This window comes from Triticum aestivum, chromosome 1B (genome assembly GCF_018294505.1).
Source record: "Triticum aestivum cultivar Chinese Spring chromosome 1B, IWGSC CS RefSeq v2.1, whole genome shotgun sequence".
Classification (NCBI taxonomy): Eukaryota; Viridiplantae; Streptophyta; class Magnoliopsida; order Poales; family Poaceae; genus Triticum; species Triticum aestivum.
The window spans coordinates 462,232,449-462,376,627 of NC_057795.1; the positions used below are offsets into that span (position 1 = coordinate 462,232,449).

General features: G+C 45.6%; 1 protein-coding gene across 1 annotated transcript; it reads right to left on the bottom strand.

The window, feature by feature from the left end:
• Window positions 1–97,927: 97,927 nt before the first annotated feature.
• On the bottom strand, window positions 97,928–99,555 carry LOC123092680 (uncharacterized). The gene has a single exon (XM_044514503.1). The coding sequence runs from the start codon at window positions 99,525–99,527 to the stop codon at window positions 97,959–97,961; it is 1,569 nt and encodes a 522-aa protein (XP_044370438.1). The 5' UTR covers window positions 99,528–99,555; the 3' UTR covers window positions 97,928–97,958.
• Between the last annotated feature and the right edge of the window lie 44,624 nt (window positions 99,556–144,179).

Genomic DNA, 144,179 nt, shown 5'->3' on the forward strand with positions numbered 1-144,179 from the left:
TGTAGACTCTTTCGATAAGTAAGAGTGTCAAACCCAACGTGGAGCTAAAGGTAGAACAAATATTCCCTCAAGTTCTATCGACCACCGATACAACTCTACATACGCTAAACATTCACTTTACCTAAAACAAGTATGAAACTAGAAGTATTTTGCAGGTGTGATAGGATAGGTTTGCAAGATAATAAAAGAACACGTAAATATAAACTAGGGGCTGTTTAGATAATGAAGCAATAAAGTTAGTATAGCGAGTGTGGATAAGTGGTGGTAGGAGTTGCGAAATTTTCCCTAATCAATTGACTACTGTACTAGACCGATAGCAAGTTTTATGTGGGAGAGGCATAAGCTAACATACTTTCCCTTCTTGGATCATATGCACTTATGATTGGAACTCTAGCAAGCATCCGCAACTACTAAAGATCATTAAGGTAAAACCCAACCATAGCATTAAAGTATCAAGTCCGCTTTATTCCCATACGCCATGACCCACTTATTCGTGTTTGTGTTTTAGTCACTCACGCAATGCAGACAATAAGCAAACCATGAACATATTGCAACACCCTACAGCGGGAGTCCCTCACGCTTGCACGACACTGAGAGCACCATAGGACAACAACATAACCACAAGCAAATTAAACCAATCATAGCAATTCACCAATTACCGAAAGGACAACGAAAATCTACTCAGACATCATAGGATGGAAACACATCATTGGATAATAATATGAAGCATAAATCACCATATTCAAGTAGAGGGTACATCGGGTTACGGGAGAGTAGACCGCTAAATATAGATGGGGGGAAGGTGATGGAGATGTTGGTGAAGATGGCGGAGGCATTGGTGTAGATCGCGGTGATGATGATGGCCCCGGCGGTGTTCCGGTGCCACCGGAAGCAAGGGGGAGAGAGCCCCCCTTCTTCTTCTTCTTCCTTGACCTTCTCCCTAGATGGGAGAAGGGTTTCCCCTCTGGTCCATGGTCTCCATGGCGTGGGAGGGGTGAGAGCCCCTCCGAGATTGGATCTGTCTCTTTGTCTCTCTCTATTTCTACGTTCTCATATTCCGCCCTTTCACTGTTTCTTATATATCCGGAGATCCGGAACTCCGATTGGATTGAAACCTTCGCCATATTTTTTTAATGAAAATTAGCTTTCTTGTGGCAAAAGAAGAGCAGCAACCGCCTTACAGGTGCCCACGAGGGTCAGGGGCACCCCCCTGCCTCGTGCCCCCCTCGGGCACCATCTCACGTTGATTCTTCTTCCCAAATATCACAAATATTCCAAAAATATTCTCGGTCCGTTTTTATCCTGCTTGGACTTTGTTTGATATGGGTTTTCTATGAAACATAAAACATGCAACAAACAGGAACTGGCACTGGGCACTGGATCAATATGTTAGTCCCAAAAATAACATAAAAAGTTGCCAAAAGTATATGAAAGTTATAGAATATTGGCATGGAACAATCAAAAAGTATATATACGACAGAGACGTATCAGCATCCCCAAGCTTAATTCCTGCTCGTCCTCGAGTAGGTAAATGATAAAAAGATAATTTTTGATGTGGAATGCTACCTAGCATAATCTTGATCATAAATCTAATCATGGCATGAATATTAAGACACGAGTGATTCAAAGCAATAGTCTATCATTTGACATAAAAACAATAATACTTCAAGCATGCTAACCAAGCAATTGTGTCTTATCAAAATAACATAGCCAAAGAAAGCTTATCCCTACAAAATCATATAGTTTGGCCATGCTTCATTTTCGTCACACAAAATGCTCCCATCATGCACAACGCCGATGACAAGCCGAGCAATTGGTTCATACTTTTTAACGCGCTTCAACTTTTTCAACCTTCACGCAATACATGAGCACAAGCCATGGATATAGCACTATAGGTGGAATAGAATATGGTGGTGGAGGTTTATGTGGAGAAGACAAAAAGGGATAAAGTCTCACATCGACCCGGCTAATCAACGGGCTATGGAGATGCCCATCAATTGATGTCAATGCGAGGAGTAGGGATTGCCATGCAATAGATGCACTAAGAGCTATAAGTGTATGAAAGCTCAAACTGGAACTAAGTGGGTGTGCATCCAACTTGCTTGCTCATGAAGACCTCGGGCATTTGAGGAAGCCCATCATCGGAATATACAAGCCAAGTTCTATAATGAAAATTCCCACTAGTATATGAAAGTGATAACTCAAGAGACTCTCTAAATGAAGAGCATGGTGCTACTCTGAAGCACAAGTGTGGTTAAAGGATAGTAACATTGCCCCTTCTCTATTTTTCTCTCATTTTTTTATTTTTATTTTTTTGGTGGGCTTCTTTGGCCTTTTTTTTATTTGGGCTTCTTTGGCCTCTTTTATTTTTCATAAAGTCTGGAGTCTCATCCCGACTTGTGGGGGAATCATAGTCTCCATCATCCTTTCCTCACTGGGGCAATGCTCTAATAATGATGATCATCAAACTTTATTTACTTAAAACTCAATATTACAACTCGATATCTAGAACAAAGATATGACTCTTATATGAATGCCTCCGGTGGTGTACCGGGATGTGCAATGATCTAGCATAGCAATGACATAAAAAAATGGACAAGCCATGAAAACATCATGCTCGATCATGCAAAGCAATATGACAATAAATGCTCAAGTCATGTATATGATGATGATGGAAGTTGCATGGTAATATATCTCGGAATGGCTACGGAAATGCCATGATAGGTAGGTATGGTGGCTGTTTTGAGGAAGATATAAGGAGGCTTATGTGTGACAGAGCGTATCATATCACGGGGTTTGGATGCACCAGTGAAGTTTGCACCAACTCTCGAGGTGAGAAAGGGCAATGCAAGGTACCGAAGAGGCTAGAAATGATGGAAGGGTGAGAGTGCGTATAATCCATGGACTCACATTAGTCATAAAGAATTCATATACTTATTGCAAAAGTTTATTAGCCCTCGAAGCAAAGTACTACTATGCACGCCCCTAGGGGGATAGATTGGTAGGAAAAGACCATCACTCGTCCCCGACCGCCACTCATAAGGAAGACAACCAAAGAAACACCCCATGCTTCAAATTTGTCACACAACGGTTACCATACGTATATGCTACGAGACTTGCAAACCTCAACACAAGTATTTTCTCAATTTCACAATTACTCAACTAGCACGACTCTAATATCACCACCTTTATATCACAAATATTGCATGGAATCAAACATATCCTATTCAGTGATCTACAAGTTTTATGTAGGATTTTATGACTAACCATGTGAATGACCAATTCATGTCATCTCTCTAAATAGATATAAGTGAAGCAAGAGAGTTTAATTCTTTCTACAAAAGATATGCCCACGCTCTAACAAATATAAGTGAAGCAAAAGAGCATTGTACAAATGGCGGTTTTCTATGTGAAGAGAAACGGGCAATCCAAACTTCAAATGATATAAGCGAAGCACATGAAGCATTCTATAAAGCCATACTCAAAAGATTTAAGTGAAGTGCAATGAGCATTCTATAAATCAACCATGGACTATCTCATACCAGCATGGTGCATAAAAGAAAAGTGAAAACTAAATGCAAAAGACGCTCCAAGATTTGCACATATCGCATAAACGAAACGAATCCGAAAACATACCGATACTTGTTGAAGAAAGAGGGGATGCCTTCCAGGGCATCCTGATACGTCTCCGTCGTATCTACATTTCCAAACACTTTTCCCCTTGTTTTGGACGCTAACTTGCATGATTTGAATGGAACTAACCCGGACTGACGCTGTTTTCAGCAGAACTGCCATGGTGTTATTTTTGTGCAGAAATAAAAGTTCTCGGAATGACATGAAAATCCACGGAGAAACTTTTTGGAATTAATAAAAAATACTGGCAAAAGAATCAGCACCAGGGGGCCCACACCCTATCCACGAGGGTGGGGGGCGCGCCCCCTGCCTCGTGGGGGCGCGCCCATACTACTTTGCTACTAAATACTTTGTTACCGTTACTTCCATACTACTTTGGTTGATGATGACGATAGCGACGGATTCCCCTCTTCGGAGCCCCGAATAGACTCCAGATCAGCCCTCCCAAGAGAGATTAGGGCTTGGCGGCGGCTCCGTATCGTAAAACGCGATGAATCTTTCTCTCTGATTTTTTCTCCCCGAACATGAATATATGGAGTTGGAGTTGAGGTCGGTGGACGTCCAGGGGGCCCACGAGGCAGGGGGCGCGCCCTAGGGGAGGGGGCGCGCCCCCACCCTCGTGGACAGGGTGTGGGCCCCCTGACGTTGATTCTTTCGCCATTATTTTTTATTAATTCTGAAAAGTTGCTCCGTGGATTTTCAGGTCATTCTGAGAACTTTTATTTCTGCACAAAAATAACACCATGGCAGTTCTGCTGAAAACAGCGTCTGCCTGGGTTAGTTCCATTCAAATCATGCAAGTTAGAGTCCAAAACAAGGGCAAAAGTGTTTGGAAATGTAGATACGACGGAGACGTATCAGTAAGGAACTGCCATCTAGCTTTGGACTTGATTCTCCTTTTGTTATGAGTAAGCTTGCGACACCTAAACCTGCTTCTGCTATTAATTCTGATATGTCGCATGTTATTGATGATGCCACTTCTACTATGCATGATACTTATGATGAAACTACTTCTATGCTTGATACTACTATGCCATTAGGTGAATTTCTTGATGAACAACTTGCTAGGGCTAGAGAGAATGAAATTATTGAAACTGATATTATTGATGAAAGTGATGATGAAGGTTCTCCCCCCTAAATATGAATTGCCTATTGTTCCTGAGGGTTATGTTATGGATGAAGAAACCGCTAGAGATTTTCTTGCTTGCAATGATAGATATGATCTTAAGAAGTTACTAGTTAAACTGAAACAAAAGTCTCTGAATGCTAGAATGAAATATGACCCTGCTTTTGCTACTTCACCTATCTGTGTTACTAATAAGGATTATGATTTCTCTGTTGATCCTGAGATAATTACTTTGGTTGAATCTGATCCTTTTTATGGCTATGAATCTGAAACTGTTGTGGCACATCTTACTAAGTTAAATGATATAGCCACCCTATTCACTAATGATGAGAAAACTTGCTACTATTATATCCTTAAGATATTTCCGTTCTCATTAAAGGGGGTCAAAACTGGCGGATCTCGGGTAGGGGGTCCCGAACTGTGCGTCTAGGCGGATGGTAACAGGAGACAAGGGGCACGATGTTTTTACCCAGGTTTGGGCCCTCTCGATGGAGGTAAAACCCTACTCCTGCTTGATTAATATTGATGATATGGGTAGTACAAGAGTAGATCTACCACGAGATCGGAGATGCTAAACCCTAGAAGCTAGCCTATGGTATGATTGTTGTTCGTCCTACGGACTAAAACCCTCCGGTTTATATAGGAACCAAAGAGGGTTAGGGTTACACAGAGTCGGTTACAATGGTAGGAGATCTATATATCCGTATCGCCAAGCTTGCCTTCCACGCCAAGGAAAGTCCCATCCGGACACGGGACGAAGTCTTCAATCTTGTATCTTCATAGTCCAGGAGTCTGGCCAAAGGTGACAGTTCGGCTATCCGGACACCCCCTAATCTAGGACTCCCTCAGTAGCCCCTGAACCAGGCTTCAATGACGACGAGTCCGACACGCATATTGTCTTCGGCATTGCAAGGCGGGTTCCTCCTCCGGATACTTCATAGAAGATTTTGAACACAAGGATAGTGTCCGGCTCTGCAAAATAAGTTCCACATACCACCGTAGAGAGAATGTCATTTGGACGAATCTAATCTGCTGATGTATTCCACAGCGCGACATCATGCCACGGCCAAGCCTTCGTTTTATTGTCCCACCTCAGCGTGTTTAGCAAGGCGGTTTCCTTGGCACGTCTTGTCAAAGCAAAGATCGTGTCCCCTTATTCTAGGATTCTCATCAATACGGGCGTGGGTAACCTAATCGTGCCTGTCGGCACGCCCCCTCTATCGAGGGTGAGTCCCAAATGGTCACGGGGAAGTCTCTTGGTATTCAAGCTCTTTATAAAGAGACCAAGGCCCCGCTCCTTTCTTTCAATCTCAATCGAATCCGCCCCTCGCCTCGAGTTCCAACACCCAAGGCTCCAGATTCAGGCGCTTCGGACCTTTGATGATGTCCGGCTCCGACCTACAAGGCCGGTGGATGCCGTCCTCCATTACGGAGGAAGACGTGCTAAAGTTAAGAGATTCTGGGTATCTAACTGGCGAAATTTTGCATAGGCTACCTGCCCAAGGGCAGGTTATTCCCACTCCCAAGCCCGGCGAAAGCGTAGTGTTCGCGTATCACTTTCTTCGGGGGCTAGGCTTCCCAACGGACCCCTTCGTGAGGGGGCTCATGTTTTATTATGGGTTGGAATTTCATGACTTGGATCCGGAGTCCATCCTCCACATCTCATTGTTCATTGTCGTATGCGAAGCCTTCCTCCGTGTTACCCCTCACTTCGGATTGTGGCTCAAGACCTTCAAAGTGGAGCCGAAGATGATCAAGGGGCAGTAGGCAGAGTGCGGAGGGGCTGTTATAAGCAAGAATGGTGATGCTCCGTGGCCCGAGGGCTTTTTCCAAGACGAGCTCGGCCTATGGCAACAAGAGTGGTTTTATATCACAGTTCCTAGGGGCACCAAATGGGTGGCGCCACCTGCCTTTCGCTCGGGTCCTCCACCGCGGCTGGCGTCATGGGCTAATAAAGGACTTGACTGGGGGCCGTCCAAGGACGTGCCCTTGTTACAGGGCCGCATTCGAGACCTCCTAGAGAGGGAGATCACTCTGGTCGTAGTAGCGCAGGTCATGCTGATTCGTCGCATCCTGCCCTGCAAATATCGCCCCCTCCGCCTGTGGGAATTTAACCCGGAGGGACCACGAGCTCTCCAACATTTTATGGGCGTGACGCCTGTGGAGATGTACAAGCTTCTCTTTGGATCACAAGCGATGTGTCCGGACTTGACCGAGGACGCAGGTCTGAGCTGCAATCGCACGGATACTCAAGTAGGTAGCCCTGCATCCGAACACACTATCCCATATTTATTACGAACTTTGCCCTTTAAAAGAGTTGTTCCTTAAACAGGAGTGGATAGCGAAGGCAAAGTTAATCAGGTGTCCGGCCCCCCTCCCTGAGACCATGCCGGATCCCGTGTTAACCAGGATGCTGGAGGTTGCGCCTTTGGAAGAGGGCGAAGGGGGGAACAAGGAAGCTACCGCCTCCGTGAAGGAGGCTGTCAGGAGAGGGGGATCGAGAATCCCTCCCTCCAAGGGAAGAAGAGGACCGGCTCTGAAGACCCGGAGACCATGGTCTCAAAGCGGGGGAAGAAATCTTTGCCAGAGGGTCCTATGCCGAGAGATGCCTCGGTCGCATTATGCCCCCAAGGGGACCAACCCTCTACCGAGCCGTAAGTAAAAAATGGGGAGTTTATTTTAAAATAAAGGATATCCCTGCCCAATTTCTGATGAAGATGACCGAAATTTACCTTGTAGTTCGGATCTCAACCCTTCTCAGCAGAGCTCATCTTTGGGGGATCTTCGTCCGGAGATGATAGAGAGCAAAACGCCTTCCCCTGCCGTACCGTCTAGTGAGGTGGGCGACCCTGAGGTGTCGTCGTGGAGGGCTTCTCCGAGTCCGGCGCCACCTGGTGTATGGTCGGAGGAGCTGAAGGATCTGCTCGGGCGAGCGTCTATCTCAGAAGATCAGCGTGCGTTAATGGGTGCGGTGATCGAAAGGATCTCATCCGCTGAGAGCGGATTACACGAAGCTGTCAGAAGTTTACTGACCGGCTTTGAGGTACGCAAAATGATGTACCCTGTGACAGTTCCGCATATAACATGCGCCCTGTGTACATAGTAGCCCCTGAGGCTCGGTGTGTTGTAAAAAAGGACAGCGCGCCGAGGATCATAATCCCAGGTATAATTTGTCACCCTTCCTATGTAGGTGGCGAATGGTCCGGTGGCTAGCCAGACTGAGGAATTTGCCGAACTAAAGCGGTAACTTGACATGGCGGATGCCGACATCGCGCTTGTCAATAAGCCACTTGACGAGTCGCAAGGTATGCAATTTCTCCGCGGACACCTAGTAGGGGAGCTTGATGCCCATGCCTTACAACATGTATGCTTGATGCAGATGGTGCCGCTGCCATGGAGAACCTATGGGTGGAGCTCACTCGGGCCAAGGAACAGACCAGAAAGAGTGATGCGGCTGCCTTAAAGGCGGCCGAAGAGCTAAAAGCCGAACAGGTTGCTCACTGCCGAAGCAAGAAGGAAGTGGCTGAGATGGCCGTGAAGTTGAAGAATGCTGCCGACCGCTATAAGCTTCTTGAAAAAGAAGATCAAGCGGTGTAAGAGGACCTGAAGAAGGCCACTACCGAGGCCAAGGATGCTTGCTCTACGATGAGAGCTATGAAGGAGGAGTTGCGTCAGGCCGGAGATATCACGGCTGGAAAGCCCTTTCTGCTGTGGAGGAAATTCGTGGATCCTAAATGTGCTCAGTTGGACCGGCTGTGGAGTTTGGAGGATGCTTATCTGGACTTGGCGGCAAGTGCCACGGATGCGGCCGAACACTTCCGAGATCAAAAGGATCACGAAATGGAAAAGGTTTTTTGGTCGCAGTTCCATAATCCAGAGCGCCCACTTCCATTAACCGATCGCTCGGCCAAATGGGCGGAGCTGAATAGGTTATCCGGACTTGCCATGAAGGATGTCGTGAGTCTTTTGTGGCCGGGAAGGCCCGAGCCGAAGAGTTATTTTGGCTTGGTGCAGCAGTTCCTTGATGCGGTGCCGCATATCAACGCAATGAGGAGGTCGGCATGCATAGAGGGTGTGTGGATGGCTCTTGCCTGTGTCAAGACATACTGGGCGGAGATGAAGGCCACCGATATTGCATCCCAAGATTCAGACGGAAGCCGAGTACCTGTTGAGCACTATTTCCAGGAAGTTCTGCAGGGCGCTCATTCAATAGAGACGCAGTGCTCGAAGGATATTATGTTCGAATAACATGTATTATTGTGAAACAATATAAGAGCTTTTTATACTTGTGCCTTTCAAGAATTAAAATACCTCCTGTGCGGCCGCTAGTGTATATGTATATATAACCTAAAAGATGGCAGTCTTCGGCTTCAGCCCCCACGCATATAATGCGGGGGTGTTTGCGAAAAGGCACATTTTCACACTTGATCCAACGTCTTGGTCCTATAAAGGGGGTGGTAGCGCAGCAAACTAGGCAACCGGACTATAATGCTTTATCACTTTCACTTAGCCATAGGAGTTTGACCGTGGGGCTACGACATAGCCCCTAGGGGCACCGCGCTCACCCGAATTTTGGGGCGTGTATGTGCCTGACCGGGAAACGGTCCTTCGTCAATGCGGAGGAATCCTATAGATTCCGGCGGGTCATCGAGTGGTTGACCAGTCTCACGCTATATCATGACAGTCAGTTTTCAGCTTTCTCTACTGAGGTGCTCGCCTGGACGAACCGGGGCACAATCGCAGTAGTTCTCCTGGTGCCGCCTTAGCCGATAGAGGGGAACATAAGGCAGCAAAACACAGGAGCCGGGCAAACCCAACATTTGACCAAAGACATGATTCGGAGCTGATGCATATAAGGCCTAACTCGAGACGTCGAACACTCCCTAAGGTATTCGGTCTTTATGAAAACGGGCCGAACAATGCCCGTGGTAATAAGCCCCTGGTGTCCAGGTACGCGCAAAATTTTGACGTGGCCCATGCCAAAACGTCAGCCTCCTCCTTGGTTATAGCAAGAAACCAGGGGCTGTGTATCAACAAGAGACAGTAAGAAAGATTTACGCAGGGTCTTAATCTAAAAAGAATCCTTGTCACGAGTCCCTACTGCACGTCTGCGCCTGTGTCTCCATTGTGCTGTATCCTGGATGGGTGTAGCACGGTGTTCATCTGGAAAAAAGAGGAACTTAGTTGAAAAAGATCGTGCAAAAATGTACGTTATAAAAAAACAAAGTACAATTCAAAGAATGAATAAAATTGAGCTTTATTGTCTCTTGTTGTACATGCACGGAGCCCCTTGTATGTTTACACCGGACTCGTCTAACCGTGTCCGGGGTTCGAACGACCTACTTAGGTGCTTTGCTTAGTGAAGCTGTTTTAGTGTGTGGCTGTAAAGGCAGTCACACAATCTTTCGCGCTCGAGGAACACTCGATATTTCCCTTTAAGGAGATGACGCCTCGTGGACCGGGCATTTTAAGTGTAAGGGATGCATAATGCGGTATTGCGTTAAAGCAGGCGAGAGCTTCGCGTCCCATTAGTGCTTGATAGCTACTTGTAAATGGGGCGAGGTGGAAGGTTAACTTTTCACGGCGGAAGTTGTCGGGTGAGCCGAACACAACTTCTAGCAGTAGAGAGCCCGTACAATGGGCATATGGGCCTGGCATTACCCCTTGAAAGGAAGTGTTGCTATGGCTAATTTTGGTTGGGTCTATCCCCATTTTGCGGATTGTGTCCTGGTATAGCAGGTTTAGATCACTGCCGTCGTCCATGAGGACTTGTGTAAATTGGAGTCCGTCGATTATCGGATCTAATATCAAGGCAGTCCATCCTGCATTCTGGATACTTCTAGAGTAATCCTGATGGTCGAAGGTGATTGGTTTTAACAACCAGTTGCAGGACTCCTCTGGGATAGGCCGTGTGGCGCGTACCTCTATGGGCACCGCTCTATTTTTCCCTTTTGTCACGTGAAGTGAGTTTACTGCTTTGACTTCTTGCGGGAAATTCTTTTCTATTCCGGTGCTCTGCTTGTGGGGTTCGTCATCGTCCTCGCTTGGTGTGTCAAGCCCCTTGTGTTCGGCGTTGAGTTTGCCGGACTACTTGAAGACCCAACAATCTCTGTGGGTATGGTTTGCAGGCTTTCCGGGAGTACTGTGGATTTGACATATCTTGTCCAAGATTTTGTTTAAGTTAGATAGCTCGTCCCTGTTATCCTTAAGGGGCAGTTTTTTATGATTCTGCCGAGAGCTTTTGAATCCAGCGTTGACTGCCATGCTCTTCGGGCTGTTTCCCTTGGTCCGGCACTGGTCCTTGCTGCGTCGCGGTTTCCCGTTTCCATCCCTGACTTCGGATGTACTTGGGTCACTGGTACTGCATCTTGCCAGCCAGCTATCCTCTCCCGCACAAAAGCGGGTCATGAGGCTTGTTAATGCGGCCATTGTTCTTGGCTTTTCTTGGCCGAGGTGTCTGGCGAGCCCTTCGTCTCGGACGTTGTGTTTGAAAGCTGCTAAGGCTTCGGCGTCCGGACAGTCGACTATTTGGTTCTTTTTAGTAAGGAATCTGTTCCAGAATTTTCGGGCTGACTCTCCGGGTTGTTGAGTTATGTGACTTAAATCGTCTGCGTCCGGAGGTCGGACATAGGTCCCTTGAAAATTTGCCCGAAAAGCATCCTCGAGCTCTTCCCAACTTCCAATGGTGTTTTCGGGGAGGCTTTTGAGCCAATGCCGGGCTGGCCCTTTGAGCTTGAGGGGTAAGTATTTTATGGCGTGGAGGTCATCTCCTCTAGCCATGTGTATGTGGAGGATGTAATCCTCAATCCAGACTCCGGGGTCTGTTGTTCCGTCGTATGCCTCTATGTTTACGGGTTTGAATCCCGCTGGGAATTCATAATCCAGAACCTCATTGGTGAAACATAGGGGGTGTGTGGCACCTCTATATTTAGGTGTACCGTAGCATTCGGATACTTGATGTGTTGCATTGCTTACTAGAGCTTTCTTTCTTGGCCCGTAGATAGATCTAACTGGGCCATCTCTTTGATGCGAATCCGTATGCGGGTCGCGTGCCGGCTTGTGTGCGGCGCCGTTTGCCGTTCTATGTTTGCCATGGGGTCATCTATCCAACCGGGTGGTCTCCCTGCATTTTGATTGCGGGGGCTCTATGGCCTCCTCATCAAATTCGGGCAGTAGTTTTTGCTTCGGGTAGCTCTTCGTTTGGTGACTATCGCCGTATTTGTCTGCGGTGCTGAGTACTTTGCTCCATCTGATTCGGAGCGCCTCCTCCACTGTTTTGAGCTTCCGCTTCTATTTTTTCAGGCTATGCATGGTGGCGACGAGCCTTTTGTGAAGGTTCTTCTGCTCCAACAGCTTGTCCGGCGTTAGATCGTCCGGACTGTTATCTTCGCCGGGGACGGATTGTTTATCTAGGTTGTCATGTTCGGACGGTGGCGCGATGGCATGTTCATCGTCCACCGGTTCGCCCTGCTCTATGGCTGGGTATGTATGGCTACTGTCTTTGTCGAGGCGGGATTTTGAGCGGCGCTTACGTCGCCGTTTTGACTGCTTTTCGAGGGAATGATCCCCCATGGCGTCCCGTTGTTCCTCGTCGTCGCTTCCTTTAGGTGTGTCCACCATGTATACATCGTGAGATGAGGTGGTTGTCCAGTGCCTTATAGGTGCTGGTTCATGCTTATCTCCTGCATCGTTGTCCATACCGTCGATGTCTTCAGAGTCGAAGTCGAGCACGTCGTTTAAACTTTCGACACTGGCTACGAAGTGGGTGGTGGGTGGGCTTTGAATTTCTTCATCGTCCGCATCCCAACCTTGCTGACCATAATCCGGCCGGGGCTCTCCTGATAAAGAGAGAGACTTTAGTGAATTCAGGATGTCGCCAAAGGGCGAGTGCTGAAAGATGTCCGCGGTGGTGAACACCAGGATCGGCGCCCAATCGGATTTGATCGGCAGGGGCGCGGAAGGTTCGGAGTCCTGAGAGGAGTCCGGCACCTTGGAGTCACGAGCTTCACAAAGGACAGGGTTGGTGTTCGACGCAATCGCCATAGAGATAGCAGCCCCCGAGGAGGTGTCCAGCCACCCATCCTCGGTTGGCGCAGTCGGCTCCGAGCTAAGGGTCGGAGCGGACACTTGTGCGGCCTCCAGGGCACTGTCCGGTGGCAGAGCTAGATCGTGACCATCGTGACAGTGCGGCGTGCTCGGCTGTGGCTTGAACCCGTCGAAGATCAAGTCTCCGCGGACGTCAGCCGTATAGTTCAAACTTCCAAATCTGACCTGATGGCCAAGGGCGTAGCTTTCAATTGCTCCAGATGGCCAAGCGAATTGGCCCGCAGTGCAAAGCCGCCAAATACGAAGATCTGTCCAGGGAGAAAAGTCTCACCCTGGACCGCATCATTGTTGATGATCGAAGGAGCCATCGGGCCTAAGGATGACGACACAGAGGAACTCTCAATGAAAGCACCAATGTCGGTGTCAAAACCGGCGGATCTCGGGTAGGGGGTCCCGAACTGTGCGTCTAGGCGGATGGTAACAGGAGACAAGGGGCACGATGTTTTTACCCAGGTTCGGGCCCTCTTGATGGAGGTAAAACCCTACTCCTACTTGATTAATATTGATGATATGGGTAGTACAAGAGTAGATCTACCACGAGATCAGAGAGGCTAAACCCTAGAAGCTAGCCTATGGTATGATTGTTGTTCGTCCTACGGACTAAAACCCTCCGGTTTATATAGACACCGAAGAGGGTTAGGGTTACACAGAGTTGGTTACAATGGTAGGAGATCTATATATCCGTATCGCCAAGCTTGCCTTCCATGCGAAGGAAAGTCCCATCTGGACACGGGACGAAGTCTTCAATCTTGTATCTTCATAGTCCAGGAGTCCGGCCAAAGGTGACAGTTCGACTATCCGGACACCCCCTAATCCAGGACTCCTTCAGTGATGCTAAAACATGGTTTAATTCTCTTGATCCTCGTTGTGTGCGTAGTCCCTAGGATATGATTTATTACTTCTGTGCTAAATATTTCCCCGCTCATAAGAAATAAGCTGGTTTAAGGGAAATATATAATTTTGTGCAAATTGAAGAAGAGAGTCTCCCACAAGCTTGGGGGAGGCTTCTCCAATTGCTTAATGCTTTGCCTGATCATCCTCTTAAGAAAAATGAAAGACTTGATATCTTTTATAATGGACTAAGCAATGCTTCCAGAGACCACCTGGATAGTTGTGCTGGTTGTGTTTTCTGGGAAAGAACAGTCGATCAAGCTGAATTGCTATTGAATAATATGTTGACTAATGAAAACAATTGGACACTTCCTGAACCAACTCCTAAGCCAACTCCAAAGAAAAGAGGTGTTCTATTTCTCATTCCTGAAGATATGCAAGAGGCAAAGAAATCTATGAAAGAAAAAGGTATTAAAGCTGAAGATGTTAAGAATTTACCACCTATTGAAGAAATACATGGTCTTGATAACCCAACACAGGTAGTAAAGGTAAATTCTCTCTATAGATATGATAAAGTTGAAATCCCATCTACTAAGTTTGCTAGCCAATGCTTGGATGAATTTGATGACTTTATATCTAAACAAGAAAACTTTAATGATTATGTTGGTAGACAATTGAAAAGTAATGCTCATATGATTGGACACTTGAGTGATTATATGTCTAGAGTTAAAGGTGAACTTAAACTCATTAGTAAACATGCTTCTATGGTTACCACTCAAGTAGAACAAGTGCTTAAAGCTCAAAATGATTTGCTCGATGAATTAAATAATAAACATGACTTTGCTGTTAGAGTAGCAACTAGAACGGGTAAAATGACTCAGGAACCTTTGTATCCCGAGGGCCACCTAAGATAATTGAGCAAGATTCTCAGAGAAATCATGTTGATGCACCTAGTCCTTCTAAGAGGAAGAAAAAGAAAAATGATAGGACTTTGCATGCTTCTAGTGAACCTGTTGTAGACACACCTGAGAATCCCAATGATATTTCTATTTCTGATGCTGAAACACAATCTGGTGATGAACATGAACCTAGTGATAATGTTAATGATGATGTTCATGTTGATGCTCAACCTAGCAATAATAATGATGTAGAGGTTTAACCTGCTGTTGATCTTGATAACCCACAATCAAAGAATCAACGTTATGATAAGAGAGACTTCATTGCTAGGAAGCACAGTAAAGAAAGAGAACCATGGGTTCAGAAACCCATGCCTTTTCCTCCTAAGACATCCAAGAAAAAGGATGATGAGGATTTTGAGCGCTTTGCTGAAATGATTAGACCTATCTTTTTGCGTATGCGTTTGACTGATATGCTTAAAGTAAATCCTTATGGTAAGTACATGAAAGATATTATTACAAATAAAAGAAAGATACCGGAAGCTGGAATTTCCACCATGCTTGCTAATTACACTTTTAAGGGTGGAATACCAAAGAAACTTGGGGATCTAGGAGTACCAACTATACGATGCTCCATTCAAAGAAACTATGTTAAAACTGCTTTGTGTGATCTTGGAGCCGTTGTTAGTGTTATGCCTCTCTCTTTATATCGTAGACTTGAATTGAATAAGTTGACACCTACTAAAATATCTTTGCAAATGGCCAATAAATCAACTGCTATACCTATCGGTATTTGTGAGGATGTGCCTGTTGTGGTTGCAAATGTTACTATTTTAACAGACTTTGTTATTCTTGATATTCCCGAGGACGATAGTATGTCGATTATCCTTGGTAGACCCTTTTTGAACACTGAACGGGCTGTTATTAATTGCAACAAAGGCAATGTCACTTTTCATGTTAATGGTAATGAGCATACGGTACACTTTCCGAGGAAACAACCTCAAGTTCACAGTATCAATTCCATTGGAAAAATGCCAACTATTATTATTGGAGGTTTTGAATTTCCTCTTCCTACTGTCAAGAAGAAATATGATATTCTTATTGCCGGGGACATCATATCCCCGTTGAGGTAACTTAGTGCTATTTGAAGATTCTCCGGTTTCATGCGATTCGGAATGAGTTTGTTAACAAGACTTGATCAACCTTGTTAGTGGATTCCTTTTGATGAGCATGAGATGGATGAAGTTAGAAAGCACAACTCTCTGTACCCTCCTTTTACTTTCTGTTATTTAGATTAAATAAAGCAAAAATAGTATTTTTCTATTTGTTTTCTGACTTATCCTTGCAATAAAAAATACCCCGAAAATAAAAGTTCTCCAAATGCCCTGAAAATTTAATATGATTTTTTCTGGAATATTTGAGAATATCTGGCACTGAGAACACAACAGGGGGAGCAAGCACCTGGCCACGAGGGTCCAGGGCGCTCCCACCCCCATGGGGCGCGCCCCCTGCATCGTGGGCCCATGGTGGGCCCCCTCCACTTATTCCTGCACCCACACTCTTCTTCTTCCTCCCAAAAAAATCACCATCCAGCTCAAGCACGAGTTCTAGCTCATTTTGCTGCCATTTTCGATCTCCGTGCTCAAAGCTCCATTCACAAAACTGCTTTGGGGGATTATTCTTTGGTATGTGACTCGTCCAACGGTCCAATTAGTTTTTGTTCTAGTGCTTTATTCATTGCAAATTTTTGCTGCTAAGGTGACCCTGTTCTTGAGCTTGCATGTCAAATTTATATGGTCCCAAGTAGTTCCAATGCATGATATAGTCTCTAGGCACTTGTGGGAGTAGTTCCTATCAATTTTGTTGAGTTTGGTTCACTTTTATTTTGAGTTACTAAAAATTTCAAAAAAAATTCACAGGAAGAATTATGTCTAGGAAAATGTACCAAGGCGGTTCTTCAAGGAAGCAAGAACCCAGGCTCGTAATGCGTGAGCCGGACAATGAACCACCAAGGGAAGCTCAAGTACGGCCTTGTGAATGGCCGTCAGAGGAGTTTATGGTCAAATCAGGCATTAAGGATGAATTTGACACGTATGTGCATAATGCCGATCTTGAGGACTTCATGGCAGATAAGTGCTCCCAACACTACTACCTTACCGATTCCTTTGTGAGACGGTTTAAATTCACATCTTCGCGCAATTCTCACAATGTCCTATTTGATCTTTATGATAAATCTTATACCATGGACCTAGAAGATTTTACCACTGCTTGTAAACTCCCACAGTGGGGCAATGTTAACGAACCCTGTAAATCTGAATATAAAGACTTTCTTGCTAGTATCACTGTGGGAGAATCCAGAGAAATAGCACAGGCTACCATAGGGAGCATTCATTTTCCTGCTATACATTATTTTGCTCGCTTCATAGGTAGATCCATTAACGGTAAAGATGAAGCTTGTCACATGTGTGTTCCAGATCTTAGTGTTCTCAAGAGTTCTATATTAGGTGATAAACAATATAACTCGAGGGCAATTGTTGCACGTAGGTTGCATAATAATGGTTTAGATGGATACTTGTTTGGAGGGATTTATGCAACACATGTGGCTAATTATCTTGGTGTACCCATACATGGAAGTGATATGGAGTTGCCCCTGCTCCTGGTTTATTTGACTTTCAGGCAAAAAGGAGATATATTATAACCAGGGAGGAGGCGAATGAGTACGAGAGGAGGACGGAGGCAGCCCGCCTCCAACCTGCAGCCCGTGAGGCAGTAGCTGCTGCATCTCAGTACGACCCTTGCTACCACTTTGATCCATGGCCATAGACCAACTTAGGCCAAAAGCCTAAGCTTGGGGGAGTACGTATTTCTCACCAACATTACATTCATGTTCACACAGTCATGCTAGTTGTCGGTGCTCATACTTTTTCATTGTACTATCCATGCTAGTTTATTTTCTTTTTCTTGCTTTCTTCTTGTGTGTTTGAATAACCTTAAGAAAAACCAAAAAAATTTAGTTATTGATTTTAGCTAGTTTACTTTCCATGCCTGTAGTAGTATTAATTAAAAGAAAACCCAAGAAGATTTCTCGTTCTTCTTTTGCTAGTTGGGAGCTTTCCCATGTAAATAGTTTTATTTATTTTCTTTGGGGGTCGAGAGGAGAAGACCATGATGAAAATGTTGAGTGGCTCTTATTTGCATTATTGTTGATTTAACCAAGAGCCCATATTACCTTGTCTTCTCCCTTGAATTGAATGCTTGCAAATTCTAGCTTAGTCCAATGCACGTGCACTATTATTATTATTATTCACACCGTTCGGTCGTGCAAGTGAAAGGCAATAATGACAATATATGGTGGACTGATCAAGATGAGAGAAGCTGGTATGAACTCGACCTCTCTTGTTTTTGTAAATATGATTAGTTCATCGTTGCTGATTCAGCCTATTATGAATTAACATGTTTGCAATGACAATTAGAGATTATAGTTGTTTATGCCATGCTTAATTAGCTAGGAGTTTATAATGGTTTACCTTACATGCCAACATGCTATTAAAATGGTTGTGATGTGGTATGATAGGGTGGTATCCTCCTTTGAATGATTCGAGTGACTTGACTTGGCACATGTTCACGCATGTAGTTGAAACAAAATCAACATAGCCTCCATGATATTTATGTTCATGGTGGATTATATCCTACTCATGCTTGCACTCAATGTTGATTAATTTTAATGCATTTTCATGTCTGTTGTCGCTCTCTAGTTGGTCGCTTCCCAGTCTCTTTCTAGCCTTCGCTTGTACTAAGCGGGAATACTGCTTGTGCATCCAAAATCCATAAACCCCAAAGTTATTCCATATGAGTCCACCATACCTTCCTATATGCGGTATCTACCTGCCGTTCCAAGTAAATTTGTATGTGCCAACCTCCAAACCTTCAAATGAAATTCTGTTTTGTATGCTCGAACAACTCATGTATCAACTAGGGCTGTCTGTATCTTCCATGCTAGGCGGGTTATTCTCAAGAGGAGTGGACTCCGCTCCTCACTCATGAGAAAATGGCTGGTAACCGGGATGCACAGTCCCATGCTCAAATCAAATCAAAATAATTGCAAAAAAACTCCCCTAGGATTGCTGTTAGTTGGAGGCACCCATTGTTTCGGGCAATCCATGGATTGATGCTTGTTGGTGGAGGGGGAGTATAAACTTTACCATTCTGTTCGGGAACCGCCTATAATGTGTGTAGCATGAAATATATCGAGATCTCTTGGTTGTTATGTTGACATTAAAAGTATACCTCTCAAAATGTTATTTATCTCTATTTCAAAATCGAGCTCTGGCACCTCTACAAATCCATGCTTCCCTCTATGAAGGGCCTATCTATTTACTTTTATGTTGAGTCATCATCCTCTTATTAAAAAGCACCGGCTGGAGAGCACCGCTGTCATTTGCATACATTACTATTAATTTATATTGAGTATGATTATGACTGGATTTCTTTTACCATGAATTACAATGTTTAGTCAGTCCTTGATCTTCAGAGGTGCTCTGCATTTATGTTTTGCGGTCTCAGAAAGGGCTAGCGAGATACTATCTTGTTATATCATATTATGATTGTTTTGAGAAAGTGTTGTCATCCGAGATCTATTATTATTGCTCGCTAGTTGATTATGCCATTGATATGAGTAAACATGAGACCTAAGTGTTATTGTGAATATGGTTAGTTCATAATCTTTGCTGAAAACTTGAATGCTGGCTTTACATATTTACAACAACAAGAGCAAACAGAGTTTGTAAAAGTTTTTCTTTATCACTTTCAGTTTGTCAACTGAATTGCTTGAGGACAAGCAAAGGTTTAAGATTGGGGGAGTTGATACGTCTCCGTCGTGTCTACTTTTCCAAACACCTTTGCCCTTGTTTTGGACTCTAACTTGCATGATTTGAATGGAACTAACCCAGACTGACGCAGTTTTCAGCAGAACTGCGATGGTGTTATTTTTGTGCAGAAATAAAAGTTCTCGGAATGACTTGAAAATCCACGAAGAAACTTTTTGGAATTAATAAAAAATACTAGCGAAAGAATCAGCACTAGGGGGGCCACACCCTATCCACGAGGGTGGGGGGCACGCCCCCCGCCTTGTGCCCCCCTGAAGCTCCACCGACCTAAACTCCAACTCCATATATTCATGTTCGGAGAGAAAAAATCAGAGAGAAAGATTCACTGTGTTTTACGATACGGTGCCGCCGCCAAGCCCTAAACTCTCTCGGGAGGGCTGATCTGGAGTCCGTTCGGGGCTCCAGAGAGGGGAATCCATCGCCGTCGTCATCATCAACCATCCTCCATCACCAATTTCATGATCCTCACCGCCGTGCGTGAGTAATTCCATCGTAGGCTTGCTGGACGGTGATGGGTTGGATGAGATTTACCATGTAATTGAGTTAGTTTTGTTAGGGTTTGATCCCTAGTGTCCACTATGTTCTGAGATTGATGTTGCTATGACTTTGCTATGCTTAATGCTTGTCACTAGGGCCTGAGTGCCATGATTTCAGATCTGAACCTATTATGTTTTCATGAATATATGTGAGTTCTTGATCCTATCTTGCAAGTCTATAGTCACCTATTATGTGTTATGATTCGCTAACCCTGAAGTGACAATAATCGGGATACTAACCGGTGATGACCATAGTTTGAGGAGTTCATGTATTCACTAAGTGTTAATGCTTTGGTCCGGTACTCTATTAAAAGGAGGCCTTAATATCCCTTAGTTTCCAATAGGACCCCGCTGCCACAGGAGGGTAGGACAAAAGATGTCATGCAAGTTCTTTTCCATAAGCACGTGTGACTATATTCGGAATACATGCCTACATTACATTGATGAACTGGAGCTAGTTCTATGTCACCCTATGTTATAACTATTACATGAGGAATCGCATCCGACGAATTATCCATCACTGATCCAATGCCTACAAGCTTTTCACATATTGATCTTTGCTTAGTTACTTTACCGTTGCCACTGTTACAACTACTACAAAACTGCTACTGTTACTTTTGCCACTGTTACCGTTACTTCCATACTACTTTGCTACTAAATACTTTGCTGTAGATACTATGTTATCTAGGTGTGGTTGAATTGAAAACTCAACTGCTAATACTTGAGAATATTCTTTGGATCCCCTTGTGTCGAATCAATAAATTTGGGTTGAATACTCTACCCTCGAAAACTGTTGCGATCCCCTATACTTGTGGGTTATCACATCCCCAAGCTTAGACGCTTGAGTCTCCTTGAATATTTACTTGGGGTGCCTTGGGCATCCCCAAGCTTGAGTTCTTGCCTCTCCTCCTTTTCCTCATATCGAGACCTCCTCGATCAAACACTTCATCCACACAAAACTTCAACAGAAACTCGGTAAGATCCGTTAGTATAATAAAGCAAATCACTACTCTAAGTACTGTTGCAAACCAATTCATATTTTGTTTTTGCATTGTAGATACTGTAATCTAACTTTTCCATGGCTTAATACACTGATAGGAATTGATAGTTTCATCAAAACAAGTAAACTATACATCAAAAAACAGAATCTGTCAGAAACAGAATAGTCTGTAGCAATCTGAACATTAACCATACTTATGCTACCCCAAAAATTCTACCAAAATTAGGAAAAATAAAAACATTCTATGGAAAGACAGTGCAAAAAGTTTCAGAACCGTTTGATGTTCCAGTAAAAAATGTAAAATCGCGCACTACCGCCAAAGTTTCTGTCTTGCACTGCACAAACCAACAAGCAATCTAAACATCCTAAAGGCAAACTGAGGGAGTCCTGGATTAGGGGGTGTCCGGATAGCCGAACTATCACCGTTGGCCGGACTCCTAGACTATGAAGATACAAGATTGAAGACTTCGTCCCGTTTTCGGATGGGACTTTCCTTGGCGTGGAAGACAAGCTTGGCGATACGGATATGTAGATCTCCTACCATTGTAACCGACTCTGTGTAACCCTAACCCTCTCCGGTGTCTATATAAACCGGAGGGTTTTAGTCCATAGGACGAACAACAATCATACCATAGGCTAGCTTCTAGGGTTTAGTCTCCTTGATCTCGTAGTAGATCTACTCTTGTACTACCCATATCATCAATATTAATCAAGCAGGAGTAGGGTTTTACCTCCATCGAGAGGGCCCGAACCTCGGTAAAAACATCGTGTCCCTTGTCTCCTGTTACCATCCGCCTAGACGCACAATTCAGGAACCCCTACCCGAGATCCGCCAGTTTTGACACCGACATTGGAGGACAAGGCAAGGAAAATAAGATCAATCTACGGATCGCGTGGTTGCCCCACGATACGTGATGACAACCGTCACGCCGGATACAACAATTCTGGCCGGGCCGAACACAATAGACAAAGCTCATTTGAGCTACGTCGTGATATAGCCCAATATAGAGGCGCCGCACACCCACTATGCTTCACAGACGAAGTAATGGATCATCAAATCCCAGAGGGTTTCAAACCCGTAAACATTGAATCATACGACGGCACAACAGATCCTACAGTTTGGATCAAGGATTATCTCCTTCACATCCACATGGCCCGCGGTGAGGATCTACACGCCATCAAATACCTCCCACTCAAGCTTAAAGGACCCGCTAGGCATTGGCTCAACAGCTTGCCAGCAGAATCAATTGGTTGTTGGGAAGACCTGGAAGCCGCATTCCTTGATAACTTCCAGGGCACATATGTGCGACCACCAGACGCTGATGACCTAAGCCACATAATTCAGCAGCCAGATGAATCGGCCAGACAATTCTGGACACGGTTCTTAACCAAGAAAAATCAAATCGTTGACTGTCCGGATGCAGAGGCCCTTGCAGCCTTCAAACATAACATCCGCGACGAGTGGCTTGCCCGGCACCTAGGACAGAAAAAGCCGAAATCCATGGCAGCCCTCACATCACTCATGACCCGCTTCTGCGCGAGAGAGGACAGCTGGCTAGCTCGCAGTAACAACCTGACAAAAAACCCTGGTAGTTAGGATACCAAGGGCAGCAATGGCAGGCCGCGTCGCAACAAGCACAAGCGCCACATTAACGGCGATAATACTGAAGATACGACAGTCAGTGCCGGATTCAGAGGGTATAAACTCGGTCAACGGAAAAAGCCGTTCAAAAGAAATACTCAGGGCCCGTCCAATTTGGACCGCATACTCGATCGCTTGTGCCAGATACATGGCACCCTCGAAAAACCAGCCAACCACACCTACAGGGATTGTTGGGTATTCAAGCAGGCAGGCAAGTTAAGTGCCGAAAACAACGACAAGGGGCTGCATAGCGATGACGAGGAGGAGCCCCGGCCGCCGAACAATAGAGGACAGAAGGGCTTTCCCCCACAAGTGCAGACAGTGAACATGATATACGCAACCCACATACCCAAAAGGGAGCGGCAACATGCACTTAGGGACGTATATGCGATGGAGCCAGTTGCCCCAAAGTTCAACCCGTGGTCCTCCTGCCCGATCAATTTTGATCAAAGGGACCACCCCACTAGCATTCGCCACGGTGGATTCACCGCATTGGTTCTTGACCCAATCATTGATGGATTTCACCTCACTAGAGTCCTGATGGACGGCTGCAGTAGCCTGAACCTGCTTTACCAGGATACAGTGCGCAAAATGGGCATAGACCCCTCAAGGATTAAACCCACAAAAATGACCTTTAAAGGCATCATACCAGGTGTAGAGGCCAACTGTACAGGCTCAATTACACTTGAAGTGGTCTTCGGATCCCCGGATAACTTCCGAAGCGAGGAGTTAATCTTCGACATAGTCCCGTTCCGCAGCGGCTATCACGCACTGCTCGGACGAACCACATTTGAAAAGTTCAATGCGGTGCCACACTATGCATACCTTAAGCTCAAGATGCCAGGCCCTCGAGGAGTAATCACGGTCAATGGAAACACCGAACGCTCTCTCCGAACGGAGGAGCATACGGCGACCCTCACGGCGGAAGTACAAAGCAGCCTCTTAAGGCAATTCTCGAGTTCGACTACTAAACGTCTGGACACAGTCAAGCGCGCCCGGAGTAACCTACAACAAGACCGCCTGGCATGTTCCGAGCATGCATAGCAATGCGTCCCCAACCCCAGCCCTCATGAAATCGCGAGACCAGTGCCATGCGTACATAACTACGCTCTGGAGATACCATGGGCATAGGGAGAGGGGCACGACCACGGCATGCCCAGAGTGCGGCTCAACCACACAAGGGGCTCCCAATTGTGTCATCTTTTTATTTTTTCTTATCCTCAGGACTCCGTTTTCCAGAAGCCCTGTCCGGTAGTAGAATTGCCGAACTCACGATGCAACAGCCAGGGAAGCAGAAAAGCTATGTCGAGTGTCCAGGTGGTCTCTATTATGAGCAGTATACCTGTTTTACATACTATCCCCTAGCCTACCCCTGGAGGGGGACATGTTAAATAGTCCCATCCCTTGCTTATCACACTATTTGTATCGTTCTGCTTTCATTGCAGTATCCTTTGAATAAACAATACATAGCTTCTGCTTATTATTGCATTTCCTTTTTTTATAGATGTTCATCTATGACATGTTGCACCCGTACAATTTGGTACGGTCAATACACCAGGGGCTTAAGTACCCCAAATCATGGTGTGATAAGTCCGAACACTTTCACAAGTGCGGCACCCCGAACTTATAGCATTATATGCATCGGCTCCGAATCATGTCTTGGGTCAATAGTTGGGTTTGCCCGGCTCCCATGTTTTGGTACCTTACATTCCGTTATATCGGCTAAGGTAGTGCTGGGAGAACCACTGCGATTGTGCCCCGGTTGAGCTGGGTTGAGCACCTCAGTGGAGAAAGCTAAAACTGACCGTCATGATAGGGCGAGAGCCGGTTGCTATTCGAGAGGTTTTTTTGGGTCCCTAAAGACTCATGCCGCTTAGAGCGAGGAGTCGGCATTGTCCGGCCAAGGCGTGGATAGCGCCCCGAACTCGGTCTTCCGAATACAAGGGGCTTCGCCAAAATTTAAAATTATAGAATTCTATAGCTAAGAAAGAGTGTTCAAGCATTATAGTCCGGTTGCCTCGTTCGTTGTGTTGAACGCCTCACTCGAAGGACCCAAGAATGGGAACAAGAGCGCTCAAGTTTATCCCGAACACCCCAACACTCGTGGCATGGGGGCTGAAGCCAACGACTCGCCATCTCTCAAATTTGATAAACGGCCGCACAGAAGGTAATATTTTAAATTAACAAGCGTTGCTTAGCGCATATGAACAAAGTTTTCAGCGTACAGGATAACAAATGCGAGTCTACTAAAAAAATACATCTTTGGAGCACTCACCCGCTATAATGCGGGCACCCTTCAAGACGCCCTTATAATACATCTCGGGCTTGCGATACTCCTTGCCCGGCGGTGGCGCGTCCGTCACAAGCTTCTCGGCGTCCATCTTGCCCTAGTGCACTTTAGCACGGGCAAGGGCCCGACGGGCACCTTCGATGCAGACGGAGTGCTTGATGACTTCAAGCCATGGACAGGCGTCCACCACCCGCCGCACCAGACCGAAGTAGCTCCCAGGCACGGCTTCTTTAGGCCACAGCCGAACTATGAGGCCCTTCATGGCCTATTTGGCCACCTTGTGGAGCTCGACCAGCTACTTCAACTGGTTGCTCAGGGGCACCGGATGTCTGGCCTCAGCATATTGAGACCAAAACACCTTTTCCATTGAGCTCCCCTCCTCGGCTCGGTAGAACGCGGCAGCATCAGACACACTACGGGGCAGATCGGCGAACGCTCTTGGAGAGCTCCAGATTCGGGTAAGTAACAGATAATTCACTTTTACATGCTTGCTTTGCATAAAGAATGCCTTACCCGCCGCTATCTCTTTATCGCCTCGATCTCCTGGAGGGCCTTCTGGGCTTCGGCCTTAGCGGCTTTGGCACTCTCAAGAGCCAAGGCAAGCTCGGACTCTCGAGTCTTCGAGTCACGCTCCAAACTCTCGTGTTTTTCCACGAGAGCCTGGAGCTCTTGCCGCACCTCCGCCACCCGCGCCTCCTGCTTCTCTCGCTCGGTGCTCTCCAAGGCCGCACTGTTTTCGGCCTTGGACACCACTTCCTTCAGGGTCGCCACCTTGTTCATGGCCCCTGCAATACCCATGTTATTTCTGTCATTTTTTGCAACCAAATCCTTTCTATAAGGTATTACTTTAATAAGGTATTACTTACCTTCCTTGTCCTCGAGCTGCTTCTTGGCAAGGCCGAGCTCGTTCTCGGACCGCTCGAGGCTCTCCTTTGATGCATTGACCTCCGCAGTCAGTGCGGCAGAGGTCAGCAGCGCAGCCTGCATTCCCATATTGACATATTTATGTTAGACTCCTGCATATATCTTTTTAGATCCTCAGCTTGGCTTTTCTTTCCGAACACCAAACTGAGCATCAGGGGCTACTGTCTATGCGGTAATATTCTTACATATCTTAAAAACTTACCTCAAAGCCTGTTAGAAGGCTGGTACAGGCTTCAGTCAGCTCGCTCTTGGCGGACTAAACTTTCTGGATCACCGCACTCATAACAGTGTGGTGCTCCTCGTCGATGGAGGCACCGTTAAGCGCCTCCAGCAAATTATCCGGCGCCTCCGGTTGGACGGAGGTCACCGGTGTCGCAGTCTTTCCCATCTTACGAAGGGACCGCCCGTGGAACTCCGGAACCACTAAAGGTTCCAGTACGGAGTCCGACACAGGGCCGGACTTAGAGCCCTCTCGGGTTTTGCCCCCTTTGCGCCCGGAGTCCGGAAGGTCGCCTTGCGGCGCCTCCAGGACCACCTCCTCCCAGTTGGGCCCCTTTTGGGGCTCCACCGCGGTGTCTTCTGCGTCGCGAGGGGAGGAGGCGGTCGGAAGTGAAGTGCTATTCACATCCGACGAACCCAGGGAGCTGCTCGATGAAGCGGGGAGCTCGTCCTTGGGCGGGCTACATGGTTGTATTCGGCGTTAAAAGACACTATGCAACAAATGAAAAATCATGAGTTATTCTGGAATTCGGACACTTACGATCTGGCCAGGGGCTTGGCCCTCGAGGGCCACTCCTCTTCACCGTCGTCGTCATTGGTGGAGTAGTCTGGAGGAAGGGTCCTTCCCTTCTTGGACCCTCCGGCCTCCCCAGTGGGGAAGGCCTTCCTTTTCTTCTCTCCCCCCGTTAGGGGAGAAGCCTCTTTCTTCTCCTCCTCGTCTTCGCAGAAGGAGTCTGCCTCGGAGTCATCGGATGATGAGTCCGATAACACCTGACGCCGGGAACTCTTTCGAGTTCCCGTGGCCTTCTTCTTGCCCTTCTTCTGCGGCACCACATGAGGTGCCGGAACCAGCAGCCCCATCAATCAGGCGCCCGCTGGGTCTTCTGGCAAAGGAGCCGGACAATTAACCTACTCGGACTTCTTCAGCCAGTCCTGCCAAAGGTAAGGGAGTTTAGATCCCACATAGAGTCAGACTATGAAAAACAAGAATCCTGTAAAGGGTAAAATAGCTTACCTCGCCGGCTTGACGCTGTGAGCTGAATCCGCAATCTTCGGTAGCGGATGCGGGAGCCTCGGTGCCCTTGAACAGCACCTTCCAGGCGTCTTCGTACGTAGTGTCGAAGAGCCTGCTCAAGGTTTGGTGATGTGCCAGATCAAACTCCCACAAGTTGAAGGCCCGTTGTTGGCACGGGAGGAACCGGCGGATGAGCATGACCTGGACTATGTTGACGAGCTTGATCTTCTTGTTCACAAGGTTTTGGACGCAGGTTTGGAGTCCGGTCAGCTCTTCCAAATCACCCCACGCCAGGCCCTTCTCTTTCCAGGAAGTGAGCTGTGTGGGGATGCCAGATCAGAATTCAAGGGCCGCTGCCCATTCAGGGTCACGCGGCTCGGTGATGTAGAACCACCCCGATTGCCACCCTTTGATGGTTTCCATGAAGGCGCCCTCGAGCCATATGATGTTGGGCATCTTGCCTACCATGGCACCTCCGCACTCCGCATGCTGGCTGCCCACTACCTTCGGCTTGACATTGAAGGTCTTCAGCCATAAGCCGAAGTGGGGCTTGATGCGGAGGAAGGCCTCGCACACAACGATAAACGCTGAGATGTTGAGGATGAAATTCGGGGCCAGATCGTGGAAATCCAGGCCGTAGTAGAACATGAGCCCCCGGACAAATGGGTGGAGTGGGAAGCCCAGTCTGCGGAGGAAATGGGGAAGGAACACTACCCTCTCATGGGGCCTGGGGGTGGGGACGAGCTGCCCCTTGTCTGGAAGCCGGTGCTCAATGTCATTGTGCAGGTATCCGGCTTTCCTCAACTTTTTGATGTGCCCCTCCGTGACGGAGGAGGCCATCCACTTGCCTCCCGCTCCGGACATGGCTGGGGAAGGTTGAGGCGAGATGTGCGGACTTGGGCGCTGGAGCTCGAGTGCGTGGAAATGGATAAGCAAAGGAGGAAGAAGGCGTAGGTAAAAAGGTGGATCCTTATCCCCTTATATGGACGGACGAAGCTATGCGTCCCCATTGGCCTGATAAAACTCGCTTATCTCCCAAGCGTCGTAATCAATGGCGCGGTTGGGTTACCCACGCCCGTATTGATGAGAATCCCGGAATAAGGGGACACGATCGCTGCTTTGACAAGACGTGCCAAGGGAACCGCCTCGCTAAACACGCTGAGGTGGGACAGTAAAAACGATTCCAATAAAGGCTTGGCCGTGGTGTGACATCACGCTACAGAATACGTCAGCAGATTGAATTTGTGTAGAGATTATTCTCTGTACGGTGGTATGTGCAACTTATTTTGCAGAGCCGGACACTATCCTTGTGTTCAAAATTTTCTACGAAGTATTCGGAGGAGGAACCTGCCTTGCAATGCCGAAGACAATATGCATGCCGGACTCGTCGTCATTGAAGCCTGGTTCAGGGGCTACTAAGGGAGTCCTGGATTAGGGGCTGTCCGGATAGCCGAACTATCACCGTTGGCCGAACTCCTAGACTATGAAGATACAAGATTGAAGACTTTGTCCCGTGTCCGGATGGGACTTTCCTTGGCGTGGAAGAAAAGTTTGGCGATACGGATATGTAGATCTCCTACCATTGTATCCGACTCTGTGTAACCCTAACCCTCTCCGGTGTCTATATAAAGCGGAGGGTTTTAGTCCATAGGACGAACAACAATCATACCATAGGCTAGCTTCTAGGGTTTAGCCTCCTTGATCTCGTGGTAGATCTACTCTTGTACTACCCATATCATCAATATTAATCAAGCAGGAGTAGGGTTTTACCTCCATCGAGAGGGCCCGAACCTGGGTAAAAACATCGTGTCCCTTGTTTCCTGTTACCATCCGCCTAGACGCACAGTTCAGGAACCCCTACCCGAGATCCGCTGGTTTTGACACCGACACAAACCTTGGCACATTATTTTTATAATACAATGGAATTGTACAAGGGGATAATTATTTTTGATGAAAAGTTTCTGTAATTAAGATTCACAAAGTTTCCGTGAGCATGAACAAGTTCAAGGAGCTTCCCCACTTCAACAATGCTTGTCTTTCTCACTTTCACTTTCCTTTTTGAAAAAGTTTTGGGTTCCCCTCTTTTTTTAAACTATATAAAAGCACTCAACAGAAATAAATGACTCTCTAAAACTCCCGGGTTGTCTTCCTGGCAGCGCTTTCTTTAAAGCCATTAAGCTAGACATATAGTGCTCAAGTAATGGATCCATCCGGATCCCAAGGTATATCAAAGCCAATTTTAATTAACAATGATTTGTAATTTAGTAGTGAGCACAAAGTAACATATATCATGCAACAACGAAGTCTAACTCTCTTCCTAAGCATCGACATGTCATAAAAGAACAACTCATGCACACATAGTAAAGGCCAATGCATAGTATAAGCAGTTTCTTGCAATTCTATCATGTTGGAAACATAGAGAGGTGGAGATATAGTTCCTCTCTCGTAATAATTGCAAGTAGGAGGAGCAAGAACATGCATATTATATCTATCAAAAGCATCATGTGTAGTAGTAAAACGCAACCCGTCAATATAATCCTTAATAAGCACAAACTTCTCTGATATAGTATAGTTTGGAGAATTCAAAAAGATAATAGGACTATCATGCGTGGGTGCAATAGCAACAATTTCATGTTTAACATAAGGAACTATAGCAAGTTCATCTCCATAAGCATCATTCATATTGGCATCATGGCCACAAGCATAACAAGCATCATCAAAAAGGGATATTTCAAGAGAATCAACAGGATCATAACAATCATCATAGCAAACATCCTTGGGTAAGCACGAAGGGAAATTAAACAATGTATGAGTTGAATAGTTACTATCATTATAAGGTGGGCACGGGTAGCTAATCCGCTCTTCCTCCTTTTGTTCTTCGCTCTCCTCCTCATCTTTTTCATCCAATGAGCTCACAGTTTCATCAATTTCTTCTTCCATAGACTCCCGCAAAATATTAATCTCTTCTTGGACAGCGGAGGAGTCCTCAATATATAGTTTAATATAAGGATTAGAAGCATAATTATCATAACAATATTTAAGTATGACAAAAAATTCAGATTTGTAGAGAGTAGCATCATACTTTTCAATCAAAGAAGCAATTTCATAAGCACCCTTAAAAGCAACAAATTCTTCAATTTGTTGAACATCATAGTAATTATAAACACCCTTAGCATATGAAGATGCGATTCCATTATCACTAAACTCACATTGGTAGGAAGGTGTTTTCAGAACAACAAGTAACATCATATATTTCACATAAACTCCAAGCATAGCATTGCAAACGATGAATTTGATCCAGTATAAGTTTCCTTTTTTCAGATATGCGGTGTCGCAAATAACAAGCATGCTCATCTAAAGATTTGCCCTCAACTAAGCTAGTTGGGGTTTCAGCACGAGCACATAGGTATCGAAGATGATCCAAGTAAAAAGCTTCAGGAGTGTGATAGATTTTGAGTGGTTCTTCAACCATTGGTGTAGTAGGTACAACTATTTTTTTTTGGTATTTTGCGTTTCCTACCCATAACTAAAGATAGAAAACAACTAAGAACAACAAATAAAAATTACTTAGTGATAAATCAAACAAGCACACACGAGAATATTCACCCCGTGCTATGACTCCCCGGCAACGACGCCAGAAAAAGGTCTTGATAACCCACAAGTATAGGGGATCAATTGTAGCCTCTTTCGATAAGTAAGAGTGTCGAACCCAACGAGGAGCTAAAGGTAGAACAAATATTCCCTCAAGTTCTGTCCACCACCGATACAACTCTATGTACGCTTAACATTCGCTTTACCTAAAACAAGTATGAAACTAGAAGTACTTTGCAGGTGTGATAGGATAGGTTTGCAAGATAATAAAAACACGTAAATATAAACTAGGGGCTGTTTAGATAAAGAAGCAATGAAGTTAGTATAGCGAGTGTGGAAAAGTGGTGGTAGGAGTTGCGAAATTGTCCCTAAGCAATTGACTACTTTACTAGACCGATAGCAAGTTTTATGTGGGAGAGGCATAAGCTAACATACTTTATCTTCTTGGATCATATGCACTTATGATTGGAACTCTAGAAAGCATCCGCAACTACTAAATATCATTAAGGTAAAACCCAACCATAGCATTAAAGTATCAAGTCCGCTTTATTCCCATACGCCATGACCCACTTATCCGTGTTTATGTTTCAGTCACTCACGCAATGCAGACAATAAGCAAACCATGAACATATTGCAACACCCTACAGCAGGAGTCCCTCACGCTTGTGCGACACTGAGAGCACCATAGGACAAAAACATAACCACAAGCAAATTAAACCAATCATAGCAATTCACCAATTACCGAAAGGATAACGAAAATCTACTCAAACACCATAGGATGGCAACACATCATTGGATAATAATATGAAGCATAAAGCACCATGTTCAAGTAGAGGGTACAACGGGTTGCGGGAGAGTAGACCGCTGAATATAGATGTGGGGAAGGTGATGGAGATGTTGGTGAAGATGGCGGAGGCGTTGGTGTAGATCGCGGTGATGATGATGGCCCCAACGGCGTTTCGGCACCACCAGAAGCAAGGGGGAGAGAGGCCCCCTTCTTCTTCTTCTTCCTTAACCTTCTCCCTAGATGGGAGAAGGGTTTCCCCTCTGGTCCATGGTCTCCATGGCGTGGGAGGGGCGAGAGCCCCTCCGAGATTGGATATGTCTCTTGTCTCTCTCTGTTTCTGCGTTTTGGTATTTTGCCCTTTCACTGTTTCTTATATATCCGGAGATCCGTAACTCCGATTGGATTGAAACCTTCGCCACGAGTTCCCCCCCCCCCCGAAAATTAGCTTTCTTGCGGCAAAAGAAGAGTAGCAACCGCCTTACGGGATGAGGGTCAGGGGCGCGCCTCCTGCCTCGTGGCCCCCTCGGGCACCATCTCGTGTTGATTCTTCTTCCCAAATATCACAAATATTCTCCATCCGCTTTTATCCCGTTTGGACTCTGTTTGATATGAGTTTTCTGCAAAACATAAAACATGCAACAAACAGGAACTAGCACTGGGCACTAGATCAATATGTTAGTCCCAAAAGTAATATAAAAAGTTGCCAAAAGTATATGAAAGTTGTAGAATATTGACATGGAACAATCAAAAATTATAGATATGACAGAGACGTATCAGTAAGTGGCTGTGAAATTCTCCCACCATGATGCTGCGGGTCCATCAAGCTGATATGCGGCAAAATGCACTCTCTCCGCATCTGTGCATCCTGTAGTGGTTAACTCTCTTCCAATCTTGCGGATCCAATCATCTGCAACAATTGGCTCAGTGCTACTAGAGAATACCGGCGGATTCAACCTTAGAAAGCGGGCTAGGTGATCAACAGGGGTGGTGGTGGTGGTGGGTTGTTGTTGTTGTTGTTGCCTTGGTTCTAGTTCTGAACTAATATCTGCATCAAGGCATTCTGCTGCTGGATCAACTGAGTGAGCTCCGGTGGGAAGGCAAATCCATTGTCACGTCTCAGAGGCATTTGATGGGTTTAGAAGGGGTGAGAAAACAGAATAGAATTGGGGTCTAAGAGAGATTCACTACCCATAATGCTCATGAGACAAACACAACCAATTTCACTTCAATCAATAGCACACAAGATCACACAAAGCGGTCTAACCTATGATTACAAACTCGATCGTTGATAACTACTTGGAGGGAAATACTACTAATTAAAATGGTGGTCATCTAGAAATTTTCATCAGAGGAAGACTCCATGATATCTGCTCCAGCTTCATCAACGGAGTCGGTGTCGTCGATGATGATGTAGTCTCCTGGGTGGTTGTTCTGCCTTCGCGGAGGGTCTCCCATGAATACTCCTAGCTTCTTCTTTAGGTCTTCATTCTTCTCAAGTAGTACAACAATCTCTTCCTCGTATCCATCACGTGTAGACTTGATTTCCTCCTCTAGCTCGTTGTTTCTCCTCACCAGTTTCTTGATCTTCTTCATGTGGATAATTTGTTGATTCTCCTGTTGATGAATATGATCTCCCATCTCTTGAATGTAAGCTACAATTGATCCATCCCTCCTGGTATGAATCATCTCCCATTTGTCGTCTCGACGGCCACATATCTGGTAAATGGTATTCTGCAGCACCTTGTGATACACCTCACATATGCGTCCAAAGGTGATATGTGCGGCCATGCTCTTTCCTATACTCCAGCTTGGTGCATCCAGGTAGAAATCAATAGGCTCCATTGTTGGCGCAAAAGTCCTCCCAGGTACCCAAACTTTCATCTTCCAGCGCTCCTCTTCCGGTAGCAATGTAGAGAAAGTTCCTGTGAAGCTTGGTAATCCGATGTTCAGATACTTAGTGACTTCCTTCAAGTGCTTTCCGAAAGGGGTGTTGTCATCCGGCTGAGTGAACTTGTTCTTGGGATCCGCCATCTATAGCGGAAAGAGAGGAGAATTAGAAATGAGTAGAGAAGAGAAATCCTGTGGCTCATTCTAGTGGCCGTGTCCTACAATCAATGTGTGCTCTGATACCATCTTGTAGCGACCAGACCTCAAACGGTAAGTCTCTGTGCATCAGTGTCATCCCTGGATCGGTAATGCTGACACGCACAGTACTCGAGGAATTATAACAGAGTTTCAATCACACACTTATTACATCGAGTCCTCATAAAGAGTATGATTACAAAAACATCATGGCTGAAGGCCATCTAAACTAGATAACTGCGGAAGCTTCGAAAGTAAATGAGTTCATCAACTCCAACGGCATAGTTGAGTGCAAAACAACAATCTATAGCACCTTACTCATCGTCTGAGTAGTCTGCAACATAAGACGTTGCAGCCCGAAACGGGTCAGCACATGGAATATGCTGGCTGAGTTACACTGTAAAGCAATGAAATGCAAGAACTATATCTACATGCAATATTTGGCTGGTGGAGGCTGTAAGTTTCATGATTTTGCATAAAGCTACTTTTTCCCTACAACAAAGGAATGAATTTATTTAACTACTCCCATGTTGCCCATTATTTGAGAAGGTAACCCCAACTCAAATTCCAATTAAAAGTATCATCATTAACCCAACTCAATTTATTTAAACTATCGTGTTGAGATCACATCAATAGATTCAAGTACTAGATACTCAAGAAGTCCATAACTGGGGACACGGCTAACCATGATTAGTTTATACACTCTATAGAGGTTTGCACACTTTTCCCCACAAGACTCAACCGCATCCATGATCGTATGATCAAGACATAGCCTTTCTGAAGCATTAACTCTCTCCTCCAGGTAGACAATACCATCCTACTTTCCCCTACATCTGTTAGTCTCTTCAAGAGCTCACGCACTTACTCAACTATGCCAGAGCCCATAATGGCTTGTGGCTGCACACGGAAGTTTCTAGCATGAATAATCTTATGATCCCTTTGAGCCTGGGTGGAATTACATAGGATAATCACACGGGTACTTGATACGTCCATTTTGCATCATGCTTTTATATCATTATTTATTGCATTATGGGCTGTTATTACACATTATATCTCAATACTTATGGCTATTCTCTCTTATTTTACAAGGTTTACTATGAAGAGGGGGAATGCCGGCAACTGGAATTCTGGCGGGAAAAGGAGCAAACATTGGAAACCTATTCTGCACTGCTCCAAAAATCCTGAAACTCCACGAAACATGTTTTTGGAATTAATAAGAATTATTGGGCGAAAGAAATACACCAGGGGGCCCACACTTTGTCCAGGAGAGTGGAGGGCGCCCCCCCTACTGGGCGCGCCCCCTGTTTCCTGGGCCCCCTGGTGGGTCTCTGGTGTCCATCTTCTGCTATATGAGGGCTTTTACCCTGGAAAAAATCGTGGGCAAGCTTTAGAGACGAAACTCCGCCGCCATGAGGCGGTACCTTGGCGGAACCAATCTAGGGCTCTAGCGGAGCTATTCTGCCGGGGACACTTCCCTCCGGGAGGGGAAAATCATCACCAACATCATCACCAACGATCCTCTCATCGGGAGGGGGTCAATCTCCATCAACATCTTCACCAGCACCATCTCCTCTCAAAACCCTAGTTCATCTCTTGTATCCAATCTTGTATCAAAACCACAAATTGGTACCTGTGGGTTGCTAGTAGTGTTGATTACTCCTTGTAGTTGATGCTAATTGGTTTACTTGGTGGAAGATCATATGTTCAGATCCTTTATGCATATTATTACCCCTTTGATTATGAACATGAATATGCTTTGTGATTAGTTACGTTTGTTCCCGAGGACATGGGTGAAGTCTTTCTATTAGTAGTCATGTGAATTTGGTATTCATTCGATATTTTGAGGAAATGTATGTTGTCTTTTCCTCTAGTGGTGTTATGTGAATGTCGACTACATGACACTTCACCATTATTTTGGCCTAGAGGAAGGCATAGGGAAGTAATAAGTAGATGATAGGTTGCTAGAGTGACATAAGCTTAAACCCTAGTTTATGCGTTGCTTCGTTAGGGGTTGATTTGGATCCATATGTTTAATGCTATGGTTAGGTTTACCTTAATACTTCTTTTGTAGTTGCAGACGCTTGCAATAGGGGTTAATCATAAGTGGGATGCTTGTCCAAGTAAGGGCAGTACCCAAGCACCGGTCCACCCAAATCATCAAAGTACCAAACGTGAATCATATGAACGTGATGAAAACTAGCTTGACGATAATTCCCATGTGTCCTCGGGAGCTCCCTTCTCAGTATTAGAAATTGTCCAGGCTTATCCTTTGCTACATAAAGGATTGGGCCACCTTGCTGCACTTTATTTACTTTATTTACTTGTTGCTCGTTACTATTTATCTTATCATAAAACTATCTATCACCTACAATTTCAGTGCTTGCAGAGAAAACCTTACTGAAAACCGCTTACCATTTCCTTCTGCTCCTCGTTGGGTTTGACACTCTTACTTATCGAAAGGACTATGATTGATCCCCTACACTTGTGGGTCATCAAGAATCTTTTCTGGCACCGTTGCCGGGGAGTGTAGCACTTTTGGTGAGTGGAACTTGGTAAGGAAACATTTATATAGTGTGCTGAAATTTTCTGTTACTTGTCACTATGGAAACTAATCCTTTGAGGGGCTTGTTCGGGGTATCTTCACCCCGACCAGAAGAGCAAAGAGTTGCTCCTCAACCTACTGAACTATATGAAAATATTTACTTTGAGATTCCTTCGGGTATGATAGAGAAACTACTAGCTAATCCATTGATACGTCTCCAATGTATCTATAATTTTTGATTGTTCCATGCTATTATATTACCCCTTTTGGATGTTTATGGGCTTTATTTTACACATTTATATCATTTTTGGGACTAGCCGACTAACCAGAGGCCCAGCCCGTATTGCTATTTTTTTTGCCTATTTCAGTATTTCGAAGAAAAGGAATATCAAACGGAGTCCAAATGGAATGAAACCTTCGGGAGCGTGATTTTTGGTTCGAACGTGATCCAGAGGACTTGGAGTGCAAGTCAAGAAGCAGCTGAGGCCTCCATGAGATAGGAAGGCGCCCCCCTATAGGGCGCGCCCCCTGTCTCGTGGGCCCCTTGGGTGGCCACCGACGTACTTCTTCCTCCTATATAAGCCTACGTACCCCAAAAACATCCAGGGAGCAACCGAAACACAATTTCCACCGTCGTAACCTTCTGTATCCGCGAGATCCCACCTTGGAGCCTTCGCCGGTGTTCTGCCGGAGGGGGAATCGACCATGGAGGGCCTCTACATCAACATCCTTGCCCCTCCAATGAGTTGTGAGTAGTTTACCACAGACCTACGGGTCCATAGTTATTAGCTAGATGGCTTATTCTCTCTTTTTGGATCCCAATACAATGTTCTCCCCCTCTCTTGTGGAGATCTATTCAATGTAAACTCTTTTTGCGGTGTGTTTGTCGAGATCCGATGAATTGTGGGTTTATGATCAAGTTTATCTATGAGAAATATTTGAATCTCCTCTGAATTCTTTTATGATTGAGTTATCTTTGCAAGTCTCTTCGAATTATCAGTTTGGTTTGGCCTACTAGATTGATCTTTCTTGCCATGGGAGAAGTGCTTAGCTTGGGTTCAATCTTGCGGTGTCCTTACCCAGTGACAGAAAGGGTTGCAAGGCACGTATTGTATTGTTGCCATCGAGGATAAAAAGATGGGGTTTATATCATATTGCTTGAGTTTATCCCTCTACATCATGTCATCTTGCTTAAGGCGTTACTATGTTCTTATGAACTTAATACTCTAGATGCATGCAGGAGTCGGTCTACTTGTTGTGGACGTGATGCCTATATACATGATCATGCCTAGATAATCTCATAATTATTTGCTTTTCTATCAATTGCTCGACAGTAATTTGTTCACCCACCATAATACTTATGCTATCTTGAGAGAAGCCTCTAGTGAAACCTATGGCCCCCGGGTCTATCTCTTATCATATTTGCTTCCAATCTACTTTTATTTGCATCTTTACTTTTTGCATCTATATTATAAAATACCAAAAATATATTTATCTTATCATACTATCTCTATTAGATCTCACTTTCGTAAGTGGCCGTGAAGGGATTGACAACCCCTTTATTGCGTTGGTTGCGAGTTCTTTGTTTGTTTGTGTAGGTGCGTGGGACTTTTTAGGAGCCTCCTACTGGATTGATACGTTGGTTCTCAAAAACTAAGGGAAATACTTACGCTACTATTGCTGCATCACCCTTTCCTCTTCAAGGAAAACCAACGCAAGCTCAAGACGTAGGAAGAAGGATTTCTGGCGCTGTTGCTGGGGAGGTCTTCGCTCAAGTCAAGACATACCAAGTACCCATCACAAACCCATCTCCCTCGCATTTACATTATTTCCCATTTGCCTCTCATTTTCCTCTCCCCCACTTCACCCTTGCCATTTTATTCGCCCTCTCTTTCCCAATCTCCTCCTCTCTCTTTCGCTTGCCTTTTCTGTTTGACCGTGTGCTAGTTCGTTTACCTTTTCATCATGGCTAGCTTGGTCTTTATCCCTTCGTCTCCCGACTTTGAAGTTCTTCACTTCAAGCAAGGACAAGGAGAAAATTTAAAAGATGCTTAGTTTAGGATGTTAGAATCTTATCGTAGTTGTGTCGTAGAAGGAGATTTCAAGATTTTAATGCGCAATTTTTATGTTGGGTTAACCCTATCCCATAGACAACTCCTTGATTGTGCTGCAAAAGGATGTTTTATTGAAATTGATCCTAGTTTCGCTTATGAAATTATAGAAGGGATAGTAGGAGTACTTCCCCTAAAAAAGGGATCATCCTTCTCTCTTGAAGGAACTCAAATTTTAGAGAAACTTTGTGAATTGCAAATTTTTTTTGAACCACTTAAGAATATTGGTGGGAGTATCAACCGCATGAATAACTTGATTACACTTTGTAATAAGCGGTTGGATGCCTTAGATCAAAGGATCTCTGAGCATGAAGGGAAATGCAAAGAGCCTCCCGGACCTGAGCACAACTCCATGAAAAAGTTGAGTGCCAAAGATGGCACTACTTAAATCTATCTTCGCTTTTATGCCTAGCTAGGGGCGTTAAACGATAGCGCTAGTTGGGAGGCAACCCAATTTTCTTTGTGTTTTTTGTTTTTGTTCCTGTCTAGTAATAAATCTTGCATCTACCTTCTGTTTAGATGTGTTTTTATCTTTTAATTAGTATTTATGCCAAGTAGAACCTATAGGATAACCTATGATGATAGTTGATTTGATTCTGCTGAAAAACAGAAACTTTGCGCGCACGAATTTAGTTTTGTAATCACAAAAATGTGCTTTTGTGTTGATTCATAGACAAATTTTCCAGGACTTCCTATTTTGGTAGGATTTTTAGAGTTCCAGAAGTTTGCGTTAGTTACAGATTGCTACATACTGTTCTGTTTTGACAGATTCTGTTTTTCGTGTGTTGTTTGCTTATTTTGATGCATCTATGGCTAGTAAAATAGTTTATAAACCATAGAGAAGTTGGAATACAGTAGGTTTAATACCAAAATAAATAAAGAATGAGTTCATTACAGTACCTTATGTGGTGGTTTTGTTTTCTTTCACTAACAGAGCTTATAAGATTTCCTGTTGAGTTTTGTGTTGTGAAGTTTTCAAGTTTTGGGTAAAGCTTTTATGGACTATGGAATAAGGAGTGGCAAGAGCCTAAGCTTGGGGATTCCCAAGGCACCCCAAGATATTCAAGGATAGCCAAAAGCCTAAGCTTGGGGATTCCCCGGGAAGGCATCCCCTCTTTCGTCTTCGTTCATTGGTAACTTTACTTGGAGCTATATTTTTATTCGCCACATGATATGTGTTTTGCTTGGAGCATCGTGTATTATATTAGTCTTTGCTTTTTAGTTTACCACAATCATCCTTGCTGTACACACCTTTTGGGAGAAGCCTATTTGATTAGAATTTGCTAGAATACTCTATGTGCTTCACTTATATCTTTTGAGCTTGATAGTTTTTGCTCTAGTGCTTCACTTATATCTTTTAGAGCACGGCGGCGGCTTATTTTTGTAGAAATTACTATTATCTCATGCTTCACTTATATCTTTTTGAGAGTCTTTTAGAACAACATGGTATTTGCTATGGTTACAAAGTTGGTCCTAGAATGATGAGCATCCAAGTTGGGTATAATAAAAACTATCATAGGAAGAGAATTGGATGCTATGATCAATTTGATGCTTGATAATTGTTTTGAGATATAAAGGTAGTAATGTTAGGGTCATTCTAGTGGGTAATTATGAAATTGAGAAATACTTTTGTTGAAGTTGGCAAGTCCCGTAGCATGCACGTATGGTAAAAGTTGTGTGACAAATTTGTTGCATGAGGTGCTCTTTTGATTGTCTTCCTTATGAGTGGCAGTCGGGGACGAGCGATGGTATTTTCCTACCAATCTATCCCTCTTGGGGCATGCGTAGTAGTACTTTGCTTTGAGGGCTAAGTAGACTTTGCAATAAGTATATGAGTTCTTTATGACTAATGTGAGTCCATGGATATAAGCACACTCATCCTTCCACTTTGCTAGCCTCTATTATTACTGCGCAACTTTTGCCGGTATCATGAACCCATTATTTACCTTCCTCAAAACAGCCACCATACCTAACTATTATGGCATTTCCATAGCCATTCTGAGATATATTGCCATGCAACTTTCCACCGTTCCGTTTATTATGACACGTTCCATCATTGTCATATTGCTCTTTGCATGATCATGTAGTTGACATTGTATTTGTGGCAAGGCCACCTTCATAATTTTCATACATGTCGCTCTTGATTCATTGCATATCCCGATACACCGCCGGAGGCATTCATATAGAGTCATATCTTGTTCTAGCTTTGAGTTGTAATTCTTGAGTTGTAAATCAATAAAAGTGTGATGATCTTCATTATTAGAGCATTGTCTCAGTGAGGAAAGGATGATGAAGACTATGATTCCCCCACAAGTCGGGATGAGACTTCGGACTTTAAAAAGAAAAAAAAGAAAAGAGAAAGGCCAAAAAGAAAAAAAAGAAAGGCCAAAGAAAAAAAAGAGAAAAAAAAGAGAAAGAAAAAAATAAAATGAGAGAAAAAGAGAGAAGGGACAATGCTACTATCTCTTTTTCCACACTTGTGCTTCAAAGTAGCACCATGATCTTCATGATAGAGAGTCTCCTATGTTCTCACTTTCATATACTAAGTGGGAATTTTTCATTATAGAACTTGGCTTGTATATTCCAATGATGGGCTTCCTCAAAATGCCCTAGGTCTTCGTGAGAAAGTGAGTTGGATGCACACCCACTTAGTTTCTTTTGTTGAGATTTCATACATTTATAGCTCTAGTGCATCCGTTGCATGGCAATCCCTACTCACTCACATTGATATCTATTGATGGGCATCTTCATAGCCCGTTAATACGCCTAGTTGATGTGAGACTATGTTCTCCCTTTTTGTCCTCACAACCACCACCATATACCACCATAGTGCTATGTCCATGGCTTGCGCTCATGTATTGCATAAGAGTTGAAAAAGCTGAAGCGCGTTAAAAAGTATGAAACAATTGCTTGGCTCTTCATCGGGGTTGTGCATGATGGAAGTATTTTGTGTAATGAAAATGAAACATGGCCTAACTATATGATTTTGTAGGGATAAGCTTTCTTTGGCTATGCTATTTTGATAGGACATGATTATTTGTTAGTATGCTTTGAAGCATTATTATTTTTATGTTTTATGAGCTTTTATTTTGAATCATTTGGATCTGAACATTCATGCCACAATAAAGAAAATTACATTGAGAATTATGCTAGGTAGCATTCCACATCAAAAATTTCTTTTTTATCATTTACCTACTCGAGGACGAGCAGGAATTAAGCTTGGGGATGCTTGATACGTCTCCAACGTATCTATAATTTTTGATTGTTCCATGCTATTATATTACCCCTTTTGGATGTTTATGGGCTTTATTTTACACATTTATATCATTTTTGGGACTAACCTACTAACCGGAGGCCCAGTCCGTATTGCTGTTTTTTTGCCTATTTCAGTATTTTGAAGAAAAGGATTATCAAACGGAGTCCAAACGGAATGAAACCTTCGGGGGCATGATTTTTGGAATGAACGTGATCCAGACGACTTGGAGTGCAAGTCAAGAAGTAGCCGAGGCCTCCACGAGATAGGAGCCCCCCCCACTATAGGGCGCGCCCCTGTCTCATGGGCCCCTCGGGCAGCCACCGACGTACTTCTTCCTCCTATATAAGCCTACGTACCCCGAAAACATCCAGGGAGCAACCGAAACACAATTTCCACCGCCGTAACCTTCTGTATCTGCAAGATCCCATCTTTGAGCCTTCGCCGGTGTTCTGCCAGAGGGGGAATCGACCACGGAGGGCCTCTACATCAACATCCTTGCCCCTCCGATGAGTTGTGAGTAGTTTACCATAGACCTACGGGTCCATAGTTATTAGCTAGATGGCTTCTTCTCTCTTTTTGGATCTCAATACAATGTTCTCCCCCTCTCTTGTGGAGATCTATTCGATGTAAACTCTTTTTGTGGTGTGTTTGTCGAGATCTGATGAATTGGCGGTTTATGATCAAGTTTATCTATGAGAAATATTTGAATCTCCTCTGAATTCTTTTATGTATGATTGAGTTATCTTTGCAAGTCTTTTCGAATTATCAGTTTGGTTTGGCCTACTAGATTGATCTTTCTTGCCATGGGAGAAGTGCTTAGCTTTGGGTTCAATCTTGCGGTGTCCTTACCCAGTGACAGAAAGGGTTGCAAGGCACGTATTGTATTTTTGCCATCGAGGATAAAAAGATGGGGTTTATATGATATTGCTTGAGTTTATCCCTCTACATCATGTCATCTTGCTTAAGGCGTTACTCTGTTCTTATGAACTTAATACTCTAGATGCAGGCAGGAGTCGGTCGATGTGTGGAGTAATAGTAGTAGATGCAGGCAGGAGTCGGTCTACTTGTTGCGGACGTGATGCCTATATACATGATCATGCCTAGATAATCTCATAATTATCCGCTTTTCTATCAATTGCTTGACAGTAATTTGTTCACCCACCGTAATACTTATGCTATCTTGAGAGAAGCCTCTAGTGAAACCTATGGCCCCCGGGTCTATCTCTTATCATATTTGCTTCCAATCTACTTTTATTTGCATCTTTACTTTTTGCATCTATATTATAGAATACCAAAAATATATTTATCTTATCATACTATCTCTATTAGATCTCACTTTCGCAAGTGAATGTGAAGGGATTGACAACCCCTTTATTGCGTTGGTTGCGAGTTCTTTGTTTGTTTGTGCAGGTGCGTGGGACTTTTGAGGAGCCTCCTACCGGATTGATACCTTGGTTCTCAAAAACTAAGGGAAATACTTATGCTACTATTGCTGCATCACCCTTTCCTCTTCAAGGAAAACCAACGCAAGCTCAAGACGTAGCATCCATTTGCAGAAGATGGAACTTTGCATCCCGATTTACACCTTATCTTTGTGGATGAAGTTTGTGGATTATTTAAGCTTGCAGGTATTCCCGACGATGTTGTCAAAAGGAAGGTCTTCCCTTTATATTTGAAGGGAGATGCATTGACATGGTATAGGCTATGTGATGATACGAGATCTTGGAATTATAAGCGATTGAAGTTTGAATTTCACCAGAAGTTCTATCATATGCACCTTGTTCATCATGATCGTAATTACATATATAATTTCTGGCCTCGCGAAGGAGAAAGCATCGCTCAAGCTTGGGGGAGGCTTAAGTCAATGTTATATTCATGCCCCAATCATGAGCTCTCTCGGGAAATGATTATTCAAAACTTTTTTGCTCGGCTTTGTCTTGATAATCGCAACCTGCTCGATACTTCCTGTGCTAGTTCTTATATGCTGAAGACTAATGATTTCGAATGGGACTTATTGGAAAGAATTAAACGCACCTCTGAAGACTAGGGTTCCGACGATGGTAAGGAGTCAGGTATGACACCTAAGTTCGATTGTGTTAAATCTTTTATAGATACCGATGCTTTTCGTGGATTTAGCACTAAGTATGGACTTGACTCTGAGATAGTAGCTTCTTTCTATGAATCTTTTGCTACTCACGTTGATCTCCCTAAAGAGAAGTGGTTTAAATATAATCCTCATGTTGAAGTTAAAGTAGTTGCACCTATTACAGTTGAAGAAACGACTATCACCTATAGTGATCCTATTGTTCCTACTACTTATGTTGAGGAACCTCCTTTTCCTGTTAGGATAAAGGATCACGCTAAAGCTTCGACTGTTGTTCGTAAGAGTAATACTAGGACTTATACACCCCTTGAGCAAATCAATGTTGAGCCTAGTATTGCTGTGTGAAAGATCAAGGATGTCGCCTAGAGGGGGGGGGGGGTGAATAGGCGCTTTAAAATAATTACGGTTTAGGCTTGAACAAATGCGGAATAAATCTAGCGGTTAATTTGTCAAGCACAAAACCTAAAACAACTAGGCTCACCTATGTGCACCGACAACTTATGCTAAGCAACTATGTGATAGCAAGATATATGACAAAGAACAATATGGCTATCACAAAGTAAAGTGCATAAGTAAAGGGTTTAGGTAAGAGACAACCAAGGCACGCGGAGACGATGATGTATCCCGAAGTTCACACCCTTGCGGATGCTAATCTCCGTTTGGAGCGGTGTGGAGGCACAATGCTCCCCAAGAAGCCACTAGGGCCACCGTAATCTCCTCACGCCCTCGCACAATGCAAGATGCCTTGATTCCACTAAGGGACCCTTGAGGGCGGTTACCGAACCCGTACAAATGGCAACCCTTGGGGGCGGTCACCAGACCCGTACACTTTGGCAACCCTTGGGGGCGGTCACCGGTACCCGTCAAATTGCTCGGGGCGATCTCCAGAACCTAATTGGAGACCCCAACGCTTGCCCGGAGCTTTACACCACAATGATTGAGCTCCGAACACCACCAACCGTCTAGGGCGCCCAAGCACCCAAGAGGAACAAGCTCAAGGGCACCAAGCACCCAAGAGTAATAAGCTTCTCAACTTGTAACTTCCACGTATCACGTGGAGAACTCAAACCGATGCACCAAATGCAATGGCAAGGGCACACGGAGTGCCCAAGTACTTCTCTCCCAAATCCCACCAAAGCAACTAATGCTAGGGAGGAAAATGAGAGGAAGAACGAAAGAAGAACACGAAGAACTCCAAGATCTAGATCCAAGGGGTTCCCCTCACTTAGAGGAGAAAGTGATTGGTGGAAACGTGGATCTAGATCTCCTCTCTCTTTTCCCTCAAGAACTAGCAAGAATCATTGGAGGGATTTAGAGTTAGCAAGCTCGAAGAAGGTCAACAATGGGGGAAGAACACGAGCTCAAAGGATTAGGTTCATTTGGGAAGAAGACCTATTTATATAGTGGGGGAACCAATCCAACCGTTACCCCACTGAACAGCCACGCACAGAGCGGTACTACCGCTTGGGCAGGGTGGTACTACCGCTGAGGGCGGTACTACCGCTCTCACCCAGCGGTACTGCCGCGCTGACGAGGAGGTCAGGGCCCTGGCCCCAGAGCGGTACTACCGTGGGAGTAGGCGCGGTACTACCGCTTGGAGCGGTACTACCGCCACTACTACCGCACTTAGTACCGTAAAACCCGACATAAAAAACGACGGTCTCGAATCGAGGCGGTAGTAGCTCGGAACCACTGCGGTACTACGGCCGAAGACCACAAGCGGTACTACCGCTCGGAGAGCGGTACTACCACTTGGGGAGCGGTACTACCGCTCTGGGAGCGGTACTACCGCTCTGGGAGCGGTACTACCGCTTGAGTGCTTCGGCGGTACTACCTCTGTGGACCGCGGTACTACCGCTGGCGCCATCCTTAAGCCACTACCGCGAAAACAAAGAATACTCCAAGGAAACCAGAACTGCCATAACTTCTGCAAATGAGCTCCGAATTGAGCAAACTCAAGCTTGTGTGAAACAAGACAACGAGTAGTAAGAAGAGGCAGGGGAGGTATTCTTAGCAAACAAAGGAGTGACACCTCCAACAGAGAAGAACCGGCATACCCTCCAACATCGAAAACATCATAGAAGATGCATGTGAACTCCGTTTTCGATGAACTCGAGCTTGTCATGAACATGACCAAAAGCTCCAAATCACACAACGAGAAGAACCAAACAAGAACCAATAAAGATGATGCAAGGATGCAATGGTTTGAGCTCTCTACGAATGATACGATCAAGCAACTCATCAAGAGCCCCCCTTGATAGTACGACAATCGATCCTATAACCCGGTCTCCCACAACTACCATGAGACCGGTAAAATAGAAAACCTATCAAGGGCAAACCTTTGCCATGCACATGGTCCACTTGAGCTAGATGATGACGATCTTGACTCCCTCAAGTTGGACCACCTTTCTTGGTTGCGTTGGCTCGATGAAGACTAGTTGATTGCTCCCCCATACTCCACTATGGGTGAGCCACTCTTCAGCAGATCTTCACAAGTCCATTGTCACCACAATGGATGGCAAGCTTCAAGCATATGATCTCTTCGTGATGATCCTACTTGAACTTGCACACCGCAACCTAATCCCACAAAGAACTCTCACGAAGACCATGGGTTAGTACACAAAGCGTAATTGACCATGCTTACTGTCGGTGTCAAAACCGGCGGATCTCGGGTAGGGGGTCCCGAACTGTGCGTCTAGGCGGATGGTAACAGGAGACAAGGGACACGATGTTTTACCCAGGTTCGGGCCCTCTTGATGGAGGTAAAACCCTACGTCCTGCTTGATTAATATTGATGATGTGTGTTACAAGAGTGGATCTACCACGAGATCAAGGAGGCTAAACCCTAGAAGCTAGCCTATGGTATGCTTGTTGTTCGTCCTATGGACTAAAGCCATCCGGTTTATATAGACACCGGAGAGGGCTAGGGTTACACAGAGTCGGTTACAATGATAGGAGATCTACATATCCGTATCGCCAAGCTTGCCTTCCACGCCAAGGAAAGTCCCATCCGGACACGGGACGAAGCCTTCAATCTTGTATCTTCTTAGTCTTGGAGTCCGGCCGATCATGCTAGTTCGGCTATCCGGACACCCCCTAGTCCGGAACTCCCTCAACAGCCCTTGAACCAGGCTTCAATGACGACGAGTCCGGCGTGCATATTGTCTTCGGCATTGCAAGGCAGGTTCCTCCCCCGAATAATTTATAGAAGATTGTGAACACCAGGATAGTGTCCGACTCTGCAAAAATAAATTCCATGTACCACCGTAGGGAGAATAATATTACACAAGTTCAATCTGCTGACGTATTTTGTGGTGTGACGTCACACCACTACCAAGCCTTTACTCAAATTGTTTTTATCGTTCCACCTCAGCACGTTTAGCGAAGCGGTTTCCTTGGCACGTCTTGTCGAAGCAGAGATCGTGTTCCCCTTATTCCGGGATTCCCATCAATACGGACGTGGGTAACCCAACCGCGCCATTGATTGTGACACTTGGGAGATAAGTGAGTTTTACCAGGCCAGTGGGGACACATGTTTCTGTCCGCCCATATAAGGGGATAAAGATCCAACCCTTTTACCTGCGCCTTCTTCCTCCTTGGCTTACCCATCTCCGCGAACTCGAGCTCCAGCGCCCAAGTCCGCACTTCTCATCTCAACCTTATACAACTATGTCCAGAGCGGGAGGCAAATGGATGGCCTCCTCCGTCATGGAGGAGCAGATCCAGAAGCTGCGCAACGCCGGATATTTGTCCAGCAACATCGCGCACCGGCTCCCCGACGAGGGAGAGCTCATCCCCACCCCCAGGCCCCATTAGAGGGTAGTATTTCTTCCCCATTTCCTCCGCGGACTGGGCTTCCCACTTCATCCCTTTGTCCGGTGACTCATGTTCTACTACGGCCTGGATTTCCACGACCTGGCCCCGAATTTCATCCTCAACATCTCGGCATTTATCGTCGTGTGCGAGGCCTTCCTCTGCATCCAGCCCCACTTCGGCTTATGGCTCAAGACCTTCAGTGTCAAGCCGAAGGTTGTGAAGGGCAGCCAAGCGGAGTGCGGAGGCGCCATGGTGGGCAGGATGTCCCACGTTACATGGCTGGAGGGCACTTTCGTGGAAACCATTAAGGGGTGGCAATCGGGGTGGTTCTACATCACCGAGCCACGTGACCCTGACTGGGCAGCGGCCCCCGAATTCAGATCTGGCATCCCTACACGGCTCACCTCCTGGAAAGAGAGTGGCCGGATTTGGGGCGATTCGGAGGAGCTGACCGGACTCCAAGCCTGTATCCAAAAGCTGGTGGACAAGAAGCTCAAGCTTGTCAACGTAGTCCAGGTCATGCTCATCTGCCGGATTCTCCCGTGCCAACGACGGGGTTTCAACTTGTGGGAGTTCGATCCGGCGCAGCACCAGACCCTGAGCGGGCTCTTGGACACTATGTACGAAGATGTCTGGAAGGTGCTGTTCAAGGGCGCCGAGGCTCCCGCATCCGCTACCGAAGATCGCGGATTCCGCTCGCAGCGTCCAGCTGACGAGGTAAGTGATTTTGCCACTTGTTTTCCATAGTTTGACTCTATGCGGGATCTAAACTCCCTTTACCTTTGACAGGACTGGCTGGCGAAGGCCGAACGGACTATCTGTCCGGCCCCATTGCCAGAGGACCCAGCGGACGCCCGCCTAACGGGGCTGCTGGCTCCGGCACCCCACGTGGTGCCGGAGAAGAAGGCCAAGAAGAAGGCCACGGGGACTCGGAAGAGTTCCCATTTTTAGGTGCTATCGGATGATGAATCCGAGGCTGACTCCTCCCACTAAGGCAAGGAGGAGAAGAAGAAAGCCTCTCCCCCAGCGGGGGGAGGGAAGAAAAGGAAGGCCTCCCCAACAAGGGAGGCCGAAGGGTCCAAGAAGGGGAAAACTCTTCCCCCGGACTGCTCTGCCAACGCCAGTGACGACGACGAGGACTGGCCTCCAAGGGCCAAGCCCCTGGCGAGATCGTAAGTATCCGGACTCCCAAATAACTTGAAGGTTTTTCCATTTCGCCACATAATATCTTTCTAATGCCGCATACAACCCTGCAGTCCGCCCAAGGATGATCTTCCCGCTTCGTCGAGCGGGTCCTTAGGTGCGTCGGATATGGATTCTCTTCCGACTGCCTCCACCCCCCGTGATGCGGACGATGCCGAGGTGGGATCCCAGGAAAGGACCCACCAGGAGGAGGAGGCCACGGAGGTGTCGCAGGACAACCTCCCAGACTTTGCACCGGACTCGGCCCCAGAACTCACAGTGGCTCCGGAGTCCGGCGGGCAACCCCTTCGTAAGAAGGGCAAGACCGTGACGCCGGCAGCCTCCGTCCAACCGGAGGCGCCGGATAACTTGCTAGAGGCGCTCAATGGCGCCTCCATTGAAGAGGAACACCGCACTGTTATGAGTGCGGTGATTCAGAAGGTTCAGCTCGCCAAGAGCGGGCTGACCGAAGCCTGCAGCAGCCTTCTAACAGGCTTTGAGGTAATAATTTTGATATATGTAAAATAGTACCGCATAGACAGTAGCCCCTGATGCTCGGTTCGGTGTTCGGAAAGAAAAGCCGGACTGAGGATCTTAAGAAGATATACGCAGGAGTCATAAAAAATATGTCAATATGGGATTGTAGGCTGCGCTGCTGACCTCTGTCGCACTGACTGCGGAGGTTAATACTTTGAAGGAAAGCCTCGAGCGGTCAGAGAATGAGCTTGGCTGTGCCAAGAAGCAGCTCGAGGACAAGGAAGGTGAGTAACACCTTATTAAAATTGTACCTTACAGAAAAGGATTTTGGTTGCAAAAAGAATGACAAGGATAACATGGGTATTGCAGGGGCCACTAACGAGGTGCCGACCCTGAAAGAGGCGGTGGCCGCGGCCGAATGCAATGCAGCCGCGGAGCGCACCGAGTGAGAGAAGCAGGAGGCGTGTGTGGCGGAGGTACATCAAGAGCTCCAGGATCTCGTGAAAAAACATGAGAGCTTGGAGCGTGACTCAAAGACTCGAGAGTCTGAGCTTGCAACGGCTCTTGAGAGTGCCAAAGCCGCTAAGGCCGAAGCCTACAAGGCCCTCCAGGAGATCGAGGCGGTGAAGAAAATAGCATTGGGTAAGGCATTTTTCATGCAAAGTAAGCATGTGAGTGCTAATTACCTGTTGCTTACCCGAATTCGGAGCTCTCCAGGAGCGTTCGTAGATCTTCCTTGCAGCGTGTCTGATGCTGCCGCATTCTACTGGGCCGAGGAGGGGAGCTCAACGGAGAAGGTCTTCTGGTCTCAGTATGCTGAGGCCGGACATCCGGTGCCCCTTAGCGACCAGCTGAAGCAGCTGGTCGAGCTCCACAAGGCGGCCGAACAGGCCATGAAGGGCCTCATAGTTCGGCTGTGGCCTAAGGAGGCCATGCCTGGGAGCTACTTCGGCCTGGTGCGGCGGCTGGTGGATGCGTGCCCGTGGGTTGAAGTCATCAAGCACTCCGCCTGTATTGAAGGTGCCCGTCGGGCCCTTGCCCGCGCAAAGGTGCACTGGGGCAAGATGGATGCCCATAAGCTCGTGACGGACCCGCCACCAGAGGGCAAGGAGCATCGCACGCCCGAGATGTATTATAAGAGTGTGCTGAAGGGCGCCCGCACTATTGCGGGTGAGTGCTCCAAAGATGTAATTTTTGAGTAGACTCGCATTTTGTTATCCTGTGCGCTGAAAACTTAGTTCATATGCGCTAAGCAACGCTTGTTAATTTAAAATATTACCTTCTGTGCGGCTGTTTATCAAATCTGAGAGATGGCAAGTCGTCGGCTTCAGCCCCCATGCCACGAGTGCTGGGGTGTTCGGGATAAACTTGAGCACTCTTGTTCCCATTTTTGGGTCCATCTAGGGAGGCGCTCAACACAGCGAACAAGGCAACCGGACTTATAATGCTTGAACACTCTCACTTAGCCATAGAATTCTATAATTTTAAATTTCGGCGAAGCCCCTAGTCTTCGGAAGGCCGAATTTGGGGCGCTATCCACGCCTGGGCCGGACAAGATCCGGCTCCTCGCTCTAAGCGGCATAAGTCTTTAAGGACTCGCAAAAAACCTCTCGAACAGCGACCGGCTCTCGCCTCATCATGACGGTCAGTTTTAGCTTTCTCCACTGAGGCGTTAACCCAGCTCAACTGGGGCGCAATCGCAGTGGTTCTCCCAGTGCTACCTTAGCCGATACAACGGAACGTAAGGTACCAAAACATGGGAGCCGGGCAAACCCAACTATTGACCCAAGACATGATTCGGAGCCGATGCATATAGTGCTATAAGTTCGGGGTGCCGCACTTGTGAAAGTGTTCGGACTTATCACACCATGATGCGGGAAACATAAGCCCCTGGTGTATTTTAGCCGTACCAAAGTGTACGGATGCAACATGCCGTAAATGAACATATGTATAAAAAAGAAATGCAATTATAAGCAAAAAGGTGTTGCATTGTTTATTCAAGAAAGACTGTTGTAAGTGCAGAACGATACAAATGGTGCGATAAGCAAGGGATGGGACTGTTAAACATGTCCCCCTCCAGGGGTAGGCTGCCGAATGGTGCGTAAAACAGATTTAATGCTCGTAATGGAGACCACCTGGATATTCGTTGTAGCCTTTATCCTTCCCTGGCTGTTGCATCGTGAGTTCGGCAGGTCTGCTGCCGGACAGGGCCTCTGACGAACGGAGTCCTGTGGGTAAAAAGAAAAAGAAAAGAAAAAAGAACGACACACTTGAGAGCCCCTGGTGTGGTTGAGCCGCAGTCTGGGCCTATCGTGGTCGTGCCCCTCTCCCCATGCCCATGGTATCTTCAGAGCGTAATGGTGTACGTGAGGGACCTGTTTTGACGTTTTATAGGGGCTGGGGTTGGGGCCGCACTGCTACGCGTGCTCGGAACGTGCCAGGTGGTCTTGTTGTATGTTACTCCGGGCGCGCTTAGCTGTGTCCAGCCGCTTAACGGCCGGACTCGAGAATTGCCTTAAGAGGCTGCATTGTACTTCTGCCGTGAGAGCCGCTGTATGTTCCTCCGTGCGGAGAGAACGTTCAGTGTTTCCGTTGACCGTGATGACTCCTCGAGGGCCTGGCATCTTGAGCTTGAGGTATGCGTAGTGCGGCCCCGCGTTGAACTTTGCAAACGCGGTACGTCCGAGCAGGGCATGATAGCCGCTGCGGAACGGGACTATGTCGAAGATTAACTCCTCGCTTCGGAAGTTATCCGGGGATCCGAAGACCACTTCAGTGTAATTGAGCCTGTACAATTGGCTTCTACACCTGGTATGACGCCTTTAAAGGTCGTCTTGGTTGGTTTAATCCTTGAGGGGTCTATGCCCATTTTGCGCACTGTATCCTAATAAAGCAGGTTCAGGCTGCTGCCGCCGTCCATCAGGACTCTGGTGAGGTGAAACCCGTCGACGATTGGGTCTAAAACCAATGCGGCGAATCCGCCGTGGCGGATGCTGGTGGGGTGGTCCCTTCGGTCAAAAGTGATCGAGCAGGAGGACCATGGATTGAACTTCGGGGCAACTGGCTCCATCACGTATACATCCCTTAGAGCATGCTTCCGCTCCCTTTTGGGTATGTGCGTTGCATATATCATGTTCACCGTCCGCACCTGTGGGGGGAAGCCCTTCTGTCCTCTATTGTTCGGCGGTCGGGTCTCTTCCTCGTCATCGCTATGCATCCCCTTGTCATTGTTTTCGGCAATTAACTTGCCTACCTGCTTGAATACCCAACAGTCCCTATTGGTGTGGTTAGCTGGCTTTTCGGGGGTGCCGTGTATCTGGCACAAGCGATCGAGTATTCGGTCCAAATTGGACGGACCCGGAGTAGTTCTTTTGAATGGCTTTTTCCGATGACCGGGTTTAGAGCCTATGAATCCGGCATTGACTGCCGTATCCTCACTATTGTCGCCATTAATGCGGCATTTGTTTTTGTTACGACGCGACCTGCCGCTACGGTCCTTGATGTCCGGACTACCAGAATTTTTGCTGAGGTTGTTGCTGCGTGCTAGCCAGCTGTCCTCACCCGCGCAGAAGCGGGTCATGAGTGATGTGAGGGCTGCCATGGATTTCAGCTTTTCCTGTACCAGGTGCCGGGCAAGCCATTCGTCGCGGATATTATGCTTGAAGGCCGCGAGGGCCTCCGCATCCGGACAGTCGACGATTTGGTTTTTCTTGGTTAAGAACCGTGTCCAGAATTGTCTGGCCGATTCGTCTGGCTGCTGAATTATGTGGCTTAGGTCATCAGCGTCTGGTGGTCGCACATACGTGCCTTGGAAGTTATCGAGGAATGCGGCTTCCAGGTCTTCCCAACTCCCAATTGACTCTGCTGGCAAGCTGTTAAGCCAATGCCGGGCTGGTCCTTTAAGCTTGAGGGGGAGATATTTGATGGCGTGAAGATCGTCACCGCGGGCCATGTGGATGTGAAGGAGATAGTCTTCGATCCAAACCGCGGGGTCTGTTGTGCCATCATAAGATTCAATATTGACGGGTTTAAACCCTTCGGGGATTTGATGATCCATTACTTCATCTGTGAAGCATAGTGGGTGTGCGGCGCCTCTGTACTGGGCGATATCCCGACGGAGCTCAAGGGAGCTTTGTCTATTTTGTTCGTCCCGGCCGGACTTACTGTGTCCGGCGCGACGGTTGTCGTCACGTATCATGGGGCGCCCACACGATCCATAGATCAATCTTGATTGTCTTGCCCTATCCTCCAATATATCTCGCAACTCCGGAGTGTTCCCTTGTGGCCTTGTGCTTTTCGAGCGGTGCTGGGGTACGGGTCTAGTGAAGGGCCTAGAGGCCTCTCTGTCGCGACCACAGGGTGGTCGGTCAGCCGTATTGTCTCCTGGTGATGCGGGTTCATACGCCTCCTCCTCTAATCGGGGGAGCAGCTTGCGTTTAGGGTAGCTTTTGGAGGGGCGTTCGAGCTCATGCTCTTCGGCCGCGAGGACTTCAGTCCATCTGTCGGCTAGCAGATCTTGATCAGCTCTAAGCTGTTGCTGCTTTTTCTTGAGGCTGTTCGCCGTGTCCATAAGCCTACGTTTAAAACGCTCTTGTTCGACGGGATCCTCAGGCACGAAGAATTCGTCGTCGTCGAGGCTTGCCTCGTCTCCGGAGGGAGGCATATAACCCTCTACCTCTTCTTCTGCCGCTCTCTCATAAGGGCTGGCGTCTCTGTCCTCCTGTGCTGCATCTTGCTGGAGTGGGTTGTCTTCGGCACTGTCCGGTGTATTATTATCTCCGGTGCCGGAGTCTTCATTCTTGCTATGGCGGGATTTAGAGCGGCGCCGCTAACACCGACGCTTGGGCTACTTCTTGGAGGGGTCATCCTCCGCTGTTCCTTCGCCATTCCCATCTTTTGGGATATCCACCATGTATATGTCATATGATGAGGTGGCTTTCCAGTGCCCAGTAGGCGCTGGTTCTTGGTCGTCTCCGGCATTGTCGTCCATACCGTCGATGTCTTCGGAGTCGTAGTCTAGCATGTCAGTTAGATCGTCGACAACAGCTACCAAGTGGGTGGTGGGTGGGCTTTGAATTTCTTTGTCGTCCGCATCCCAACCGTCCTGACCGCAGTCCGGCCAGGGCTCTCCTGATAACGAGAGATACTTTAGCGAACTCAAGATGTTGCCGAAAGGTGAGTGTTGAAAGATGTCCGCTGTGGTGAACTCCATGATCGGCGCCCGATCGGATTCGATCGGAGGGGGCGTGGGAGGTTCGGAGTCCGGCGAGGAGTCCGGCACCTCAGAGTCACGAGCTTTATGAGGGACAAGGTTAGTGTTCGGCTCTATCGCCGTAGAGGTTGCAGCCCCCGAGGCGATGTCTAGCCATCCGTCCTCGATCTGCGCAGCCGGCTCCGAATTGAAGATCGAAGCGGGTTCGAGTGCGGCCTCCGGGGTACTGTCCGGCTGCAGAGTTAAATCATGCTCGCCGTGACAGTGCGGCACGCTCGGCTGTGGCTTGAATCCATCGAGGATCAAGTCCCCGCGGATGTCAGCCGTGAAGTTCAAACTTCCAAATCTGACCTGACGGCCAGGGGCGTAGCTTTCGATCTGCTCCAGTTGGCCAAGCGAATTGGCCCGCAGTGCGAAGCCACCGAATACGAAGATCTGTCCGGGGAGGAAGGTCTCACCCTGGACCGCGTCGTTGATGATGATCGAAGAAGCCATCGAGCCTATCGGTGACGGCACAGAGGAACTCTCAATGAAAGCACCAATGTCGGTGTCAAAACCGGCGCATCTCGGGTAGGGGGTCCCGAACTGTGCGTCTAGGCAGATGGTAACAGGAGACAAGGGACACGATGTTTTACCCAGGTTCGGGCCCTCTTGATGGAGGTAAAACCCTACGTCCTGCTTGATTAATATTGATGATGTGTGTTACAAGAGTGGATCTACCACGAGATCAAGGAGGCTAAACCCTAGAAGCTAGCCTATGGTATGATTGTTGTTCGTCCTATGGACTAAAGCCATCCGGTTTATATAGACACCGGAGAGGGCTAGGGTTACACAGAGTCGGTTACAATGGTAGGAGATCTACATATCCGTATCGCCAAGCTTGCCTTCCACGCCAAGGAAAGTCCCATCCGGACACGGGACGAAGTCTTCAATCTTGTATCTTCATAGTCTTGGAGTCCGGCCGATGATGATAGTTCGGCTATCCGGACACCCCCTAGTCCGGAACTCCCTCACCTTACCATACCATGGGATCGTTGATCTCTCGTACATCTATCTTGTTGTCGACAACTTGATCATCTTTGACTTAGTCTTGATCAACCTTGAATCTTTTGACTCCTTCATTTGGATATGTCTTGAAGGTAAAAGAATGACACACATCTTCTTTTCAAACATGCTTGCAATAGTCAACACCAATACCAACTTGGATAATTCCTTAATAGACCTTGTCAACTATAATCTTGACACACTGGTTCAAGAAAACCTATGGACCTAATATAACAAGGCAACCATTAGTCCATAGAGATGCATCAATTCAAAACCAACATGGTTGCACCCATGTCTTTCACTGTGGTTAAAGATCTCTGGATGATGATTTAGATGGGCATGTTATTTATTTCTGTGGTGAGACTGCTAATATTGCTAGACCAGATACTAAGATACATAGACCTGTCGTAGGCATGCCTGTTATTTCTGTTAAAATAGGAGATCATTGTTATCATGGTTTGTGTGATATGGGTGCTAGTGCTAGTGCGATACCTTATGATTTATACAAAGAAATTATGCACGACATTGCACCCGTTGAATTAGAAGACATTGATGTTACTATTAAGCTTGCTAATAGGGATACCATAAAACCTATTGGGATTGTTAGAGATGTTGAAGTCTTGTGTGGGAAGATTAAATACCCTGCTGATTTTCTTGTTCTTGGTTCCCCACAAGATGATTTTTTTCCCATTATTTTTGGTAGACCCTTCTTGAATACAGCTAGTGCTAAGATTGATTGTGCAAAAGATACTGTCACTGTTGGCTTAGATGGTATGTCTCATGAGTTTAATTTTGCTAATCATAGACAACCTCGTGATAGGGAACCATCTAGTAAGGATGAAATTATTGGTCTTGCTTCCATTGCTGTGCCTCCTACTGATCCGTTGGAACAATATTTGCTAGACCATGAAAATGATATGTTTATGAAGAAAAGAAGGGAAATAGATGAAGCGTTCCTTAAACAGGAACCTTTGCTAAAACATAATCTTCCCGTTGAAATTCTTGGGGACCCCCCTTCTCCAAAGGGTGATCCCGTGTTTGAACTCAAACCATTACCTGATAACATTAAGTATGCTTATCTTGATGAAAAGAAAATATATCCTGTTATTATTAGTGCTAACCTTTCAGAGCAAGAAGAGGAAAGATTATTGAAAACCCTGAAGAAGCACCGAGCAGCTATTGGATATACTCTGGATGATCTTAAGGGCATTAGTCCCACATTATGCCAACACAAAATTGCAGTGGAGAAAGATGCCAAACCAGTTAGAGATCCTCAACGACGACTAAATCCCAAGATGAAAGAAGTGGTAAGAAAGGAGATACTAAAGCTCCTTGAGGCAGGTATAATTTATCCCGTTGCTGATAGTGAATGGGTAAGCCCTGTCCATTGTGTTCCTAAAAAGGGAGGTATTACCGTTGTTCCAAATGATAAAGATGAATTGATTCTGCAAAGAATTATTATAGGTTATAGGATGGTGATTGATTTCCATAAGTTAAATAAGGCTACTAAGAAAGATCATTACCCTTTACCTTTTATTGATCAAATGCTAGAAAGACTATCCAAACACACACATTTCTGCTTTCTAGATGGTTATTCTGGTTTCTCTCAGATACCTGTGTCAGCGAAGGATCAATCTAAAACTACTTTTACTTGCCCTTTTGGTACTTTTGCTTATAGACGTATGCCCTTTGGTTTATGTAAGGCACTTGCTACCTTTCAAAGATGCATGATGGCTATATTCTCTGATTTTTGTGAAAATATTTGTGAGGTATTCATGGATGATTTCTCCGTTTATGGATCCTCTTTTGATGATTGTTTGAGCAACCTTGATCGAGTTTTGCAGAGATGCAAAGACACTAGCCTCGTCTTGAATTGGGAAAAGTGCCACTTTATGGTTAATGAAGGCATTGTCTTGGGGCATAAAATTTCTAAGAGAGGTATTGAAGTAGATAAAGCTAAAGTTGATGCTATTGAAAAAGATGCCATGTCCCAAGGACATAAATGGTATAAGAAGTTTGCTTGGTCATGCCGGTTTTTATAGGAGGTTCATTAAGGACTTTTCTAAAATCTCTAGGACTCTGACTAATTTATTGCAAAAAGATATTCCTTTTGTCTTCGATGATGATTGTGTAGAAGCATTTGAAATACTTAAGAAAGCTTTGATCACTGCACCTATTGTTCAGCCATCTGATTGTAATTTACCCTTTGAAATTATGTGTGATGCTAGTGATTATGCTGTAGGTGTTGTTCTAGGGCAAAGAGTTGATAAGAATTAAATGTTATCCAGTATGCTAGTAAGACTCTTGATACTACCCAGAGAAATTATGCTACTACTGAAAATGAATTCTTAGCCATTGTGTTTGCTTGTGATAAGTTTAGACCTTATATTGTTGATTCTAAGTTACTATTCACACTAATCATGCTGCTATTAAATATCTTATGGAAAAGAAATATGCTAAGCCTAGACTTATTAGATGGGTTCTCTTGCTCCAACAATTTGATTTACACATTATTGATAGAAAGGGAGCTGAGAACCCCGTTGCAGACAACTTGTCTAGGTTAGAGAATGTTCTTGATGACCCACTGCCTATTGATGATAGCTTTCCAGATGAACAATTAGCGGTCATTAATGCTTCTCATACAGCTCCTTGGTATGTTGATTATGCTAATTACATTGTTGCTAAATTTATACCTCCTAGTTTCACATACCAGCAAAAGAAAAAGTTCTTTTATGATTTAAGACATTACTTTTGGGATGATCCACACCTTTACAAGGAAGGAGTAGATGGTGTTATTAGATGTTGTGTGCCTGAGCAGGAACAGATCCTACGCAAGTGTCACTCTAAATCCTATGGAGGACACCACGCTGGAGATAGAACTTCACACAAGGTACTACAATCTGGTTTTTATTGGCCTACTCTCTTCAAAGATGCTCGTAAGTTTGTCTTATCTTGTGATGAATGCCAAAGAGTAGGTAACATTAGTAGACGTCAAGAAATGCCTATGAATTATTCTCTTGTTATTGAACCGTTTGATGTTTGGGGCTTTGATTATATGGGACCTTTTCCTGCCTCTAATGGTTATACACATATTTTAGTTGCTGTTGATTACGTTACTAAGTGGGTAGAAGCTATTCCAACTAGTAGTGTTGATCATAACACTTCTATTAAAATGCTTAAAGAAGTTATTTTTCCGAGGTTTGGAGTCCCTAGATATCTTATGACTGTTGGTGGTTCACATTTTATTCATGGTGCTTTCCGTAAGATGCTTGCTAAGTATGATGTCAATCATAGAATTGCATCTCCTTATCATCCGCAGTCTAGTGGTCAAGTAGAGTTGAGCAATAGAGAGTTCAAATTAATTTTGCAAAAGATTGTGAATAGATCTAGAAAGAATTGGTCCAAAAAACTGGATGATACATTATGGGCCTATAGAACTGCATACAAAAATCCTATGGGTATGTCTCCATATAAGATGGTTTATGGAAAAACGTGTCATTTACCTCTTGAACTTGAACATAAAGCATATTGGGCTATTAAAGAGCTAATTATGACTTCAAACTTGCCGGTGAGAAGAGGTTGTTTGATATTAGCTCACTTGATGAATGCAGAACCCAAGCATATGAGAATGCCAAGCTATTCAAAGAAAAAGTCAAATGCTGGCATGATAAGAGGATACAAAAGCGTGAGTTTAATGTAGGAGACTATGTATTACTGTTCAACTCTCGCTTAAGATTTTTTGCAGGAAAACTTCTCTCTAAATGGGAAGGTCCCTATGTTATCGAGGAGGTCTATCGTTCTGGTGCCATAAAAATCAACAACTTCGAAGGCACAAGTCTAAGGGTGGTAAACGGTCAAAGAATTAAACATTATATTTCAGGTAACCCTATCAATGTTGAAACTAATATTATTGAAACCGTAAACCCTGAGGAATACATAAGGGACACTTTCCAGAACGTTCCAGACTCCGAAAAGGAATAGGTATGTGGCACGGTAAGTAAACCGACTCCAAAACAATTCTAATGGCATTTTTTATCAGTTCTGGAATATTTAAGAATTTTTAGGAAAGAAAGTAGTCCCGGGAGGACACAAAGGAGCCTCCACGAGCGGCTGGAGGGCGCGCCCTAACCCTACTGGGCGCGCCCCTGTCTCGTGGCACCTCGATGTGCCTCCCGGACTCCGTTTTCTTGCATGTTACTTCTTTTGGTCGGTAAAAATTCATTATATAATCTCCCAAGGTTTTTGACCACCGTATCACGCAAAATCCTCGTTTTCGTTTCGAGTTGTTTTCAGCAGAATTTAGAGCCATATGTCGTCTCAGGAGTCGGAGGGAGAAGTCTTTGGATGATCTCACTCAGACCCAGGTCACCAGGACTTGGAGCATGGTGGTTGACACTTCAGGACCATGAACCAAAGGATGAAGGATGGAGACGAGCTTGAAAAGGAAGACAGGAGGAAGATAAGCATTACCTCCGAGCGAACATGATGGGGCTACCTAGCTTGGCTATCCCAAATTCGGTCATCCATTCCAACTTTAGATTTCTTTCTTATGAAAATATGAAAAGGAGCTTCACTTGTTCTCCAGAAGCTATGCAGCATCCTTGGGTAAAGGGAGCTTTGGCCGTTACGGGCAAGCTCCATAGAGAAATTATGGATCTCAAACAACAATTCAATAAGCTTGAGGAGGAGAACCATATCCTAAAGGGCATCATCGCCAAGAAGATCATAACCCCAACTGTGAAGAAGGAGAAATAATTACATGGGTATGGGCACTCCCCTTGGCAACTGCCAAGCTTGGGAGAGATGCCCCAGTATCGTATCACCATTACACTCCTACCTTTATCGTTTTATTTAGTCCGTTCCTTTTAGTAATATCTTGCTCTAGTAGATTGAAGTTTTGATATCAAGTAGTTTTGAGTTTTGCTTTGTGATCTCTTTTCGTAATCGAGTCCGTGAGCTATCTATAATAAAGATTAGTGTTGAGTCAAGGGCTTTGCTATGTTGCTATGATTAGAAAGAATAAAAGAGTTCATATTGATCTTATGGATAGTGATGACTTCACATATAGAAAGTATGAGGCATAAAAGTTGTTGAGAGTTGATAAATGTAGTCTTGGTCATCGTTGCAATTAATAGGAAGTAATAAGGAAAGAGAGGTTCACATATAAATATATTATCTTGGACACATTTTATAGTTGGGAACACTCATTAAGTATGACATGCTAAAAGAGTTGACGTTGGACAAGGAAGACACGTAATGGTTTATGTTTTCGCACATCTCAGTTAAAGTATATTGTCATTAACCTTCCAAACATGTTGAGCTTGCCTTTCCCCCTCTTGCTAGCCAAATTCCTTGCACCAAGTAGAGATACTACTTGTGCTTCCAAATATCCTTAAACCCAGTTTTGCCATGAGAGTCCACCATACCTACCTATGGATTGAGTAAGATCCTTCTGTTGGGGAACGTAGCAGAAATTCAAAATTTTCTACATATCACCAAGATCAATCTATGGAGTGACTAGCAACGAGAGAGAGGGGAGTGCATCTTCATACCCTTGAAGATTGCGATACGGAAGCGTTGCAAGAACGCGGATGAAGGAGTTGTACTCGCAGCGATTCAAATCGCGGAAGATCCGATCTAGCGCCGAACGGACGACGCCTCCGTGTTCAACACACGTACAGCCCGGGGACGTCTCCTCCTTCTTGATCCAGCAAGGGGAGAGGAGAAGTTGAGGGAGAACTCTGACAGCACGACGGCGTGGTGGTGATGGAGCTCGTGGTTCTCCGGCACAGCTTTGCTAAGCACTACGGAGGAGGAGGAAGTGTTGGAGGAGGGAGGGGCTGCGCCAAGGGAAGGTTGTGGCTGCCCTCCCACCCCCTCACTATATATAGGGGGAAGGGAGAGGGGGCCGGCCCCTCTAGATGGATCTAGAGGAGGGGGCGGTGGCCAGGGGAAACCCTAGATGGGTTTAGGCGCCCCCACCCCCTAGGAAACTTGCCCCCCAAGCCGGGAGGGGAGGCTGCCCTAGGGGTGGCGCCCCTACCTCTCCAGGTTACATGAGATGGGGTGGGAGGGGCGCTCAGCCCCTTAGTGGGCTGATGTGCCCCCTCCCCTTGGCCCATTAGGCCCCCCAACACTTGCCGGGGCCTCCGAAACCCCTTTGGGACACACTAGTCATCACCTGGTACCCCCGGAACAATTCCAGACTCCAATACCCTTCGTCCAATATACCGATCTTCACCTCCGGACCATTCCGGAGCTCCTCGTCATGTACGGGATCTCATCCGGGACTCCAAACAACCTTCCGTAACCACATACTATTTCCCATAACAACTCTAGCGTCACCGAACCTTAAGTGTGTAGACCCTACGGGTTCAGGAACCATGCAGACATGACCGAGACATCTCTCCGTCCAATAACCAACAGCGGGTTCTGGATACCCATGTTGGCTCCCACATGTTCCATGATGATCTCATCGGATGAACCACAATGTCGAGGATTCAAGCAATCCCGTAGACATTTCCCTTTGTCAATCGATACGTTACTTGCCCGAGATTCGATCGTCGGTATCCCAATACCTCGTTCAATCTCGTTACCGGCAAGTCACTTTACTCGTTCCATAATGCATGATCCCGTGATTAACTACTTAGTCACATTGAGCTCATTATGATGATGCATTACCGAGTGGGCCCAGAGATACCTCTCCGTCATACGGAGTGACAAATCCCAGTCTCGATTCATGCCAACCCAACAGACACTTTCGGAGATACATGTAGTGCACCTTTATAGGCACCCAGTTACGTTGTGACGTTTGGTACACCCAAAGCATTCCTACGGTATCCGGGAGTTGCACAATCTCATGGTCTAAGGAAATGATACTTGACATTAGAAAAGCTCTTAGCAAACGAACTATACGATCTTGTGCTATGCTTAGGATTGGGTCTTGTCCATCACATCATTCTCCTAATGATGTGATCCCGTTATCAATGACATCCTATGTCCATGGTCAGGAAACCATAACCATCTATTGATCAACGAGCTAGTCAACTAGAGGCTCACTAGGGACATGTTGTGGTCTATGTATTCACACATGTATTACGGTTTCCAGTTAATACAATTATAGCATGAACAATAGACAATTATCATGAACAAGGAAATATAATAATAACCATTTTATTATTGCCTCTAGGGCATATTTCCAACAGTCTCCCACTTGCACTAGAGTCAATAATCTAGTTCACATCATTATGTGATTGTATTGAATCCAACACCCATGGTGTTTGATCATATCTCGCTTGTGAGAGAGGTTTATTAGTCAACGGGTCTGAACCTTTCAGATCCGTGTGTGCTTTACAAATATCTATGTCATCTTGTAGATGCAGCTACCAGGCGCTACTTGGAGCTATTCCAAATAACTGCTCTACTATACAAATCCGGTTACTACTCAGAGTCATCCGGATTAGTGTCAAAGTTTGCATCGACGTAACCCTTTACGACGAACTCTTTTACCACCTCCATAATCGAGAAAATTCCTTAGTCCACTAGTTACTAAGGTTAAGTTTGACCGCTGTCATGTGATCCATTCCTGGATCACTCTTGTACCCCTTGACTGACTCATGGCAAGGCACACTTCAGGTGCGGTACTCAGCATAGCATACTGTAGAGCCTACGTCTAAAGCATAGGGGACGACCTTCGTCCTTTCTCTCTCTTCTGCCGTGGTCAGGTCTTGAGTCTTACTCAATACTCACACCTTATAACACAGCCAAGAACTCCTTCTTTGCTGATCTATTTTGAACTCCTTCAAAATCTTTTCACGGTATGTATTCATTTGAAAGTACTATTAAGCGTTTTTGATCTATCCTTATAGATCTTGATGCTCAATGTTCAAGTAACTTAATCCAGGTTTTCCATTGAAAAACACTTTTCAAATAACCCTATATGCTTTCCAGAAATTCTACAGCATTTCTGATCAACAATATGTTAACAACATATACTCATCAGAAATTCTATAGTGCTCCCACTCACTTCTTTGGAAATACAAGTTTCTCATAAACTTTGTATAAACCCAAAATCTTTGATCATCTCATCAAAGCGTATATTCCATCTCCGAGATGCTTAATCCAGTCCTTAGAAGGATTACTGGAGCTTTGCATACTTGTTAGCATCTTTCAGGATTGACAAAACCTTCTGGTTGTATCACATACAACCTTTCCTCAAGAAAATCGTCGAGGAAACAATGTTTTGACATCCTATCTGCAAGATTTCATAAATAATGCAGTAACTGCTAATATAATTCCAACAGACTCTTAGCATCGCTACGAGTGAGAAAGTCTCATCGTAGTCAACTCCTTGAACTTGTCGGAAAACATCTTAGCGACAAGTCGAGCTTTCTTAATGGTGACACTTACCATCATTGTCCGTCTTCCTTTTAAAATCCATCTGTACTCAACAGCCTTACGACCATCGAGTAGTTCTTCCAAAGTCTATACTTTGTTTTCATACATGGATCCTCTCTCGGATTTTATGGCCTCGAGCCATTCGTCGGAATCCGGGCCCACCATCGCTTCTCCATAGCTCGTAGGTTCATTGTTGTCTAGCAACATGACCTCTAAGACAGGATTACGTACCACTCTGAAGTAGTACGCATCCTTGTCGACCTACGAGGTTTGGTAGTGACTTGATCTGAAGTTTCATGATCACTATCATCAGCTTCCACTTCAATTGGTGTAGGCGCCATAGGAACAACTTCCTGTGCCCTGCTACACACTAGTTGAAGTGATGGTTCAATAACCTCATCAAGTCTCCACCATCCTCCCACTCAATTCTTTCAAGAGAAACTTTTCCTCGAGAAAGGACCCATTTCTGGAAACAATCACTTTTGCTTCCGGATCTGAATTAGGAGGTATACCCAACTGTTTTTGGGTGTCCTATGAAGATGCATTTTATCCGCTTTGGGTTCGAGCTCATCAGGCAAAACTTTTCACATAAGCATCACAACCCCAAATTTTTAAGAAATGACAGCTTAGGTCTCTCTAAACCATAGTTCATACGGTGTCATATCAACGGAATTACGTGGTGCCCTATTTAAAGTGAATGCGGTTGTCTCTAATGCCTAACCCATAAACGATAGTGGTAATTCGATAAGAGACATCATGGTATGCACCATATCCAATAGGGTGCATTTATGATGTTCGGACACACCATCACACTATGGTGTTCCAGGCGGTATTAGTTATGAAACAATTTCCACAAGGTCTTAATTGTGTACCCAACTTGTAACTCGGATATTCATCTCTATGATCATATCATAGACATCTTATCCTCTTGCCATGATGATCTTCAACTTCACTCTGAAAGTGCTTGAACCTTTCAATAATTTAGACTCGTGTTTCATCAAGTAAATATACTCAGAATCTACTCAAATCATCTGTGAAGTAAGAGCATAACGATATTCACTGCGTGCCTCAGCACTCATTGGATTGCACACATCAAATGTATTACTTCCAACAAGTTGCTCTCTTGTTTCATCTCACTGAAAAACGAGGCCTTTCAGTCATCTTGCCCATGTGGTATGATTTGCATGTCTCAAGTGATTCAAAATCAAGTGAGTCCAAACAATCCATCTGTATGGAGTTTCTTCATGCATATATACCAATAGACATGGTTCCCATGTCTCAATCTTTTCAAAACGAGTGAGTCCAAAGATCCATCAACATGGAGCTTCTTCATGCGTTTTATACCAGTATGACTCAAATGGCAGTGCCACAAGTATGTGGTACTATCATTACTATCTTATATCTTTTGGTATGAACATGTGTATCACTACGATCGAGATTCAATAAACCATTCATTTTAGGTGCAAGACCGTTGAAGGTATTATTCAAATAAACAGAGTAACCATTATTCTCCTTAAATGAATAACCGTATTGCGATAAACATAATCCAATCATGTCTATGCTCAACGCAAACACCAAATAACAATTATTTAGGTTTAACACCAATCTCGATGGTAGAGGGAGCAGGCGATGCTTGATCACATCAACCTTGGAAACACTTCCAACACACATCGTCATCTCACCTTTAGCTAGTCTCCGTTTATTCCGTAGCTCTTTTATTTCGAGTTACTAACACTTAGCAACCGAACCGGTATCTTAATACCCTGGTGCTACTAGGAGTACTAGTAAAGTACACATTTAATACAATGTATATCCAATATACTTCTGTCAACCTTGCCAGCCTTCTCATCTACCAAGTATCTAGGGTAGTTCTGCTTCAGTGACCGTTCCCTCATTACAGAAGCACTTAGTCTCGGGTTTGGGTTCAACCCTGGGTTTCTTCACTAGAGCAGCAACTGATTTGCCGTTTCATGAAGTATCCCTTCTTGCCCTTGCCCTTCTTGAAACTAGTGGTTTTACTAACCATCAACAATTGATGCTCCTACTCGATTTCTACTTTCGCGGTGTCAAACATCGCGAATTGCTCAAGGATCATCATGTCTATCCCTGATATGTTATAGTTCATCACGAAGCTCTAATAGCTTGGTGGCAGTGACTATGGAGAACCATCACTATCTCATCTGGAAGATTAACTCCCACTCGATTCAAGTGATTGTAGTACTCAGACAATCTGAGCACATGCTCAATGATTGAGCTTTTCTCCCTTAGTTTGCAGGTTAAGAAACTTGTCGGAGGTCTCATACCTCTTGACGTGGGCACGAGCCTGAAATCCTAATTTCAGCTCTTGGAACATCTCATATGTTCTGCGACGTTTCAAAAATGTCTTCGGTGCCTCAATTCTAAACCGTTTAACATTACGCACTGAACTATCACGTAGTCATCAAAACGTGTATGTCAGATGTTCGCAACATCCACAAACGACGCTCGAGGTTCAGCACACCGAGCGGTGCATTAAGGACATAAGCCTTCTGTGCAGCAATGAGGACAATCCTCAGTATACGGACCCAGTCCGCATAATTGCTACTGTCAACTTTCAACTAAATTTTCTCTAGGAACATATCTTAAAACAGTAGAACTAAAGCGTAGGCTACGACATAATTTGCAAAGACCTTTTGACTATGTTCATGATAATTAAGTTCATCTGATTATTTAATGAACTCCCACTTAGATAGACATCCCTCTAGTCATCTAAGTGATACATGATCCGAGTCAACTAGGCCGTGTCCGATCATCACGTGAGACGGACTAGTCATCATCGGTGAACATCTTCATGTTGATCGCATCTGCTATACGACTCATGTTCGACCTTTCGGTCTCTTGTGTTCCGAGGCCATGTCTGTACATGCTAGGCTCGTCAAGTCAACCTAAGTGTTTTGCATGTGTAAATCTGGCTTACACCCGTTGTATGCGAACGTTAGAATCTATCACACCCGATCATCACGTGGTGCTTCGAAACAACGAACCTTCGCAACGGTGCACAGTTAGGGGGAACACTTTCTTGAAATTTTATGAGGGATCATCTTATTTATGCTACCGTCGTTCTAAGCAAATAAGATGCAAAAACATGATAAACATCTCATGCAATCAAATAGTGACATGATATGGCCAATATCATTTTGCTCCTTTTGATCTCCATCTTCGGGGCGCCATGATCATCATCGTCACCGGCATGACACCATGATCTCCATCATCGTGTCTTCATGAAGTTGTCTCGCCAACTATTACTTCTACTACTATGGCTAACGGTTTAGCAATAAAGTAAAGTAATTACATGGCGTTATTCAATGACACGCAGGTCATACAATAAATTAAGACAACTCCTATGGCTCCTGCCGGTTGTCATACTCATCGACATGCAAGTCGTGATTCCTATTACAAGAACATGATCAATCTCATACATCACATATATATCATTCATCACATCCTTTTGGCCATATCACATCACACGGCATATGCTGCAAAAACAAGTTAGACGTCCTCTAATTGTTGTTGCAAGTTTTTACGTGGCTGCTATAGGTTTCTAGCAAGAACGTTTCTTACCTACGCCAAAACCACAACGTGATATGCCAATTGCTATTTACCCTTCATAAGGACCCTTTTCATCGAATCCAATCCGACTAAAGTGGGAGAGACAGACACCCGCTAGCCACCTTATGCAACTAGTGCATGCCAGTCGGTGGAACCTGTCTCACGTAAGCGTACATGTAAGGTCGGTCCGGGCCGCTTCATCCCACGATGCCGCCGAATCAAGATAAGACTAGTAGTGGAAAGTAAATTGACAAAATCGACGCCCACAACAACTTGTGTTCTATTCATGCATAGAAACTACGCATAGACCTAGCTCATGATGCCACTGTTGGGGAACGTAGCAGAAATTCAAAATTTTCTACGCATCACCAAGATCAATCTATGGAGTGACTAGCAACGAGAGAGAGGGGAGTGCATCTTTATACCCTTGAAGATCGCGATACGGAAGCGTTGCAAGAACGCGGATGAAGGAGTCGTACTCGCAGCGATTCAAATCGCGGAAGATCCGATCTAGCGCCGAACGGACGGCGCCTCCATGTTCAACACACGTACAACCCGGGGACGTCTCCTCCTTCTTGATACATCAAGGGGAGAGGAGAAGTTGAGGGAGAACTCCGACAGCACGACAGCGTGGTGGTGATGGAGCTCGTGGTTCTCCGGCACAGCTTTGCTAAGCACTACGGAGGAGGAGGAAGTGTTGGAGGAGGGAGGGGCTGCGCCAAGGGAAGGTTGTGGCTGCCCTCCCACCCCTCACTATATATAGGGGGAAGAGGAGAGGGGGGCGACCCCTCTAGATGGATCTAGAGGAGGGGGCGGCGGCCAGGGGAAACCCTAGATGGGTTTACATGCCCCCACCCCTAGGAAACTTGCCCCCAAGCCGGGAGGGGAGGCTGCCCTAGGGGTGGCGCCCCTACCTCTCCAGGTTACGTGAGATGGGGTGGGAGGGGCGCTCAGCCCCTTAGTGGGCTGATGTGCACCCTCCCCTTGGCCCATAAGCCCCCCCCCCCCAACACTTGCCGGGGCCTCCGAAACCCCTTCCGGACACGCTGGTCATCACCTGGTACCCCCGGAACAATTCCGGACTCCAATACCCTTCGTCCAATATACCGATCTTCACCAATAGACCATTCCGGAGCTCCTCTTCACGTGTAGGATCTCATCCGGGACTCCGAACAACCTTCGGTAACCACATACTATTTCCCATAACAACTCTAGCCTCACCGAACCTTAAGTGTGTAGACCCTACGGGTTCAAGAACCATGCAGACATGACCGAGACATCTCTCCGGCCAATAACCAATAGAGGGATCTGGATACCCATGTTGGCTCCCACATGTTCCACGATGATCTCATCAGATGAACCACAATGTCGAGGATTCAATCAATCCCGTAGGCAATTCCCTTTGTCAATCGGTACGTTACTTGCCCAAGATTCGATCGTCGGTATCCCAATACCTCGTTCAATCTCGTTACCGACAAGTCAATTTACTCGTTCCATAATGCATGATCCCGTGATTAACTACTTAGTCACATTGAGCTCATTATGATGATGCATTACCGAGTGGGCCCAGAGATACCTCTCCGTCATACGGAGTGACAAATCCCAGTCTCGATTCGTGCCAACCCAACAGACACTTTCGGAGATACCTGTAGTGCACCTTTATAGGCACCCAGTTACGTTGTGACGTTTGGTACACCCAAAGCATTCCTACGGTATCCAGGAGTTGCACAATCTCATGGTCTAAGGAAATGATACTTGACATTAGAAAAGCTCTTAGCAAATGAACTATACAATCTTGTGCTATGCTTAGGGTTGGGTCTTGTCCATCACATCATTCTCCTAATGATGTGATCCCGTTATCAATGACATCCTATGTCCATGGTCAGGAAACCATAACCATCTATTGATCAACGAGCTAGTCAACTAGAGGCTCACTAGGGACATGTTGTGGTCTATGTATTCACACATGCATTATGGTTTCCAGTTAGTACAATTATAGTATGAACAATAGACAATTATCATGAACAAGGAAATATAATAATAACCATTTTATTATTGCCTCTAGGGCATATTTCCAACACCTTCAAGTAAGTTGTCATGTTTCAAGCAATAAAAATTGCTATCTAAACATGTATGACTTATTAGTGCAGAGAAAATAAGCTTTGTACGATCTTGTTGTGGAAGTAATAAAAGCGACGGACTGCATAATAAAGGTCCACATACAAGGGACAATATAAAGTGACGTTCTTTTGCATTAAGATTTTGTGCATCAACCCTAAACGCACATGACAACCTCTGCTTCCCTCTTCGAAGGGCCTATCTTTTACTTTATGTTTTTACTTTATGCTTGAGTTAAGGTGATCCACACCTTTCCCTTTTTCATTTTATCCTTTGGCAAGCTCCTCGTGTTTGAAAGATCATGATATATATATATATATATCCAATTGGATGTAAGTTAGCATGGGCTATTATTGTTGACATCACCTAAAGGTGAATACGTTGGGAGGCAACACAATAAGCCCCTATCTTTCTCAGTGTCCGGCTGAAACTCCATAACCACAAGTATTGAGTGAGTGTTAGCAATTATAGAAGACTACATGATAGTTGAGTATGTGGACTTGCTAAAAAGCTCTATTGTTGACTCTTTCTGATGTTATGATAAATTGCGTCAATGACTGAGATTATAGTTTGTTAGTTCTCAATGAAGTTTTTGAATCATACTTGACATTGTGAGTTGATTGTTACTTGAGAATAAGAAATCATATGATAAAATCTATTTATGTTGCTGTTATAAGAATGATCATGATGCCCTCATGTCCGTATTTTATTTTTATCGACACCTCTATCTCTAAACATGTGGACATATTTTTCGATTTCGGCTTCCGCTTGAGGACAAGCGAGGTTTAAGCTTGGGGGAGTTGATACGTCCATTTTGCACCATGCTTTTATATCAATATTTATTGCATTATGGGCTGTTATTACACATTATATCTCAATACTTATGGCTATTCTCTCTTATTTTACAAGGTTTACTATGAAGAGGGGGAATGCCGGCAGCTGGAATTCTGGCTGGAAAAGGAGCAAACATTGGAAACCTATTCTGCACTGCTCCAAAAATCCTGAAACTCCACGAGACATGTTTTTGGAATTAATAAGAATTATTGGGCGAAGTAAATACACCATGGGGCCCACACTTTGGCCAGGAGAGTGGAGGGCGCCCCCCCTACTGGGCGCGGCCCCTGTTTCCTGGGCCACCTGGTGGGTCTCCAGTGTCCATCTTCTGCTATATGAGGGCTTTTACCCTAGAAAAAATCATGGGCAAGCTTTCGGGACGAAACTCTGCCGCCACGAGGTGGAACCTTGGCGGAACCAATCTAGGACTCTGGCGGAGCTATTCTCCCGGGAACACTTCCCTTCGGGAGGGGGAAATCATCACCAACGTCATCACCAATGATCCTCTCATCGGGAGGGGGTCAATCTTCATCAACATCTTCTCCAGCACCATCTCCTCTCAAAACCCTAGTTCATCTCTTGTATCCAATCTTGTATCAAAACCACAAATTGGTACCTGTGGGTTGCTAGTAGTGTTGATTACTCCCTGTAATTGATGCTAATTGGTTTACTTGGTGGAAGATCATACGTTCAGATCCTTTATGCATATTATTACCCCTCTGATTATGAACATGAATATTCTTTGTGAATAGTTACATTTGTTCCTGAGGACATGGGTGAAGTCTTGCTATTAGTAGTCATGTCAATTTGGTATTCGTTCGATATTTTGATGAGATGTATGTTCTCTTTTCCTCTAGTGGTGTTATGTGAATGTCGACTACATGACACTTCACCATTATTTGGGCCTAGAGGAAGGCATAGGGAAGTAATAAGTAGATGATGGGTTGCTAGAGTGACAGAAGCTTAAACCCTAGTTTATGCGTTGCTTCGTTAGGGGCTGATTTGGATCCATATGTTTAATGTTGTGGTTATGTTTACCTTAATACTTCTTTTGTAGTTGCGGACGCTTGCAATAGGGGTTAATCATAAGTGGCATGCTTGTCCAAGTAAGGACAGTACCCAAGCACCGGTCCACCCACATATCAAATTATCAAAGTACCGAGCGCGAATCATATGAACGTGATGAAAACTAGCTTGACGATAATTCCCATGTGTCCTCGGGAGCTCCCTTCTCAGTATTAGAAATTGTCCAGGATTATCCTTTGCTACATAAAGGATTGGGCCACCTTGCTGCACTTTATTTAGTTGTTGCTCGTTACTATTTATCTTATCATAAAACTATCTATCAACTACAATTTGAGTGCTTGCAGGGAAAACCTTACTGAAAACCGCTTATCATTTCCTTCCGCTCCTCGTTGGGTTCGACACTCTTACTTATCGAAAGGACTATGATTGATCCCCTACACTTGTGGGTCATCAGTACTCTGGGATTTCCAAAAACAGGCAACCCTGGGTTCCCGAGGTGCCTCAACCAATCCACCCAGATGTATATGAAAGTTGCCACCTTAATGTTATCCATGATTAGATAACTCTCAAACTTCCATGTGTGAATCACGATCCAATCCCTGTCTATGAGCATGGCTAAGCAATAATAATCATAACGTATATTCCCGGGGTGATCAAAAGGTATTAGTGTCAGGACCCCGACTCGATGTCACATCGATCTAGCCGGTAACACCTCATATCACTTTGCGGCCTCACGCACGGTATCCCCACGGGTGTCGCCTTACCTTTGCCCGGGACCGTTTGCGCCTTTTGGCTCACGTATATGATAGTGTCGCTAGCATCCATATGATAAGGAGCCCGGGCTGACATGACTAGTCGTAAACCCAAAGTGGCACAGACTTACAGGGACAGGCATCCATGACCCAGCTTCGAACGTGTCGGTCATCAGCAAGTGGGTCCGGGCTGTAGCACTGGGCTAGCAGGACTCCGGTAAACCGGGCTGTAGCGGGCTAACAGGACTCCGGTACTCAAAGCGTGACATTTCCCCGAAGGGACAGACACAGGAACGAAGAAGGACACATGCCGGCCAGCCTAAGTGTTCCGGAGCAGTAGCAAGCTACCATGGCTCAGTGGAAACACTAGGAGACATTTCCCGGTAAGAGAGGCTACTAAAGACAAACAACTAGATGGTCAGATCCCACACATACCAAGCATTTCAATAACATACACACAATATGCTCGATATGTGCAATACAACATGGCATCACCAAATGACTCTACTACTCAAGTAGTTTATTCAATAGGCTCCGAGGAGCGAGATATTACAAACATGGGTCTCGTGACCCAACACTCAGAGCATACAAGTCAAAGCACAAGCGGAAGCTATCATGTTTGAGTACAGACAACTATAAATGAAAAGGCTGAGAAGCCTGACTATCTACCAGATCCTGCCGAGGGCACAAGATCGTAGCTGAGGTATCAAGCTAAACGTCGAAGTCCACGTGAAACTACTAGCGAGACCGAAGTCTCTCTGCAAAAACATAAAATAGGCAAACGTGAGTACAAATGTACCCAGCAAGACTTACATCATAACTATCTACATATGCATCATTATCAACAAAGGGGATGGTAGGGTTTGACTGCAGCAAGCCAGCTTTGACTCGGTGGCTATCCTAAACTACGACTGCAAGCGACTCTTTTGAGGTGGCGCACACGAGTCCACATATTCACCATATCAATACACCACTATGGATCCGCTCCCGTCTCCCTACGAGAACGCCATCCATAGCACTCACGCTTATCTTGCGCATTTTAAAGTATCCACTTTCACTTGTCTATGAACTGATATAAGTAATCCAGAAGTCCTTTTCCGCGGACACGGCTATTCGAATAGATGATGTTAACCCTGCAGGGGTGTACTTCTTCATACATGTTTCCACCACTTAGCGTCTGCACACGACATGTGCTCGGCAGACTTCAAGCGAAAGCCGACGTGGGTGTAGACCACGACCTACCTAAACACTCAAGTCTCTAGTCCAGGTTTATCGCCTATTCGGGTTCCATCCATGAGGAGATCCGGCCGGAGTTTCGCTCACAGCCCCAAACGATGTGAACAGGGTTCCGTGACACCAAACGGGCGCCCGGTTTACCCGGCCACGTGCCTACCGCATCACAGCCCACCCCTACGGTCAGCGCTGTCCATGGCCTCCAGCATACTACAAACACCAGAAACTACTTGCAACTCCTGGACAGAGGACGAGGGTGAATGAGAAGTCGAGCGGGGTCATATTTCAGGGCCCAATGTATGGTAGTAACTGAATCATGGATCACAAACACAGAACTCAGTTCCTGAGGACGGCTACAATGAGACAACCCACCATGTACTCCTACATGGCCTCTCACCGCTACCTTTACCAAATCGTGTTCACACACTTAGCTCACACACAGTAGGACATGTTCACACGCCTCTGATTCATCCCCGATGAATCAGACCTGACTCAACTCTAAGCAGTAGCAGGCATGACAAACAAGCATGAATGAGTAGGCACAACAGGGCTCAAACAACTCCTACTCATGCTAGTGGGTTTCATCTATTTACTGTGGCAATGACAGGTCATGCAAAGGATAAAGGGGTTCAGCTACCGCAGCAAGTAACAGATAAATCGGTGTTGTCCTAATGCATTAAAAGAGAGCAGGGGCGAGAGAGTAGGATTGTATCGGAATGGACAAGGGGGTTTTGCTTGCCTGGCACTTCTGAAGATAACATTGAGTCTTCATCAGTGTCAACGATCACATCATCGGTATCACGTCTATCGAGAGGGGACAAATACCGGCAACAAAGAAGAAATACAATCAATGCAATGCACAATATGATGCATGCTATGACATGGCAATATGAATGTGTTTTGGGCTAATGCGACTAGCAACAGATTAAATGAAGTTGGTTTGAATACAAGATTCAAATTCAAACTCCATATGTGATTATTTAAATGTCATTCACTTCATTTGCTCTAAACAGTAGTGATAAGTTGTTCTAACATGCATGAAAATGGTACAGATGGATTCCTTGAATTTTTCTGATAATTTTTCATATATAAATTATTTAATTTGGAGTTACGGTTAATTTTCTATGAATTATTGAAGTTTAGGGCATTTTCTGATATTTATAAATCATTTAGGATTTATTTAAATTCCAGAACAAATACTGCGTCAGCATGACGTAATAGTGATGTCAGCAGGGTCAACCGAGCACCCCAGGTCAAACCTGACGTGTGGGGTCCACACGTCAGTGTCTCAGTCAACTAACCAGGTTAGTTAGCCCTAACTAACTTAGTTAGCCGGGCGGGGCCCGCATGTCAGTGGCCTACCTAATTAACTAAGTTAGTTAACACTAACTAACTTAGCACTAACTAAGCAGGCGCCTGGGCCCACACGTCAGGGGGTCAAACCCCGGGTCAAACCCGCCGGAGTTGACCCGCGGCTTGTCGCCGGCGACGCCAGCAACGGCGGAGGGCGTCGGAAACGCTCCTTCGGCGACCAAATCGGCGACTGAGGGGCTCTACGCGTAGCGGGGAGTCGCCCGCATCCATCTGTGCAACCGGCAGGGGCTGGGGTGGCTCGAGCTCACCGGAACGGGGCCCGCGGCGGCGACCGAAGTTCGGGCCAGCACGGGCACGGGGCTACGCTTGGCGAGCGAGCGAGCTGAGAGGCTGGGCGGGCTCCTGGGAGATCCACGAGCTCGAGGTCGTGCTCGGACGCGAGTTCGGTGACCTGCAACGACGGCGGCGACATCGCCGGCGGAGCCGAGCTCGCGGCTCCGGTGGAATCGAGGCTACAGGGCGCAATCGAAGGGGAAAAGAGGGAGGGGAGGCGTGGGAGCTCACAGCGGTGCCGTAGGGGTGGTTAGCCGGCTCGGGGACGCGACGATGGTGGTGAATTGATGATGAAGATCCTCGGCGACCGGCGATGGAAACGGCGATGCCGGCGACGTTGTGGCGCGTCCGTAGTTCCATGGCTTGGTGGGGAGGTCGAAGATGTCGTGACGGAGCTCTCAAGCACGCTGGATGGGCGAGGGAGGGCTGGTGGCCATGGTTACGGCGACGAAGACGGCGAGCTCCGCTCGGTGGTGTGCGCGGGAGGGAAGCAGAGGAGGGAACGGGGTCCAGGGGAAGAGAGGGAGGGCTGGACGGCTCCGGGCGGCTGCGTGGCGTCTCCACGCATGGATAGGCTCGAAGGGGGAGGCCTCCAGCGCGAAGCAGGAGGTGGCCGGCGTCGACGCGCGCCACGCCTCGCCTCTGCTCGTCCTCCTGGCAGAGGAGGAAGAGGACAAAGGAGGAGGAGGTGGGCTGGGCCGGCTGGGGGAACTGGGCCGGCTCTGGTGGCTGCGCGGGTAAGGCCAGGTAAGTGGCCCAGGTGGCCTCTCCCTTTTTATTTTGCTCTGTTTTATTTTTTAATCATTGTTTTCTATTTGTTTCAATCTGTTTTGATTTAGTTCAAACACTAAATCATTTTTGTTTCTTCCAATAATTTTTGTAGGGACTGAAAGTAATATTCTAGAGCCCCTCACAAAATATCAGAATTATTGAAGCATTAAAAATATATATAACATATATTTGCTCCAACTCAAATACAATATATATTAGTTCAAAGATCCAAAATGACATGGAAAAATGTGCATCATCTCTGGTTACTGTTTCCAGCATTTTTCCAAAGATGATGAACATTTTTGAAAGCCACTTGGATTGACTGAAAATATTTTAGGTGAACCTGGTGAATTCTTAAAATGCTAGGGTTTGGACAATCCCCATTTCAACTTTCTGTAAAAGTAAACATGATGCATCACCAAAGGCTAGTACTAGTGCAATGCCAGAAGCTAGGGATGTGACAACTCACCCCCACTAAACAAGAATCTCGTCTCGAGATTCAAGCGTAGGGTAAGGTGAAAGGTAAACGCAACTAGTATAATCTTCACGATCCAGGTTGCACTTCATAGAAACGTTGATTCGTTCACCATCTTTGTCTTGTCGTCTTGCTCTGAGAAATCCTGCCAACATGACCTGGAGGGAAAGAGACTCTAGAAGGGTCGATCTTCTCGAAGATCGAACAACTCACGGAATGAGACATAGCAACATCTCTTGAGCTGGGAGACGAAGCACAGATTTGAAGAAATGGAGTGGAGCAGATGACGAAGGTTCACTAGGTAGACAACGATTCCACGCTTAAGAAGGTGGTAAACGATTGCCAACGTAGCGAAGAGTTGAGTTGCCATGATACCACGACGAAACATCCTGGAGGAAGGTGATCGTAGAGTATTACCTTAAGTGGCAAAAAGAATTACTTTTGATTCAGAGATCATTGAAACTCTTCATACCAGCATAAGGCAATTCACAACGATCGTTTGGAGGGGGTCTGTAGAATGGCATACTCGGACTTGGATGATGTGGATTACCTTGTTGAAGACAACGTAATGGATGAATTTGCTTATCACCGAAGGTGGAAGAGACCCATGGTAGGATGGCACATTGGCGGTGCAAGCTGGGAACAAAATGCAAATGCTGGGAATGATTCTGGTAACTGGGGAAGAACCCAACAATAAGGAGTGAATTCACTGTTGGAGTGGTTATAGCATAACCGAAGGGACTAGGAGCAATCCCGGTTAGTGCCGGCGATAACACCTAACGCTTGTGCGTGCTCTCAAGAACTTGAGCAATTCCATAATCATCAAGGTTTTACCAACATCCGTGTCAAGGGTCCGATAACACAACTTACTACCATGATGAATGGTGATGGAGGATGCAGATGCAAAGGAAGATAACACCTTCTCAGATTTCACCCTTGGCGGGGCCAAGGAAATAAAATCTGGATGATCGACCGAGAGACATTTAGCACTCCGCTTCTAATGTTCTCCTTGATGTGCTAGTGTAACCCATTCATAGATATGGTTTGATATCTAGAACATGAAGTAAAAGGTCGGACTTCGGGAACACAAGAATCCATAAGGAACAACTAGGGAGGTAAACCCTACGAAATCCTTATAGGGAGGTGGCCAACTTCTTTAATCAAGATACTACAATAATAGGTCTCTCGGCTGGGTGGTGCTGGCCTCGACATCCACTTTACCGGTTATCGAGGGACCAATATTATAGTTCTTGGGAAATGTTCCAAACCATCATATCTGCCTGAGATTCAGATCTGGTTGGTGTCAGGATATCCCAGACTCATCAAGTCTAGAAAGAAAAATGGAAGTTTGCAACGCAAATCGACGAGATAATGTTGCGGGATTCTCGGGGAGTGAGCTACGATAGTAAGCTCCAAAACATGAGCTGGTTCTGCTACAACATGTGAACACGCTGTCCCAGACAAACATGACCACGTGGTAGTCTTATAATAAAACACTACCGAGTTCAGGAGGGGAAACCATCATTAAGGACATCGAAGTCTCCACGCGTGGAAATCCAAAGAGTTCACCTTGGACAGACTCCTTTATCTTTGAACAACTCAATCAGTGGCTTGGTGTGCTAGGATATACATATAGAATGGAGGTTGCAAATCTCCAGACCACAGAATACTTCGCACGTATGCATGACTGACTTGGGATGATTCCAAAGGAAACAACATTGACTTTCTTGAATCCACGGCGGCAACTTGCATCAAATGCACATGGACTGGAGGAAGTCACTTCTTACATCCGAACATTTGCTCCATGAACTAGCATGAAGAAATGCTTTCAAAAGTTTCCAACACTAACTTAATGCTCAACAAAATCATGGAGGGAATAAGGATGTTGTCAATGGGCTCAACAACAATTCATCCGGGTTTCCTTTTAAAAGGAATTCCATAGTTAAGTGAACAAGTGATAGCATTGGTCAGACCAAAGATGTAGGGGTGTATGCTCGAGGGATCAACCACGAGTAAGACAACATTACGAGCATCGTTGGTAATGATTTGATTTGACGATAGCCCACACTCAAATCAAAGGATTGATAAGACAATAGGTCCAGCAACTGATCACAGGGACCAATCGATGAAGATATCATCTTTCTTCAACACACACTACACAAGAATATCCCTTTGGAACGAACTAAGTCAGACAAGCTTTTATCTTCCAACCCTCCAAGTTATTGTTTAGCTTAACCAACTAGCTCAGGGATATCTAACACCGATTCTTGGAGAGAAGGTGGTTCACAAGAAACCAACTTGATCACGAGCTCAACATAGCGGTCAGGTGACAACCTGGTAATACTTCTGAGAAGATATTCAGAAAATCACGAGCCACCGGTATGTTACTAAGCTCGAGAACAATCTTGCTTTTCAGGGCAAGACGATATGATCAATAGAGCAAGAATTTGAAATAATCCTAACCCATCGATCGAGGAGGGCACTGAGAACAAGGACTAGGTAGCATGATCAACCTTAGAATGATGATTCGAAAACCAACATACTAAGAATGAAATTATTATCCTTTAACTACCAAGCAACAGAGTTGCTAGCAGTATTGATTTCACACATCACAATTCATTTGTCGGTATTCCGGTTGCATCAACACGAGGGCCGAGGAATGAACAGTGATGGCAAGAAGTATCACTGTACCAAGAGTTCATGGGATGGTGTGCAATTCCTATAATAATCTCGATATAAAATATGTAATACTCCAAGGTAGAGCAGAACCAAAAGCTGGATTGGCATTTGATCTGCGGAATACAACTACTTTGACCCAATCCTAGATATGGAAGAAGTACTGGAGTTTGTTTCTCCTAGTCATTCTGCAATAGAATGGCTTGACGGATCACAAGAGTAATAGGCATCGATAAACGAATGCATGCATACTCTTGATATCAATTGATAGACGAGGGTCAGAATGCAACTAAAGAGAACAACTCAAAGGAACATATAACTTTCTGAGTTGTGGATGCATAGATTAGTATGTCGAACCAAGTTCAACATATTTCTTCCGGATAACCCATGCAGAAAGGTAGAACTGGCAGAGTCACGATTTATGAATGGAGAACTCCTCAAGAGTACTCTAATTGTGATTTTTTTGATCCAATAAACATCTGCCATAAGCGGTTCATAGTATTTGGAAGAAGGAAATACCACGGATCTCGAGGACTATCGTAAAGGTTATTAATAGCCTAAGGAACTAGCAAACACTATCAACATGAAGTAAGTGGAGTGAACCTCGGGTTCAAAGCCCAAGGAGTAGAATACCTACTACTAAGTGGCATCACGGGATGCTTTCGAGAATAAAAGCCAGAATCATCACACTGGGACACAAAACATGGCTAGACTACTAGATGATCCCCTGAGACACCTAGGGTCATAGTAATAACTCTAACATAAAGGTTGAGGCGGTAGAGTACCTCAACTCAACAATTTGTGTGATTAATCTGACCAAAGGCACATCGGAAACAGGAGGAAGGGATTTGCAAATGCATCAGACTGTTTGGAAACCTGGGATGACTCGGACAGCATAACGGCTGTAAATGCTCAGAAAAGATTTGAGACATTCACAAAAATGGTGGCATAACCACTCAGAAGCACAATATCAAGGTTTCGAGATCAACAGTTAACATACGGAAGTAGTAGGAGCTGAACTGAGGCTTGAATCAACAATCTTATAAGTCTACGGATTAGTAACACGTGATCCTGATAGAAAGAAGAGATATCCTAGTTCTTAATCCCCGTAGAAGATAAGATGATGACTCAGATCAGAAGGGCATAAGGTATAAGGAGTAAAAAGAGCCTTATGTTCCATCCCACAATCAATTCCCTTATATAACTAAAGAATTTCTAAACTCAACTTCGACCAGTTTGGCTTGGTAATCCTACAGGCAGTCAAGCTCTGATACCAACGCTGTCAGGACCCCGACTCGATGTCACATCGATCTAGACGGTAACACCTCATATCACTTTGCGGCCTCACGCACGGTATCCCACGGGTGTCGCCTTACCTTTGCCCGGGACCGTTTGCGCCTTTTGGCTCACGTATATGATAGTGTCGCTAGCATCCATATGATAAGGAGCCCGGGCTGACATGACTAGTCGTAAACCCAAAGTGGCACAGACTTACAGGGACAGGCATCCATGACCCAGCTTCGAACGTGTCGGTCATCAGCAAGTGGGTCCGGGCTGTAGCACTGGGCTAGCAGGACTTCGGTAAACCGGGCTGTAGCGGGCTAACAGGACTCCGGTACTCAAAGCGTGACATTTCCCCGAAGGGACAGACACAGGAACGAAGAAGGACACATGCCGGCCAGCCTAAGTGTTCCGGAGCAGTAGCAAGCTACCATGGCTCAGTGGAAACACTAGGAGACATTTCCCGGTAAGAGAGGCTACTAAAGACAAACAACTAGATGGTCAGATCCCACACATACCAAGCATTTCAATAACATACACACAATATGCTCGATATGTGCAATACAACATGGCATCACCAAATGACTCTACTACTCAAGTAGTTTATTCAATAGGCTCCGAGGAGCGAGATATTACAAACATGGGTCTCGTGACCCAACACTCAGAGCATACAAGTCAAAGCACAAGCGGAAGCTATCATGTCTGAGTACAGACAACTATAAATGAAAAGGCTGAGAAGCCTGACTATCTACCAGATCCTGCCGAGGGCACAAGATCGTAGCTGAGGTATCAAGCTAAACGTCGAAGTCCACGTGAAACTACTAGCGAGACCGAAGTCTCTCTGCAAAAACATAAAATAGGCAAACATGAGTACAAATGTACCCAGCAAGACTTACATCAGAACTATCTACATATGCATCATTATCAACAAAGGGGATGGTAGGGTTTGACTGCAGCAAGCCAACTTTGACTCGGTGGCTATCCTAAACTACGACTGCAAGCGACTCTTTTGAGGTGGCGCACACGAGTCCACATATTCACCATATCAATACACCACTATGGATCCGCTCCCGTCTCCCTACGAGAACGCCATCCATAGCACTCACGCTTATCTTGCGCATTTTAAAGTATCCACTTTCACTTGTCTATGAACTGATATAAGTAATCCAGAAGTCCTTTTCCGCGGACACGGCTATTCGAATAGATGATGTTAACCCTGCAGGGGTGTACTTCTTCATACATGTTTCCACCACTTAGCGTCTGCACACGACATGTGCTCGGCAGACTTCAAGCGAAAGCCGACGTGGGTGTAGACCACGACCTACCTAAACACTCAAGTCTCTAGTCCAGGTTTATCGCCTATTCGGGTTCCATCCATGAGGAGATCCGGCCGGAGTTTCGCTCACAGCACCAAACGATGTGAACAGGGTTCCGTGACACCAAACGGGCGCCCGGTTTACCCGGCCACGTGCCTACCGCATCACAGCCCACCCCTACGGTCAGCGCTGTCCACGGCCTCCAGCATACTACAAACACCAGAAACTACTTGCAACTCCTGGACAGAGGACGAGGGTGAATGAGAAGTCGAGCGGGGTCATATTTCAGGGCCCAATGTATGGTAGTAACTGAATCATGGATCACAAACACAGAACTCAGTTCCTGAGGACGGCTACAATGAGACAACCCACCATGTACTCCTACATGGCCTCTCACCGCTACCTTTACCAAATCGTGTTCACACACTTAGCTCACACACAGTAGGACATGTTCACACGCCTCTGATTCATCCCCGATGAATCAGACCTGACTCAACTCTAAGCAGTAGCAGGCATGACAAACAAGCATGAATGAGTAGGCACAACAGGGCTCAAACAACTCCTACTCATGCTAGTGGGTTTCATCTATTTACTGTGGCAATGACAGGTCATGCAAAGGATAAAGGGGTTCAGCTACCGCAGCAAGTAACAGATAAATCGGTGTTGTCCTAATGCATTAAAAGAGAGCAGGGGCGAGAGAGTAGGATTGTATCGGAATGAACAAGGGGGTTTTGCTTGCCTGGCACTTCTGAAGATAACATTGAGTCTTCATCAGTGTCAACGATCACATCATCGGTATCACGTCTATCGAGAGGGGACAAATACTGGCAACAAAGAAGAAATACAATCAATGCAATGCACAATATGATGCATGCTATGACATGGCAATATGAATGTGTTTTGGGCTAATGCGACTAGCAACAGATTAAATGAAGTTGGTTTGAATACAAGATTCAAATTCAAACTCCATATGTGATTATTTAAATGTCATTCACTTCATTTGCTCTAAACAGTAGTGATAAGTTGTTCTAACATGCATGAAAATGGTACAGATGGATTCCTTGAATTTTTCTGATAATTTTTCATATATAAATTATTTAATTTGGAGTTACGGTTAATTTTCTATGAATTATTGAAGTTTAGGGCATTTTCTGATATTTATAAATCATTTAGGATTTATTTAAATTCCAGAACAAATACTGCGTCAGCATGACGTAATAGTGACGTCAGCAGGGTCAACCGAGCGCCCCAGGTCAAACCTGACGTGTGGGGTCCACACGTCAGTGTCTCAGTCAACTAACCAGGTTAGTTAGCCCTAACTAACTTAGTTAGCCGGGCGGGGCCCGCATGTCAGTGGCCTACCTAATTAACTAAGTTAGTTAACACTAACTAACTTAGCACTAACTAAGCAGGCGCCTGGGCCCACACGTCAGGGGGTCAAACCCCGTGTCAAACCCGCCGGAGTTGACCCGCGGCTTGTCGCCGGCGACGCCAGCAACGGCGGAGGGCGTCGGAAACGCTCCTTCGGCGACCAAATCGGCGACTGAGGGGCTCTACGCGTAGCGGGGAGTCGCCCGCATCCATCTGTGCAACCGGTAGGGGCTGGGGTGGCTCGAGCTCATCGGAACGGGGCCCGCGGCGGCGACCGGAGTTTGGGCCAGCACGGGCACGGGGCTACGCTTGGCGAGCGAGCGAGCTGAGAGGCTGGGCGGGCTCCTGGGAGATCCACGAGCTCGAGGTCGTGCTCGGACGCGAGTTCGGTGACCTGCAACGACGGCGGCGACATCGCCGGCGGAGCCGAGCTCGCGGCTCCGGTGGAATCGAGGCTACAGGGCGCAATCGAAGGGGAAAAGAGGGAGGGGAGGCGTGGGAGCTCACAGCGGTGCCGTAGGGGTGGTTAGCCGGCTCGGGGACGCGACGATGGTGGTGAATTGACGATGAAGATCCTCGGTGGCCGGCGATGGAAACGGCGATGCCGGCGACGTTGTGGCGCGTCCGTAGTTCCATGGCTTGGTGGGGAGGTCGAAGATGTCGTGACGGAGCTCTCAAGCACGCTGGATGGGCGAGGGAGGGCTGGTGGCCATGGTTACGGCGACGAAGACGGCGAGCTCCGCTCGGTGGTGTGCGCGGGAGGGAAGCAGAGGAGGGAACGGGGTCCAGGGGAAGAGAGGGAGGGCTGGACGGCTCCGGGCGGCTGCGTGGCGTCTCCACGCATGGATAGGCTCGAAGGGGGAGGCCTCCAGCGCGAAGCAGGAGGTGGCCGGCGTCGACGCGCGCCACGCCTCGCCTCTGCTCGTCCTCCTGGCAGAGGAGGAAGAGGACAAAGGAGGAGGAGGTGGGCTGGGCCGGCTGGGGGAACTGGGCCGGCTCTGGTGGCTGCGCGGGTAAGGCCAGGTAAGTGGCCCAGGTGGCCTCTCCCTTTTTATTTTGCTCTGTTTTATTTTTTAATCATTGTTTTCTATTTGTTTCAATCTGTTTTGATTTAGTTCAAACACTAAATCATTTTTGTTTCTTCCAATAATTTTTGCAGGGACTGAAAGTAATATTCTAGAGCCCCTCACAAAATATCAGAATTATTGAAGCATTAAAAATATATATAACATATATTTGCTCCAACTCAAATACAATATATATTAGTTCAAAGATCCAAAATGACATGGAAAAATGTGCATCATCTCTGGTTACTGTTTCCAGCATTTTTCCAAAGATGATGAACATTTTTGAAAGCCACTTGGATTGACTGAAAATATTTTAGGTGAACCTGGTGAATTCTTAAAATGCTAGGGTTTGGACAATCCCCATTTCAACTTTCTGTAAAAGTAAACATGATGCATCACCAAAGGCTAGTACTAGTGCAATGCCAGAAGCTAGGGATGTGACAATTAGGTTCCTACCTCAAGCACTACAACCAAAACCACATGTTCCCAATCCTACTCATGCAAATATTTGAGGGGCAATACTAATGCATAGTAAAAACTGGGTGTAGAAGAGTATGATCAAAGTGTAACTTGCCTTGCTGACAATATGCAAATTCTAGAGATTCGTACTAACAAGCTTCGCACTCCGGGTAATCTAGCGTAGACAAACAATAGCATACATAAGAATTCACTCAAACAAAACATGAGAGAAAACAAGAAAAGATCCGAATCGAAAACGAAACAAGCAAACAGCTTAGACTAACAAGAGTCAAAACCTAATAGCATTATTAACATGTGAATTAGATCTTAACAGTAGGTACATGTGATTAGCTATGATTCGCAAAAAGATTCAACTCAAACGGAGCAACGAAACTCAAAATACGAACGAAAACAAGATCGTTTACTAATCTGGACCAAACTCAAATTTTACAGTAGCAAAATCACGTTCAAGTTGATTAACTGAAAAGAAAAGAATGATACGAAGATTTAGGCGCTGGTTTCATCTAATTTGGATAAACGAGTAAAAAGTTGTGCTAGTTTAAAGATCAGGGGCTAAATCGCGTTAAAAATAATCGCGGACAGGTCCCTAGCCATAAATAAACTAAAAAGAAAAAGACTATCAAACGAACGTTCGCTGTTTGAACTAATCCGGCGAAAAGTGTTTGTTAAAACGAACGAACGGACGAACGTCCGCTAATTAAAATAAACCGAATGAAAAACCGATCTAATCAACAAAACCGCGAAAACCTAAAAAAACAGACGATCCGTTTCGTACCATTTAGAGAAAACCGGCGACGGCGACGGCGGGGTCAATGGCGGCGGCGGCGGCCGCGTGGGGCGGCGTGTTGCGGGGCGGCGATGGCGGCTCCTGCGGCGGCGGCGACGGGCGGCGGCGTGGGTTGCGGTAGCAGCGACGGCGCGCGGGCAGGCGGACGACGGTGCTGGCGAGGGCGGGCGGCGGCGGCAACTTCTGGCGGCGGGTTCGGCGGGCGGCGGCGGCTTATAAAGCCTCGGAGCAGGGCGATGCCTTGGGCGAGGGGGCGGCCCGACGGGAGTCCGAGCCAGACTCCCTCGGCGTCCGTGCGGCGGCGGGAGTCTCCCGCTCAGGAGGAAGGCGGCAGCGACGCGGGCTGTGGCCCGGCTCGGCTGGGCCTTCGGCCCAGTCGGGCGACAGAGAACTTTTTTTTAAATAATTTCGCCCGAAGAAAATTCCTAATAAAATATAAAAAAAATCTAAAAATGCCAAAAACAATTTTTGCCGTCTAAATAAAATATTTGGAACAAAGTGAACTATTTTCTAGCCTAAAAATGCAATTTTCAAAAATGCATATTTTTCTAATTCAAATAAAATAGCAAGTAAGATGCAAATAAAATCATAATTTGATTTTAAAATTCTTTCTCCAATATTTCTCTTAATTTGAAGAAGTCATATTATCTTCTCTCATTTACTTTTTTAATATTGGAAATAGTTGGAGAGGAAAATAATAAAATCAAAATTGATCCTTTCTTCAAATATGAAATAAATCCAAATATGAATTTTGTGAAACCTCTAACTCTCTTCTTGGGTCCTTGAGTTGCTTAAGATTTCTAGGATCTCAACAAAATGCAAGGATAAATATGATATGCAAATGATGATCTATGTATAACATCCAAATTGAAAATTGGGATGTTACACGTTGGGTGCATTAAGTTTAGGCCTTGGGCCATAGTGGGTTGAGTCCATCTGAGTTGGTAGGTGGCATGATGTGCGTGAGCGCAGTTAGCTAAATACATGTGCATTGCTACAGGATGAAACAATATTTGAAAAATGGTGTCATGTGACTGATTATCCTTGTTGGGGAACGTAGCATGCAATTTTAAAAAGAAATCCTACGATCACGCAAGATCTATCTAGGAGATGCATAACAACGAGAGGGTGCGAGTGTGTCCATGTACCCTCATAGACCAAAAGCAGAAGCGTTAGTTAATGCAGTTGATGTAGTCTAACGTCTTCACGATCCAAATACCGAATGTACGACACCTTTGTGTTCAGCACATGTTCAGCTCGATGACGTCCCTCGAACTCTTGATCCAGTAGAGGGTCGAGCGAGAGTTACGTCAACACGACTACGTGGCAACAGTGTTGATGATGTGATCCCAGCAGGGCTTCGCCTAAGCACTACAACGCTATGACCGAGGTGGTAAACTGTGGAGGAGGGCACCACACACGGCTAAGAGAACTCTTGGTGTGCTTTGGGGTTCCCCTTTGCCCCCGTATATAAAGGAGGAGAGGGGGAGGCCGGCCGGCCCTGTAGGGCGTGCCAAGAGAGAGGAGTCCTACTAGGACTCCAAGTCCTAGTAGGATTCCCTTTGGTGGAACGGGGAAGAAGGAAGGGAGAGGGAGAGGGAGAGGGAAAGGGGGCCGCGCCCCCTCCCCTAGTCCTATTCGGACTCCCCATGGGGGGCGCCCCACCCCCTTGTGGGCTTTCCTCTCTCTCCCCTATGGCACATGATGGTCCATTGCTTCCCCGGGGGGTTCCGGTAACCCTTTCGACACTCCGTTTTTACCCGGTACCTCTCGGAACTCTTCCGGTGTCTGAATAACATCGTCCAATATATCATTCTTTATGTCTCGACCATTTCGAAACTCCTCGTCATGTCCGTGGTCTCATTTGGGACTCCGAACAAACTTCGGTCATCAAAAACACATAACACATAATACAAATCATCATCAAACGTTAAGCGTGCGGACCCTACGGATTCGAGAACTATGTAGACATGATCGAGACACACCTCCGATCAATAACCAATAGCGGAACCTGGATGCTCATATTGGCTCCTACATATTCTATGAAGATCTTTATCAGTCAAACCGCACAACAACATACGTTGTTCCCTTTGTCATCGGTATGTTACTAATTGCCCGAGATTCGATCGTCAGTATCATCATGCCTAGCTCAATCTCATTACCGGCAAGTCTCTTTACTCATTCCGTAATGCTTCATCCCATAACTAACTCATTAGTCACATTTCTTGCAAGGCTTATTATTATGAGCATTACCGAGAGGGCCCAGAGATACCTCTCCGATACACGGAGTGACAAATCCTAATCTTGATCTATCCCAACCCAAGAAATACCTTCGGAGACACATGTAGAGCATCTTTATAATCACCCAGTTATGTTGTGACGTTTGATAGCATACAAGGTGTTCCTCTAGTATTCGGGAGTTGCATAATCTCATAGTTAGAAGAACATGTATAAGTCATGAAGAAAGCAGTAGCAATAAAACTGTAACAATCATAATGCTAAGCTAACGGATGGGTCTTGTCCATCACATCATTCTCTAATGATGTGATCCTGTTCATCAAATGACAACACATGTCTATGGTTAGGAAACATAACCATCTTTGATTAACGAGCTAGTCAAGTAGAGGCATACTAGGGACACTATGTTTTGTCTATGTATTCACACATGTACAAAGTTTTCGGTTAATACAATTCTAGCATGAATAATAAACATTTATCATGATATAAGGAAATATAAATAACAACTTCATTATTGCCTCTAGGGCATATTTCCTTCAGTCTCCCACTTGCACTAGAGTCAATAATCCAGATTACAAAGTAATGATTCTAACACCCATGGAGTTTTGGTGCTGATCATGTTTTGCTCGTGGAAGAGGCTTAGTCAACGGCTCTGCAATAATCAGATCCGTATGTATCTTGCAAATCTCTATGTCTCCCTCCGCGACTTGATGGCAGATGGAATTGAAGCGTCTCTTGATGTGTTTGGTTCTCTTGTGAAATCTGAATTCCTTTGCCAAGGCAATTGCTCCAGTATTGTCACAAAAGATTTTCATTGGACCCGTTGCACTAGGTATTACACCTAGATCGGATATGAACTCCTTCATCCAGACTCCTTTATTCGCTGCTTCCGAAGCAGCTATGTACTCCACTTCACACGTAGATCCCGCCACGACGCTCTTCTTGGAACTGCACCAACTGACAGGTCCACCATTCAATATAAATACGATGTGCCTCGAGATGGCCGTATCTTGTCCCCCTGCTCGTGGGGAATCCGCTCCTGGGGCGTCACTCTGCTGCGTCTGGCCCGTCCTCTAGGCACCTTTGGAGGGCGGGGAGTGTGACAATGTACACGCTTCCCTTATCCAAATTGTGACTTACAGTCATCCAGAGCAGTGTCAAAGCTTGCATCGACGTAACCATTTATGACAAGCTCTTTGTCAACTCCATAAACGAGAAACATATCCTTAGTCCTTTCCAGGTATTTCAGGATGTTCTTGACTGTTGTCCAGTGCTCCACTCCTGGATTACTTTGGTACCTCCCTGCTATACTTATAGCAAGGCACACATCAGGTCTGGTACACAACATTGCATACATGATAGAACCTATTGCTGAAGCATAGGGAATGACTTTCATTTTCTCTCTATCTTCTGCAGTGGTCGGGCATTGAGTCTGACTCAACTTCACACCTTGTAACACAAGCAAGAACCCTTTCTTTGACTGATCCATTTTGAACTTCTTCAAAAGTTTATCAAGGTATGTGCTTTGTGAAAGTCCAATTAAGCGTTTTGATCTATCTCTATAGATCTTGATGCCCAATATGTAAGCAGCTTCACCGAGGTCTTTCATTGAAAAATTCTTATTCAAGTATCCTTTCATGCTATCCAGATATTCTGTATTATTTCCAATCAACAATATGTCATCCACATATAATATTAGAAATGCTACAGAGCTCCCACTCACTTTCTTGTAAATACAGGCTTCTCCAAAAGTCTGTACAAAACCATATGCTTTTATCACATTATCAAAGTGTATATTCCAACCCCGAGAGGCTTGCACCAGTCCATAAATGGATCCTGGAGCCTGCACACTTTAATAGCACCCTTTGGATCGAAAAAACCTTCTGGTTGCATCATATACAACTGTTCTTTAAGAAATCCATTAAGGAATGCAGTTTTGACATCCATTTTGCCAAATTTCATAATCATAAAATGCAACAACTGATAACATGATTCAGACAGACTTAAGCATCGCTACGGGTGAGAAGGTCTCATCGTAGTCAACTCCTTGAACTTGTCGAAAACCTTTCATGATAAGTCGAGCTTTGTAGACAGTAACATTACCGTCAACGTCAGTCTTCTTCTCGAAGATCCATTTATTTTCTATGGATTGCCGATCATCGAGCAAGTCCACCAAAGTCCACACTTTGTTCTCATACATGGATCCCATCTCAGATTTCATGGCCTCAAGCCATTTCACGGAATCTGGGCTCATCGTCGCTTCCTCATAGTTCGTAGGTTCATCATGGTCTAGTAACATGACTTCCAGAATAGGATTACCGTACCACTCTGGTGCGGACCATACTCTGGTTGACCTACGAGGTTCGGTAGTAACTTAATCTGAAGTTTCATGATCATCATCATTAGCTTCCTCACTAATTGGTGTAGGAATCACTAGAACTGATTTCTGTGATAAACTACTTTCCAATTCGGGAGAAGGTACAATTACCTCATCAAGTTCTACTTTCCTCCCACTCACTTCTTTCGAGAGAAACTCCTTCTCTAGAAAGGATCCATTCTTAGCAACGAATATCTTGCCTTCGGATCTATGATAGAAGGTGTACCCAACAGTTTCCTTTGGGTATCCTATGAAGACACACTTCTCCGATTTGGGTTTGAGCGTATCAGGTTGAAGCTTTTTCACATAAGCATCACAGCCCCAAACTTTAAGAAAGAACAACTTGGGTAAATCAGTGAGAGACATCATAGATCGCACCATATCCAATAAAGTATGGTTACGATGTTCGGACACACCATTACACTGTGGTGTTCCAGGTGGCATGAGTTGCGAAATTTTTCCACATTGTTTCTAATGAAGACCAAACTCGTAACTCAAATGTTCGCCTCCATGATCTGATCATAGAAACTTTATTTTCTTGTTACCATGATTTTCCACTTCACTGTGAAATTCTTTGAACTTTTCAAATGTGTTAGACTTATGTTTCATTAAGTAGATATACCCATATCTGCTCAAATCATCTGTGAAGGTCAGAAAATAACGATACCCGCCATGAGCCTCAGTACTCATTGGACCGCATACATCGGTATGTATTATTTCCGATAAGTCAGTAGCTCGTTCCATTGTTCCGGAGAACGGAGTCTTAGTCATCTTGCCCGTGAGGCATGGTTCGCAAGCACCAAGTGATTCATAATCAAGTAATTCATCAGCATGGAGTTTCTTCATGCTCTTTACACCAATATGACCTAAACAGCAGTGCCACAAATAAGTTGCACTATCATTATCAACTTTGCATCTTTTGGCTTCAATATTATGAACATGTGTATCACCACGATCGAGATTCAACAAAAATAGACCACTCAACAAAGGTTCATGACCATAAAAGATATTACTCATATAAATAGAACAACTATTATTCTCTGATTTAAATGAATAATCATCTCGCATCAAACAAGATCCAGATATAATGTTCATGCTCAACGCTGACACCAAATAACAATTATTCAGGTCTAAAACTAATCCTGAAGGTAGATGTAGAGGTAGCGTGCCGATGGTGATCACATCGACCTTGGAACCATTTCCAACACGCATCGTCACCCCGTCCTTAGCCAATCTTCGTTTAATCTGTAGCCCTTGTTTTGAGTTGCAAATATGAGCAACATAACCAGTATCAGATACCCAGGCGCTACTACGAGCATTAGTAAGGTACACATCAATAACATGTATACCAAATATACCTTTCACTTTCCCATCCTTCTTATCCGCCAAATACTTGGGGCAGTTCCACTTCCAGTGACCAGTCCCTTTGCAGTAGAAGCACTCAGTTTCAGGCTTAGGTCCAGACTTGGGCTTCTTCCCGGGAGTAGCAACTTGCTTGCTATTCTTCTTGAAGTTCCCCTTCTTCCCTTTGCCCTTTTTCTTGAAACTAGTGGTTTTGTTAACCATCAACACTTGATGCTCCTTCTTGATTTCTACCTCTGCAGCCTTTAGCATTGCGAAGAGCTCGAGAATAGTCTTTTCCATCCCTTGCATATTATAGTTCATCACGAAGCCTTTATAGCTTGGTGGCAGTGATTGAAGAACTCTGTCAATGACACTATAATTAGAAAGATTAACTCCCAGCTGACTCAAGTGGTTATGGTACCCAGACATTCTGAGTATGTGTTCACTGACAAAACTATTCTCCTCCATCTTGCAGATATAGAACTTGTTGGAGACTTCATATCTCTCAACTCGGGCATTTGCTTGAAATACTAACTTCAACTGTTGGAATATCTCATATGCTCCATGATGTTCAAAACGTCTTTAAAGTCCTGATTCTAAGCCGTAAAGCATGGCACATTGAACTATCGAGTAGTCATCAGCTTTTCTCTGCCAGACGTTCATAACATCCGTAGTTGCTCCTGTAGCAGGCCTTGCACCTAGAGGTGCTTCCAGGACGTAATTCTTCTGTGCAGCAATGAGGATAATCCTCAAGTTACGGACCCAGTCCGTGTAATTGCTACCATCGTCTTTCAACTTAGCTTTCTCTAGGAACACATTAAAATTCAAGGGAACGGTAGCACGGGCCATTGATCTATAACAACATAGACATGCAAAAACTATCAGGACTAAGTTCATGATAAATTAAAGTTCAATTAATCATATTACTTAAGAACTCCCACTTAGATAGACATCCATCTAGTCATCTAAATGATCACGTGATCCATATCAACTAAACCATGTCCGATCATCACGTGAGATGGAGTAGTTTTCAATGGTGAACATCGCTATGTTGATCATATCTACTATATGATTCACGTTCGACCTTTTGGTCTCAGTGTTCCGAGGCCATATCTGCATATGCTAGGCTCGTCAAGTTTAACCCGAGTATTCTGCACGTGCAAAACTGGCTTGCACCCGTTGTATGTGAACGTAGAGCTTATCACACCCGATCATCATGTGGTGTCTCGGCACGACGAACTGTAGCAACGGTACATACTCAGGGAGAACACTTATACCTTGAAATTTAGTGAGGGATCATCCTATAATGCTACCGTCGTACTAAGCAAAATAAGATGCATAAAAGATAAACATCACATGCAATCAAAAATATGTGACATGATATGGTCATCATCATCTTGTGCCTTTGATCTCCATCTCCAAAGCACCGTCATGATCTCCATCGTCACCGGCTTGACACCTTGATCTCCATCGCAACATCTTGTCATCTTGCCAACTATTGCTTCTACGACTATCGCTACCGCTTAGTGATAAAGTAAAGCAATTACATGGCGATTGCATTTCATACAATAAAGCGACAACCATATGGCTCCTGCCAGTTGCCGATAACTCTATTACAAAACATATCATCTCATACAACAATTTATATCACATCATGTCTTGACCATATCACATCACAACAAGCCCTGCAAAAACAAGTTAGACGTCCTCTACTTTGTTGTTGCAAGTTTTACGTGGCTGCTACGGGCTTCTAGCAAGAACCATTCTTACCTACGCATCAAAAACCACAACAATTTTTCGTCAAGTGTGCTATTTTAACCTTCAACAAGGACCAGCCGTAGTCAAACTAGATTCAACTAAAGTTGGAGAAACAGACAACCGCTAGCCATCTGTGTGCAAAGCACCTCGGTCGAACCAGTCTCATGAACGCGGTCATGTAATGTCGGTTCGGGCCGCTTCATCCAACAATACCGCCGAATCAAAGTAAGATGTTGGTGGTAAGCAGTATGACTATTATCGCCCACAACTCTTTGTGTTCTACTCGTGCATATCATCTATGCATAGACCTGGCTCTGATGCCACTGTTGGGGAATGTAGCATGCAATTTCAAAAAAAATTCCTACGATCACGCAAGATCTATCTAGGAGATGCATAGTAACGAGAGGGGGAGATTGGGTCCACATACCCTCATAGACCAAAAGCGGAAGCGTTAGTTAACGCGGTTGATGTAGTCGAACGTCTTCACGATCCAACCAATCCAAGTACCGAACGTACAACACCTCCGTGTTTAACACACGTTCAGCTCGATGACGTCTCTAAAACTCTTGATCCAGTAGAGAGTCGAGGGAGAGTTCTGTCAGCACGACGGTGTGGCGACAGTGTTGATGATGTGATCCACGCAGGGCTTCACCTAAGCACTACGACGCTATGACCAAGGTGGTAAACTGTGGAAAGGGGCACCACACACGGCTAAGAGAACTCTTGGTCTGCTTTGGGGTGGCCCCTTCCCCCATATATAAAGGAGGAGACGGGGAGGCCGGCCAGCCCTGTAGGGCGCGCCAAGATAGATGAGTCCTACTAAGACTCCAAGTCCTAGTAGGATTCCCTTTGGTGGAAGGGGGAAGAAGGAAGGGACAGGGAGAGTGAAAGGAAAATGGGGGCCGCGCCCCTCCCCTAGTCCTATTCGGACTTCCAAGGGAGGGGGGGGTGCCACCCCCTTGTGGGTTGTTATCTCTCTCCCCTATGACCCATGATGACCCATTGCTTCCCCCCGGGGGGGGGGGGGTTCTGGTAACCCCTCCGGCACTCCATTTTTACTCGGTACCTCTCAGAACTCTTTCGGTGTCCGAATAACATCGTCCAATATATCATTCTTTATGTCTCGACCACTTTGAGACTCCTCGTCATGTCCGTGATCCCATCCGGGACTCCGAACAAACTTCGGTCATCAAAAACACATAACTCATAATACAAATCGCCATCGAACGTTAAGCATGCGGACCATACGGGCTCGAGAACTATGTAGACATGATCGAGACACATCTCCAACCAATAACCAATATCGGAACCTGGATGCTCATATTGGCTCCTACATATTCTACGAAGATCTTTATCGGTCAAACCGCACAACAACATACGTTGTTCCCTTTGTCGTCGTTATGTTACTTGCCCGAGATTCAATCGTCGGTATCATCATACCTAGTTCAATCTCGTTACTGGCAAGTCTCTTTACTCATTCTATAATGCTTCATCCCGTAACTAACTCATTAGTCACATTGCTTGCAAGGCTTATAGTGATGAGCATTACCGAGAGGGCCCAGAGATACCTCTCCGATACACGGAGTGAAAATCCTACTCTTGATCTATGCCAACCCAACAAACACCTTCAGAGACACCTGTAGAGCATATTTATAATCACCCTGTTACGCTATGGCATTTGATAGCACACAAGGTGGTCCTCCGGTATTCGGGAGTTGCATAATCTCATAGTCAGAGGAACATGTATAAGTCATGAAGAAAACAGTAGCAATAAAACTGTAATGATCATAATGCTAAGATAACGGATGGGTCTTGTCCATCACATTATTCTTTAATGATGTGATCCCGTTCATCAAATGACAATACATGTCTATGGTTAGGAAACATAACCATCTTTGATTAACGAGCTAGTCAAGTAGAGGCATACTAGGGACACCGTGTTTTGTCTATATATTCACACATGTACTAAGTTTCTGGTTAATACAATTCTAGCATGAATAATAACCATTTATCATGATATAAGGAAATATAAATAACAACTTTATTATTGCATCTAGGGCATATTTCCCGCAGTCCTCGGTTGTCATTGTTGTCCTTGAAGGCACGGTCAAAGCCCTCGACCGTTAGTGCTTGGTCGTCCTCGAGCGGGGCCGACGTGGCGGGCAGCTATGCCTAGAAGTGTTAGATGATGCATCTGAACACAGGAAAGTCAATTATCATGGCAAAAACATATAGATGGGATGCTTAATAGAGAAACTGAAAAAGGCAAACATGGTAATAAATATGATCGGACCAATTGCACGTACCAGGATAGATGCAGGCATATCTAAAGCACGATACGACGGCTAGAAAATCGTATTTGAAATAGTAGCAATAATAAGTGTTAAGCAACTATTTAGCGACACAGAGAACTTGAGTGCTAGAGCAACCAATGTTGTACTATATCATAAGAGGGCTATAATATTTGATTTGAGAGTTATTTATTCAAAACCACCACACTTGGGGCTAGGATGGTACCACATTCAAGTCAGGGCACAAGAAACCACCAAAAGTGCGCCTAATGCGTAACACAGAGCACTGATTGTCTTATTTGCCCGTGAAAACAACGAAACTGACAACTTGGCCCCACCAATCGGGCTGGCATGGCCTGGCTATGTGGATAATTGATTGAGCTGGCCCAAAGCCCCACCTGTTAGATGCATCTCTTCTTCCCCTCTTTCTTCCTCCTGTAAAAAAGAAATGACCATAGCCTCCCGCACCGCCGCCCTGAGTCAAGGCGGATGTAGTGTCGGGCCCCAGTGGCTGGTGGCCGACCGGGCCGCGACCAGTGGCTGGCGGCGCGACCAATGGCTAGCGGCGAAAGAAGCATCGGGTCGCGCCCTGAGTCGTCTCCTACATGGGTCATCCTACTCAAGCTAATGTCGGCAGATGCACATCGGGCCCCATGGGCGCCCAGTGGAGCACGCATGGGCGGCGCCAGAGCTGTTGTACATCATTCGGTCGCACCGCGGCGGTGTGTAGGCAGGCATTGGCCGCACCTGTGTTGGAGCGCGATGTGGAGGGCATCTCCGGCCGCGGCCGCGAGTCCACCATCGGCTTCCTGGTACCACATCAACGTCCTTTGCGCCCGTGCCCACCGTCGCTTTGACAGCCATAGAAGACCACCATGGGCGCCACCCATGACGTCTCCTTGCCACGGCTGCATCGGCCGGCTCCCCGGTGCGCTGCCGCGCGGCCTCACCTGTTCATGGTGCCACTGACGACATGCCCATAGGCTGTTTGATGAAATGCCCATGAGAAAATGGAAAGAGAAATAAAAAAAAGGTGAAAGAGGTAAACACTTGAGTCATTGACAGGTGGGACCCTCATCCAACTCAGCAAATTGTCCACATAGGCACGCTACATCAGCCTGACAGGCGGGCCCCACCTTTCGATTTCGCTGTTTTCACGACCAAATTTCAGTATCAGTGCTCCGCGTTACGTATTAGGCACATTTTTGGTGGTTTCTTGTGCCGTGGCTTGAATGTGGTACCAAGTTGTTATCCTAGCCTCAAGTGTGATGGTTTTGGCTAAATAACTCTTGATTTAATAATGGTATGTGAAAAGGAGACTTTGTATGACCAGCTATTATAATAGAGAGAGTACATATGCCACATCTTACACTTATGCACCAAGTCTGTTATGCAAACAAATATCTATTTTACAACTGAGTAAAAGAATGAGTCAAGCCAAACATGAAAGGCACACAAGAGACAAGCTGCGAAGCAAAAGTCTAGAGCTTGTGAATGTATAATGCATACGAATAGGATGACAGTACTTAGCACTAGAAAAAACCACAACCAACAAACACAATATTCGAGTGTAATAACTAATACTCCCTTCGTCCGGAAATACTTGTCATCAAAATAAATAAAAGGGGATGTATCTAGATGTATATTAGTTCTACGGAAACACTAACGCCCACATGTGTGGGCGTTTGCATCTCGCCCACACGCATGGATCCGCGTCTGTTTGTGGGTGCACGAATCTTGGCATGTTTGTGGTGCCACGTAGGATAGGGCTGGTGTGTGGGCATTCACCCGGTTGCCCTCACGCCCGTTTCACCACACGAGGGGCCAATGTGTGGGCGTTTAGCAGTTCGCCCACACGTCAATTTTCACTCACGCATAAGGGCTGGTGTGTGGGCATTTACCATCTCGCCCACACGCCCGTCTCCTCTCCCACACCCAAGCTGCTAGTTGCCATGTGTTTTGCAGTGTACATGGCAACTTCCCTAGTGTGCTTATAAGCAGATGACAACTCTATTTTTTTTACCCGAACATGTCAGTTTTCATGTGTTTTGCAGGGTACACGGCAACTGCCTAGTGTGCACGTAAGCAGATGGCAACTCTCTTTTACCCGAGTTGCCATGTGTTTTTGCATGGTACATCGCAACTGCCTAGTGTGCACGTAAGCAGATGACAACTCTTCCTTTTACATGGCAACTGCCCTAGCGTGCTTGTGAGCACATGGCAACCCTCTCAACTGCCTAGTTTTAGTAGGTGGCAACTCCTAAAGTTTTGAAATCATGGCAACTGCAGTAGACCAGACCATACATGGCAACTGCAGTTGAGCAACCATGGCAACTGTAGTTGTCCGACATGGCAACTGTAGTTCAGCGACATGGCAACTACAGTCAAATGAACATGGAAGATGGTCCAGACCATGGCAACTGCGGGGACGCTGGTGACTGTCACGCGGAGCGTGCGGGACCATAAGGTAGGAGGCCTGACGTACGGGCGTGTGGGCGTTATCTATTTTGCCCACATGCAGGCATGTGAGAGGGACCGCCAGAAAAAAAAGGCGTGTGGGCATTACTTGTTTTGCCCACACGTAGGCGTGTGGGCTGATCCTCTTAAACATCACAAAAACTGTGTGGGCAGACCCCTTAACGCCCACATGTGTGAGCGTTATCGGCGTCCTAGTTTTAGATACATCTCTTTTCATCCATTTTGATGACAGTATTTCCTGACGGAGGGAGTATGAGATTATAAATTCCATCAAATCGAATATAGATTACAAAGAAGCATGTGCATTACTAGACGGTTTCAGGGAAGGCACAAACATGAGAAAACTCAGCCTAAAACTAGTTGAACTTGGGCAGCCGAGGAAGAAACCCCATCCATGATGTGCTTCAGTGTGTCGTCCTTCTCCTCGTCGGTCCACAAATGTTGATGTGTCACCAACTCCCAGTCCCAGTGCCCTTTGTTCCGAGCATGCCCGTTCCTTAACATTGTGACATGGCGCAACACCGTGCACGCTCCCATGAGAAACTTGACGAAGTAGGCCTGCCTCTTTGTTCCCTCATAACCAACCATCACAAACTCCTCCAAGTGATGATGGTGCCGAACCATGGTGGGTCGCCAGGGTATCTCATCACCGGGCTTCTCTTCTATGCAAGCTGCGATGTGGACGTGGAGGGTCTTCAGGGAAGGCGCCGTCTCGAGGAGGAGACGGGGCCACGAGACATCCCAGGATGAAGGCACATCGGCGACCAGCAGCCTCCTCAGGTTCGGTAACAACGGCGGCGATGGGGGGCTCGACGGCACGATCCATCTGTCAGGCCCAGTGAGCCTGAGAATCAGGCTGGTTATGCCCGGCATGCGTCGAAGAAACGTTTCAGGCTCTATCTTCAGGTGCTGCGCTAGAGCTTGGCGAAATCCTTGCATTGTCATACCGAGGCACAAGGTGAGGTTATATTTCCTGAGACAGGGAAACGAGGTGGACTCCTCCAAGTGCACTATGATTCCCTCGGAGGCAAGGCTCTCGAGGCTAGGAAGAGCCCTCAGGCGTATCCGTCTGAACCTGCACCTGTCCACGACGAGCTCCCTGATCTTCGACATGGGGGCGTCCACGACCACGCCCCTGCCCCCGCTGCACCTGCAGGAGATGAGGTGCAGCACCTGCAGCTGCAGGCACGAGGTGAAGACGCCCTCGTAGGCTGCCTCGGGCGTCGAATCCGGTATGTCTTGCAGGACGAGCGTGGTGAGCGCGCCGTACTCGTGCAACGGCGGGAGCACGCAGCCTCCAAGCTTGAGGCTTTGCAGGCGTGCCGCGCTGGGTTCCTTGCACAGGCCATGGCTGCCAAAGGTGTGGACTGCTCCTGGTTGATTGTAGATTGGCTTGGCAACAGCTTCGAGGTCGTCCACCCCCCAAGCGTCGACGGCCTCCGCGATGAGCTGGTTCAGGCAGCCGGTGTTGTGGGTGACGAAGAACTCCACCCTGAGCCTATTGACCCTCCTCCGGCGAGCGACGGTGCCCAAGAAGCTCTCGACGGACCTGGTCAGGGCGCGCATGGCCCGGTGCTCGTACCTTGTGATATTGGGCATGAGCTCCCGTGTCATTGCGTGCCTTTCGTACTGGAAAAAAATAGCTTCCCCGATGCCGCGGCAGAGCTGGACCCATCGGTGGTAGCGCGGCGGGAGCATGCCCTCGACACTGAAGTTGAGGACTGGGAGCTCACGGTTGAGGCGGGCCCAGCGCTTGGAGAGGGCGGCGGTGCCGAGCGCCGTCCGGATGTCGAGGCGGCGTAGGACCGAAAGGAGGAGATCGTCGGGGAGGGCGCTGATCCGGTCGTCGCGGCGGGACGCCCGCGGCCGGCGGCGGCGAAGGCATCGACCCATCGCGGTCCTGGCCCTGGCCATGAGTGAGCTACCTCCACCCGCGCGAGGAATCGAGTAGCGAGTAGATGTTGCCGACTCACGGCCGCGGTTGCGATTAAATAGAGCCGTCGGCATCGACGCTGAACCTCTCCGATTCTTGAACAGAGACGGATTTAGCTTTCAAGCGAACAAAACAGGGGCAGCAATGGCCCGACGACTTTCTGGGGCATGGGCAAATTGATGCAGCCCCAAATTCCCTGCCGCGTTCTTATTTTGTTCCCACGATTTTTGTACTGTGATTAACTGGGATGACTTACTATTTTGCCTTTTTTAATTATTTTTTCGTGGAATTACTGCACACACACGCATGAATGATCTCTGTTGTGCTGTCATGTTCAGGTTTAAGGGGTTTGTTTTTTTAGAGCTAGATACATTTTTGTAACTTGTGGCAAAATCCACGGAAATTTGATGTACTTGTGATTGTCCCAGTCAAGGACATGTACCTTTCTATTTGTTAGGAGAGTGTGATGCCCAGACTTAATCATGCATTAATCATACACGCAAATGCGCACGATCAAGATCAGAGACTCGCGGGGAGATACCACAACACAACTCTAGACACAAATTAAAGTCATACGAGCTTTATATTACAAGCCAGGGGTCTCGAGGACTCGAATACAAACGAGTCAGCGGAAGCAACACTATCTTAGTACAGACATAAGGTAAACAAGTCCGACTTAAGAAGGCTAGCACAAACATCAACAACGATCGAAAAAGTAAGGCCTCCTGCCTGGGAGCCTCCTAACTACTCATGGTCGTGGGCGGCCTCCACGTAGTAGTAGGCACCCTCGGGGTATTGGTAGTCGTCGGTGGTGTGGCATTTAGCTCCTGGGATCCGTTATCTGATCGCAACAATCGGGTATAGGGGAAAAAGGGGATAGCGAAGCAACCGTGAGTACTTATCCAAAATACTCGCAAGACTTACATCAAATCTAAACAAAGTATGCATTAGTATCAAAGGAATGGGGCTATATCTTTGAACTGAACTGCAGAAATGCCAGAAGAGAAGGGAAAGTCTAGCCTATTGAAGACTAGCATCTTGAAGTATTAGAAGAGTGCAGATTAGCATAGCACAATTAATAAGTATATTGTAACATTAACGCCCAGAGATCCTTTCTCGACTCTCTGCGAGAAAGCAATCCCGGAGCCATCATATCCATTTAACATCTCCAGTATCCAGTTCTAGTTTTATCAATTGGGATACAACTTCGAGCGCCCATTACCGTGGACACAACTATTCGAATGGATTAACTTTCGTGCAGGGATGCACAAACTTACCTAACACGCACGATTAACTCCGGCCGGGCACACCATCAGATCATACCCGGCCTCGCTGATTGACACATCGTAGTCCTACCTAGGCTCAACGGAGAGGCCAACACGCCGGTCTACATCCTAAGCGTGCAGGGGGTCTTGGGCCCATCGCCCTTTGCAGTCCTGCACATTACGTGGACGGCTGGGATCAGTCCTGACTACCTCTTTATACAAAGCAGGTGCTTACGCGGACCACACGGACGTGTGCCGCACAATCATTGACGTCCAGAGAGCTTTTAGAGAAACGTACGACATAGAGTGTCCATACTTATTCCCGCGTGATGGTCAGTGCGAAGAGGCTAGAGGCCTACTCGGATCACATATCCAAACTGTTAGTGTCTTGGCAGCGCGCGGTAACGATCAATGATCCACGATATATGGTCCCATCGCCCCGTCTCCCAGCCTTACGACAAGGGCTAAGAATGCCCGACTGTGCCACATAGTTATCTCGCGAGTTCCCTCCAGGTCAACCCGACTCCACATCACTAGTGGGTACCCTCACGGTGAATCCGACTTCACATTTCTCTCACAGGTACCCCTCGGGGCCGGCCTGACTTCATCATGGTTCTATGGTAAAGTCAAAGTAACCGTGTGTCCATAACACCAACGGGGAAATCCGATGAATCACCCTCGATGGATTCCACTTGATGTAACCATCAAGGTGAACTTGGAGGAATCACCCTCGAGGGTTCACTCTTCATGTGTTGGACAACAGAGTAATTATCGGGAGTGGTGAAGGAGGAATCACCCTCCTTAAACCACGATCGATTAACTACACCACAGCGATGTCATTAGAAGTGCTATACGAGGTATCACCCTCGCCACTCGATAGTAACCCTGAAGTGCCATACAACTAAGGGGTGTGATGTGATGTGTTGGGCTCTGTACATCGATCACGTTGGTCGAGTCATTGGTGGTAAATCGGGGGCAACAGGGACAAGCTGAGGGGCCACTGGTGGATCACTAACCAACCTATACTAAGCATATACAATAAGGAGGTAAGGTAACAATTGCAGGTTACAAAATCAGGCTATGCATCAGAATAGGATCATACAAATACAGTAGCAAAATCAAATGCAAGCATGAGAGAGAAGGAACTGGCGATATAGGAATGATCAAGTGAGTTTTGCTTGCCTGGAAGCTCTGCATAAAGGGGCTGATCATCAGGAGTGTAGTCGATCTCGGGAGCAGTGTCGGTCTCTGTGTCTACCGAAGAGAAGAGGAGGAAGAAATAATAAATATAAATCAAACAAGTGCATCATGATGCATGATATGGCAATATGTAGTGCTAGGGTTGACCTAACGCGGTACTACACGTTACGGATGAAGCGGGAAAACATCTGGGAATGGTTTCCAGGCGTTTGGCATTTTTTGGACAGATGAATCGAAGAGGAAGGATCCATGTTCATCATGCTAGAGGCATGTGAAAGATCAACAGATTGAATATTCGGGTTCATTAGATTTTTCTGAGCAACTTTCATATATAAATTATTTTCATCTGACTTACAGGTTATTTTATATGATTTTTTTAAAGATTTAAACATTTTCTAAAATTATTATTATTTAAAATAATTCAAAATTAGATTTACTGCGTCAGCATGATGTCAGCATGTGCAGTCAACCCAGCTAGTCTAGGTCAAACCTGACAGCTAGGTCCCACATGTCATAGACATTTAAGTTAATAGAGTTTAATTTTAACTAAACTAGTAAATTAGGTAACGGGCCCACCTGTAACTAAAAAAATAAGTTAATTAATTAATTTTAAATCATTTTTAGTTAATTAGGTGGTGGGTCCCACTTGTCAATAACTGGGGCCGCCTAGTCAGCATAGTTGATTGGTCAAGCCAGTCAACTAGGGCCAGGGGACCCACTGGTAGTGACCCAGGTGGACCAGTGGTCGGCCACGTCGACGGGCGGCGCCGAAGCTGAAAGAAATATGCCCTAGAGGCAATAATAAAGTTGTTATTTTATATTTCCTTATTCATGATAAAGGTTTATTATTCATGCTAGAATTGCATTGATCGAAAACTTAAATACACGTGTGAATACATAAACAAATACCGTGTCCCTAGTATGCCTCTACTAGACTAGCTAGTTGATCAAAGATAGTTAAGGTTTCCTAACCATAGACATGTGTTGTCATTTGATAACAGGGTCACATCATTAGGACAATGATGTGATGGACAAGACCCACCCATTAGCTTAGCATAATGATCGTTCAGTTTATTGCTATTGCTTTTTTCATGTCAAATACATATTCCTTCAACTATGAGATTATGCAACTCCCAGATACCGAAGGAATGCCTTGTGTGCTATCAAACATCACAAGTAAATGGGTGCTCATAAAGATTCTCTACAGGTATCTCCTAAGGTGTTTGTTGAGTTGGCATAAATCGAGATTAGGATTTGTCACTCCGAGTATCGGAGAGGTATCTCTAGGCCCTCTCGGTAATACACATCATAAGCTTGCAATCAAATGGCTAAGGAGTTAGTCACAAGGTGATGTATTACAGAACGAGTAAAGAGACTTGCCGGTAACGAGATTGAACTAGGTATGAAGATACCGACGATCGAATCTCGGGCAAGTAACATACCGATGGACAAAAGGAATTACGTATGTTGTCATAACGGTTCGACCGATAAAGATCTTCGTAGAATATGTAGGAGCCAATATGAACATCCAGGTTCCGCTATTGGTTATTGACCGAAGAGGTGTCTTGGTCATGTCTACATAGTTCTCGAACCCGTAGGGTCCGCACGCTTAACGTTCGTTGTCGATATGGTATTATATGAGTTATGTATGTTGGTGACCGAATGTTTTTTGGAGTCCCAGATGTGATCACAGACTTGACGAGGAGCTCCAAAATAGTCCGGAGGTGAAGTTTGATATATGGGATAATAGTGTTTGGTCTCCGAAAGGGTTCCAAAATTCATCGGAAGGGGTTCCGGATGTTTCCCGAAATGTTTGGGTATGAGAACACATTATTTGGGCCAAAGGGTAAAGCCCACAAGGCTTTTGAAAAGTGAAAAAGGAAGTTTTGCGGAGGCCAGGGCTTAGACATCAGGGACCTTGTCGTCTGGGTCCAGATGCTGGGAACCCTGGCGTCTAGGCCTGGAGTCCGAGAAGGACTCTTGCCTTTCAGGCAAAACCGACTTTGAGGAGGCTTTTACTCCAAGTTTCGACCCCAAGGCTCAACATATAAATAGAGGGGTAGAGATAGCACCCAAGACACATCAAGATTCACCAAGCCGTGTGCCGGCAACCCCGTCCCCTCTAGTTTATCCTCCATCATAGTTCCCGTTGTGCTTGGCGAAGCCCTGTGGAGATTGTTCTTCACCAACACCATCACCATGCCTTGGTGCTGCCGGAACTCATCTACTACTTCATCCGTCTTGCTGGATCAAGAAGGCGAGGACGTCATCAAGCTGAACGTGTGCTGAACGCGGAGGTGCCATATGTTCGGTACTTGGTTGGGACGGATCGTGAAGGTGTACCAGTACATCAACCGCATTGATAAATGCTTCTGCTTAGCAATCTTCAAGGTTATGAAGATGCTCACCCTTCTCGTAGCTATGCATCTCCATGGATAGATCTTGCGTGTGCGTAGATTTTTTTGTTTTCCATGCAACATTTCCCAATAGTGGCATCCGAGCCAGGTCTATACGTAGATGATATGCATGAGTGGAACACAAAGAAGTTGCAGGCGGTGATGTTCATACTGCTTACCACATCCGTCTTATTTTGATTCGGCGGCATTGTGGGATGAAGCGGCCCAGACCAACCTTACATGTCCACGTAAATGATACCGGTTCCACTGACAGACATGCAACTTGTTTTGCATAAAGGTGGCTGGCGGGTGTCTGTTTCTCCTACTTTAGTTGAATTGAATTTGACTGCGGCCGGTCCTTGAGGAAGGTTAAAACAACAAACTTGATAAATCACCATTGTGGTTTTTGCCATAGGTAGAACGGTTCTTGCTAGAAGCCCGTAGCAGCCACGTAAAACTTGCAACAACAAAGTAGAGGATGTGTAACTTGTTTTTGTAGGGTATGTTGTGATGTGATATGGTCAAGACACACATTATTGTATGAGATGACCATGTTTTGTAATTTATCGGCAACCGGTAGGAGCCTTCTGGTTGCCTAATTATTGTATGAAATGCAAGTGCCATGTAATTGATTTACTTTATTGCTATGCTTTAGCAATAGTTGTAGAAGCAATAGTTGTTAAGAAGGATAATTGATTTTATGCCCCTAGTTGGGTCACACTCGGTAGGTTTACCCCTAGTTTCCAAAAACACTTGTTCCTGCCCAAACCACTTTGCTCCTCTTATGCTTTTGCCCTTTGACCGTTTGACCATCACTTTGAAAACTTCATACTAACTCAGAAAAATTCAAATAAGATATCAAAATGTTCAAAAAAGCATCACCTATATGTGCATGTCATTTGCATTCATGAAAAAAGTGTTGGCCAGTCCCCATCTCAGTTTTAGCTCATATGATCTTAGCATGAACAGTAAAATCTAAAAAAATTAAAAAAAATTTGGTGGCAAACTTTGACTAATGTTTTGAGTGCTTGCCAAGTTTCATAAAGGAATGACATTCGTGGAAGTCGTGGCAAAAAAAAAAGAAATTTTGGAGCATTGTTTTTTGTTTTTTTGCCACGACTTCCATGAATGTCATTCCCTTATGAAACTTGGCAAGCACTCAAAACATTGGTCAAAGTTTGCCACCAAATGTTTTTAGAATTTTTTGATTTTTTTAGATTTTATTGTTCATGCTAAGATCATATGAGCTAAAACTAAGATGGGGACTAGCCAACACTTTTTTCATGAATGCAAATGGCATGCACATATAGGCGATGCTTTTTTGAACATTTTGATATCTTATTTGAATTTTTCTGAGTTAGTATGAATTTTTTATGAAGTTTTCAAAGTGATGGTCAAACGGTCAAATGGCAAAAGCATAAGAGTAGCAAAGTGGTTTGGGCAGGAACAAGTGTTTTCGGAAACTAGGGGTAAACCTGTCGAGTGGGACACAACTAGGGGAACCAAACTAATTATCCCTTGGTGAGATGACCACGACGCAACGATGGATATTAAGGTGTCGAGCAGGTGACGGTGGAGATCATGACGATGCTTTGGAGATGTAGATCAAAAGCATAAGATGATGATGGCTATATCATGTCACATATTTTGATTACATGTGATGTTTATCTTTTATGCATCTTATTTTGCTTAGAACAACGATAGAATTATAAGATGATCCCTTCACTAAGTTTCAAGATATAAGTGTTCTCCCCGAGTATGCACCATTGTGAAAGTTCGTCGTTTCGAGACACCACATGATGATTGGGTGTGATAGACTCTATGTTCACATACAATGGGTGTAAGACAGTTTTGCACATGCAGAATACTTGGGTTAAACTTGACGAGCCTAGCATGTACAGACATGGTCTCGGAACACTAGAGACCGAAAGGTCGAACATGAGTCATATAGTAGATATGATCAACATAGAGATGTTCACCATTGATGACTACCCCATCTCACGTGATGATAGGACATGGGTTAGTTGATTTGGATCATGTATCACTTAGATAACTTGAGGGATGTTTATTTAAGTGGGAGTTCATTAGTAATTGGATAAATTGAACTTAAATTTATCATGAACTTAGTCTTAATAGTTGTTGCGTATCTATGTTGTAGATCAATAGCTCGCAATATAGCTCCCGTATTTTTGATGCATTCCTAGAGGAAGCTAAGTTGAAAGATGATTGTAGCAACTATGTGGACTGGGTCCATGATCTGAGGATTATCCTCATTGCTGCACAAAAGAATTATGTCCTTGCTACACCGCTAGGTGACAGACCTATTGCAGGAGCAGATGCAGACGTTATGAACGTTTGACAAGCTCGGTATGATGACCACTTAATAGTTTAGTGCACCATGCTTTACAGCTTAGAACCAGGACTTCAAAAATGTTTTGAATGCCACAGAGCATGTGAGATGTTCCAAGAGCTGAAATTGGTATTTCAGACTTATGCCCGTGTCGAGAGGTATGAGACCTTGATACGTCTCCAACGTATCTATAATTTATGAACTATTCATGCTATTATTTTATCATTCTTGGATGTTTTACAATCATTTTATAGCAACTTTATATCATTTCTTGGGACTAACCTATTGACCCTGTGCCCAGTGCCAGTTGCTGTGTTTGCTTGTTTTTTACATCACAGGAAATCAATACCAAATGGAGTCCAAACGCGACGAAACTCCATGGAGATTTTTTTATGGACCAGAAGGAACCCAATGGGCCAGAGCTGCACCTGGGGGGTACCCCCAAGGGGGGCACAACCCACCAGGGTGTGCCAGGCCCCCTGGCGCGCCCAGGTGGATTGTGCCCACCTCGGTGGCCTCCCGCACCCCCTCTTTACCCTATGAATTCACAAATATTCCGAAACTCATCGGGGTTAACCTAGATCAGAAGTTCCGCCGCCGCAAGGTCTCTGTATCCGTGAAAACCAATCTAGACCATGTTCCGGCACCCTGCCGGAGGGGGGAATCATCTCCGATGGCCATCTTCATCATCCCGACGGCCACCACGATGAGGAGGGAGTAGCCGACCCTCGGTGCTGAGGGTTTGTACCAGTAGCTATGTGTTTGATCTCTCTCTCTCTCTCTCGTGATCTATATCATGGGCTTTGTTAATATAGTCGGATCATATGATGTTTCTCCCCTCTATACTCTTGTTATGATGAATTGAATCTTTAACCTTTAAAGTTTTGTCTTGTCGGATTGAATATTCAGAGAAGAGAACACATGATATATGTCTTGCAATATGAATACTTGAGGTGATAATGAGGTATCTTATTGATTCACTTGATATGTGTTATGGCATTCAACTCGCGGATTCACGCGGTGATATTGGGGTAATCTATGCATAGGGGTTGATGTACGTTTTTCTCCGACGGAAACTTTGGGGTCTCTTTATAGTTCTTTGTGTGGATTGAGTATTATGAATATGAATTTGCTTTGGTGTTATTCTAGTACAAACTCTAGGATAGATCGAACGGAAAAAATTGCTTTGTGTTATTTTAGTACGAACTCTTGAATAGATCGAACGGAAAGAATAGCTTTGAGGTGGTTTCGTGACCTACAAACAATTCCTATCTTTTGTTCTCCGCTAATAGGAACTCGGGAGTGATTCTTTATTGCACTTTGAGGGATAATCATATGATCCAACTATGTTAGCATTGTTGAGAGGTTGCACTAGCGGAAGTACGGACCCTAGGCTTTATTTTTAAGCATTGTGACACCGTTTTTGTGCCCGTTTACTATTTGCTACCTTGCTGTTTTTATTTATTTAGATTATAAAAATATATTTATACCATCCATATTACACTTTTATCACCATCTCTTTGCCTATTGCACCTATACAATTTGCCATTGTATTGGGTGTGTTGGGGACACAAGAGATTTCTTGTATTTGGTTGCAGGGTCGTTTGAGAGAGACCATCTTCATCCTAAACCTCTCACAGATTGATAAACCTTAGGTCACCTACTTGAGGGAAAATTGCTACTGTCCTAGAAAACTCTGCACTTGGAGGCCCAACACGTGTCTACAATAATAAAGTTGCGTAGTAGACATCAAGCTCTTTTCTTTGGGGGCCAGAAATTGCTTTTGATGTCGCTTGAAGCTACGTCGGCATTTCCCCAAAGAGGAAGGGATGATGCAGCACAACGGCGGTAGGTATTTCCCTCAGATATGAAACCAAGGTTATCAAACTAGTAGGAGAACCAATCAACACAACGTAAACAGCCCCTGCACACAAATAATAACATCTCGCAACCCAACGTGTTAAAGGGTTTGTCAATCCCTTTCGGGGTACGACGCCTCAAGATAGGGAAAGGACGTGAGGTAAATTTGTAGTAGATTGATAGATCGAACGGCAAATAAAATAAATAAAAATAAATTGCAGCAAGGTATTTTTGTATTTTTGGTTTAATAGATCTGAAAATAAATGCAAGGAAAAAGTAGACCGCAAGGCAAATATATGAGAAAGAAGACCCGGGGGCCGTAGGTTTCACTAGTGGCTTCTCTCGAGAAAGATAGCAAACGGTGGGTAAACAAATTACTGTTGGGCAATTGATAGAACTTCAAATAATTATGACGATATCCAGGCAATGATCATTACATAGACATCACGTCCAAGATTAGTAGACCGACTCCTGCCTGCATCTACTACTATTACTCTACACATCGACCGCTATCCATCATGCATCTAGTGTATTAAGTTCATGGGAAAATGGAGTACTGCAATAAGAACGATGACATGATGTAGACAAGATCCGTTTATCTATTGCGTAGATATAGATCCCATCTTTTTATCCTTAGTAGCAACGATACACACGTGTCGGTTCCCTTTCTATCACTGGGATCAAGCACTTTAAGATCAAACCCACTACCGGGCACCTCTTCCCATTGCAAGATAAATAGATCAAGTTAGCCAAACAAAACCCAAATATTGGAGAAGAAATACGAGGCTATAATATATCATGCATATAAGAGATCAAAGAAACTCAAATAACTTTCATGGATATAAAAAGATATAACTGATCATAAACTCGAAGTTCATCGGATCCCAACAAACACACCACAAAAAGAGTTACATCATATCGATCTCCAAGAGACCATTGTATTGAGAATTTAACGAGAGAGAGAAAGCCATCTAGCTACTAACTACGGACCCGAAGGTCTACAAAGCACTAGACCTCTGACATGTACTTTGCCTACAAGATGGAGGAGAATAGCTCAGCCAGTGAGCATGTACTCAGAACGTCCGGGTACTACAATCGCTTGAATCAAGTGGGAGTTAATCTCCCAGATAAGATAGTGATTGACAGAGTTCTCTAATCACTATCACCAAGCTACTAGAACTTCGTGATAAACTATAATATGCAAGGGATGATGAAAACGGTTCCCAAGCTCTTCGTGATGCTGAAATCGGCGAGTGTAGAAATCAATAAAAGAGCATCCAGTGTTGATGGTTAAGAAAACCACTAGTTTCAAGAAAAAGGGCAAAGGGAAAGAAAGGTAACTTCAATAAGAATGGCAAGCAAGTTGCCACTCCCGTGAAGAAACCCAAAGCTGGACCTAAGCCTGAAACTGAGTGCTTCTACTTCAAAGGGAATGGTCACTAAAAGCGGAACTGCCCCAAATACTTGGTGGATAAGAAGGATGGAAAAATAAACAAAGGTATACTTGATATACATGTTTTGATGTGTACCTTACTAGTATTCATAGTAGCCCCTGGGTATTTGATACCGGTTCAGTTGCTAAGATTAGTAACTCGAAACAGGAGTTGCAAAATGAACAGAGACTAGTTAAGGGCGAGCTGATGATGTGTGTTGGAAGTGATTCCAAGGTTGATAAGATCACCATCGTACACCCCTCTACCTTCGGGATTAGTGTTGAACCTAAATAAATGTTATTTCATGTTTGCGTTGAGCATGAATATGATTGGATCATGTTTATTGCAATACGATTATTCATTTAAGTCAGAAAATAATTGTTGTTCTGTTTACATGAATAAAACCTTCTATGGTCATACACCCGATGTAAATGGTTTATTGGGTCTCGATCGTGGTGATACACATGTTCATAATATTGATGCCAAAATATGCAAAGTTGATAATGATAGTGGAACATACCTGTGGCACCACCGTTTAGGTCATATTGGTGTAAAGCGCATGAAGAAACTCCATACAGATGGACTTTTGGAATCACTTGATAATGAATCATTTGATACTTGCGAACCATGCCTCATGGGCAAGATGACTAAAACTCTGTTCTTTGGAACAATGGAGTGAGCTGATGACTTATTGGTAATAATACATATAGATGTATGCGGTCCGATGAGTGTTGAAGCACAAGGCGGTTATCGTTATTTTCTAACCTTCACATATGATTTGAGTAGGTATGGGTATATCTACTTGATGAAATATAAGTCTGAAACATTTGAAAAGTTCAAAGAATTTCATAGTGAAGTGGAGAATCATCGTAACAAGAAAATAAAGCTGCTACAATCTGATCGCAGAGGCAAATATTTGAGTTACGAGTTTGACCTTCATTTAAAACTATGTGGAATTGTTTCACAACTCATGCCACCTGGAACACCACAATGTAATGGTGTGTCCGGACATCGTAACCGTACTTTATTAGATATAGTGCATTCTATGATGTCTCTTACCGATTTACCACTATCGTTTTGGGGTTATGCATTAGAGACAAATGCATTCATGTTAAATAGGGTGTCATCTAAATCCGTTGAGATAACACCGTATGAACTATGGTTTGGCAAGAAACCTAAGCCGCCGTTTATTAAAGTTTGGGGAAGCGACGCTTATGTCAAAAGGCTTTAGCCAGATAAGCTCAAACCCAAATTGGAGAAGTGTGTCTTAATAAGATACCCTAAAGAAACTATCGGGAACACCTTCTACCATAGATCCGAAGGCAATATCTTATTTGATAAGATTGGGTCTGTCGTGGAATTAACACGTCAGATGTCCTTAGTGTCAGGACTTAGTCGCGAGGCCAACGCATCTATGTGGTAGCTTGAGAGGGATTAATCGAGATGAGAGACGCAACACACAAGACAAGGATTTAGACAGCTTCAGGCCCCGGGAAACATCATCTGGTAATAGCCCTACATGTTGTTTGTGGCTAGGTCTCATTATGCTCATGGGAGTCGCCGTAAACCGGCTCTCCTCTAGTTGTATCTAGCCCTAGAGATTGTTTCTTGTTCCTTCTCCCTCTTTGGGGAGCCCTGCCCCTCCTTATATAAGTTGAAGGGGCGGGTTACATGTGGAGTCCTATTAGGATTAGGACTAGTCTACCTTCTAATACAAACCGGATACAAGTTCGGGTCTTGACTCCTTGTAAGGGAAATATTCCTCATGTCTTTCCTCTTAAACCGGCCCACCATTAACATAAACTGGCCTTCTGGGCCTTGGGCCTTGTCATCCATCTGTCTCGCCCGCCGGGTTACCAGTGAGTCATAATGTTCAGGCGGGTTGCTTGTAAACCGCCTGGTCAAGGCGGGTCGCCAGTGAATCACCAAGTGTCAACCGGATCTCAAGTAAACCTCCAAGTCCGGTCGGGTCATATTTCTGGCCGGTTCATACCGTGGGGTATATCCCCGACATAAGCCCCCAGTTTAATTTGGATTCATCCATGTCAAAATGATCCTGTCAAACAAACACAAGAACAAACTTGGTGGCTTGTGCTCCAGGTTAAAGATTCTTATAAACCGGCACTTGATCATCCTTAAATCCTTGTCATTTCTTCCTTCTAGAAAATCCGAGTTAGTACACCAGCTTCATAATCAATTTGCTTGCAGAAGAAATATTGTAAATAAAGAATCCATTTGAATCGGCCTTCAATGCTCTGCTTTGACAAAAATATCGGTTTTCAAATATTCAACTGATATTCAGCCGGCTTGAAGATGTAGAACTTGCCGATCTATGATTTCCAAAATCGCCGGTTTATAAAAACTGATAATTCCGGGTCATGATTCTTTCCAGCGCCTGTTGATGATTATTGCCAACGCCGGTTCATGATTGTTGCAGACACCGGGTCATAATGATTGGTGATGCCGGGTTATACTAAAAATCGGAAGATATTTCTCCCTTATATCCATATTACCTGTAGCCCCCAAGTCTTGAATAGAACAAAGTGATGATTTGAGACTTGTTTCCATCTAATTACCACCACTTTGAAGAAATCCATGTTGTTCATCTCCATCACTAGTAAAAACTGAATACTCCATATATGTAGCCCCCAAGTACCAGGTTGTCATGCTTGCAGCAACCTGGGATTTGAAACTGCCTTATGCTCATAAAAACTTCAACCAGTGTAGCCCACAAGGGACGGTTCATTATGCAATAATGAGAAGGGACTTTGTAAATATAATCATGTAAACTTTGAACAACAACGTGTATCCTCCAAGGGCCGGCTTAGTAAGATAATATTGAGTCGGGACTTGATATATACTTCAACGAAAATAACATCATATGATGTAACCCCCATCATGGGGCTTGAGTCCATGTCCATAAGGTTAAGAGCCTTGTGCTCTACCAACTGAGCAATGGACCCTTCAATATAATGGATTTAACTTGTGTACCTTGAATTGTTGACAGGAGGAATTGGTAGCCCCCAAGGGCCGGCTCATTATACTGTGATGAGTCGGGTCTTCAATAAGATGAGCAAAAAATGACTTTGCATTAGCCCCCAAGTGCCATGGTGCATGCTGGCAGTGACATGGGACTTGCATATTTGATATAATCTCAATCTGAATAATGTAGCCCCCAAGTGTCGGGTCGTAAGCCTGCAGCAACCCGGGACTATTCCTTCAATTGTAAAATAAATCATATCCATTGATAATATGATAGCCATTGCGCTAAAGCGTCTTTGAAAACCCAATGATTTATAAGCGCATGATTCCAATGGCGCAATCCAAATATATACTGGCGACTTATAGTCCAAAGCCAGGCCGGGTTAATAAACACCGGTGATTTATAATTATGCTTTATTCAACCTGTTTCTGCATACAACAAGTTTAAAGTTTCCTGGCGGTTTACCACCGGACGGGTCATAATGCCCAACATATAACCCGGGTTTATAACCTAGGATGCAAAAATATGAAATATATCATACCTGTGATATTGAATCACATCATTGGTTTACCAACTTTCTTGTAGTAAGGGTGATAACCCAAATTTGATAAGTCCCACCATGCTTTGCTGGTAATTCCCACCATGCTTTGCTAGTTTATAGTGAAGCCATGCCGGGTTATAATAAACACTGGATGATCATCCTGGCGACTTATAGTCAAAGCCAGGCCGGGTTAACAAACACCGGTTCATATTTGATTGTGTACTAACAATTGATAGTTGAAAGATAAGCCGGGTTAAGAAACACCGGTTTTAAATTGACTATTATAGTCAGACCGGGTAAATAAACGCCGGTTTACCTTAAAACCTTATCAAAGAAGGAAAGACTTTGACAAATAAAAGCAAATAAAAACTTGTAGTCGAGGCTTTTCAAGGGCTGCCAGCCCCAAATTCGAGGCTTTTCATGGGCTGCCAGGCCGCTGAGTTAAACCATTTCGGAAAGCCTTTTAAGATGGACCTCACATTAACCAATCGTCGTTTTAACTTTGACAAGTTCAGGATCTATATTAGATTGACTTGTCAAATGTTCGGCGGGTCATACCATGATTACCTGGATAGAGTGGCTTACTTGATGAAGGCAGGTTAACCCGGGGTTTTAGGTGAATACACCTGGCTTGCAAGCCTGGCTCGATAGCCTATTACAAGGGTCCTTTAAAACTCTTTGTTGCTTTGCACAAAGAGCCCCCAAGTAATATTTTGAGTTGTGATCAGTGGGTGCCCATCACTACAAAAAGCATCCGTGACATTTTGGGCCGAACGAAAAAAAATTATGTCATACGTATGACACTTCTATGACGATAATTGTGACAAAACCCGGTATCATCATAGATGTGGTGGGCTCCTTCTTCTATGACAAAAAATCATGACAGAAAATGGGCTTTTTGTCCTGGGCGGGCCGGAGAAGCAGCTGCATGACATTCTTTGGGCCGTCCATGATGGAAAAAACAGTGGTAGAAGCGAGGGCGAGGAAAATTTCGGGGAGTTCCCGATTACGGTGGGTGGTCGGGGGCCGAGCGATGCACGTTTCTCTCGTACATGTACGCGCGTGTGCGCGAGGCGTTGGCTCTAACTGAACCCGAGCGAGGCGTTGGGCTCTAACTGAACCCGACCGATTGCACTGCAGGCTACGCGTTACTGAACCTGAGCGATCGATTCCTTCGCCACTGCTGCTAACTGAAGCCGATCGATGCTGCCTCTCTGGATGAACAATGAGCGTTGCAGGGAGGGGGGGGGGTTTGGATGAACAGTGAGCGGTGGGAGTGGATGAACAGGACCCGTGGCGTTTCCTCTGGATGAACAGTACCCCAATTGATCGAGCCGGTTGGGGCTGGATGAACAGGACCCCGTGGAGGGCTGGATGAACAGGACGACCCCGTGGAGGGCTGGATGAACAGTAGACGGTGGAGGGGTGGATGAACAGTAGCCTGTGGAGGGGTGGTTGATCAGGAGCCCGTGGAGAGGGGTGGTTGAACAGTAGCCGGTGGAGTAGCGCGCGGTGGAGGCTGGATGAATAGGAGCCCGTGGATGAACAGTTCCGGGTGGAGGCTGGAGGAGGTTGACGGTGGATGAACAGTAGCCCGTGGAGGCTGGAGGATGTCGATGATGGAGATGAACAGTATCCCGTGGAGTCCTGTTTTGCGGTACGCCACACCCCTCCCGATGAACAGGACCCCCGTTTCGACCGTAGCGCTCCAACACAAGTTTGTTTTGTCCGTTTTGCGGTACGCCACACCCCTCCCGATCAACAGGACCCCCGTTTCGACCGTAGGAGGTCCGTTTACTCCGTTTTGCGGTATGCCACACCCCTCCCGATCAACAGGACCCCCGTTTCGACCGTAGGAGGTCCGTTTCCTCCGTTTTGCGGTACGCCAGACCCCTCCCGATGAACAGGATCCTGTTTCGAACGTGCCCGGTCGAACAAAAGGCCGTTTCCTCCATTCTGCGGTACGCCAGGCCCCGTTTCCATCGCCTGTTCCATCCAAGCCTTCCCGATGAACACGACGACGCATTTCGTTCTGACCCAGCCAGTTGGCTCCCCATGAACACGACGATGATGCTGTTTCTCCGTTCCGACCCAGCCAATGTACACGAGCCCTGGCCGTATGTATATATGCGCGAGTAGGCGTTCGAGACCCCGCCCGTATGTACACATGTGTGGCCGTATTTTCTTTCTTGCACCCTGGCCGCTGTACGTACGTGTACATGCTACGCGCGCGCCTCTACTACGACACGTGCGCGCCTCTACATCCACCAGTATATATGTACATACACGTTCGCGACCAAAATCACAACGCTACGTACGCTTTGACCAGGTGGGTCCCGACTCTCAGGCACTTCCTTGCGTGCGAAGATGTAGCTGGTGGGTCCCAGCTGTCAGGGGGGTGAATCGTTTTTTTTGCCCAGACGCAATTCCTTTCGTGTGAAGGTGTAGCTGGTGGGTTCCAGCAGTCATGGGGGAAACGTTTTTTCACGAAATATGGTTGCCCGTCCGGTGGGTCCCCGCTGTCAGGTGGAGGAATAATTATTTTGCGCGTAATAAGGAGGCACTTCGTTGCGGCCGCCGTGGACCCAGCTGTCAGCCTCTTCACGTACAGTCCACGTCCGATGGAAGCCGTTCCTTGACCATGTTGACCACGCCGCGCCGAGAGCACCAGGGCGGTGGACGAGGGCGAGGCCTAGGAAGGGGACGACGCGGAGTCGGGGAAGACGCGGCAGTGGATGCCCACACGTAGGAGTACGAGGGTTCACTGGTTCGCTACGGGATGAGGCTGCCGTTGCCGCAGAATAATAGTTAACAGGGGGTGTGGGTGAGTAGAGGGATGGCCTGGCCAACGGTGGGAGTAGTAGGGGCGGTGAGGCCTCCTCCGCATCGCAGCCGGCCACGGGAGGCAGGAGCACGAGGCACGACCGATGCTGGTTTGGGCGGCTGGAGCAAGAAGACCAGAGGTTGAAGAAGCACTACAGTCGTTGGATGGACATCGTACGGTCACTGGAGCTAGAATCGTGCATATTGACTAAGTTGACAAAGCCCTCCGTCCCCGTCAACTTAGTAGGCCCACAAGTCAGTGGCGGTAATGTTTTTTTTCGCGAAATACACAGGCCCTTTCGGTGGGTCCCTGATGTCATTATTTTACGCATAATAAGGAGGCATTTCCTTGTGTGCGGCCGTGGACCCAGCTGTTGACCTCCCCACGTACAATCCACTTCAGATGCATGTCGTTCATTGACCACGTTGACCAGGCCGCGCCGAGAGCACCAGGGCGGTGGACGATGGCGAGGCCTAGGAAGGGAACGAGACGGAGGCAGGGAAGACTCGGCAGTTGTTTCCCATGCGGAGGGGAGTATGACTATACGAGGGTTTACTAGTTCGCCTGCCGTCGCCGAAGAATAACAGCAGGTGTGGGTGAGTAGAGGGATGGCTAGGCCAGCGATGGGAGTATGGTGGGGCGGTGAGGCCTGCGCGGCAGCACAGCGGCCGCGGGGAGGAGGGAGCAGGCAGTCCAGCCGGCGCTTGTTTGAGCGGCTGGAGCAGGAAGAGCAGAGATTGAAGAAGCACGACGGCCGTTGGATGGACATCCAACAGTCACTGCTTGTGCGTCAACCTTCTTTTTAGGAAAGCCTCAAATCTGTGGAAAACAGCATACATCCCATCTGCCATTATTTCTAATAATTTACAGCCCGTTTGCTAATTGTTAAGGTTTTATTTGGAGCCCATATTATTTTTGTTAGCATTACAGCCCGTATTGTGGCCACGGTTAAAAAATTATATGAAATTTTGCATATTTCGGTGCGGTCCGAACTGTTTTTAATCCCGAAATTTCGACTCACATTCAAACTGATTTTAAAAATAAATGTATATCAATATAAAATCCAACAAATTCTCCACACATAAAAATTAATGTAATTTAAAATTCCGAAATGAAAAAAAAGATATTTGAAACTAATTGCCGGTTTGATGTGTTTTAAAAATGTACATCCCATTTCTCATTACTGATGGGCCATTTTCTCGGCCAGCCGAATGAAAGCTATCCTCGTCTTGAAAGATTTGTAGCCCAAGAAGCCGGACAAAGCGACTTACTTGGCAAATCATAAAAAAACTGGGCTGTGGCCGCGGACCCAGCTGTCAGCCTCTCCACGTACAGTACTATTCCGATGGAATGTCATTGACCACATTGACCATGCCACGCCGAGAGCACCAAGGCAGTGGACGACGGCGAGGCCTAGGAAGGGGACGACGCAGAGCCGGGGAAGACGCGGCAGTGGATGCCCACGCGGAGAGGAGTACGACTGTATGAGGGTTTACTGGTTCATCTGCCGTCGCCGGAGAATAACAGTAGGTGTGGGTCAGTAGAGGGATGGCTACGCCAGCGATGGGAGTACGGTGGGGCGGTGAGGCCTGCGCGGCAGTACAGCCGGGCGCGAGGAGGAGGGAGCAGGCAGTCCCACCGACGCTTGTTTGAGCGGCTGGAGCATGAAGAGCAAAGATTGAAGAAGCACGACAGCCGTTGAATGGACATCCAACAGTCACTACTCTCGTGTGTTGACTAAGTTGACAGGGCGTTGCGTGTGCGTCAACCTTTTTTTTATGAAAGCATATGTGTCAACCTGTAGTAGGTGCACAAATCAGCCTCAAATCTGTGGAAAACAGCAGACAACCCATCTGCCATTATTTCTAATAATGTACATCCCATTTGCTAATTCTTAATAATTTTTTTGGAGCCCATCTTCTTTTTGTTAGCATTACACCCCATATTGTGGCCACGGTTAAAAAGTATACGAAATTTTGCATATTTCGGTGCGGTCAACTGTTTTTAATCCAGAAATATCGATTCGCATTCAAACTATTTTGAAAATAATTTATATAAATATAAAATCCAAATAATTGTCCACGCATAAAAATCAATGGAATTTAAAATCTTGTAATAAAAAAAATTGAAACTAATTCCCGGTTTGATGTGTTTTAAAAATGTACAGCCCATTTCTGGGCAAACCGAATGAAACTCTCCTCGTCTTGAAAGATTTGCAGCCCAGCAGGGCCGATAAAGCAAGTAGGCCTTGTTTGGGTATTTCTTAAAAAAATAGAACTGGGCTAGCCATTTTCAGCAAGAAAAAAACACAACTGGGCTCATGATGTGGTAAACATAAATAAAACCCTGGCTAGACGGGCCACGACCCCCGCACAGCCCCGTTGTTACCCTGATTAGTCGCTAAAACTAGTATAAATAACAACTGCTTGTTCCTCAAAAAAAACTACGCGACCTGCTGGGTCCCTGGTGTCAGCCGCTCGTAGTGTAATTCTCTCGTTTATTGACTACGTTGACAATGGCGTGAGCCCCAGATGTCCAACCATTAGGAGGAACCATATTTTTGGGCTTGTAATACAGAGGCACTTGCTTGCGTACTGCCATGACGCTGGTGGGTCCCTACTGTCATCCTCTCCACGTACAGTCATCTCCTTGTTCCTCTCGGTTGTTGACGATGTTGACAACGCAAGAGGGCGGCGCACCGCGCACGGCGAGCGAACCGGCCGCAAGGCGGAGGACGACGGCAAGGCCTCGGACGGAACGAACAGGAGCCGTGGTAGATGCGCCGGTCCAGTCGCAGGCGGAGGGGAGTACGAGGGTTGACTGGTTCGGGTGCGGGTGCATGTTGGGGCTGACATCACCGGAGAATAACAGGACGTGTGGGGGAATAGAGGGAGGGACTGGCCAACATTGGAGGGTACGTACGGTAGGGTGGCGGAGGCGCAACCAGCCATGGGATGCAGGAGCAGGCGGAGCCGACGGGGTGGTTCGGTTTGGGCGGCTGGAGGAAGAAGACAAGAGATAGAAGATACACGACAGATGTTGGATGTCAATCCAATGGCTGGTAGGCTGAATCGTTTGTTGACTGGCTAGGCTATTTCCTCGCGGGTCCCAAATGTCAGAATCCAAATCTGTCATGGTCATGCAGCCTTTCCTATGAAAATTTACAGCCCATTTGATGTGCTAGTTCGAAATAAGTTTGTGGGTGCTGGTGGGGGCTAATCACTTGGCTTCTGTAATGCACAGTGAGCTCAAGCAGCCGGCGAGAGTGGTGTTATGTCCCTTGGTTGGGATTTGTTACAATATTTCACTCTAAATTAAACGAATGGCAAGCCATGCCTTGTTTCAAAGAAAATATGACAGTCACAGCCGAGTTGAAAAGGGCGGGAACATCTAACTCCAGCGAACAAACTGTACAAAAGCACGAGGGTTAATTGTTCATCACATTTACAAAACCCAGGTTGAAAAGGGCAACAACATCTAACTCCAACACTGTTTTCGGTAGTCACAGTCAAATGGATCGGTCAGGTCCATAGAATGAACATCCTGGGTCGTAAAATTTACTGGATTATGACCACAATATGTTGTAAATAGAAGCCCGCCACGTTCAGATGCTCTTTTGCCCACTTGAAACTCCTTTTTTTGCTCTTCGACATACCCATCAATCAAAACCATGCTGCTGATAAACTTAAGCCTGATGGACAAATAGTAACCTCGCATTCAGCAGGAAGAATGTGACAAATCTAGTGTTTGCACGGTTGGCTACATATCGTTCTAGCGTTATTGTCTTCAACCGAATCTCATGAGAAGTGAGAAAATCCCGATGGCTACGAATCTACCGATTGGTTATAACTTTCTTACCCCATCCTGTTGCCTAAATAGACATGAAGATTGAAAATAGTTAAGGTCTAAAAAAAGAGTGTCGAAAGAGCAACAACTGAATGGTTAATTCTAGTACAGTATATGCGGGCTTCCAATGTGCGTGTGAAATTATCACCTTTATATACAAATTCTCCACACATGGAAAGCATTGCAGCAAGCCAATAATCTTGTTCAGATCAAAACTAATCATTTGGATATATAAGATCTTGACAGAATCCAGCACCATTGATAGGCCATCCATGGAGAAACTCTTCATTGAGCATAGAACATAATATTAGTACAAAATGTGTACTCCAAGATGATATATAACTTATGGGCAGAAAGTTAAAATGCAGCTTATGGTTACAAGTGTAGATGATAATATAAAGTACCTGAAGAACTATGGAGCCAAACACCATATTGAAATGAGCACATAGATCATGTATTACACCCAAGGTCTCCAGTTTAGGCGCAGAGAGGATGGTTATTTGCAACGGTGAATAACTAGAATCAAGGATCAACCTTTGAAGTGAAGGGGCATCTTGGATGATGAGCTGCCTTCCGTCAAAAGAAATTCCAATTCTTACAAGGTTAGGCGACTTTATTTGGAGACAACCGATTCTAACTGTGAAAACAAGCACCAAGCACTCCAGGGCAGGGCAACTGGAGTGGATGATGCTGTGCAATGAGGCCTCCGATATACGAACCCGCACAAGTGAAAGTTTCTTGAGAAATGGGAGTCGAAGGTTTAGTACCAGATTGTCTGGTAGGTAGCACAGCGCAAAGGTGGCGGTGTGGAGAGAGGAGGAAAACCGCGAGATGGACATCGGTGCTGAGGGCACAAGTTCATGGCGTTCGATATGTGGTATGTGATTTCCAGGGGAATAGTAGAACTCAAGCAGCTGTAGTTCTGTGAATTCAGGGGATTTCAGCCAGGCGTCCACCGTGCAGGGCATGGTATGCTTGCTCAGGTAGCATGACGGGATGCAGAGGCTTTGAACGGAGCCCTGGTGGGAGGAGATGATGGCTCTGGGGATTTCAAAATCATGAAGTGATATAGCTGACGATAGTCGAGATTAAGGGGCACGACGCGCCATAGAGGGCGCCACCGAATTGAGAGGACTTGGGTGCGGTAGCAATCCATGGTGGGGAGAAGCGAGATGATCTCCCCAAGGACGGCGTCCGGGAGTTCGCTGATGCGGTCCACCCGAGATTCTACGGGTTCCTGGGATCCGGTGGGGGCAGGGTCGCCACTTCTCCCCGCGCTGCCAGGTGCGGGATCTACAACAGGCGTCGCCGCTGGCGGGAGCCTCATCTTCTTGGCTCTGGGGTCAGCCGACTCCATTTTCCTCGAGGGCGTCACGTCGCACTCACGGATTTGAGAAGAGTAACGAATGACGAGCCTAGTTGTAGTGCGAGTGAAGAAGAAGGGGAGCTGAGGTTTTTTCTGTAGTAGTGAGGAAGAAGGGGAGCTGGGGTTTTCTGTAGGAGTGAGGTGAGGAATTTGGGGGTACGAGTGGAGCGAGCTGACGTCAGGTGGGTGGGAGCGAGGAGGAAGAAGAGCACCCAGGTTTTTTTGGGGGGCGGTGTGCTGGGTGTGAGTAGTGTGGATGGGCTGTTTTGTCTTGGGCCCAGAGAAACAATTACTACTAGTACAGTGGAGACACTCTACAGCTACCCAGAAAAACAATTACTACTAGTACAGTGGAGACACTCTACCGCTTCTGGCTCCTCCTAGGTCACTGAAACGTCTCCCTCTACTGAATGCCATTATACTTTTGTTCACCGACATGCGGGCCATGCAGCGCGCGGGCCCAAATGCCATCCACCAAATTAGAAGGTAGTATGCAGGCGGAGAGTAACCTCAGTTGTAGCGCGGAAGTAACGAGCCATCGTATCACAAAACCCCACCCCCCGCAGTCTAAGTTTGACGGACGAAGCAACCATCATTTCACTCTTCGCTGAATCCCCTTCTCCCTCACCGTCTTCAGGAAAGCCAACACTCGCATCTGCCACTGTTCTTCTCTTCCAATGAAGGGAAGGTAAGCGGATCCGTGATGTTGGTATATTTTCGTTCAGAGAAAAAAAAAGAACTTCTGCAAAGCAGTAACCGATCCTCACTCTCTTTTTTGTTTCATTGTCATTGCGATTGTGTTTTCCTTTCAGTGGTCTCCTAGTATTCGTCAGTTTCATGATGGACCAAGGAGAACCAGGCAAAGATCTGCCGATATTGGAGCAGACGCGGGAGGCTGATCCCCACGAGACAAAGAGCTCCAAGAATATGGAGGCAGCCACCGAGCCGACCCCAGATACGCTCATGGCCACTACTGAGATGGTCAACGCCCCATTTGAGGTTACAGCCCCCGTGGCACTGCAGGAGCAGTTCCCCCCCCCCCCCCGCTGAGCTGCCCAAGGTGATTTTCTTCTTTGTCCATCTCGATTGTGGTTTTTCATCTAAGTATGTGGTGATTAATAATGCAAAATTTTATTAGCTTTGATGCCATGCTATATATAGTGGTTTAAATAACTTATGCTTCTTATACTGAAAAGTAATTCAGAATTTGTTTCTGTTTCAACTAGAACCCTGATGCAGACAAGGATTGTGTGGTTGTACATGTCACTCGCTATGAGGCGGATGACCTGAATATACGCACTGGGAAAATAGAGTTCTTAGGCTGTTGGATCCTAGAAGCCATTTGTGGTTATACCAATGAAGAGTTGTATTCCAGCCTCACCGTTGTCAGGCGTGTTGTCCAGGGTGTACTGAAGCACAAGAAGTTCAAAGCTACTCCTTCATTTGTGAGGCATACTGTTCTTGTCAAGCTTACGCAGGAAGATGACGTGGCATGCCTCCACAAACAAGTTTATCAGTGGCAAGGCCATAAGGTTGTCTTCATGAAGGTTCACAGGATTGAGCTGCTGCGGGACATCCTTGATGATGTTCATGGCAAGGTCCGTCTTGTGTCCAACCCAAATTAGATCAAGGCATCAAATAGTTGCCCCAGTTAGTGTTTAATAGTAGTTTGGATTGTGTCTAATTATTCGAACCTTGCCTGTTATCGACCCCTCTGGGGCTAGTACTCTGTTTGAATCCGTCTATGGGAACTGCTGCTACTTTTGTGTGCCCGTGAATCATGTGAGAACCATCGTAATTGTTGCCGAAACAGATGCATCCTCACTAGTTTTTTCGTGAATATGGCATGGTAAGACATAAGTTGTCATGGTTTATCATACGAGCAGTGTGTGTTTTGATCAAATAGAGAACTCGTTCGAGAACTGTGCGCTGACGTATACATAAGTACTTGTAAACATTGTTGGTGCTACCCCACTTGTAAGCAGTTGTGCAAAACATGGCACATTGGCTCAGCTCGCTTCAACACTAGGCTATCGACCAGCTAACAATCAACAATCTGTTGTCTGACATATAAGCAACTATGTATCTTGTTACAGTGGTTCATGTAGTTAATTGAGGCCACAATGTAATAAATTGCAAATGTTCACATGCTAGTCCAGCGCTCATGTGGAACACTCACATTAAACTCGTCTTCATAAAAAACTTGAAAAGCATAAGTTAAGCAATTTTATACATCTCAATGATTCACAGAACATAACAAACATATACTAGTTCACAGCAAAAGACAAAGTTGTGAGAAGGTTGACAAATCAGGAAAAAACAAGCAAGGCTTCTCTGAGCAAAGGGCCTCCCGGCAGGCTTAAATTTCCTGGAGTTCACTCTGGTTTTTTCTTGTTGCCACCATCCAGGGTTAGGTTCTCTCATTCCAGAATAACCAATTATAATTGTGGTCTCAGCTGGAATGCTGAACTGAACCATGCAGTGTACTGACCAGTTGAAATGCTTGTGCATTCCACTAAATTTAAGCACCGTTATTTGCAGAAATAAGCAGACCACAATGCCTCTTGTCCGCGCACCTGTCCAAAAAACCGCCGTGCAGCCGTGCCAGCTAGTCCTCGGTCCGTGGAAGAACTGGCAGAAAGTGCATTCCAGACTAGGATGCAGTTGTTTTTGCTCGTCCCTGCACTGCAATCAGGAAGTAAAACGTACGAATCAGCTTCTTTTAGATTGCGTTGGTCATTCTACCTTAGTTACTACCAATGTAGGAATACCTTGAAGACTGGAGGTTAGACGACGGCAACGAGGATAGCCATCTCATTTTGCGCAGTTGTACTAAAACTGAGGTGTGTGCTTTTGATTGCGCGGATAGAAACGATACGGAGACAGACATCCCGAAACGATATGGAGACAAACATCCCTGTTTGCGCAAATACGAAATACGGTTATTTAAACAGTGACAGATATTTGCAGTGGCGTATGATTAACACAGCATCTATTGTGTTATAATTGGCACTAGATTGACAGTATGAAGAGTCCTTAAGTAAGTAGCATCACATCACATCAACAATGCCACTAGATTAACATGCACAACAATAGCATTAGTATTACTGTCATGAGAGTAGCACATGGTCAGTAAATGTGCAATCAAATTTGTGCAGTTCCACTGGGATGAAGCAATGTTAGCGGTGTGAGAGTTAAGTGTAACTGCAAAAACACAATTCATGGGAAATAAAGCAAGACGGAAGCACTTCATAAAATGGTGGTGGCATTGCTTCAATTTATCGACGGCACTAGACCATTACTTATAGTGACATTAGGTGGCATTGCTTAATGCTTCATGTGATTTTACATTAACGGTAGCGATATGGGCGTAGGGACAGCAGGGGCATAAAGTGGTGAGGCAGATGTGGCTGCCGAGAGCGGCAAACACTCAGGCAGCATGTCTGCATTTGTCCCATTTTTTATCTCCTCGGCGACATTTTCCTATGTGAGCACAGGAAATCTAGACCTGCTCATTCTCATTTGCGTTGTCCCCCAACACCCGTCACTTTCTTTCCTTTTTCAACCAAGAGATAGGTCCACTTCCCCCCACCCTTCGCCATCCACCATGCTTTCTTCGTCTTTTCAACCAAGAGACCGGTTGGGTAGCCAGTATCTACTACTTTCCCCCGTTTCCTCTTAGAACCAAGTCCTAGATTCATGCTACAACTTTCCCACTTTCTTCCCTGTTTGAACCAACTCTTAGAGTCGACTGTATGAACTAGCTTTACCTCTAATAATAGTAAAAGTCTAGGTGGCTTTGGAACAGCGGACGGAAGTAGAAAAAGATCCACACGAAGGGAGCTGGGGCAGTAGAGCAAGGCAGGTTTCGAAGGAATATATACCTGAGGGTCGTCGGCATGTGGCAAAGACGGCGTCGGGAGGCCGCATCTTGGCCACAATACCGCAGGGAGGAAGAAGGGGTCGGAGGCACTCCCGAGCCGGCGCTCTCTCGGAGAGAACGGCACGGCCGCCGATCGGGACGCGCGGGCAGCCGTTGGTCTCCTCCCTCGCCGCTGACAACAGCGTGAACGATGCACCTACACCCCTGCCCCGGTCGAGGTTGTCCGGCCGGATTTGTGACCAGCCGTGAGCTGTGAGAGAGTGTGGCCACCTATGTCTTGCTTAGATCTGGAGAGCATGAGAGAGTGAACAAGAGGAACCCTAGTAAAGCAAGCGCTAAGGCTCCTGCTTATATATATAGTGGAGTGATTTTGTTGTACCAGCTTCAAAAAATGCGCTCCTACATGTACCAGTGAGTGGGTGTGAGAGAACTAGTGCGTGCGTGCACCGCTTCTCTTCATGAGAGTACAATATTCTATGCCCAAAGAACGTTCGCCGCAATAGTATAAGTGTGTGACGTGTGAGCTAAAATAAAATGTGCGCGACGTATTTTGTTTTTTAGAAGTTCTAAGGGTAGGGTGTGAAGAGCACATATGTGCGTGATGTCTACCTGCAGATAGACGATGGGTGCGACGTGCGAGTCTGCGAGAGGACTCGGGAGAGTCGTGACTCGTGATGGTGCGTGTGCGTGAGAGAGAGGAGGGCACGTATCAATGCAATGCATGTGTCCGTAAATCATTATCTGACAAACATTCGCCACAAGCCTTTTCCTGACGAACGCCGTAAGAACCGTTAGATCGGCATCCGACAGTGTCAGTTTTGCCATGTCATTTAACAGAACAGACACTCCTCCTACACACAAATCTTCCACGTGAGTGTTAGCAACTGTCGTATGCTCCCTCCGTTCCGAAATGCAGTGCATATAGCTTTATTGAAAATTCAAACCTCGCAAACTTTTACCGAGTTTTCGTGTACCAAATTGCACATGTAGAATACCCTGTATATATCATTTCATTCATCTTCGAGAGGTAACTATAAAGATGGGGGAGGAGTCTACAAAATAAGACCATCGTATCACCCGCATCAATTTCAACCATCCTTTGGTGTCGAGGAATATCATAGGAACTCTATATGATATGATTTTTATAGGATTTTTTTCCTTTAGAGCCAATTGGTTCATAGGAATAGATTCATATACTCCACATTTCAAAGGAAATAAACATGATATCATTTCTATAGCTTTAGAGCCACTTGGTTCAAATGAATGGATTCCTATACTCCCTTAATTTCAAAGGAAAATAAACATTAGCGTATATTCAATAGAAAAGTTCCTATGATCTGAACCAAATTACATATCTTTTCTAATCCCTCCTCATAGGAATTGAGATACATGTCATCTCTAGATTCAATAGAAAAGTTCCTATGATGTGAACCAAATGACATCTCTTTTCCAATCCCTACTCATAGGAATTGAGATGCTCCATGTCATCTCTTTCCCTACAACTTCCATGTATACATCTTCTATTCCTAAATAGATAGTACAACCCACTAGTAGCTTTTTTCCAAAACATGCAACTATGGCACAAGAACTATATAGTGTGCCAATAACTTTGAAAGATGGTCGCTGGATGAAGCTAATCCGACAGTGCAGAGATGGCGAATCCGAGTACTACTGGCCGTTGGATATCATCAACATTCCACCAGATCTGCCACATGTACAATTTAGAAGACTCCATGGTTGAACTTAAGCATAATGCACAAACCTCAAAACACAAGCACTTCTCCTTTGTTCTAGAATCTTTTGTATCATAATTGTTTTTTTCTAAATGAATTGCCATTATTTGTTTTTTACTTTATGCTTTACAATGCACAACCCCATGAATCTTAACATTTTTATAAAACTAATTGATTTTGAATGAGATGAACTATAAGAACTAAACGAACATCTACATCATGCATATATGACTCAAAGCTTTACATGCTATAGTGTGTATTTATTCATAATTTGGTTTCAAAATCTCATGCGTTCAATGCATCATTGCCTTTCGGTCGAACCTACGTCCACAATTTTTTGTACATATTATATCTCCACTGATCCCCGAACCCAAAATGCTACCTCGTTCCCGTAAAACCAAGCGGCCCACACATGTGTCGACTCGAACCCGTTTACTACGACGTGACCCCGCACGCCGTAGTACTCCTACAAACCCTACCGCCACACTCATCATCGGTTTTCTTCAAGAGGACAAGGGAGAAGCTGATTTGTAGTGGAGGCACTTTAAAAAAAAGGATATGTAGTGGAGACCCCTACCCTAGGGTACCCTAGGTAGCTGCCGCACTCATCATTGTTTTCTCTTTTCTTTATGCTCTTGCACCCTGAGTGAAATGATGGTTGCTTCGTCCGTCCAGCTTAATGCGGGCCCTAGAGTGAAATGATGGTTGCTTCGTCCGTCCAGCTTAATGCGGGAAAGGTGGGGCTTTGTGATTTGACCCCTCGTCGCTCATTTTCTACTACTGCTGCGCTACGACCGGGGTGCCTCTAGTTCCAACCGCTGCTCCGAACTGTAATTTGGTGCATTGCACGTGGAACAAGACGGTGGATGAGCCACATGTCGGCCAAAGGGGTCCTGTTAAGTGTGTCGCCATTTCGTGTGCGGACTGACCCTGCTTGAGTTGCTATGCCAACACAAGAGGAGCAGCCTACCACTTGGTTTTGCTCCTTGATGAATCCCGATTATATTGATCTAAAAAGATACATGCTGAACTACCCTCTCCGTCTCAGTTTTTTATTTTTAGGCGTCTCGGTTTATAGGGCATGCACATAGTTCTAGGTCATCTATTTGACTAAGTAAATATGAGTTACTACTAGTATGTCACAAAAAGTACTACTATATCATTGGATTCTTAAGCGGATGTAGTTGTATTTAAAAGTCGAGGGCGGGGCTTTTCCTGCGCGGTAGGAGGTGGGGCAGTTCCGCCTAGTCGGTTCGACAGAGACCTGAGAAGACGAGGGAGTAGGCTACTGCAAACGTAGGGTTGTGTGATCTGACTGCGAGCTACTGCTGGACAGGTGGGGCCCCGTGATTTGACTTGCCATTATCATTTTAACTGCGATGCTACGACCGGCGTGAGTCTCCTGATTCCTGACCACCTCCATACAGGTGCCTCTCCCAATGCTCGACCATGTAGTTGAGGATGGCTCTTGCATGAGAGCCCACTTCTCCACTTTTTCCTTGCCTCTTTCCTCATGCAAAAATGCCATGTAAAGCGGGCTTATAGCCCATTATTGTAGTACTTACTTACTCCTACAGGTGCTAAGATTGCCACATCAGCATAAAGTCTGATGTGGCAAGTTTGGTGACCCAAGGAAGAAATGGTGCTAAGCGCGTGTACCTAGGTGAAAAGACAATTTTGAGTCTATAGCTAATTAAATGAAGCAAACTTAGCAACACCATTTCATTGGAAGAGGTCACTCCTTGGCAAATGCAATAAGTACTAGTACTCCCTGTGTCCTAGTGTCAAAAACGTTCTTATATTATGGGACTGAGGGAGTACGAAGAAAGAGATAGAGAGGAGTAAAGAAATACACTTATAGCCAACCTTGTTGTAGTATGAGTGACTAGGTGATGACTATGTATGACATGCCAACATCAGATAGCCTAACGCACCGTGTTAAATCTCCAAGGGTGCGACTGCGCGAGCGACGCGACGGTCGTGGTAGGCGCGACCATGATACGGGCTGCTGGCAGCCCTTGGATCTGAGATCAAACGGTCGCATGCTAAGTTGCTGAAAATTTGCAGAATAACCCTCCAGGATAGGATATTCACCCATAGGTCTAGAATCACGCCATGCAACCATTCGATCTTAGATCCAAGGGCTCTCAGAATCCCATATCATGGGAGAATGGAAAGCCACTACCCTGCCGTTCGCACGCTGGCAGTTCGCTCCTACTCGTCCCCGCACGTCCTTCAATACTACGGCAGTTCGCTCCTAGTCGTCCCATCCATTCACATTACGGCAGTTCCACTAATCCTAACCCTCCTCCCAAATCCATGGCGTCCCAAATCTCCCCGATCGGCGGTGAGTACAAGGTTAGAACCATCACCGGCGATGAGTTCACCGTCATCTACACCCGTTCTTCCGTGACGGTGAAAGGACGCCTTTCTCGCTTCAGACGCATGTTCGAAGACTCAGATGATGAGCGGGTCGCTGGGCTAGATGTTGAGTACACCACAGTCCTGGGACGAGAGAAGGATCGCCCGCCGTGATCCAGGTTTGCGTGCATGACTTATGCTTGGTCTACCACATATGCCATGCCGATGTTGAATGCCTGGATTTTAAGGACTTCCTCGAGAGCAACCTAGTCAAATTCCTTACCGTAGACTTTGGTAATGACAAAGAAGTCCTGGGTCGGATAGGCCTCATTGTAGGCAACACCTTCGACCTCCAGAAGAATCAGCTGGTGTCCTCTCGTCAACCTTCAATGCTGACCCTGGCAGGAGCCATGGTTCATCCTTCGTACGGTAAACTGGAGAAACCTCATTACACGTTTCATCGTTATGCATGGCAGCGGAATGTACTAGATATAGACCACATCCACTACGCTGCAATGGATGGCTACCTTTGTTTCAATATCAACAAGGGTTGGATGAAGATCAAGAGCCAAGTGTGCGGTTCAAGCAAAGAAGTATCGGCCAAGAGGAATAGGGACAAGGACAAAGTCAAGGACGTGGACGAGGACTCCTCCGAGTGAGTAAGATGTCAGTATTGTTGCTCATGGTGGTTCTAATGCAGTGTCTATCGGATTAGTTGCATAGTTTAATTTCAGGTGTGCTTAGTTGAATTTGAGGGGTGTGTTGTGCTGAGCCCCAGCAGAACTATGTTATGTTTCTTCTCGTTACTTTAACTCCTCAGTATGATACATACTACTAGTATTTCTTTAATAGAATTTAGCACCCCAATTAAGCACGTACTAGCTTTTTTAATAGTACTATATGCATAATTTGGCGACGAGCGCTCTCTATATGTACCACCTTTTTTTAATTTCAATTTTTGCTCCATGGCGCAATCCATCGATAGTACTACTGTACAAAAGTATACATTTTTTAAAAGGCTGGAGTACTGTTCATCACATATATAGCCAGTTAAATTCTCAACCTAGAACGACGTGCATGCCATGTAGTAAACCGATACGGAGGAAGTATAGTAAAAATGAGGTGATTTTACCGAGCGATCGGCGGGGGAGCATGGCCTGTCATGCGGTCCCACGTGTCATGATGTACCAAGGCGATGCGCGTGTCCCTCTTGAGGCAGAAGCAATACTACGTGGTTTGAGATGATGGCGAACCGAAGTGTGAAATAATGGTTGCTTCGTCCGTCTGGGAAGGTGCGGCATTGTGATTTGACGTCTCATTGCTCATTACTACTACTGGGCCGGTACGAGTGGGGTGCGTCCCCCTGCTGTTCTGCACTGTTATTTGGTGCTTGACACGTCGACCCGGTTGCTATATGTCCCACATGTCGGCGACAGGAAGTACAGAATTCATGAAAGGGAGCGTCGACGGAGGAGTATACTACAGAATTCATGAAAGGGAGCGACTTAGTTTTGGAAAAATCTGTTTTTACGGAGTACGTACCCACTAGGGTTTATAGGGCTCATCTAAAAAACATTCGTTTTTCCGTTTGATAAGTCTCAATTCTACTATACTAGTAGTAGTACCATTACATGTTGGATTTCGAGGTGCGTTAGATCACCCGACGCAAGCAGTGTCAAGAGGAAACTAACCAATGCATGTACAAGTTCATGGAAATTTAGTGGTCATTCATGCATTCGTTCTAATTAATGCCTCGGTAAACATAACTTCTTGAGAAAAACGAGCGTACTAATTACTTGTGCAAACTACGAAATTAATTCGACCACTCACCGTCTACCTTGGTTGGAGAGATTTTGAAATTGAGCCATAAACTGGAAAGGAGGGAGTATTAACTTTTGTCTCGATTACTATTTGTGGCCTTGTATAGATGCAAAATGTATTTTTTATAGTGGCCTTGTATAAGTAAATGGAGGGAGTACTAACCAAAGTACGTAGTAGGGACGAGGAGTAAACGGAGGGAGTAAAAATTTTCTCCTCGTGCTGCGAGCCACCGCGCGCGTGGCGAGGCGTAAGGCGTACAATAGTAGTAGTACTACTACTACTACTCGTAAGCAAGCTTCACCTCATCCTGCGAGCCACCGCGCCCGTGGGCGGGGAGACGGCGTACTAAGCAAGCTTCTCCTCGTTCTGCGAGTTGACGGGACACATCAAAAGTACTCCAGTGTATAGAGCCTTGCCTCTAAGGTAGGCCCCACATGGTTTGCCTCTTTTTTTAACATAACACGTCAAGTCGCAATTTGTTTGTTCACCCGTGGTAGACGATCCTCCCTCCACCAAGTGGACAACCAGTACACGTGCCAAATTACCACGTGGGCTGCCTTTTTCGTACAGAAATGAGCTCCACCGTGTACCCGCGGGGTGTGGTTGGGAAAGAGACGGGAGTACGTGCGCCGTGCGTGCACCTCTTCTCTTCGTGCACGTCCCCCACCTACGTAGTGTGTGTGAGAGAGATACAAACCTAGACATAATGCGCCGTCCATCCCCATGCCTCCGCCCAGTCCGACCACCAGTCACCACCACGCCCCACTCCTCCTCACCTTATCTCTCATCTTTCTCCCTCCATTTTTATATACAAGGGGCCACTATCAAAATTACAATTTGCAGATATACAAGGCCACTAACACTAATCGATGCAATATTAATGGTGTTTGCCTCGTGGTACTAGCAAAGGAGGACATTAATTATCCCTTGCATGCATGCGGGAGTTTGTAAAAAAATGCATCTTGATGTTCCGTGCAATGCACGGGCATCTTGCTAGTCCATGAAAACAACACATGGCAAAATTCCACGGCGAACGAGGGATTTGAATCTGTTGGGAGGGGCTGTTTGGATCTTGCCCGGGGTAGCCAAAATATTGGCGACCCTTTTGTCCACCGGTGCCTTTGCCACCGATGAACGAGGAATGGCTCGGGTGCTCATGCTGTCATGCATCCTCCAGCACGCACGTTGGAGACGAGCTCGCACGAGCTGTGTTTTTTGTCCCACAACGCCGCCCGAGCCGCCCGCAGGCCGACCGGCGACCCGCAAATTACGACATCCAACCGGACGAAATTCACGCAAACACGTAGACAAACTGATATTTCATATAAACAACGACGGAAATCATATAAAATACCGGATTTTCATACAAATACGACGGATTTCATTACATTCAAATGAACTACGCGGTGCTAGTTCTAAACAGCACATGTATATAATACCTGGCCTAAATGGTCGCCCACCGATATATTTGTGTTCCTCATGTCCGGCAGCATGATCACCGGACTGCCGGGAGCCCCGGAGGTATATGCTTCAGCGTAAAGGATGGCTCGCTTCCCCACCGCCCAACTGATATCATTGGCTGGTGCCGAAGATGATGGTGGCCGACACCAGTTCGAGTTCATCACCGGCCACTACTTCGCCATGGCCGGCACCGGCTCGAGTTCATCCTAACATTCCCCTCTTCCGTGGAGCCCATGCAGGGTCGACAAAGGTCCTTGCAACAAAAGGATCCGGCAAGACACCTGCTGTGTAAGCCGACGTCGCCTCCGCGGTGGCCTTCATGGGACCCAAGCGGTGGAGGCCTCCCGTGTTCTACTTCTCCTCGATGATGGCGGTGGACGTGGAGGTGCTGGCCACCGACTCGTCGCTCTCCGCACACCCGGCTTCTGTCGCTGCTTGCATGGCACGGCCGCCGGCATGGGAGTCTCAGCCACAGAAATGGGAGACGCGGTACGAGGCGGCGGCATGGACGGCAGCAACGACGCCCGTGCGCTGCTCCTCGTCGAGCTGGCCTGGAGCGGTGAGTTGCTGAAGTGCGCACCGGCTTGGGGCGGCAACTGGCTTCGTCGGGCGAGGGGAGGGAGGTCTATCAGCGAGCTGCATAGCTCGTATCCGGCGGGCTACCCAGCCGGCTTGGATGCGGCATAACTACTCTTCGTAAGCCATTGTAAGAGTGGACAAAATGGTGGAGGAGATAGGGGAGCGGCGGAGGTGTGCGATTCTTGGCCGGCGTTTGGCCTCGTTTAAATAGGAGATTAAATAGACGGCGGACGGGAGGAGCTCGGCCGGCATTGCGTTTAACGCCGGCCCGGTCATGAACGGACGTGTGTCTAGAGTGGGTTTCTCGGCTTCCACACGGGCGGGTTTCATGGAGGCGTTTGAATGCGGCACGGAGGCGTGTTCAGCCGGGCGTGCAACGAGTGGCGCCCTCGACTCTGACCTAGGACACCACGCCATTCTTCCACTGACGTGTGGGCTCTTTGGGTGCATGGCCTGCATGTCAGTGACCCAACGCAGGCAGCGCACAGCAGAGGAACCTTTGGTGGGCCAGGGCGGTCAGAAGCGGGCATTTCATAAACCGATGATTGTTCATTGAGTGTGACATCATCTTTTTCATGTAGATAAGCCTACTATGTTGATAGCCCGTTCGATACGTTGTGATTCATAAAGACCGCTGCAAACATCAATGTTCTGCTTATCACAGATAAGATTGATTAATACCCGTAACAATCCATGTCCTTAACAAAGGGTGCATGCATGTATAGGTTGAGCGTGTCTCTTGCGTCGTGTTCTGTGTGCATGCAGGCGTGCGAGTTTTGCGTGCGTGCATGGGTACGTTTCAGTGTTGCATGCATGGGTGCGTATGTGCGTGTGTTCGTGAGTGCATGTGTACGTGTCGGTGTTGCACGCCAGCATGCGTGCGTGTGTACGTATCAGTGCTGCACGCCTGCATGCGTGCGTGCATGTGTACATTATGTGTACCTGCCAGTGTTGCACGCTTGCATGCGTGTGTGTCTTGCGTGCGTGCATGTGTACGTGCGGAGTGAGGCTACACGTCAGCCGACTGACTTTTTCATCTCTGGTCATTAGATTTTCCAGCCGTTGGATACGAAATCAAGGGCCTTCGGTTTATCATCAAACTCCACCCCTCCTGAGCTGCCAGCCCCCGCCGCTCGCGGCCGGCCGGCCCTCCCCGAAACCACTCCCCACCGCTGGTCCACCGCCGCACCGGCCATCCCTCTAGCAGCCCCCCCCCCCCGTGTCGAGCTTTTTCTCCGGCGATCCCCACCCCACCGCCCAATGAACGCCCTCAACCGCCAGTGACTGCCAACCAGAGGTCTCACGAGTTCGAATACCCACCGACCACTAATTTATTACCATTTCTGTCCTTCATATGCACGCTGACGGGTGGGCCCTATGGTAATGTGCGCTGCTAAATGTGGACCGTTTGACTGGTCAATTGATCTTGTTATCAATAAATTACGGAGCTGTATGGTGAGCCAGTGACCGTATGAACACCCTAAAATGTACTCCTATTTTATTAACACAGTACAGACTCAAACTACCATTTCTTTCTTTGATATACGGGCTGACAGGTGGGCCCCACGGTTACACGCCCCGATGGTGCAACACTACTTGCGCCACGTGGAACGTTTGACTGGTCAATTGATTGTGTCACCAACAAAATACGGAGTTGTATGGGTGAGCCAGTGACCGTATAATCATGACATGTATTTATTTAACACGATACAGACGCAAGGGCTCATATATATGCGCAAGCACTCACCGCTATAAGCGCACACACATGAATCGTACCCCTATGAGCACCTTCGAGAGAGTGGGCCAGCATATATGATCTTGAGATTTTAGGAAGTCGCCATAGGTGCCTCGTAGTCGAGTGGAACGTCTCCTCCCACTGAACGTGCATCGCCAAAAAATACTGAAATTAACATAAGATAAATGTGAGCACCGGGACTTTAACCTTGGTGGGCTCGAGAAACCACTGTCCTCCTAACCATCCAACCACATGTTGGTTAGCACGACAAAATGTATATGGTGACCGTGATGAGCTTATTCTGAAGTCTAGTGACCATATCGTGCTTTCGCTTCAAATACAATGACCGTAAGTGTCGTCAACAAAATACGGAGCATGCATCAAATGCAAAGTCCGTCAGTGTCATCAACAAAATATGGAGACGTATCGTGAGCTAGATACCTTTGTACTATTGTATATGCTTATTTTCTTAGTGGCCGATTGCGTGTGTGGTGTGGTGGGCACATCATTTCTAGTTGTGGCGGGTCAACATGAAGACTCATGGGTCGGTTCCATCCTGCGCCACATATAGGTTGGACCGAGACGTGTTATACGAAGACCCATGTGGAGGACTCGGCGTACAACACGAAGCTACCAGAGTCGCGGAGGATTCTATCCCCACTGGTGATAAGCCGACTATATATGATTTGTAACCCTAGGCCCTTAGTATGTTATACAAGCTTGGGGGCTAGTTCGTCGATAGTATACACACACGCACAATGCCTGGTATTCACGTGTACTTTGTACACACCCCTATCACTAATATACAGTAACAGGAGTAGGCTCTTTCTTCAACTGCAAGGGTCCGATCCGAACTAGGGTAAAACTTTGCCTCGTATTACCATCCAGCCTAACAGTTAGGGATATCCTTACGAATGATATGATGAAATCATATCTGCCAACTACTAAGAGAGAGGTGTGTCGGGGGGGGGGGGGCAATGTGTGCGAAAGAGGCCTAAAGATAATGTGCATGCGGGAGACACGTAGGCACATATATGTGCGTATAGAGGGCTAGTAGAGACCGTGCGTGTGTATATATGCATGCGAGAGAAATAGTGTTTTCCAACTGAGATTAGTGAAAAGAGTGGTACATAGTAGTCAGAAATAGAGAGAGAGAAACAGAGAGAGCATGTGCGTGAGACACCTCGACACCCTGAGAGAGATTGTGAGCATGTGTGAAAGAGAAATGCCGATGCATATAAAGTGTGTGCACTTATGCATTAGATAGAGAGATATATAACGCGTTTGTGAGAACGGGGCGAGGCATAGTGCATCTACATGTAAAAGGCGGTTCTACGCATTAAATTAAAAGATAAATGGCGTTATTATTTTTGGATGAGATCAAACCTCCTCCGTCCTCCATCCCATAGCGGCCAATCCACCGCCGCCCTCCTCCATCACGCCGGAGCCAGTACCCCGACATCGTCGTCCAACGCAGCCGCAGCCGCAACGCCCTCAAGGACTTAGCAACTGAAGCCAAGGCCGAGCTGCCTCCACGACGCCAACGCCGACGTGCGCTGTACCAGAACCACTCCGACCACGCTGTCCTGCGCCTCACTGTTGCGGCTCCACTGTCGCAATCGTCCACCGCACCGGAGCTGTTCCCGCTACGCCGTCGTTCACCGCCTCGGATCTGCTTCCCCGCTGCCGACAGACGACCACCGCACCATACTCAACAACTTGGCCATGGGTTCGTCCAAGGCTGCACCGTCCTCCACAACTTCTGGTTTCCGGCGAACAACAAGAAGATCGTCGGAAAAACAGAAGGAGGACACAACACTGCCAGCAGAAAGAGGTACTCCTCTTCCCTTATTCGTGCAAATCTTACGTCTCCGCTCACAGCATATTCATCCCATGAAAGAGACTAGTTGAGCGCTTCTTACTGCATCTTCTTTGTGATACTAAATGCACAAGGTTTCCTCCCTTTTACTATTTCACCTTTGCTAGTGGTCAGTAGCCCGCCTGGATTTCAATTCAGGGTTAGTCGAACCGCAATTAAAAGAAGCAGCACCCGCTTAGGCGCGCGGAGCACCTAGTCCGCCTGTTCCCCCGGGAAGCGGCGCATCGGTGTCTATCATAGGGGTGTGGGGCGCAGGAGCTGCTCTCGCCCGATCTGGAGGTCGGCGGGGCTTGAATGGATGGCCGGGGAGCGGTGCCAAGCACGGCGGTGCGGTGAGGTCAAGGGGAGGGTGCAGGCAGAGGAGGAATACTGGGCCGATGGTCGCTGGCGTTTCGAGGAAGATCGTCAACACTGACTGGCTGGAGGTAGATGGAGGCGATCTGCCCGTTCTTTGTACATCAGACGATGCAGAAAAAATGGACTGACCTATTTGCTTTCAGTCGATTGTTATTTTCATAGAATCCTGTAGTAATTTAGTGTGCCGTGCATGTTGTTGAGCTATCATATGTTTCCTATCATTTATTTCTCACCGACCTGCTATCTGCTACCTTTACACTGTACTAATTGTGCACACACTTCACCCATACTCACACTATTGTTTTTTTATGCATGGGTATTTCAGACTCTGACGCAGTGTTGATGAATCCAGAAAAGAAAAGACAGAAGTCGCTCCAGTGTAATTCGAAGATAAGCACTAAGCGTTTCAGCGCTCTAATGGGTGCAGTGTCAGCAGTTGGAGACAGTAAACGTAGCTCTGCAGTTGATGATCTCAATTGCCACACACAACCATCCCAGGTGCTTGCTTTAACTTCGCGCTATCAAATGTGGTTGCATGTTGCATATGGTGTCTAGCTTGTATTGCTTCCAATTTGGTTAAATTGCATCTGCTTACTTTACACATTATACCTTTCATAATGACACGCCTTCCTGTTTTTGATACATACTACATATGTCTATTAACCATGTTCGTACATCGAACTAATGCTCTTTTGTATCCCTCGTTAATCACTTATGATGAGACAGTCACCCGGGTGGGTTACTGTGAGACGCCCTACTTGTTTAAAGAGTGCAGTGTCATCCTCCCCACATGATTCTCAAGAAACAATAAGGCTAAATGAAGATAGTCAACGTAGCTCTCTAGTTGATCACCGCAATTCCCCCACACCACCATCGCAGGTGCTTGCTCTAACTTGGCAGTGTGATATGTGGTTGCATGTTGCATATGGTGTCTACCTTGTAATGCTTCTAATTAGGGTAAATTGCATCTACTTAGTTAACACATTATACCTGTGAATATGACATGCCTTCCTGTTTTTGGTACATACTACGTCTTTCTATTAACCATGTTCTTACATCAAACTACTTTTCTTGTGTATCCCTCATCAATGCTCCTAATTTGTTAAATTGCATCTCCTTAGCTTACACATTATACATGTGAATATGACACGCCTTCCTATTTTTGGTACATACTACATCTGCCTATCACACCATGTTCTTACATCAAACTACTGTTCTTGTGTATCCTGCATCTATCGCTTATGATGAGACAGTCACGCGCGTGGGTTAATATGAGACGCAATACTCTTATAAAGAATGCATTTTCATCCTCTCCACATGATTCTCAAGAAACAACAAGCCTAAATGAAGATATTGAACGTAGCTCTGTACCTGAAGACCGCATTTCCCCTACACCACCATCACAGGTGCTTGCTCTAACTTTGCAGTGTGATATGTGGTTGCATGTTGCATATGGTGTCTAGCTTGTAATGCTTCTAATTAGGGTAAATTGCATTTGCTTAGTTTACACACTATACCTGTGAATATGACACGCCTTCCTATGGTAGACACTACATCTATGTGTTAACCTTGTTCTTACATGAAACTACCTCTCTTCTGTATCCTGCATCAATCACTTACGATGAGTCACCTTTATTCATTGCATATTGCATATTATTTCTAGCCTATTGCCATGTATTGCTTCTAATTTGGTCAAATACATTTGTTAGGGCACCCTTTTAATTTGGCAGAGTGATATTGGTTTCATCTTTCATATGGTTTCTAGCTTGCATCGATTCTAACAAGTTCAAGCACCTTGTGCTTAGTTTACACTTTATACATCATACATGCCAATATGTTATGTCGTCCTGTTTTTCATACATATTCCATCCTCCTATCATGCGGCTGCCTTACATGAAAGTAGTGTTCGTCAGTATCATGCATCAATGAGTTCCGAAGAGCAAATTTTATTCCTTTTTCTTGTGGGTTTGACTTGACAAGGCAAAATCAAGAAAGAGGAAGGAAAAGAGTAAGGAAGGCGATGATGGTGGTCCTCTGCAGCAACGTAAACGGAGCATATGTATCGATTCTCCTTGTACTGATAGTGCATTACAAGGTCCAAGTCTCCGCTCCCCTACTCCACCATCCAAGGTGCTTGCTCTAACTTGGCAGTGTGATATCTGGTTGCATGTTGCATATGGTGTCTAGCTCGTATTGCTCCTAATTAGTCTAAACTGCATCTGCTTAGCTTACACATGATACATGTGAATATGACACGCTTTCCTGTTTTTGGTACATACTATATCTGTCTATCACACCATGTTCTTACATTAAACTACTCTTCTTGTGTATCCTGCATCAGTCACTTATGATGGGACACCTTTAAGTTGGCAGTGTGATATTGGTTTGCGTCTTGAATATGATTTCTAGCATGTATTGCTTCTAGTTTGATGAACGCCACCTATGACGAGACAGTTTTAACTTGGCAGAGTAATATTGATTGCACCTTCCATATGGTGTCTTGCAGTGTTTCTAATTTGTTGAAGTGCCTTCTGCTTAGTTACCACATCATAGGTGTGAATATGTCAAGCCGTCCATTTTTTCGTACATATTCCATCCTCGTATCATGACTTTGCCTTTCATCAGAGTAGTGTTTGTCAGTATCATGCATGAATGAGTTCTAAAGAGCGAATGATATTCCTTTTTCTTGTCGGTGTGACCTCACAATGCAAAATCGATAAAGTTGAAGGAAATTGGCAAGGCATTGGATGATGGCGGTCCTTCCGAGCAACTGAAACGGAGGTTCTCTACAGATTCTACTCCGCCATCCTCCCAACAAGATTCGCAAGACAACGCAAGGCTAGACAATCAACGTAGCTGTGTAGATGATGAGCACATCTCCCCTACTCCAGCATCATAGGTGCTTGCTCTAACATGGCACTATTATATGTGGTTGCATGTTGCGTATGATGTCTAGATTGTATTGCTTCTAACTTGAATTGCATCTACTTACTTTACACATAATGCCTGTGAATATGACACGTGTTCCTGTTTCTAGAACATACGTGTACATGATGAGCACATCTCCCCTACTCCAGCAGCACAGGTGCTTGCTCTTACTTGGAACTGTTATATGTGGTTGCGTTTTCTGTATGATGTCTAGTTTGTATTGCGTCTGATTATGTTGAATTGCATCTACGTAGCTTACAACTTATACCTGCAATGATCACTTACCCATAAGACATATTTAACTTGGGGTTGTGATGTAGGTTGCATCTTGCATTGTCTTCTAGCTTGTACTGCTTCTAATTTCTTGAAATGGCACTTACGACAAGACACTTTTTACCTGATAGAGTGATATTGGTTGCGTGTTCATATGGTGCCTAGCTTTCATTTCTTCTAATTTTGTTGAAATGCTTTCAGCTTACTATTTTTTCATACATATTCCATCCTCCTATCATACGTGTGAATATGAAACGTTGTCTTTTTTTGTATATATTCCATCCTCCTATCCCGCGCTTGCCTTACATCAAAGTAGTGTTCGTCTATATCATGCATCAACCAATTATGCAGAGCTAATTTTATTCATCTTCTTGTGGTTTTGACTTCATAAGGCAATATCAGAAAATAGGAAGGAAAAGAGTAAGTTAGGGGATGTTGGTGGTCCTCCACACCGATGCAAACAGAGACTCTCTAGATTTGCCACTGCTACTGCTAATGAAGTTGAAGTCCCAAGTCTACATGATCAGTTCATCTCCCGTACTCCACCATCGCAGGTGCTTGCTCTAAGTTGACAGTGTGATAATTGGTTTCATGTTGCCTATATTGTCTAGCCTGTATTTCTTCTATTTTGATTAAATTGCACCTGCCGAGCTTATACGTTATACATGTGCATATGACATGGATTTCTGTGTCTAGAATACACTGCATCTATCTATCATACCATGTTCTTACATCAAAGTACCGATGTTGTGTATCCCGCATCAGTCACTCATGATTGGACGCTTTTAACATGGTAGTTTGATAGTGGTTGCATCTTGCATTGATTTCTACATTGTACTGCTTCTAATTTTTCGAATTGCTACTTATGACAAGACACTTTTAACTTGGCAGAGTAATATTGGTTGCATCTTTCATATGGTGTCTAGCTTGCATTACTTCTATTTTCTTGAAAATCCTTCTGCTTAGTTTGCACATCGTAGCTGTGAATATGTCATGCCATTCTATTTTCCATCCTCATATGGTTGTCTTACATCAAAGTATTGCTTGTTTGTATCATGCATCAATGAGTTCTGAAGAGTGATTTTATTCTTTTGTGTTGTGGGTACAGCTTGACATGGCAAAGTTAAAAAAGAGCAAGGAAAATAATATAGTAGGGAGTGCTGTTACTCGTCGGGTGAAACGGAAAATGATCTGCCATCGAGATTCTGCTGGTACTTATAGTGCAGTACAAGGTCCAAGTCCACCGGCTAAATCTACAAACACAGTATCACCTGCTCCACCAACTGCAGCATCCGCTTCAATTGTACGAGCATCTCAACTAGTTATTCGTTCGTTTGCTCCGGAACTGGCCAGCTCCCAAGCTGCCTTCACACCTAACACTACTTCTGAAGCACTGCTGACACAATAGGACTTGGCAAGATCAGATGAACCTCATGAGCATCAACACCAAGACGGTACCTGACCGAGTCAAGTTGCAGTTGCATGCTATGTACTCTCACAGTTTGATGTACACTAACACTTTCCATATTTGTTGTTGAACTAGCACCACAGCGCAAGCGAAAACAGACATCAGGGATAATGCTTGACAGATTAACAAAATCTAAAGGAGGAAGAATGGAGATCCATTTTGAGGCAGGTTTAAAAAGGCCACGTCATGCTACAGAGTCAGCCAAGTTAGTATCAGAGGCAGCCGTTGCCATTAGGTGTCATGCACGTATCCTCCCAACGTGGATCCAGTACAAGAATGAGAAAGACAATACCCAGTTTAACACCTTCCTTGACCATTTATCCGTAAGTAATGTTATTCATCGCAATTAGTAATATTGTCTTGCTCTGTCCCATACTTTCTAGCTTCCTCCTAATAAGACTCACATTCTTTTTTCAACAGATGAGGTTCAAGTTGGATCCAAAAGATGATGCAACTAAACAAGCATGCACTCATGTTTTTCAGTCTGCTCTGCGACAGTATCGGTACCACCTTAGAAAATCTCACTTTGAAGGCAAGGCTAACAATGAAATCACCCAAACATCTCTAGTGGAATATATTACAGATGAAGACTTGATAGCCTTCATTAAACACTGGTCTGATCCAAAGTATCAGGTAGGCTATATGTATTTGATTAGACCACATATTGAACTTGTATTTATGTGTGTGCCTTACAAGTGTATCTTGTTCTAGGCTAACTATTTGAAGAACACAACCAACCATTCTAAAGTGAAATTCCAACAGACAACAGGATCTCGTAACTATATTGCACACTGCGAGGCTCTTGTAAATAGCTGCTACTTCCTTCTTTTTTGTGTGCCATATTATCGTATCTATATTGACTTGTTCCAACTACAGAGGAAAGCCCGTGTGGACCAAAAAGAACCTGAACCGAATGTAGTGCAAATCTTCAAGGATTGCCACACCAGCAAGATGAAGGGCAAGAGCACACCAGTTCAAGCCGTTGTTGTAAGTCCTTACTCCTCCTGCCTTGAACTGATTGGTACTGCGATGTGTTCATTTAACTACTTGATTTGCAGCCAATGTTAGTTACTCTGTTCACTTTTATACATAGTTGTCTTAACGTATCAGTTCACCTTACATGGTTTAAAAGAGATGAAGGATATTCTTTTGGTCTTGATCTGTAATCTAGTTGTTATGTTCACGTGCGCACACAATGATAAAATAGCCTGTTTGTTTTATATCTGTTTGCCCATGATATGAATGATGTCATACTATATTCATCCTACTTTAAACCATGTCTCTTTATCCTTAGATGTCAACGAATGTGAGGAAATAGACAATACAGTAGGCATGCTACATGGACATATGTTCCGAAAGTGATTTTATTATGTAGTTGGCACTACAATACATGGTAATGTATTACAGTAGTTCACCAAAATAAGTTATGTATAAATGTTTACCCTACTTTTTTTGTTTTTGTCTCATTGGTAAATTATCTGGTACACTAATCTACAAGTTCAAACTTTCAGGAAGCTATGGAACAAATGATTGAACAACCACAACCACATGAAGGTGACGAGGCTACGACAGGCACAATGCCACCTCTTGCTGCAGTGCGTCAGTATCTCTCCACTAACAGTGCAAAAAGCACCTTCCTGCATAATTCTGGGTTAGTTGTCAAGGTAACCTCGTCCAAATCGCCTTCTGAACAAAATCTTCCTGCTAGACAAAGTGATATATCCGTGCTCCAGACACAAGTCCAATCCCTAATGGACGTTGTTTCGGAAACAAGAATAGTGGTTGAGAAATGTCGTCAAGATATGAATGGTTTTGAAACCAGACTATCAGACATTCGCTTCGTTGTTCAAGAACAATGGCGGAAAAAAAGGAGATCATGTTGTTCCATCAGATTCTACAGCCTGAAACATTAGCACTCAGGTCAAATGATCTGTGCTTCTATACATCTGATGGTGCTTTTATCTGGAAGGACTGTAAACTTTATGCCAATGGGCCTTTTGTTGTATAGTTGGAATTTATTTTGTTGTGATACAACATTTATGATGCTACCACAGGCTGCAGTAATTACGACGCTATTTTTGTATAGTGTAG

Bases quoted from the DNA above. Each gene is read 5' to 3' on its own strand.
- LOC123092680 (XM_044514503.1), bottom strand. From the start codon at position 99,527: ATGGCCAGGGCCAGGACCGCGATGGGTCGATGCCTTCGCCGCCGCCGG.